This window comes from Maylandia zebra, linkage group LG2 (assembly GCF_041146795.1).
Source record: "Maylandia zebra isolate NMK-2024a linkage group LG2, Mzebra_GT3a, whole genome shotgun sequence".
Classification (NCBI taxonomy): domain Eukaryota; kingdom Metazoa; phylum Chordata; class Actinopteri; order Cichliformes; family Cichlidae; genus Maylandia; species Maylandia zebra.
In genome coordinates this window covers 39,477,394-39,609,496 of record NC_135168.1, presented here as the reverse complement: position 1 = coordinate 39,609,496, position 132,103 = coordinate 39,477,394, and the positions used below count along the sequence as shown (strand labels likewise).

Sequence of the window (132,103 nt, the reverse complement as noted above, 5' to 3'; positions counted from 1 at the left end):
TGCCGACTGGGTGACAGACACGTAACAGAGAGGAGTCATGAAAGCTGTGGTGGGACTGCTGGTGCTGCTGGTCAGAGTTTCTTATGGTGAGCTTTTTAAGGTTTTTCCACTAAAATTTTATTTTAAATGATTAATCACTTGCTTTGAAGAAATAAGACGAAGTGCACATAAAAGTGTGCATAAAAGTTTTAAATTATCCTTTATTGATAATTAAAAAATTATCTCAAATACTTAAATACTGAAATGCATTTCCATATTCAGAAAAAAAATATGTGCGCATGCATCTCATACATCCATCTATTTCTCAACCAGGGCTTTTCGTAGAGGTAAACGTGGTGTACATCCTGGACAGGTTGTCAGTCCATGGCAGGTTGTGCACACATTTCCGAATCAATTGTATCTTTCTCTTTGTTTCTGCAACACAAAACCAACTTACTCTTTGCATACTTTTTTGTTTGTTTTCATGGCATCGTTGTCATGTCACTTTTAGATCCATTTTGATTTTTATATGTTAAAGTTTAGCTTTTCATCTTGGCTACTGAACTCTCCATATCAACTGTCTTAATAGAAAAAGTGGAAACAATCTTGCTAATGTTTTCTTCTTTTGCCATGATTTCAGTGTTGAGGTTTAACACAATCTGCGAAAAATATTATTTTCAAAAACAAAATTGGAAGGATATAAAATTTTCACCTGAATGTAGAGCAGGAATGAATCAGATGATTTTAAGTTGGACAAAGAGTTCAATATTTGGTTGGAATTCTTAGTACCAATGAGATGATATTGAGTACTGACAACTGCTTTAAGTAGTTTATACTAAGATACTGAAAGCAGATGTCAAATGTAATAGTAATTACTTCCTGTCTGGTCTAAATTTACGTGTTCTTGTCTGAAACTGATCACTAACAGGAAACATGCTCAGTGTAGGTTGTACAAGTTTACACCTGTGTTAAGTAGAGGAGTTTGTGTTAAAGCTGCCTTGTGATTACATAGAAAAATCACCCCCCCCCCCCCCCCCCCCCCAATAAACAGTCTGTTATAGTATTCTGTTTATTGGGGGGGTTGATTTTTGTTTGTTTGTTTGGTTTTTTTTGCACATGTACCAGCTGTGTTATCAAGTCCAGTATTGGAGCACATTTTCACATCATCCAATAAAACTATAATAAAACAAAAATGTAAGACTGTAACTTATCCTGTCCTGAATGGCACTGGGTGAAAGCCACCAAACATTCACCCAAAACATTACACAAAACTTAAAAAACTTACAGGAGTATAAAATGAACCCCATCAGTGATGTCTGCTTTTAGAAAATTGAATTCTTTAAATCAGATATAGCTTATTTTGCTATTACAACAGAGTATACAATGAAACACTTGCCATTGTACTGCCCACCCAGGTCATTGTAAAATAAAACAAATGGTCTTCTTTAAGTTTTTTTTCGCCTCTCATCCAAAATGTTCCTTCAGTTTTAGAACAGCTGGTGGAGACTCCAATATAATAAACCCCTGATGGTGGCTATCCCAGTGGTCGTGAGGGTTGTTAGCCCACTACGGATCATGTCAGTCAAACAGAGTAATATACCTGAATGCAGTTTAATATGTTAATAGTGGGTTTCTCTAATATTGCGAGGCCTTCATCTTTGTGGAGGTGGCATATTTTGTGATTTTATGCTATAAAAATAAAAATGCACAGAACTGAATTATGACAGTACAGGAAGGTAAGTGTAAGAAATGCAACAAAGGTGTGAAAGTTTGTCAATGAAGTCTGAAGTAGCATTGTTATTATTCACCACCAGGGTGCCATCATTTGTAGAAAAGATTTTTTGAAAGTAGTGTTATTTCTAAAATGCTTAAGTTTTAAAATGAAACAATAAAAGGTCAAAATTAGCGTAGCTGCATTGTGTATTGTGTTAATGTTTTAGTGGAATATAAGAAAAAAGAAATAAAAACCTGATATTTAATTTTTGTAAACATTGACTGTTAAATATCCAAATTGAACTCTTGTCAAGCCGTTAAAGACTAATCTGACAGAGTTAATATTTCCAACAGTACAATTTCAAATTTTTTACATATTCTTCTGTAATCTGGAATCTTATGTAGAGGTTGAAAATGTATTATAATTATTATTAGTAGTAGTAGTTTTAGTATTAGTATTAGTGTTATTTGACTGTGAAGGGCAATGAAAAATCATTTATTTTATTAAATTTTGTCACCTAAACTTATTTCTGAAGTTGATCATTTCTTTTGATGAGTTTGAGGTTTAATAGCTGCTGACTGGATCAGCAGAGGCTGAATGGTGAGCATGCATAGATGCTGTAGATGGACTATTTATGTTTTTGTAGTCTCCCATGGTAGGCTGTTCAGCCCTCCTCACGGTGTTTCAACAATATGCTTTGAAGCTAGGTAGAAGCTGTACACTATACAGCCAAAAAACGAGTTTCATTATTCTTACTAAGAAGAAGCTCCAACTACTCTTCTTCTTTCAGCTTGGTCACCACAGCATCCATCTCACCCTATCCACAGCATCCTCTTCTGTCACACCTACCCTCTGCATGAATGTTCTCTGAGGTCTTCCTCTTTTCCTCCTGCATAAGGCTCTATATTTAAGACCCTTTGTCCATTAAAGCCACCATCTCTCCTCTGGCACTGAAACAGACAGAAGATAAGCAAAAAAGTACTATTTGAACACCTAAAATAATAATTTATGTTTTTTTACATTTGTTTTATTTGCAGGTGTGGAAACTCACTGTGATGGCAGACAGGATGGAGTTCAGTGTTATGGAGCTTTGGGAGGAACTGTGGACATCCAGCTGATGAACAGCACCTCAGAAATGTCGAGATACCAGTTGTTAAAGAATTCATTAAAAATACTAGATGTGAGAAATAATGAGGTGATTCCTAATATCACAGAAAGGAGCTCTGCCTTTAATTCCAGTTATAGAACATTTAGGATCAATAACCTGAGAAGAAATGACAGTGGTAATTATACCCTTCAAACCTTTGATTCAGATGGAAGAATATCAGACGTGTGGACTTTACAGTTGTTTATTCAAGGTAATGTTTTCCCTGTTGGAAAATGCTAACATTATAAGTTATAATTTCATCTATAAATTAAATTATAATTTTAATCTATAAAGCATATCTTATAAACTTTTGGATGCCTATATGTTATTCTTTATACTTTAGAATGATCAAGATTCTGATTTAACATATAAACTCATCTGTGTGTTTCTCTCAGCTCCTGTGTCCTCTGTCCTGCTGCTCTCTGAGTGTTTGTCCCAGGGAGAGATGAGGGTGTCCTGCTCATCTGAGGGAGGGGACAGTCCTCAGTACAGCTGGACTCTGGATGGACGCACACTGACAGATGCTGAGCTCCTTTCTGTAAATAATGAGACTAACATCATCACTCTGAAACAGCACGTCTCAGGACATCTGGTCTGCTCAGTCAGGAACAACGTCAGTGATGTCACCAAAGAAAAGAGGATATCTACCTGCGGTGAGTGAGAACACTGTGACAATGACAACTTTAATGATTCTGGTCATTCTGTTTTTCATCAAGTATATGTTTCTACCGATAGGCTTCATTTTCATTAACTGCACCTTAGTCAATGGGACACAGAAATCAGGGTGGGTGCGTGAAGACAATTACATTCTGTGTATTGAACCAACAACACAACCTACACGAGAACAAACAATAGAGTCTACACAAACCAGCATAGTGTCAAAGAAACACTCTACTAACAGCAGTGATGACCCATGGAACATTAGTAAGTGGAAAATAAAAACTCTGTAGATCTATGTGTGTAATTTTCTTCTTCCTTCTTGTCCTTTTTTATAAGAACATGTTGTGTGTTTGCTGACTCAAACATCTGTTTGTTTTGAACAGGATATTTCCCACTGGTCGGTGTTGTTCTCTCAGCAGCTGTAATTTACTTAGTTGTGGGTGTAGCGCTCATCTGTGCTCAGAGGAAAAAGCAAAACTACAGACCAACTAAACCAAAAAGTACAAAACTTATTTTTTCCTCAGTCACTTGCTCGGGTTAGTGTATCTTTTGGATTTTGTTTTGTTGTTGTTAAATATACACCATAATTTTACATTGTTTAATAAATGTTTTTGCTGTTTTAGGTTGAGTTTATTGATGCATTTGTTATATGTAAATGTAATTTTTGGCTGTTGCTGATCAGCTAACTTTAATACAATAACTACAAAGACGGAGAAACAGCTCTCTCCAAAGATAAAACTACATTTCACTACTGGAACATTTTTGTGTGAACTTTGATCAGAGTCAGACAAATCATTTCACATCATCTCCAGTCTTTGTGCTAAAACGAAACAGCTGTTTCCACAGCAGACACGACAGTGAACATTTTTATTTCACTCCTATCAAAAAAGCAAAGGAGTCTCACAATTTCTCACATTTCTTGCTAATTTGCAGATGAAGAAGGTGAGCATGAAGTAACATATGCTAATCTAGAGGTCATGAAACAGCAGGAGAAGCGAGTGGAGCAAACAGCAGAGGTGGAGGCAGAGGTGGAGTATGGCCAAGTCCGGTTTTCAAAGCTGCCTCAGCACACTGAACCTACAGAAGACGATTGCTTGTATGCCAGAGTTCATAAAGTCAGGTGAATTAAGAGCTTCTATGCAAACTAACCACTGAAGAGCCACAGAGGGAGGACTTGTTGTCAAGATGTGTGAATGTCTCTCATTTATTGTGATTTTCAGTGTACAAGCTTTTCAACCACAGCTTTTATGAGTGGGGGTTTTTGTGTTCTTTTTTGTATCCTGTTAAAGATCTGAGATTTCCTCCTGTTATCATTTAAGTGAGACTAGTTTTTAACTTGTCTTGTTAGAAAAATAAGGCAACATTGAAAAACTGAATTTTTGGACAAATTTCACTGCAGCAACACAGAAAAAGAGAACATGGTGTTAAAAAAAATCTTGAGAAACATTAGACAGTTAAAATTTATAGATTAAGTAATATCAAATGACTTCTTATAGACATAATACTATCAATACTGATCATTTTCTGGGAAGCTGTATTTTTAACATCTTGGCATCTTTTTTGTATTTGTGACAAATTAACATATTGGATAAAAATAATAAATTAATAACTCATTATTATTAATAGTAAATTAGTCTTTGAAGGTTCTCACTCATCCAGGTCATCGTAGTCTAAGGAGCTTGGAAAGAAAAGCGTCTGGACTTCTTTAAGTTGCTTGAAGACGTTTCTCCTCTCATCCGAGAAGCTTCTTCAGTTCTAAGGTCAAATGGTGGAGAGTCCCAGATTTAAACCCAGTGGGAGTTTCCCCCCAAAGAGGGACAAAGGACCCCCTGATGATCCTCTACCTAATCACATGAGCCAAGGTGTGAAACTGGGTGTGGGTCACAATGAGCCAGGGTTTCGGGTGAGCTCATTGTGAAACCTAGCCCCACCCTATCATGTGATTTCCTAAGGTCAGATGGCCCAGGGTGTGAGTGCATTAAGGTGTCTGGGAAGGGATCTCAAAACTGGATTATAGATGGCAGACAGTTGGTGTCGTAAACCACCGCCTCTGTTCAAAGATTCTTTCCAAGCTCCCTAGACAAAGATAAATGTATATTTTACCCTTCCCTACCCTGTAGCAATGTATATTTTAACATATTTTTCATAGTGTCCATATATTCACAAACATTAATCATTGTTTATATCTGTCCCAGATATCCCAACCTGTTCCAATATAGATGACTCAGTTTGTTCTTTATTGTATTTTTAATTAGTTAAGCTAACAGTGTTGATGTAATGAAAGATTTGTTAGATGGTAGCTCTTATTTATGGCTTTTCTTAATGGCAGCAGGGAACTTCAGCAGCTTCTAACTTTTTCCTTAACCTCCTAGGACCTGGCGTCCACATATGTGGACATCACATTTTGGGTTATTTAGACATAAATACTCAATTGTACGAGGACATTATACTGCTACTGTTCTATCGAAATTTTAAACGAATATCCTTATATGTGGCTCTCATTTTTCTTAGAAACAAAATTTAGGTGAAAAAAAATCTGGTAATTCTTTGTTTTTACATTCATCAGGTCCCAATCAGCCCAAATATCAAAGAGAAATTAAAAATGCATGCAGAGGAAGAGTTCGAATCTTGGGAGGTTAAATATAAGTTATGGTTTAAAATTTGTACCCCCAAACGCTCAAAGCAGATGGCTGCCCCTGCCCGAGCCTGGTTCTGCTTGAGGTTTCTTCCTGTTAAATAGAAGTTTTTCCTTCCAAATGTCACCAAAGTGCTTGTTCATAGAGGGCTGTCTGATTGTTGAGGTTTTCTCTGTACATTATTGTATCCTCCAATAGGATGTAAAGCTCTTTTAGTTGTCTGTTTTTGGCACTTCATAAATAAAATTGAATTGAACGCTGAAAGGTCATATTTACATGTACAGAAAACTGAAGGGGAAGAAATTAAATAAAGATTCTTCATTTGTTTCAGTAAATATTAACTTTACTTATTTATTAATTGATTATTTGACTGAAGCTGTAACAATATTACTTATAGCAAAAATTTGTAATAAGCCCTTTGACAGATTAAATAGAGTTAGTCATTGATTCTTGTTAAGGCCTGTGATCTGCTCTCATACAAAATAAATGTATACATGTCCATTCCTTCATTGATTGTTGTTCTTCAGTCTGTGGAAAACATCATACATACATCATAGTTTGACTAGAATAAACTAGTTTTCTTGATATAACATTGTGACAACGGTAAAATGATGCCGGGGTTTCAGTTCAACTCATACAGAACAATTCATACAACACTAGAAACTTTACACTAATCAAAATTTCTAAATTGTATTTACTTAGTATTCAATTGATAAGAAAATGTTACATACTGAACAGCAGTACTGTTGATGTTGGATCAGTGCAAGCTATCCACTATCTCCTTCCCTGACTAGGGGCATTTCAAGAGGAACAGTGCCATCTGGTGGCTTAAATAAAAACATTTCTCAAATATGGTATCCCAACATTTGTTTGCACATTTTAACAAATTGCTGCATGTATTTCCGATTTCTATTTCCAACACACAAATACACATTTCTGGATACATCTGTAAATACCATCATTTTTTCTATTGTAAAATTTAATAATGATGTAGTAATAATAATAATAATAATGTATACTTTATTGATCCCCGTGGGGAAATTCGTCTCTGCATTTAACCCATTCACTCAGTGAAGCAGCAATTTCTTTGTCCTGTGTCAAAGTACGACACTGCTATAGGAGCCTGTTACTCAGAAAAACAAGATTAATATAATGATGCTCTTATTAGTCAAGTTTTTATGAATTCTCCTCTGACACTGATCTCTGACAGGACGGACTGCAGGCAGCTGTTGACTGGGTCACAAACACTGAAGAGAGAGGAGACATGAAAGCTGTGGTTGGACTGCTGGTGATGTTGGTAAGTTTCTTATGGTGAGCTGTTGACTTTTTTCATCTTTATTCACACGTTTTGCAGAAATCCGATCAAGTGCAGTCAATAAAAGTTTTACATTATTAGAGCAATATGTAAAGCATCCCGAATACAATAGTACTCAAAAAAAAGAAAAAGTATTTTTCACTATTCTTTTCCATATATTAAAAAATCAAATCAAATATTCTGGAATCATTTAGACTATTTCTGTTTCTGCTTCACAAAACCAAAATCCTGGCTGCACACTTTTTTGTTGTTTGTTTTTACTTGTGTCATGTAACTTTTTTAATTTATTAATTCTAAGATACTTTGGAGCAGTTGTCACATGTGATAATGATCACTTCCTGTCTAGTCTAAATTTACACGTTCTTTTCTGAAGCTCAACACTAACAAGAAACATGCTTAAAGTAGGTTGTACGAGTCTGAATCTGGCTGCTGAGCTGACACAGACATAGGATGCTATGTTTGGGCTGTCTGTTTCTTTTTCTTTTTTCTTTTTTTTTCTTTTTTTTTTCTGCCTGTCCCATTTGGTTCTTTAGCCATCAGAATTGTTGTCTGAAGACCAACAAGGATACCCAATGGATTTACTTTGCCAAATGGATCATCGTGGCATTGCCGTATTGGTCCATTTGGTCGATCTTTGTTTTTATTATTTATTATATTTTATTTTCAGATGTTACAGACGGGACAGACATGAGTGAGGGATAGGAAAGGGAGAAAGAAAGAGGAAGGAAAAGAAAAACAGAAGGGGAGAGGGACAGTGAGAAAGGGGGGGAGAAAAAAAATCTCCTGGATCACCTGTTGAGAGAAGAATAGAAAACAAGCAAAAAAAAAAACAAAAAACAAAAAAACAAAGCAACATACTAAACACAACACCATCGCATTAATCTAGCTAAGTGTAAACAGCAGTAAATACTAAATATTCAATGTTGTTGTGCAGCACGCAGGACAGATGTGCTTCGAAGTAGCAGCCAAGAAAGGTGTAATTTGGGTCTACGAGCAGTGAACACCCGTGTGCATACCTGTGTGGATCAGCGCGCTTGTATTCCAAACGTTTCTCCATGTAACGATCTGCTAGGGAGTGTGGGGGGGCCACAGCCCCGTCCTCCAGGGTGTGAAGCAGGTATGGAGGAGATCAAAACTCCAGACATCCAGAGGCCCCCAGAACACAAGAGACCATGGAAGACCAACAGAGGGGCAGCCGCGCCACTGTTCCAGTAAGAGCTGAGGAGAGTCCCAGATGAGGGTTCACCCAGCAGCCGCGGAGCAGAAGCCAGGGGGAGTTGCAGTGACGCGCCCATGAGCTCCGCCGGCCGCCAGCTGTGCCTGAGTGACCGAGCCCCAGGCCGAGAGGCCGGGGGCACCCCACCTCCGAAGGGGCCCGAGCGAGCCCCAGCCTCCAGGCCCCGACAAGCGGCCGCCAAGGAGTGAGCCGGTGTGTACCTGGACACCCACCCCCAGACACAAAGAACCACCAACCCACCGACACCTGAGGGAGTCCGCCACCGGCAGGGGAAGTGGTGGTGGGTGGAGATAGGCCTCCAAACCTTGGAGGGCCTGAGGTGTCCCCAGAGAGGTGGCGTCTGATACCCAACCTGACATATAGACACAGACATACAGGCACACACAGACACAAACATCCATTCCCCCCCTCATGCTCTCATATGCACTCACTACACACTCAACCAACGTGGAGACAGACATAAAGAGACGCTGTACACACGATCACACTCCCCAAGCGTACTCTACAAACCGGGTCTAGGTACCCTTGCCCCTGGAGGGGGGAACTGCACCCAGACCCAGGTGGTGTTACCCTTTTCTCTGCGGTGGGGAGAGGCAGACCGCCCCGACTCCGTAGCAGCAGGGAGGCCCCACACTCCAGACCGCAGTCGGACGGCCAACTCCACCTAGCCCTCCCGCTCCAGCAGGCCGCAGAGAATGGGGGTGGGAGAAGACTCCAAACCTCCCTCCACCCGCTCATTGTAGTGTTGATGCATGTGTGTTCTAAGGTGCAATTAAAACCCAGGAGGGCATGGAGCTACCTGCCAAGGAGCAGCAGGTAAGCGCATAGTCCCTCCTGATAGCCCTCAATGTCTAAATGTATTTAAAATTGAGAGGTGGGCAACGACGCCAGGGGTGAGGTGTACACCCTGATGGTAATTTGGACTCCGTGATTGTGCCCACCCCCAAGATCCTATATGTATGTGTAATGAGAGTGTGAATAATGTGAATGTCTAAGTTGTGGGATAAAATTGAGGCAGAGGCAGCCAGAAGGGGACAGAGGGGGGGGGGGGGGTACCCTCCTCTGCACCCTGGTGACATACCCCTACTCCAAGGCCCTGCATGTGTGGGTGGTTGTGGTGGAGTGGGAAGAGGGAGGCAGCTGGAGATGGGGAGGGAAGGAAGGGAGGGGCAGGTAACCCCTCCCTGGGGCCAGCTCCCCCGCTGACCCCAGTAGGCACTCCCACACTCCGCGACCCGCCAGGGGAAGGGGGCCCAGGCCCATCCAGACCGGGCCCCAGCGCAGCAGCGCCTCCCGGCCCCACAGAGCCCGGGACAGTCCACCCAACCCCACCACAGAGAAAACTGCACCCACCCCACCATCCACTCATCTTCCAGACTACATAAGACAGTAAACGCCCAGGCTGAGATCTTCCTCCACCTCTCCTGTATCTCCCCCTCCTGCAGAGAGAGTTCCTGAAGAGAGGAAAGCTCCTGCAAGATGTGACCATCTCCCCCACCAGTTGAAGAGCCCCCCAGGCGGCTCGACGCACCGGCGGCACCCTGCTCCAGGGCTGGGCCCCCATGCACCCACCCGCCCACAACCCCGGCAACACACCAACCAGGACCCAAGCCCCCGAGGCCCGGCCCGGGCCCCAGCCCAGAGACGGAGCGCCCCCAGAACCTCACGCCCATCCCGGACCCACCCAGGGCCAGCCAGGCTACCAGGTCAGTAACCCACGTCCGTCAGCACAGACCCTCCCCTAGCCCCGCTGCACGCAGCTGCGAGGAAACAGTCTCCTGAGAGCCAACAGAGCCCCCAACCGGACATGACCGCTACCCCGGGTTGAGCCCCCCAAGGAAGATGCCTCCGGGGAACCCCCCGACGCCCTAAGCCTGTCCCTACCCCCACACCAATCACAACAGTGAAGGCGGGACCAAACTATGACCCCCCACCCCCACTAGGTGATGGAGCTGATAAAAGGAGCCCAGAGCAATTGATCTGATGTGGTGGCAGAGGCTGTATCAAGACTAATGTAATCTAATAGATAATTTCTATACTGGTTAGAATTAAGATTCTTTTTATTTTTCCAGTTCATGAGGACTGTTTTCTTGGCTATGCATAGGGCAGTGAAAATCATATGGGCTATATTCTTTTCTGAAGTGACATTATCTAAGCTGCCCAGTAAACACACTAAGGGGGAAGTTGGAATGTTACATTTCAGACACTTTGATAAGTCTTCACATATCTCGCGCCAAAACTTCTGAACTGGTGGACAGAACCAAAGAGCGTGGATGTAATTGTCTGGTGTATTGCCTTGACAGTGTGAGCAGTTGTTGGAAGATGTAAAGCCCATCTTGAACATCCGATGACCTGTATAGTGCACTCTATGTAGTATTTTGTATTGTATTAATTGCAGACTGGGATTTTTAATTAATTTAAAGGTTTTTAAGCAAATCTGAGACCAGAAGTTTTGGTCTAAGCTGACTGATAAATCTGCTTCCCACTTTGCAATAGGAAGGGATATTGATTCATCTAATTTAGAAAGTGTTCTGTATATTTTAGATAATAATTTGGGGGATTTAAGAGTAAGAAAATGTGTCGCACTTAGTGGTGTTTGTAATTCAACTTGACTGAGGTTAAATTTCTTTTTTACTATGGATTTAATTTGTTGATATTCTAAAAATCTTGTCTTGTTGATCCCATATTGTGCAACTAGTCTGTCAAATGGAATAAATTCTGTTCCCTCTAATATATGTTCTAAGTATTTAATTCCTTTACAACTCCATTCTGGGAAATTAATCATATTATTGTTTTGTAATATGTCAGGGTTATTCCAGATAGGTGTACGTTTGCATGGGATTAATGAAGACTCCGTTATTTTTAGAAACTCCCACCATGCTGTCAGAGAAAAGCTGATGTTGATACTTTTAAAGCATTCATGTCTTTTGATGTTTGAGCTAATAAATGGTAGGTCTGAAATCTCTAGATCCTTGCATAGTGCCTGTTCAACATCTAGCCAGGGCTCAACTAAGAAGGTATGTTTTAACCATTCTGAGATGAACTGAAGCCTGTTGGCTAAGAAGTATTGGTGAAAATTAGGCAGATCTAATCCTCCTCTATCCTTGGTTCTTTGTAGCGTTTTTAAGCTGATACGCGGGGGTTTATCTTTCCAAAGGAATTTGGGAATATATGAATCCAGAGATCTGAACCAATATTGTGATGGTTTGTTAGGGATCATCAAAAATAAGTAATTTATTTTTGGCAAGATCATCATTTTTATAGTGGCGACCCTTCCCATGAGTGATATGGGTAAAGATTTCCATCTAGTCAGATCGCCTTCTACTTTCTTTAGAAGTGGGATGTGGTTTAATTTAGTTAAGTCTGAAAGCTTAGGAGAGACATTAATACCTAAATATTTAATATTTCTGGATTGCAGTGGGGCAGAGGAAGAATTATGGAAGGAGCAGTTAATGGGGAGAACTGTAGATTTTGGCCAGTTAATTGAATAATCTGAAACTCTTGAAAACCAGTTTATTAGAGTAATTACCTCAGAGAGGTTGGTTTGTGTGTTTTGCAGAAAAAGCAACACATCATCTGCATAGAGACTGATTTTATGTCCTATGTTCTTACATTTTATGCCCTTAATTGTTGTAGCCTGTCTAAATGCTGCTGCTAGAGGTTCGATAAAAATTGCAAAAAGTGAAGGGGAGAGTGGGCATCCCTGTCTGGTGCCCCTCAGGAGACAGAAGCTGGAGGATGTCTGGTCATTTGTTCTGATACGAGCTGTTGGGGAATTGTATAATATTCTTATCCAGTTTATGAAAGAGTTTCCAAAACCAAATTTGTGTAAAGTTGCGAATAAAAATTTCCAGTTAACTCTGTCAAATGCTTTTTCTGCATCTAGAGATAATATTATGGTTTCAATGTTTTTATCGTATGAGTAGTCTATGAAATTAAGTAATCTACGAGTGTTTGTTGAGGAGTGCCGACCCTTTATGAAACCAGTTTGGTCAGGATGAATTAAGAGGGGGGTCATTTTCTCTAATCTCTTTGAGAGAGCTTTGCAGATTATTTTAAGGTCTACATTTAAAAGAGAAATTGGACGATAGCTTGAGGGAAATAAAGGGTCTTTGCCTGGTTTTAGCAGGAGACTAATGTTGGCAGAATTCATATTTGGTGGTAGTCTGCCATTTTCCTCGATTTCCTGCAACATGCCGTGGAATACTGGTGCCAAAATTGTCCAGAATTCTTTGTAGAATTCTGCAGGGAAGCCGTCTGGACCTGGAGCCTTATTATTGGGCATACTTATTAGGGCTTACTGGAGTTCACTTGGCGTCAGTGGCGAATCCAGTTCCATTGCTTGACTGTCTAGTAATTTTGGAAGAGTTACGTTGTCAAGAAACAGATCAATTTCATTTTTAGATGGGTTTATTTGTGGTGAGTATAAAGTTTCATAGAAATCCCTAAAAATGTTGTTTATTCTTCCAGGATCATATATTGTGTTCCCCGATAAATCTTTAGCAGCACATATAGTTGTTTTTTCTTTATTTATTTTTAGCTGGTTAGCTAGAAATCGACCTGATTTGTTACTGTGTTCAAAATTCTGCAAGTGTAGTCTTTGTATAAGGAATTGTGTTTTTTTATTAATAATTTCATTTAATTCTAGTTTTGTTTTGCATATTTTGTTCAATGTTTCCTGATCTTGGTTGCACGCGTAGGCTTCTTCTAGTGATTTGATGTTTTTTTCTAATTCCTGAGTATTTTTGTTTTCTTCTTTCTTTTTGTGTGATGAGAAAGAAATTATTTTACCTCTCATCACAGCTTTCCCTGCTTCCCACAGAACAGAAGCAGATATTCCGGGAGTGTCATTAAAGTCTAAATATGAAGTCCATTCCTTTTTAAAATATTTAATAAAGTCTTCATCTTTAAGTAGTGATATATTAAACCTCCAGTTTTTTCTTGGCGTAGTGTTATTCTTGTGCATTAGTGTTAAAGATACAGGAGCATGATCGCTGACAGCTATAGGATGAATCTCAGTGTCTGAAATGTCACTCAGCAGTGAGCTGCTGACCAAAAAATAATCCAGACGAGAGTAAGTGTGATGAACATGCGAGAAAAAAGTATATTCCTTACTGGTGGGGTGAAGAGAGCGCCATGCATCGCAAAGACCAAAGTCGCTCATATACTGTTTGATTATATTTGTGGACTGCCAATTACGCTGAGTTCCTGTTGTGTTGAGCCTATCCATGTCTTCATTTAGTCCAAGGTTGAGGTCACCGCCAAGAATGAGTGTGCAATCGAGGTGTTCAGAGAGTGCACTAAAAAATCCGTGGAAGAATGAGGGTTCATCAACATTTGGACCGTATATACTTACAATACATAGTTTTTTGTTCAATATTGATAGTTTAATAATTAGAAATCTACCCTCTGGATCTATAACTGTATCGAGTACTGTAAAATTAACATTTTTATGTATTAAAATTGCTACTCCCCGTTGTCTAGAATTATAACAGGCTGCAAACACGTTAGGAAACTCAGGTGTTTTAAGTTCGTTTAAACCTGTGACAGGTTTATGAGTTTCTTGTAATAAAACAACATCTGCCTGTAGTTTTTTAAGCTGGTTAAATATCTTTAACCTCTTTCCTCTGGTGCCAGCTCCATTTACATTCCATGTGACAAACCTCAGCATGCCCATAATTGTGTGTGTATGTCTAATGATGTACGCTGGGTGTTTCGTTTAGACAGGTGGAGAGAATGTGGAAACATCCCTTGTTTGTAAATAGAAAGAGAAAAAAAAGGTGTGGTGAGAGGCTCCATAAGTCTGACTATGTGTGTGAATATTCACTAATATGAACAAGCGTGGCTTGCTTATGTGTCCTGCAAGTCTGTGCGTGCTGTGAGGCTGTTGTGAATGTGCTGCCGTTGAGCTGATGTGTTTGCGTGATCGTGGTGTGAAATTATGGAGAAATAGAGGGTGTTGTTTGTAGGTGAGTGGGGAAGTAGGTGATCACAGCAGTGAAAGACAAGAGAAAGAAAGAAACCACATGAACTGTGAGCAACAACAACAAAAAAGAAACGAAACGGAAACATTCCAATTAAAGCAATGACGGAGGGTGACGGTGTTATATCTGCTATGACATCATATTGATATTACTAGGTTAAACCCATGTTAAAAGAGAAAGTGTGAATGAATAAGAAAAGAGTGTAGCGGGTTCTTATCTGGAGTGCAGTTAATATAACCACGGTGTGGTGCCGGGGTCGCGGTAGAGCTGTCCGTCCACGTAGAGCCGGTCCACGGCGATGACAGCACGGGAGCCTTTCTGGATGAAGCTACGTCGAACTGGGAACAGGACCATGCGTCGTTCCAGGATCTCTTTGGGGAACTGGTCGTTCACGCTGAAGTCCGTTCCTTTCAGCTCTCTGCCGCGACTCTTCACCTGTTCCTTCTGTTTGAATTGACCGAATTTGGCCACAATAGGCCGTGGTCTCCCGGTCCGCGACCTCACGCCCCCCAAGCGATGTACTCTATCGAAGTTGATGTTCTTTACGGTGTCCTCCGGCAGCTTCAGGTGGATTTTAATGAAGCTTTTCACCGTTGCCTCTGCGTCCTCTCCGGCAGTTTCTGGAATACCAGAAAACACAAGATTATCTCTCATGCTACGGGCTTGTAGATCGATAACGGACTCTTTTATTTTTTTATTTTCAATGTTTAGCTGGGTCACGTTATCGGTGAGAGATTTGACCGACTCCCGTAGTGTGGCATTTACAGCGGCAAGCGTTTCCACCTGCTGCTGGCTGAATTCCAGGGATTCTCTCAGAGATTTAAATTCCCGGTGTAAAATCTCCACCAGGGACAGCCTCGCATCGAAACTGGACAATCGCTTGTCGATTGACTCCAGGATGTCTGCGATGTCTTTGCCGGCAGGCGATGTTGTACCGGGGGAGTCTGCCGGGCGACATCTCTTCGATGACGGCGTCTCAATTTTGGCCGGGGAAGATGCACTCTGGGCCTTCTTCATTACTAAATCTTGAAAACAGCGGTCGATGTAATCTTGGAGAGCGTCTAAACTCTCCCCGTTGTCCTCCAGGGTGTTAGAGATGATAAAACAGATGTTGTTAGTTATATGACAATTGATTAGTATATTTGGTAATACTGAAGCTTGAAAAACCTTTGTTAAACTCTATGCTACCATTTGCTTTTTCTCCGCCAAAATCTCCGGCGTCTGACGTCACCTACAACATGGGTCGCTTACCTTGTTCGTCTACTTACCTCACAGATCAATATTTTCAACAAGGCTGTCTGTTTCTGACTCATGCACATGCTGTGGTATCAAGTTTCTGAATACATTTTGAAATGATCCTTTACACAATAAAGCTAATAAACAGAACTTTACGACTGTAACTTGTCACAGTACTGGGTGTGGAGACCCAGTATTTGTGTTTTTGATTTAAGTTATATTCTTTGAATGATTGTTTTCTGTCTGTATTATATTTATAGTTCCTGGTTTCTAGGTTTTCTGTTCTGTTCCTGTGCCTCCCCTGCGTTCTTGGTATCATGTTTCTAGTAAAAGTTTAGTTCTGTATTTTTGTTTTTCCTATTTGTCTCCGTGTGTTGTATGCTTGAAAAATACGAGTGCTCTTTGTGAGCTTGTTCCCAGTTTGTAAGCAGCACTCTCTGTCATTAAGGGAGAGGATTGCTTAAAGGTCATAATGTGACTGATGCAAGACAGATCCTTTATTTAGCAAAATTGGTGTTAATAGTCAATTGTTATTACTACAAACACACACACACACACACATTAAAAAGACAAACAAAAAAATGTATGAAGAAAAGGGCACTTGGGGCACTGACGAGCAAAGGGGCAGGTGCCACTGACAAAACTGTTGTCCAAAACTGTATCATGGATATTTCTGACTTTATAAAAATCTAAATTACGGCGACTACACACTTCAAACGTATGCGTCCATTCTTGTCCACAGTCTTGTTACCTCCTGTACTGACTATTGTAATTCTCTCTTGCATGGTCTCCCCCAAAAATCCCTCCATAAGCTTCAACTGGTTCAAATCTCTGCTGCCCGCATTATTACCAGAACCCCCTCCTACCAGCACATCACCCCTGTTCTCCAGGAACTTCACTGGCTCCCTGTGAAATTCCAGATTAAATACAAACTTCTACTGCTCACCTTCAGAGCTTTCAGTTGCTCTGATCCCAGGCTGTGGAACTCTCTACCCCCAGATATAAGAAACATTGGTTCTCTCCCCCAGTTTAAAACTCAACTCAAAATCCATCTATTCAAATCTGCATATTCACTGTGAACCTATTGTTTGTTTATCTTACGTTGCGCTTTAGTTTTCTTATTGTTCCTTGTTGTCATTGTTCTATTATGTGTTTTATTCTATTGTCAAGTGTCCTTGGGTGTCTTGAAATGTGCTTTCAAATAAAATCTATCAATATTATTATTATCATCATATGCAGAAGAAATGTGGCCGTGGTTATAAATTTTTACCGTGCAACGATTAGCTCTGTGTTTGACTACTTATAAGGATTGTTTCCTTTTTTCAGCTCAGAAATGTCCAGTCGTGGGATGTTGAAAGCAGAAGAAAAATAAGACCTCCTTAGTTACACCTCAGAGGAAAAAAAAAAAAAAAGATGACTATAACAATGTTCTTATAGGTCAAAGCTTTCAACAGGATACATTGCATGCTGTTTCTATCTGGGTCACACACACTGAACAGAGACGAGACATGAAAGCTGCGGTGGGACTGCTGGTGCTGCTGGTCGGAGTTTCTTATAGTGAGCTTTTTTCATGTATTTCTACTAGCACTTTATTTTAAAAGACACTTAATAAAAGCTTTACATTATGCATTATTATGAGAGATAATTAAAAAGGATTTGAGCACTAAAGTACTAAAAAGCGTTTCCATATTCAGTAACAAATATATAAAGTCTGCACATCTCATACATCCATCTATTGGTGGGGTACATCCTGGACAGGTTGTGCATACGTTTTAGAATCTAATACTCTGGAATTATTTAGACTATTTCTATTTATTTCTGCTATACAAAACCAACTTCCTGTTTGCACACTTTTTTTTGTTTGTTTTCATGGTATGTGTCTCATATCACATTTCGATCCATTTTCATTTTTACTCGTTAAAATGTTATTCATTTCAACTGTCTTAACATAGAATGAGTGTAAACAACTTGCAAATGGTTATTTCTTGTGCCATGATTTCAGAGTTGAGATGTAAAGCAATCTGTTATTTACTTAAAAATTCATGTTAATTATCCAATGTGAATATAACGCATATTGAATGTGAACAATTTTACTTTTTAAATAATTTGAAGAAGATAAAACAGTGACTTGAATGTAGAACAGGAATCAGTCAGATGATATTAAGTTGGACGAGGAGATTTTAGTATGAATAACTTGATATTGTCTCCTGGCAAGTGCTTTAAGTAGTTAATACTAAGATACTGAAAGCAAATGTAAGATGTGATACTAATCTCTTCCTGCCTGGTCTATATTTACATGTTCTTATCTGGAAATGATCACTAACAGGAAATAGCTGTATGTAGGTTGTACAAGTTTGCATCTGTGTTAAGTAGAGAAGTTTGTCTGAAAGCTGCCTGCTGAGTCAATACATGACCTCTCTGTTCCTCTCGGAATAGAGAGGAACGGGGAACATTTTCACATCATTCTAACTACATCCTAAATGCACAGAACTGAATTACGACAGTACAAAACTTCAAGTTTAAGAAAGGCAACAATAAAGTCTGAAGCAGTATTGTTATAATACTTAGTCTTGTATAACGCCAAGCACAACAAAATCCATGTGTAAGGCACTGAGTTTTAAGTGTTCCTAGAGTTAATCCACCCAGTGCTCAGGTTGGTCTGCCTAGTCTTTGAGTCCTGGTGGTGTTTTGACCCTCTTTTGTTTCCACTTCTGATCTTTAGCTTTCCGTAAAGAGAAAGAGAAAGGAGGGCACACAGCAAAGCCCTCTATGCTAGAATTCAGGCCACTGCATTAGGCAATCTGGGGATAAACTAACACCTATGACAGCTTTATTTTTTTTTTTTTGCAGGTGTGAAAACTTACTGTGATGGCAGACAGGATGGAGCTCAGTGTTATGGAGCTTTGAGAGGAAGTGTGGATATCCAACTGATGAAAAGCACCTCAGAATTACCTAGATACCAATTATTAAAGAATTCTTTAAAAATATTAGATGTGAAAAATAATCAGGTTAATATGATAGGAAACAGGTCTACCATTATTCCCAGTAATGGAACATTTAGGCTCAATAACCTGAGCAGCAATGACAGTGGTAATTATAGCCTTAAGACCTTTGATTCAGATGGAAAATCATCAGGCCAGCGGACTTTACAGTTGTTTATTCAAGGTATTTTTTCTCTGTTCATAACAGATGAATAGATATCAATGTAACATTGTTTGATAACCTTTGTAATATGCAAAAAAAAAAAAACTCAAGACACATGTATTTTGTGCTTTTCATTTGAGACTTAAAAGAAGGTCGAAGATTCTGATTTAACATCTAAACTCATCTATGTGTTTCTCTCAGCTCCTGTGTCCTCTGTCCTGCTGGACTCTGAGTGTCTGTCCCAGGGAGAGATGAAGGTATCCTGCTCCTCTGAGGGAGGGGACAGTCCTCAGTACAGCTGGACTCTGGATGGACGCACACTGACAGATGCTGAGCTTCTTTCTGTAAATAATGAGAGTAACATCATCACCCTGAAACAGCACGTCTCAGGACGTCTTGCCTGCTCAGTCAGAAACAACGTCTCCAAAGAGGAGAGAATATCTACCTGTTGTGAGTGAGAACATTCTGATAATAACACGTATCATCATTTTGGTTGCTTTGTCTTACATAAATAATCTGTTTTTGCTCATAGGCTGCATTTTCATTAACTGCACTTCAGTCAATGGGTCACAGATATCATGGTGGGTGTATAAAGCCAATAACACCCTGTGTATTAAAACAACAACAGATCATACACAAACTGGCATCGTGTCAAAAGAAAACTCCACTAACAGCAGTGATGATCCATGGTACATTAGTAAGTGGAAAATAAAAACCTGTAGTTCAATGTGTGTAATTTTCCTCTTCCTTCTTGTCCTTTTCTATAAAAACATGTTGTGTGTTTGCTGACTCAAACATCTGTGTTTGTGGCTTTCTTTGTTTTGAACAGGATATTTCCCACTGGTCGGTGTTGTTCTCTCAGCAGCTGTAATTTACTTAGTTGTGGGTGTAGCACTCATCTGTGCTCAGAGGAAAAAGCAAAACAACAGACCAACAAAACAAAAAGGTACAAAAACTTGATTATCCCTGATCAGCTCACTTTAATACAATAACTGGAAAGAAGGAGAAACAGCTCCCCCCAACAATAAAACTACATTTCACTATTGAAACATTTTTTAAATCTTTTTGTTTGTGTGAACTTTGATCAGAGTCAGACAAATCATTTCACATCGTCTCCAGTCTTTGTGCTAAAACGAAACAGCTGTTTCCACAGCAGACATGACAGTGAATATTTTTATTTCACTCCTATCAAAAAAAAAAAGCAAAGAAGTCTCACAATTTCTCACATTTCTTGCTAATTTGCAGATGAAGAAGGTGAGCACGAAGTAACATATGCTAATCTAGGGGTCATGAAACAGCAGGAGAAGCGAGTGGAGCAAACAGGACAGGTGGAAGCAGAGGTGGAGTATGGCCAAGTCCACTTTTCAAAGCCGCTTCAGCACACTGAACCTACAGAAGATGATTGCTTGTATGCCAGAGTTCATAAAGTCAGGTGAATTAAGAGCTTCTATGCAGAATAACCACTGAAGAGCCACAGAGGGAGGTCTTGTTGTCAAGATGTGTGAATGTCTCTCATTTATTGTGATTTTCAGTGTATGAGCTTTTCACATCAAAGCTCATGCATATTGATTTTCTTCACTTTCACTGCACTTGTTGTTCATAAGGTGGCTCTCAATTACAAGCACCATGAGTTTATTATTTTATTTTTCATTTGTATTCTGTTAAAGATCTGAGATTTCCTCCTGTCATCATGTCAGCGTGACAAGTTTTTCACTTATCTCGTTAAAAGAATAAGGTAAAATTGAAAAACTGAATTGTTTGACAAATTTCACTGCAGCAACACTTTACAGTGATACAAATTTACATATTGAATAAAAACAATAATTTAATAACTCATTATTGTTAATAAATTATAATAATAATACATGTACTAAGTCAGACCTTCCCAAAGTGTGGGGCCCGCCCCCTAGGGGGGGCGCAGAGCCATCGCAGGGGGTGCTCGGTATGAAAAGGGAAAAAAAAAAAAAAACAATGCTTGGACACTGCTAGCACGGGGCTCCTACACAAACGCAAAGCAGGAGATGAAGCATCGCTGAATATGTTTCCAAACCAACCTTATTCTAAGACAAACACTAGAAAATATGGTGAAGCAAATCTTCCCTTTGGTTTCACCTGCACAAGTGCCAAGGTAGGTCTCCCCTGCTTAATTGGTCTTTCCTTTGTCGGGAGCACCGTTGGGCTCTTCAAATTATGGACAAACAGTATCCCACATTCTTGATTTTTAGTTCACAAACACTTGTTGTAATGACTAACTACTCCTGACATTTTGGAGATGTTAGCTCTTTATACAGTAAAGTTACAGTGGGATACAAATAACATCAGGCTGATATTGCCACGATTTGTTCCCCCTGTCTAAATCACGGACAAACAGGATCCCACAGCTGTTTATGTTTTTAAACCCATTTTGCACAGAGAGGCATTTTTTTTTTAAATGTATTGATAGCAATTTTGAATATTATTACACAGGAAAAAAACAACTACACGTAAAATAATTACACCGTGACGCCTCTGCCTTTCTAAATAGTGGGACAGTAACTGCGTGTTTATATGTAAGCGTGTAAAAACTGAAGATAGAGACAAAATACTGTTAATCTGACTATCTGCCATTCTGCAATTCATCTCATGTAAACAATAACGTGGTGCATAGCGTGACGTGAAAAAAGCACATACCTTTGACGTTGTCTGACGAACTGTGTATTCCTTGTCCACACATAAACGCAAAAAAGGAGTTTTAAAAAATCTCAGTTTTCGGTGATTCCAAACGCCGTTTGTGTGTGGACGAAACAGCTGCGTTTTCCAAAAATACCCGTATAGGTGTGGACGTAGCGTAAAAAAGTTAGCAGTTTATTTTCTTACTACCTGTAATTGATTGCAAATTACTTGTATTTGCTTAATTGCTTACTAAATGGTTGAGGTGTGAAATAAACACTGTACTAAGTATGTTTGGCTTCTGTATTACTACCCTTTAGCTTTGTATTTAGAATGTAATTTTTTTAGTGTCCATAGATATTTACAAATTCACAAAATCTGTCCCAAATATCACAACCTGTTCCAGTATAGATGACTCAGTTTGTTCTTTATTGTATTTTTATTTAGTTAAGCTAACAGTGTCAATTTAATTGTGTCTTTTCTTAGTGTCTGCTTCTCACTTTTCCTTTAAATACAAGTTGTGGTTTAAAATTGGTATTCCGGTGTTTATACACCACTTTGTATTTAATGGCCATTTTCATAAATCTCTTGCTCTTAGCATCTATTTGGACCTGTCTTCCTCCTCTCACCCCCAACACTCACAGCAGATTGCTGCTCCACCCCTTAACTTATTTTCTAATTCAGTCTTTTAATCAAAATGTTTCTGCAGGTTTAACAGTATTGCTTATAGCATATAGTTAGTCACTGATTCTTATGAAGACCTGTATGCGAATTGCTCTCTCATAAAAAATAAATGTACATATGTTCATTCCTGTATTGATTGTTTTTCTTAAAGTTCATGATGATATGCAAATTTTGGAAAAAAAATTCTGAATATTCTAAACTTAGCTTTAAAATATAAATATTCTAACTCTCAAAAGCACATGACAAACCAACTGACACACCTGAGTCACTCACTTTCTTTATTCTACTCACGAGCGACTCAATCACACTGACTGTTTTTTACTAATCACTGTGCAACTGCTGTAAATTCACAGTAATTGCCATCTCCTTACAAATGTTTATTAAATTCACCACACCACACGACTGACGGACTGTGTTCAGGTAACCTGTCAGCAACATGTCACAGATGACGTATTTATTGTTTATTTGCTGGTTTGTCGGTAGCAGCTCCTGAAAAGCAAGTCACATATCTGTTCGACCAACGCCAGTTGATCTGCGACGCCAGTTAATCTGGAACACCGGGCCGGACTAAAGCTGCTGCTCTTGGTGGACGCACGGTGGAGACGAGGAAGCCCTGAATAAGCAGGTGTAGCACGCCAAATAGCCAAGGGAGTCCGGAGATCATCCTCTGTAACCGGAGGGCTAACTCCTCCTGGTATTCCTTACTAGATACACAGAGGGAGACACAGGAGCAAAGACACGGGGAAATCTAACAACCAAAAGCTAAACATAAGAACCAAGGGACTATTGACTAACCTTTAAACTAACAAGGTGGACTCAAACCATAATACAAAATGGAAAAAAAACACAAGAAAGTGAAACTGCTGGGTCATAAGACCCATCATCGTAACACAGACTGCACCTCATCCAAGCATACTAGGACTAACACTGCTAACAAATGCCTGATGTTTAAGGGGGAAAATACCTAATAACTTATCATGTCTGTTTGTCTCCCAATTCCCATTAGTCTTTGAGCCAGGAATCATATTTCCGTACATCACAAATGAACAGTGGAGGGTAACATAATAAACAAACAGGAGGATTTTTCTTACAAAAACACACTTGTTTGAAATTGAATGATATGACACTGTGATGAGGTCTAGTGCTGAAGATAATACATTTCTTACCAGTGTGACATTCTCAGACCCAAAGTCAGAGCTGAAAACAGGCATCAAAGCTAATAATGGCCAACAATGGAGCAGTGTTATTATTATTTACCACTAGAGGGTGCCATTATATTTGGAAAAGAAATTGTGGTAGTTGTGATATGCCTTCAATGTTCAGCTTTGCAAAATGAAATGATAAAGCTGAAAATCAGCTTATTATTAATTTGATGATTGTAGTGTATTATTGAGCATAATGGTGGGCTGTAGCTCAGGAGGTAGAGCAGGTCATCTACTGATTGGAAGGTTGGGGGTTCGAGTTTTGGCTCCCCCAGTCTGCACGCTTACCCCAAGTTGCAATGCATCTATTGGAGTATGACTGTGTGTGAATGTTAGTTAGAAAGAACTTAAAAGTGCTGGTGTGATCTAGAAAACCTGTTTATAAGAATCAGTCCATTTAACATGTTATAAGACATTATCGTGAATAAAACGATTTTTCCCGCCAGCAACAACACTAGACATTCACCCTCATCTGTGAATTTTTTTTAACAATTTACAGATGAGGGTGTCCTGCTCCTCTGAGGGAGGGGACAGTCCTCAGTACAGCTGGACTCCGGATGGACGAACACTGACAGATGGTGAGCTCCTTTCTGGAAATAATGAGAGTAACGTAATCACTCTGAAACAGCACGTCTCAGGACATCTTGCCTGCTCAGTAAACAGCAACATCAATATGTGTGTCTCCAAAGAGGAGAGGATATCTATCTCCCTGTGACGAGTGAGAACAACAAAAAAAGCTGATAATCAGAGCTTTGATAATTATTGCGACTTAAAAAAAAACTTCAATTATTATTGAAGCGTATGACTTGCAGATACTGTTAAATGACTAGCTGATACAACAATGAATTTTGTTTCTTATCTAACTTGAATCTAACTTCCTTGCTAATAACCATTTAAAAGTCATCTTTAGTTTAGTTTAATTTAGTTGCCTTAATGTGTCATTTTCTTAAGTTAATAAGCCACCGTCACAATCAACCATGGGGTTCAATGAAGTTTGACATTACAGGCTTGTAACTATCAATCAAAGTGAAACCCTGCCTGTGACAGACCTAACATGACCTTTCATTTCTGCGTCACTGAATCGTTCACTCCTGACTCAAATGTGCTGAAGCTCAGGAGTAATATAATTGAAAAGGAACAGCAACACCACCTGGTGGTTTACACCCCAGAAAATATTAGCCAATAACAACCCTTAATTATACTGGAAAATGACTGTGAGGCACAAAAACTCATTGCTGACAAAGTCAAGATCTGAAATCAAGTTAATTCCAATATTAGATCAAATAGTGGAATAGATCAAATAACAGGGCTGGACCCACAAGGGAAAGAAAAACAGGTTCAGAAGCAAAATTAAATTACAGTAAATGACAATAATTACAGTTAGTTTTACAAAAGCCTTAATAAGAAACCTAAACCAAAAACACTAAAAGCAGCAGCTTAACTTGATATAAAAATCAAACTAAAGGAATTAGCTGGAGGCCACTTGTGAACACTGTTTTCACTGAAGAAAGGCCAGAGGTGCTACAAACACGATACTTCACTGAATGTGGAAAAAAACAGATAAATATAGAAATAAATACTTCTTCTTTAAAAATAATATGGTGCAAGTATTGAACTATATTTCTAGCTCTGTTAAAGTGTAACCAGATATGAGAAATATAATAATATAATAAAATAATACTCCCTAACGTTTTATAGTCTTACTTTGGAAGGGAAAGAAAAATCTCTGGTTAAATATTAGCTACATTATGCTATATTACCTTTGTTTAAACACCCAACTTAAAGCTTTATTAACATTTCTCTCTTTATTTTTGAAGCAATATGTCTCAGTTTATCTAAGTTGGCTTTTGCTGACACTTTGCTCACAGACACATTGGCAACTTCTGCTGGGAAGTAAGCAACATGTCTTCAGATGGGGAAGCGTGAAGTTTCCATCTAATGGTTTACAGAGGTGTTACTGTTGCATATGCATGCTTCTGTATTTAGTGAAACTGTTAAAAACATACAAATATTTAATGAATGCTTGCAGAAGCAAAACAACGCAAAAGTTACATTCACAGCATTATGTTTCTTTAAATGATAAGTTTCCAGTGTTGGGTGACATAATGTCATCTAAAATCACAAACAACAGGACAGAAGAGGATCATTAGATGAAACCTACGAGGTTCAGAAGTGTGAATGTACACATTTTATCACCATGTGTACTTCTGCCATGCTGTTAATGCTTAAATGACAAAATGTTAAAAGCACCATTTTCACAAACAAAACATTAAAAAAATTCCCCAGAGTGATCACACAATCCATGATTACTTGTATGACAACCACTGCAAAGCCCAAATACAATTTAATATGACCAGCTGCTACTGGTAGGTTTACCTTATAGTGTGAGGCCTTTGGTGCTGAAGTCCTTTGAGATGGCATATTTTGTGATTGGGTGCTCTCATTCTTTCCATCTCTCTGTCTGTTTTCCTGATGAACTCCTTCTTTTCATGCCTTCACCAACATCTACCACGGCCCTGCATGTATGAATATTGGTTGTGAGCTGCTGCTAAAGCTAACCTCTGTCTCAGCTATTTTAAAGTTAACTACAGTGTTTTCATGCTGAACTGGCTGAACATACAGTGACAATGTGCATAAAAGCTGGGATTTGATTTTAATGTTTTCCCCTGTCCCACCTGTTCAGTTCATTTGAGGGGAAGGGCACACTAGTGTACGGACCAGTGTTAAGCCGACTGTGTTATAGTTACAGTTATGAGATTTATCACAGTTATGTTATGTTGGTCTTGTTATTGTTAGTTCATGATGTGGACTCCAGTGTGTTCTTGTCTCCTTGTCTGAGGGTTCCTGCTGAGTGTGGCTAGCAATGAGCCTCCATGACTCCATGTCGGTATTAATGCTAATAATACTGAACACAGACGTTACAAAAAAGTGTGGAAGCTCTATCTTATGTTTTTTTTTTAATCCCACATGATAACTGACTTTGGAAGAAACTATCCTCAGACGTGTGGGTAGAAAGGGGGCAGGTAAAATACACACTACTGTATGCTGCCAATGATATCATTTTATTATGATAAATAAATTTTTAATAGATGTATTGATAGTATATGGTTTCAAGATCTATCATTTAAGAGAATGCCAGCTCAGCATGGGTGTCTGAGGAATTTATGCTATGAGTCTCAAACGCTCTTTTACTAGAAATAAGGAATGTTTCTCTCTTTTCCTCTCAGTCAGTCACACATGAATTCTCCCTTTCTTGAAGACTAAAAGAGGCTCAATAAGCAGAGATCACTTGAAAGAATTTAACATGATTTATTGAGAGAGAGAGATAATTAATCTACTTGGTGGTGAGTCTAGATGTTAGTAGTGATGAAGAGAACAGAAAAGCAGCCAGGAACCAGGCAGATTACTGATTACAGATCTTCCTTACTGAACTTATGGATAAGCTTCATAATAAAAGCTGTGTCTATTCCTTTCATGCACTCAGCAAATACAGTTCAGGACGACTTCAATAAAACCCGACAGCAACATTTTCACCTGTTGTCTGAGGCTGATCTATAACAGGACACACTGCAATATGTTCAGAGCAGCACACACATATATATTCAAATTTAAATTTTCTGTCTTTTACGTAATTTTATATTTTCTTTAGGATTTTGCTGCAAATAACAAAAGTGTGAAAACATTTTTTTACAGTACCTGGGAGAATGAAGAGACACGTTTTTCTTTTTTTTAAAAACAATTTACAGGCTACATGTAGCATTTAAAATTACTGTTTTAAGTATCATAGTTGCCCATTACGAAGTAAGAAGAACAAGTACCATGCACAACAGTGAACTCAGAAGAATTTTTCGCTTCAGAAATGTTATTATGTTCTTCTTGAAAACACATCTCTGTGGAAAAAAAAGCCTTAAATGTATTTTTGTCACAGATCTGTATAATCTGTGACTGCACAACAATGTATGGGTTTTTTTTTTTTTTTTTCATAGTTTGGATTCAAAGAGGCAAAGTAGCAACAAAACCATTGTTTTTGTTTTTGTAAATGTTGCCACAGTCATTCTTGTGGGACAAAACACTCAAAATTCTAAAAGTTTTGCTTATTTATTTTTGTTTATTTGCAGGTGTGGAAACTCACTGTGATGGCAGACAGGATGGAGCTCGGAGTTATGGAGCTTTGGGAGGAACTGTGGACATCCAGCTGATGGACAGCACTGCAGAAATATCTAGATACCAACTTTTGAAGAATTCATCACCAATACTATTTGTCAGAAATAATGTTATTTCTAAAAACATAAAACACATATTTATGCTTTTTTCCTGTAATAGAACACTTAGGATCAAACAGGACAGACAGTGGTAATTATACCCTTCAAACCTTTGATTCAGATAGAAAGTCATCAGACGAGCAGATTTTACAGTTGTTTATTCAAGGTATTTTTTCCTTTTTGAAATAGAAACATTGTTTTGATAACCTTATTAATATAGCACAAAATACACAAGATAAACATATTTTTTGCTTTTCCTGTTCTTCATTAGAGACTCTAAACAATGAAAAAGATTTAAATTTCAGATCTAAACTCATCTGTGTGTGTTTCTCTCAGCTCCTGTGTCCTCTGTCCTGCTGGACTCTGAGTGTCTGTCCCAGGGAGAGAGGAGGGTGTTCTCTCAGCACTGGTATTTTTCATTGTTGTGGGTGCATCAGTCATCTTTGCTCAGTGGAAAAAGCCAAACAACAAACCAACTAAAGAAAAAGGTACAAAACTAAATTTTTGCTAACTCAGTTTGCATATTTTTCTTTTTTGCAGGTTTTTTTTGTTTGTTTGGTTTTTTTGCTGTTGAGCAAAGTTTATTGATCACTGTGTCTCATGTGAGTGATATTTGCAAGTATCACTATTCCTCATAGCTTAAACTAGAAATGTGAGGAAACACGTCTGCCCAAAAGTAACAATATTACACTTCACCAACGGAAACTTTTAAAAGTGAACATTTTTTTTAAATTCTTATCAAGAAATCGAATAAGTACAATCATTCTACGTTTTTGCCACACCTGATTGTTATGCCTTATTGCAAATGAAGAAGATGACCAGAAAGTAACCTACGCTGATGTCAGGGTCATGAAACAACAGGGGAACTGGATGGAACAAACAGCAAAGGCGGAGGCAGAGGTGGAGTACGGCCAAGTCAAGTTTTCAAAGCGACCTCGGCACACTGAACTAAGAGGAGATGACTGTATGTATGCCAAGATACAGAAAGTCAGGTGATATAAGTGGTCAGTGCTTTTACACGGACTGCACCAATAAAGGTTCACAGAGGGAGGAGGTGATATTGTGATCCTAAAGGTCATTTAATTTCTGTCTTTGTGTACAGTTGAATCTCTAACAGAACAAAGGTTATCCAAGTCACCACAGCTTCATCTTCATGTCTTCATGTTCAGCTCAAGAAACAGCTTACAGTAATAGATTTAAGCAACATCAAAGTGCTTGTTATAGACATATTACTCACAATACTGATAATATTCTGGATTTGTTTTCAACATCTTGGCATGTTATTTGTACTTAGTCATGTTATGTTTCCTGATTTTTGAGGGTTTTTTGGGATGTTTAGTTTTTCTCTAGTTTGGGATTCTTGATCATCTTTGTGTTTGTTTTGTGCTTCTGTTCCAAAGGTCTTGATGTTAATTCTGGGTTTTGAGATGAAATTTTTTCTTTGAGCTCCATAGCTTTCTGTCTATCGGGTGATGGTTATGTTCCTGTTATCTGTGTTATCGTTTGTATTTCCATTCTGTGTCTTCAGTCTTGTCTTCGTGTTTATCTCTTGTGTTTCTGTCAAGGTTGCATGTTTTGAGTCTGCCATCAACTTCCTGTTTTACTATAGTGGATTTAGTCTCTTGTTCTTTGAGTGTAGTTCCACTTCCTGTGTCTTACAATCTGTAATGTATGTATATATTGTCTCAGTCCTTGCTTGACCTCATGTCTGGAGTACAAACTTCTCAATGCATTGATTCAGCTCAGTCTTACCACACACATCCAAGGATATGTCTTCATGTTTAGTGAGCTACCCTTATAATCACAGATTGCATCTTTATTGTATGCTGAGCATCGGATGATCCAACACATAATTTGGCAATTTTAGATTTTTACATTGTTTCGAGGTTCAACAAATAAAACTTTCTGTAGGGTTTATTATACACTCATAGCTTCATGTTTGCATTTAGTAGATCTTCCTAAATGTTGATTTTACCAAATGTCTTTTAAATTCTGTCTTTAATTATTAAAAAACTTTCTGTATTTGTCTCATATGGGTCTAATTACAGATGTTGGTCCGTTGCTGTCATGATTAAAACAGCATTTATGTGAAAGTCTTGTGAGAGCTGAGAAATGAACAAAATCTGAAAGTCATAGCTGTGAAGTTTCACTTCCTGCTTCACAGTGGTGTTACATACATATATTTACATATTCAGCTAAACACCTTCTTAAACATTTAGAAGTATTTTTAAGGAAAACTATTATCTAAACTTGTGCATGCAGGGGCAAAGCAGTGCAAAACATACATGCAAAGCATTATATCACAATAAATCACAAGTGTTGGACAAAACCATAAGAGAGAGAACATAAGAAGGTATAATAAATACAGTTTGACTTCAGAACAGGAAATAATCATAAGCTAAAGGCCAGTGTGAAAATATGTGCATTGGCACAGTGTTAATGCACATGTTTTCACACCTTGTCAGTGCTTCCTTTAATGAGGAACTGAGGACTTCCTCTGACACTCAGCTAGCTGTTGGCAGCGGTGAACTCCCAAACTGTGTGTTTTACCCAAGCAGTCAGCAGTACCACCCAGGGCAGTGAACTAATGATGCTGTGAGTAATACATCAATGACTATTTCTCTGTGGTCTTCTATTCCCTGGCAGCTTATTCTTAAAAATCCTTTGTCCAATATATCAACTATCCCTCCTCTGCATATGCCTAAACCATCTTAACCCTGCAAAATGCAAAAAATAGATCAATAAAAAAATGTAGTAGAACTTTTTAGACAACATTGGAATTTACTTAAGAAACCAATTATTTAGTAAGTTGCCATAAATAAATAATAATACTGAATAAATGTTTATTTTTCTTTAAACAGCTATGTCACTGTCAGACAGTATTATAGTCTGGTCACCAGAGCTATCGCCTAGTAGCTATCATAAGATATCACTATGGCAAAGTAGTAAATATCAAATTATTTTTATTTTATTTTTACATTTTATTTATGTATTTCATAATAGGGGTGGGTTTTGATGATCGATTTATTGATTAAAATCGATTCTAGCTTGGATAAATCACTGTCCTGCACAGTGTGAATTGCTCTCTCTCTCTCTCTCTCTCTCTCTCTCTCTCTGTATACTTCAAGAACAGTTTCGCGTCTAAAATCTGTTTTCTGCATTATTTGCTTGCTTGTTGCGCACAAGTCTGCCGTTGTTTACAGCGCTGTCGGCCGCTGTTGTTTTCCTTTTACTTACTTCCGAAAAGAAAACCTAATTTCTGCCTATTTTCAATTGGCTACTGAACAAATTTTAACTTTTTTACAATTATGCAAAATTGCAAAACGCTTCGCTGTGTCTCTAGTAAAACCTCAGTAACTTTGCTCTGTTTCACTTCAGCAGCATCAGGTAATGTTCATATGTTGGTCAATGGGTTTCTTTCCTTTTTGATCTACTGCAGAATATTTTTATAAAATCCCAGGCCAGGAAAATCACCTTCATGTTTTTCTGTGTTTTATCCTCAGCTACTTTGACACAAAGGCATCTGCTGTGATGCTTACACCTTTGATAAAGTCTTGCAAGTGTCAGTTTTCTTTTTATAGATATAAAAATATGGAAATGTACTGATCTGAATTGTAATATATCTGACTTTCAAAATTTCCCAGATTCAAATCGAATTGAATCGAATCGTGGATCGAATCGATTCGGGACCTTGTGAATCGGAATCGAATCGATTCTAGAAATCAGTGACGATACCCAGCCCTAACCCTAACCTCTTCCGTCACATTAACCCTCTGCATGTACTCCATCACTAAATCCAGGGGTCTTCCCTCTTCTGCAAAATGCAAAAAAGCAGATGAATCATTACATGGGTTAAAACTCTTTAGACAATGTTGTTATTTATCTAAGACCTCACAGCCCATTGTTCCTTCAGTGGTGCGAGTTTCAGTCATTATGCAAATACACTGTTTATAAAATTGGGGAAACCTGCAGTCAGCTGAGACTAAAGAAGTCACTTGGATGAGTGACAAAATGTTTCTCCCACTGAAAACGTTATGTCCAAATGAACAGAATCAACTTTTGGAGATTTGCTTACCTGGATGATTGAACATGCATCAAGAAGTTTTAACCCACTTTGGCAAGGACTGCCTAAAGCTTGTACGTCAGTATGAGTAAACAGCACATAAGATGGCAGATTACAGGAACCACCTGAAATTCAGCCTCAGATGCAGGGTGAGGCATTTTACCATCGACATCCTAAAATCTCAAGAGGAGCGGACTCGACAGAGACTTACCATGCTTCTAGATGAGAATACTCTTAAAAGGGTGTTTGACTTCACTGAGAAGGCTCATCTAGCACAGCATAAGACGTCTAAGACCAGGCAACAAAGGAAGTTTGACTTACTTGTTGTACATCGGAAACCACAGCAAAATATGGAGAGTGTCTTCAGCGACCAGAAGAGAGAAGGATGCGACACCGAGGATGTGGACAAGTGGGTGAAGAATTTGTCTGACAGACAGCTCACCCAAACAGAGAAATACATCCTTGCTAAAGGGTTGAATTTTGCTGTCACGCTTAGTGACGAAAATACTTATGAGCCCCTGAAACGAGACCCAGGAAGTTGTTACAGGAAGAGAGTGATAGACTGTCTGAAGCAGTTAGAAGAAGAAAATGCTATTGACCAGACCTCATACCACAGGCTATACCCAGGCGAATCTACACCAAGTCTGTATGGTTTACCGAAGATACGTACACAAACAGGTTGCACCTTTAAGACCGATTGTCTGCATGATCAACTTGGTCACCTATAACATCTCCAAGTTTCTGGCTTCGATCCTCAACCCAGTGGTAGGCAGCTCTGAACACCACATCCAGAACACTTTGGATTTTGGTAAATGGCCTGTATTTGTATAGCGCTTTTCTAGTCCCTAAGGACCTCAAAGCGCTTTACACAACCTGTCATCCACCCATTCACACACACATTCACACACTGGTGATGGCAAGCTACAATGTAGCCACAGCCACCCTGGGGCGCACTGACAGAGGCGAGGCTGCCGGACACTGGCGCCACCGGGCCCTCTGACCACCACCAGTAGGGGGCAACGGGTGAAGTGTCTTGCCCAAGGACACAACGACCGAGACTGTCCAAGCCGGGGCTCGAACCGGCAACCTTCTGATTACAAGGCGAACTCCCAATTCTTGAGCCACGATCGCCCCGATTTGTGATTTGTGCAGCTTCTCGCCGCTCAGTAAACACTGACTGTCACACTTTGTGAACTTGTTTTGATCTCATGATCTTCTTTGTTTTAAGGTATATATTTTTATATTTTGTTTTAAGGATTTTGTTGAGAAGGTGAGAGATGTCATTATGGAGACAGATGAAACTATGGTCTTGTACGATGTTACATCTCTCTTCACTTGCATCCCAGTCACAGAAGCGTTGAAAGTAGTTCGTAAGAGATTACAGGATGACCCCAACCTCAGCAACAGGACCACTCTCAGCATCGACCAAGTGTGTTTGCTTTTGGAGCCGTGTCTTCATTCCACCTACTTCACATACAAGGGTCAGTTCTACAGGCAGAAACATGGGTGTGCCATGGGTTCCCCAGTTTGACCCATCGTGGCCAATTTTTACATGGAAGAAGTGGAAAAGAGGGCTTTGTTATCCTACCCTGGAACACCACCAAGTATGTTCAGGTATGTGGATGACACCTGGGTGAAAATCAAATCTCAGGACGTACCACAAATCATGGATCACATTAACTCGATGGACCAACACATCAAATTCATCAGGGATGATATGAAAAGTTGCAGGTTAGCCCTCTTAGACTGTGAGATTTCCATCAGTAATGGGGGACATGTAAAAGCAGATGTGTACCGTAAACCTACGCATACGGATCAGTATTTAAGGTTTGACTCTCATCGTCCACTGGAGCATAAACTGGGTGTCATCAGGACACTAAGACATAGAGTGAACACCATCCACACTGACACAGTGGCCAGGAAAGCAGAAGAACATCACATCAAGGAGGCCCTGAGTAAATGTGGTTAAGGCACCAAAAGAAAGCTCCAGCTGATCCAGGAGAGAAAGACAACCGCTAAGTGATCCCTTATGTGTCAGGAGTATCGGAACAGCTGAGAAGCACTTTTTTCTAAACACTGGATCTCTGTGGCTTTTAAACCCCAAAGCACGCTGCGCCAAAACTTGGTCAACCCCAAGGATTAGAACCCCGACACAAACAGAGCTACTTGAGGCCGCATTTGTAGGCCGATTACGTCACAGCAACGCGATGAAGGCTGTCCAAATTTGTAGACTTCTCCAAATGCAGCCGACAAATGTGTCCTCCTTTTCCCCAAATTTGAAGGATGGTTCGGGTGTATCCTTCGTGGCCCACCATATCCCAGAATTCATACCGTGGCCTAGCCAATTCCAGTTTTAAACAATGGCGGCCGCTACTAAGTTTTTAATATTACTCTTTCTGGATCGCAAAATAAACTTTTAACATATTTTCAGGCGAGAATGTAGCTGTGTAAACTTCAAATATCTGCTCAGTTTATCAAGATATCACATATTTGCAAAAGTGCTCTGACGTTTTCGGAGACGTCTGTTACCCACCAGCTCAATAGCTAGCCGGGAGCTTGAGGGTCACTAGAGCCGCCGAGAACGGCAAACTCCCGGCACATCATTTTCAGATCACCGTGGTCTTTTACTACTCAGGTTAAACATAATATATAAGTCACTTAGACAACCTAAAATGTTATTGTTTGGCTTTTTTCAGTATTTTATTTGTTTGTGAGTAAATCGGTTTGGCTGAGATTAAAGTTATTAGATTAGATTAGATTAGATTAGATTAGATTAGATTAGATTAGATTAGATTAGATTAGATAAAACTTTATTAATCCCCCAGGTGGGTTCCTTCTTTGTTTTCATACAACTGAATAAACGTCAAACCGAAAACTGATTAAACAGAAGTGTGAGATGGTCCAGAATTTACACCAGTGTCCTGTTATATTTAGATAGCAAGGAGCAGACAGCTGAGTTTATTACACTCCACCGAGACAGCAGTGACACAAATCTGAAGGCTAGACTGTCCAATTTCACAGCTGTTTACTTCCGGCCTACCCGACCTTCTGAGGGCCCGGCCCACGTAGACTGCGAAGGCTGGGTCCTCAGGAGGATGCAGCCCATGAATTTGGACACAACCGTAGTGTATGCTGTTACGTGTCAGGAGGATTGCCAGGATTTATACATTGGGGAAACCAAACAACCTCTGGCGAAGCGGATGGCACAGCACAGAACAGCTACCTCGTCAGGCCAGGACTCTGCAGTCTATTTACACCTACAATGACGAGGATGTGCACATCTTTCGCCATCTTACAATGCTGTGATTGCAGCCATTCCTCAACTCTCTGTGAATGGTACTCATGGCCATTGATCAGTGGTCATGAGAATTTGCATAATTATGATGAAGGTGACCTCCCAGCCCATTGTTCCTTCAGTGGTGCTAGTTTCAGTCATTATGCAAATGTACTGTTTATAAGATTGGGGAAACCTGCAGTTGTTGTTGTTGTTATTGTTGTTGTTGTTGTTGTTGTTGGTGGTGGTGGTGTTCTTGTTTAATAACTACCAGCTTATAAAAAGAGCACAACAGCAGATTTGCAGATTAAGGATTTTCATTCTCCTGTTATTAGAGACATCAAGGCCTCATCCAAGTGATCATTCTCCAACATGCAAGTAAAAACCTGGTTACATCTACCATGACACATAAGAGACACACAGAGCTACTGTTAATGTATATATTTTCAGACACTGAACTCTTTGGATATCAGTGGTAATGTGATAATGAGCTGCCACCAATCGGTTTAACATTGTCCGTAATTTACAATTACATAGATACATTTGGTGCAAAAAGGATTTTGATGAAGTTTTATGCTTTGCTAACTGGACCCAGTAAAATAATTTAAATATTTGGTTATGTTCTAGTGAGCTGTGCTCATAGGATTCCCCCTCCCCTCCCCCCCCTCTCTCTTTATGTCACACGCACACAAACACACATTCGGACATTTGGCTAAGCTACCAGTTTTAATGATAGATTTCTTAAATGTTTAACTTGTATTTGCATACTTTCTGAGTGGCAACAGGACACTGAAAGAGAGCCTTCTACTGCTAACCCTTCCTTAAATGTAAGTTATGGTTTTTGTTGGTATTTTCATGTTAAAATTATGAAACAATGAAAGGTTATATTTATAAGTAAACCAGAAGGTGAACCATGACGTCACATTTGTTTCAGTGAATATTAACTTTGTTCAATTGTTATTTTCATCAAGCTTTTATTACAACTTTAACCATGTTAATTGTTATCAGTAATTGTAATAAGCAAAAAGCCTGATCATTGCTGTGAGGGTTTAGAAAGATTTGTGTAACTGTGCTCCTCTTACAGAAGGTAAATGTAAAGATGCTGATTTTCTGTACTGACTGCTGATCTTCATCCAATGAAAAACACCTGTAGACTGGAAAAAACTAGTTTTCTTAAAATCACTTTAGTCGGGATGTTAATTATTCTTATATGGAAAGGAACACAAACCAGGAGCCTGCATGTTACTACTGACCTGCTCTAACCTCGAGTATCTGACTCAGTCAGGTTGTCATCCTGTTATTTCTGACTGCCCACCCGGACACAGCAAGCTCTTCCCTCAAAACACTTTTTTAAAAAGTTTTTTTTTTTTTTTTGGGGGGGGGGGGGGGGGGGGGGGGGGGGTGATAATGTGATGAGATTTACAACTGACAATATTAAATCTAAAAAGTATCTGTGAAGCTGCCAGAAACAAAGAAGTCAAATAAGCAACATGTGCATCCAGTAAATTCCGAGGCTGTATAATTCATTACCACTAGAGGGAGACATTGTGTAAAAAACAAACAAAAAACAACCCCGTGATCATTATTGTTCAGGTTTTAAAATCAAATAATAAAACCTCTACCTCTGTTTAGTATAACTGTAATCTGTTTTATTATATAAAACTGTCTTTCTTTATTAAAAGATATGCATACATTCTTAAGATTTGCACTTACATTTGTGCTGTCCACCCCACACACCCTTTTTTCAATTATCTAAGTTTAATCTAATGAGTTTTAAAATACTGAAGTCTTCTAGTATGCAGTGTGTGTAAAGAATCATTACTCATAATGTTGTTGTAACTTCTACCAGTTTGGTAAGGAAAGCTTAAGTGGTTTAGAACGCTGGATTATTATTATCATTGTTATAAGCCATGATGTATTATTATTCTGCCACCTAAACATGTTTCTGTGATTGATTGTTTCCATGTTAATCTATAATATGTCTTAGTCAAAACGTCTTTTAGTATAAATGATAAACGTTTCCTTCTCTTCCTCTCAGTCTATCACACATGAATTTTCTTTTTCGTCAGGGCTAAAAGGGGAAGAAAAACTGATACCACTTCCTTTCATCCTCTCAGTGCATGAAAAGGTAACTTCAATACGACCTCACGTAAAGATTTTCACACATTCTCCTCTGAGGCTGATCACTAACAGGACACACTGCAGTCTGTTCAGAGCGGCACACACATATTTGTTTTTGAGAAAAAGGGTTTGGAAGCTGCTGACGATCAACAGAAGCTCAGCAGCTGACATGGAAGCTGTAGTTGGACTGCTACTGATGTGGCTCGGATTCTCTCATGGTGAGCTTTTCATGTTGTAATTCATCATACTTCGTTTCTGTGCATAAATAGCATGTTTTGCAATTACAGGATCCAAGACTGTCAATGACAGACGTTTTAAAAAAGAAATTATTAAATAAATTCAGTTCATGACATGTCGAACATAATAACAGTGCTATTTTCTGAAGTCTTTAACTTTACAATAATGCTACATTCTAATATCATTTCAACATTTTAACATGAATGTGCACTCTAAAAAAATTTTAGGGTTATTTTACTACAGTAAAATGTATTATACAGACAGTATGCTAACAAAAACTAAAAAATGAAAACATTCTAGCTTTAACATCAATCATTTTCATAAACAACACAATATCATAATTATAGGGTGAGTTAAATATATTTTTAAAACGCTAAAATTGAAAAATTCACTAAAGGATTTTTTTTAGAAAAACACTGGGTGACTTGCAAAATTCAAAACTCAGACATACAGTTAATTATCTGTACTTCTACTGATATAACTGATTTAAGATGATTTGTTAAATGTTCTTCTAAAACATTTAAACTTAAATGTCAGGTGGAGCTGTAAGCTGAATCATTACTGTTTTTTTTAGTTTTTGCTTTTGTTTTCTTTTACATTTTCCATGCAGGTGTGGAAACTCACTGTGATGGCAGACAGGATGGAGCTCAGTGTTATGGAGCTTTGGGAGGAACTGTGGACATCCAGCTGATTGACAACACCTCAGAAATATTTAAATACGAACTGTTAAAGAATTCATTAAAAATACTAATTGTCAGAAATAATACGGTTATTTCTAATACCATAGCACAGAGGTCTCTCGTTTTTCTCAGTAATCAAACATTTAGGATCAATAACCTGAGTAGGAATGACAGTGGTAAATATACCCTTAAAATCTTTGGTTCAGATGGAGAATCATCAGGCGAGTGGACTTTACAGTTGTTCATTCAAGGTATTTTTTTTCTCTGTTCGGAACAAATTATAGATATACATTTAACATTGTTTTGATAACCTTAGTGATATAGCACAAAATACACAAGCTACATGTATTTTATGCTTTCCCTGTTCTTCATTAGACAGTATCAACAATGACAAAGATTTAAATTTGAAATCTAAGTTATCTGTGTGTGTTTCTCTCAGCTCCTGTGTCCTCTGTCCTGCTGGTCTCTGAGTGTCTGTCCCAGAGAGAGATGAGGGTGTCCTGCTCCTCTGAGGGAGGGGACAGTCCTCAGTACAGCTGGGCTCTGGATGGACGCACACTGACAGATGCTGAGCTCCTTTCTGGAAATAATGAGACTAACAACATCACTCTGAAACAGCACGTCTCAGGACATCTGGTCTGCTCAGTCAGGAACAACATCAGTAATGTCTCCAAAGAACAGAAGACCTGTCGTGAGTAACAACATTATGAATGAAAGTCAATAATAACAACTATTTCACTTCGAACATCTTTCTCGAATTATTTGTTTTTTTTTCTGCCAGGCTTCATTAACTGCACCTCAATCAATGGGACAGAGATATTAGGGTGGGTGCATGTGGACAGTAACAGCCTGTGTATTGAACCAACAACAGAACCTACCCCAGTCACACCAACTTCTGTGGGTAAGGAGACTGGCACAGTGTCAATTACACAATTCAACAATGAAACTGTGACTTCCAACAGTGATGACCAATGGTACATTAGTAAGTGAAAACTAACTAGATCCACTGATGTCACTTTCTCTTTCTTTATGTTCCTTTACAAAAAAACATACATTTGATAACTGAAACATCTGTTTTTATGTATTTTACTTTTGAAACAGCCAATTTGCCACTGATCGGTGGTGTTCTCTCAGCACTGGTATTTTTCTTACTTGTGGGTGTGGCAGTCATCTGTGCTCAGAGGAAAAAACAAAACAACAAACCTACAAAACCAAAAGGTACACAAATTCTTCTGTCACATATAAAATCTGTGGGTATTGTTAACTAATAAGCTTCAACACAAAAGCCGAGTAGACCGCTGTGTACAAAGGTAACAAAATCTGTCGACTATAAACTTAAAGCATTGCCAAAGAACTCATTTTAAAACCCATTTTTGTATCTGACTCATTTTCTCTAGTCTATGAGCTGAAGCTAACCAGGTCTTTCTGCAGCAGATATCACTGTGAAAATATTTTTGAAACTCTTATAACGAAAGCAAAAAAACTTCACAAAAATTAAAAACCTTTAGCTGTTAACCATCTGTAATACTCTGCTTGTAACAATCTTCTTGCTACTCTGCAGAGGATGAATGTGACCAAGATGTAACCTATGCTGATGTCAGGATCATGAAGCAACAGGGGAAGCCAGCGGTGCAAACAACAGAGGCGGAGGTGGAGGTGGAGTACGGCCAAGTCAAGTTTTCGAGGCGATCTCGGCACACTGAACCAACAGGAGATGATTGTATGTATGCAAAGGTCCAAAGATTCCGGTGATTTAGGTTATTGGTGTGTTCACACAGACTGAAGGTCCATGGAGAGAGGAGATGATGTCAAGATGCCAAAAGGTCTTTTATTTAATTCAATTTCCCATCAGAAAAATAAAAACCTTCAGATTTCATACGTATTGATTTTCTTTGCTTTCACTGTGATTCTGTTATATAAAAGAGCATCAGCACACTCAGACTTAGGTGACATCTGGGTTATCATTTCATATGACGCTACACAAGCTGCGGTAGTTTTGTAGCTATTTAACATTTCTAAACATAATTATTCATATTTTTCTATTAGCTTTTATATTTATAGGATGTTGTAATAGTTTTAATCGTAGTTATAATTTATGGATATGTTTTATCTTATTTATTGTCTAAACACTGATAAACTGCATTACTACTATAGTTTTAACAATACATGATGCACTCATTTATCCTAAAACGACCAATTTCAATCTAATGCCACAAAAAAAAATTCCATTTAAAGTGTGATTATTAAACACATGTGGTTAATGACTTGTGATTTACACAAACCTAATTACTAACAGTGTAGTTTGTAGGTGGAGGTTGTCTTCCTTTGGCTCTTCAGTCCAAAGATAAATTTACAGCGAAGTGTTTCAGGAAGTTCACAGTAAGCAGACGAGAGAGGGGATTTGTTTCCATGATGCAAATACTTCTGCTTTTTTCTCAGAAGTTGGTTTTCATTCTTTCTTCTTTTGTTTTCTGCTCAAACCGTTTGGATAAGATCAAAGTTCAATAACCACTTAGAGCAATAATACAGTGGAGTGGGCTGTGTAGGTTTAATCGTGACACTGGTTGTTAAAAAAAAAAGAATACGTTTTGTTTCAGTGTATCAAGACCAGCAATCTTATAAATACTGTCTCCTAATTGCCTTCAAATGTAAAATTGATTCAGAAATTCAATTTTAAAATGTAAAGACACCTCTACTTTTCATTTTTAAACTGTACTTTAAATGTTTGTGTTGATGATTTGTGACTACACTAAAAGGAGTTCAGTGAACTAGCTGTAGTTTGAGGAAGAAAGTTGTTTTACTGCATGTGAGATTCTGAGCTGAAGCCACCTGTTTATCATTTAACAGCATCAACTTATGTTTTCTATATTTAGTTCAATTACACTTCCTACGTGTTTGCGGTTCGAGTTTAAGTTGTACCTGTCAAAAAAAAACAGAGATGACATCATCAGTCTCTTCAAACAGTGCATGGTTTTTAATCAAATATAAGGTTCTAACTTGCAGGTTTGAAGAACTGCCGTTATCCATTCAAATGATTTTAAATTAATAAAAGGTCAGCTGAACAAAAATCAGCTGAAGCAGATGTTTTAGCGTTAATCAGGAGGTGGAGTGAGAGTCATGGATGGAAAATTATTTTGGCCTGTGTTAAAACTAAAACTAAGTAATTATGTTTAAGATGAATAGCTGTTAAAAGGAGAATCACCGTTGAAAACAGGATAATGCACATGTTTAGACCAAGTCATTAATCAGAGATTACAGAGATTCAAGATTCAAACGTTTCATTGCTGTTTGAGTCTCAGACAGATGCACGTGCAGAGCACTGCACGGTGAACCTTTTCTTACAGATGCAGAGTAATTCTAAATAGGGTCATTCACAGTCCCGGCATCCTTGGTGTGGGTGTGAACACGGTCAGGCCGACTATCGCGTCTATTTGAAGCACAGGAAGGCCGATAACACATTTGTATAAACCATATTTTAAATGAAATGGCGCCGAATGAGTTTGGTCCCATTCGGTTTACTGTAATGTTTGCCCATTTCAGTTCCTCTTTTCTGCATTTAGACTGTTATATAAAAAGAAGAAAATACCTTTCATGGTTGAGTGTTTGCTCCAAAATACTGGTAATATTTTTGTCACCTGACAAATGCAGAAGTTGCAACTGTTGGCACAAAACAGATGAAATACATTTGGTTAGATATGGGGTTAAAGATTGATAACCATGCACTGACTTTATGCTGATTCATACTGCCATAAAATTGGTGTTTATGGTCCATTACAGTTGTAGTTTCCTCAGAGTTTATTTTTTGATCATGTGATCAGTCAGCAAATGCTGCTTTGTACATCAGAGCGCGCCAGTATGAGCAACGTTGTTTTTACCTTTTAATGCGTGTGTGGCATAGGAAATGCAAACGAGTGAACTGTTGCACATTCACTATTGAGAAGCTGAAGCACATACACACCAGGGGATTTTATAATTGTCGTGACATGATCATGTGATGCTGCCTCGCAATGCCAAAGCTGTTAAACTATAAAACCAGACTGGCGCCAGTTCTCTGGTCTTTAGCACTTCAGTTTTTAAATTGATAAAAGCCTTGAACTATAAATACTTTTCAAACAGAATATCATTTATATTTTTAATGCAAGAGAATGAAAACATTTTTACATGTTTTTTTCTTTAGTATTGTACAGTACAGATTTTGTAGTTTAATTGGTACTTTTTTTCTGTAAGACAAAGTGTGCATGTAAGACTTTGTTTTTCCACAGACAGTTATAGACACATGCACACAGACACTCAGCCATACATACAAACCGCATTCACGCATGCATGCACAAACAGCACAAAACAAACACACACACTTATGCCTTAAAGTGGCAACTGCCTAATAAATAATGCAAATTACAAAACCGAAAACCAAAATAGTCCTGTGTCTTTCCTCTCTTTCTGTAACCTTTAATACACCTTGTACAAATTGAAAATTGTTTTCCTTTTTTCACACAATAAAAAAAGAAGAAAAAAGATTGTTAAGGAATGTAAATGTGTTTATTTATTGTTATTTTTTTTGTAATTTAAGGATATACAATTGAGGTCATCTTAGGCTTTATTGTGATGAATTTCATGTCAAGGTCAAGGTCATGTTTATTTATATAGCACCTTTAAAACAACCGGAGTTGACCAAAGTGCTTCACAGGCAGCCAATAATAAAACATAACAAAAAGGAAATGTCAAGGTTTAGATCGAATTAAAGGCCAGAGAGTAGAAATGAGGCTGGAGCAAAGACTCAAATGTAGAAACAGATTCTGCAGTTCTAGTGTGAAATCGTAAGTCACCTTTATTTTTAAGTCTAGTTTATGGAAGTCACATCTGATTGGAAGACCTCTGACAGGAGTGTGAGCATAAAAAAAGATCTAACAAATAAAGCGTTGTAGGCTCATTTAGAGTCTTAAAAGTGATGACAGGAAGCCAATGTATTCGTTTTGCGCATTTATAGATAGAACTTCATACTAATGTTATATTTCTTCATCAAGAAGCCTTTTCCTGTAGAAACTGTGTTGTATGAAAAGCAAATTGATCCACATGAATGTGGCTAGAGCAAATTAACAGAAAATACAACTCTAAATCAATAAAACCTCAGTGCTGAGGAGAGGGTTTAAGCTGCAAAGCCAACATAAACTCCACTTGAAACACACAAAAGCATGCACAAACACACTGAAATTCGGAAGAGCTAAATTAGAAAACAGTGACTTTCTTACACTCTAAACATTTGTGATTACACAACTGCACACACTGCACTGTTGATAAGTCAGTCATTTATTTAGAAATGGAAAAACCTTTAATCGTTAGGTGACTCATACCTACTAAATTTCCACATCTTTTGTTTCTCCTTCCTTTTCTTTAACATTACAGTGAAGAAGTATCAAAATGTGTCAGCATTTCTTGCTTGTACAGCACATCCTTTAACATTTCATATATACAGACATTGGGTTCTAAAAAAAATAGAGAAGTGTAGACATTTTTTAAAATAAAACGAATATATCCAGCTCCATGCCAGAGCTGAATGTCTGTGCCACAGCGACTGTAAATCACGAGTCATGCAGTTGAGCAATCTTCAGCAGTTTTTCAGGATGTGGCTAAACTCTCCTGTCTGAATGTCTAAAACCAGTGACACTTTTAATAATGCTGCCCTTGCTTTGCTGCAGCTAAAATGTAGAGTAAATGCATGTTTTCAGAAAAACAAAAAGAACAATTTAACCGCCTTTCGAATTAGATATCTGCTTTCCCCATCTGATTTCCTGTAACTTCAAGTTGTCATAAAAAAGGCGTGTTAGTGTCACGGTACTGCCTTGGAAACAAGAAGAAGGGCTGTCAGTTTTTTTTCTTTTTTATATCTGCATTTGCATTATATTCCTGTTAATGGATACATATACAAGGAAAAGACAACAAGAAAGACACTAATCCTCTTTCTTGGGCATGCACTGTTAAAACGCTATCTTGACGTTGATAATGATTAACACAAGCAAGTGGAATAAATGCCCACTCGACTCGATCCATGTGACAAACGTGTGGTGGTGACATTGTAAAATAGAGGTGATCTTCATGTGAATCTTTTTCATTCGTTCTGTGGTGAACTTGTACAACTATTAAAAACATTATTTACACACACAGATACAGTGCCAGTCTTTCACATAGACTTCACCTAGTACTCCTCCGATACTGCGTCTGACAAAATGTTCCTGCTGGGGCTCACGGGGTTGTGGGTGTCACTGTGTGCACACAGTACAGGTGGGGTGGGTGTGGTTGTTGAGGCCTGCTGGGAATGCTGCAACTTCTTCCTGTTGATCTTCCTCTCCTTGGCACGTCTGTTCTGAAACCAGATCTTCACCTGAGACATACATGCATGAGATATCAGCATCAAGAACGTTTCTCAGTTAGGGAGCATTATGGCTTGTTCCCTAAACAACATCAAAAGAAACAGCACATCATTATCGTTTTCATTTCTTCTATAAATCGCTTATTTGCTGCATTAAAAGGAAGTTGAAAACTGCAGCGACTTTGCTTTCTGTGGTAACGTTCCCTTGCCTTGCTTCATCTACTTGAAATTTAGTAATCTCTGACTTTCCCAGAATTACTCTGGGAGCTACAACAATTGCACTCAGCTGTGGTTTTAAGAAGCTGCAAGGGCAGGCAGAAGAAACAACAAGAACAGCATAATGACAGTAAGATTGAGGGTTTCACCATTAACACTACTTATGCGTTTGGCCACATATGTTAACATTACGGTTTGCAGAATTTGTTTTTTTCTCTGGAGCTCGTTTCTCCAGAGGGGATTGTTTGAGAACATTGTGCTCACATGTGCTGCATTAGTAGAAACCCTACACTTAACCATGGGAATAAGTAAAATACAGCACAGTGGTAATAGATGGCCTGCAGATGCAGGGTTTTTTTTCTAATGCACAATAACATCAACAAAATAAATCCAAGCTCCACCTTCCCTGTTATCTCACATAAGAAAAAAAAAGAAACCCACAAATGAGATAATAACCCTGTAACACAAAGTTAATGCCATATTTGAGATCTGTGCATCATCAGTGGTATACTGTTTACAATCAGATATCTGCAGTATATGCAGATTTATGCGGTGAGCATGAAATTCCACAAAAATGCCAAGATCATTTTTGTTATACCCCATGTGTGTTTATACACATGGGGTATAATAAGTATTGAACACATCACCAGTTTTCAAAGCAAAATATATTTCACATGGTATGAAATTCTGACCAGATGTCAGTAACAACCCAACCAGTCTGCACATGCAAAGACAAATTAAACTGCGGATGTCCATAAACTATGTGTAATAATAAGAAGTGACACAGGGAAAAAGTATTGAACACATTTACTGACATTTATTTAATACTTCGCACAAAAGCTTTTGTTGGTGATGACAGCTTCAAGATGCCTCCTGTGTGGAGAAACTAGTCGCACACAAACAGAAATTCAAATCCTGAAGGCTCTGTTGGCCTCTTCTATGAACTCTGGGGTTTAGTTCTTTCTATAGATTTTCAACTGGATTCGGGTCATGTGATTGGCTGGGCTATTTTTAGCAGCTTTATTTTCTGTTTCTGAAACCAGTCAAGAGTTTCCTTGGCTTTGTGTTTGGGATCATTGTCTTTCTGAAACGTCCACCCCTCGTTTCATCATCATCATCCTGCTAGATGGCAGAAGATTTTCATCAAAAAAGTCTTGGTACATTTTTCTATTCATCCTTCCCACCTCTTAACTTCCCTGTTGGTGTTTTGGGGTGATATGCATTGCCCTATTGACCTCCTAACATGGCGTGTATTTTGCCATCCAAAGAGTTTATTTCAGTCTTATCTGACCAGACTATATTCCCCCCAGTATTTCACAGGCATGTCTAAATATTGTTCAGCAAACTTTAAACATACTTCAGCATTTTTGGCAGTTAAGTGGATTTCTTTGAGATAATGATAGAGATAAAGGTTAAACTCCGGTAACTAAAAAAAAATGTCATTATTTTGTGGTTCTGGCTTTACAAGGTTAAAAAAAATTAGGGCATATTTTTTATACCCCTAACATAAACATGTTAAATTTGCAGTGACCTTCCTTATTATTGTCACTCACAAAAGGGGGTGACAAATATATACTTCTTGGCCTTGGCCTATAGATTTGTTCGGGCAAACCATGGGGGGTTTGCCCGAACAAATCCCACATTCTGTTTCCTAACTGAGTTTCAACAGTAACGAAACACACTCTGTCTCATTGCTTCATGGGGTTTTTCTGCTGTGAGTTTAGTTTATCTCATTCGTTCCTCTTAAGGAGGAACCTAAAAAAAGAAAAACAGAACATGTGGTTGGCTACTTTAAAAGTGTTAGGCGTTTGTAATTCTTTGAATGTGAAGAGAGAACGCAAAAGTTACACAGTCTCACTGTCCTAGACAGTTTCTATATATTTTCTACATTGACCGTTTATTTACTCTAATCTTCTCACCTGCCTCTCGGAAAGGCTGAGTGCCATTGACAGCTCTGACTTCCTTCTCATTGTGATATAGCGGTTGAACTGAAACTCTTTCTCAAGCTCCATCCTTTGGTGGTCAGTGTACACCACCCTGTACTTGTCCTTAGTGCGAGTCTTCCCACCTAAATCAGACAAAAAAATTGCTTTTTAGTAAAAAATCAATAAATATTAAGAATAGTAAACATAAGCACAAAAATAAAGACAGTGAATGTAAGTAAATAGAGTCATTTTTTATTCATGTGTATGGCCCACATCTTTTTCAGGAATTAATAATTTTGTGTCAGTGAGTCACGAAATGTGTGTGTCGTGACCAAACAGTCTGGTGCCACGTTCAAGTTCAGGCGCCACTTAAAACCTCATCAATTCTACTAATCGTGCTCACACTATAACGAAGGCAAAGACTCCCCACTGCATTGCATCAGTGCTTCTCCTTATCACCGTGAGTGCTGTCTACACAGCTCTTTACATAGGCAGCTATTCATTGACACGCATGTTCACATACACACTCAAGAAACTAGGAGTCACAGTTATTGATCAGAAAACTAGCTCATGTGACAGCATTGATCCAGCCACACCCACACACACAGATACACACAAGAGGGTTAAGAGAGGGTTAGCCTCTAGAGGAGACTTCGTTTAACTTCTGCAGACTTCCTGCACTTCCAGTGTTATCTATCCAGTTTGTCACCATCTCACACCCACCCAGTGGACAGAGAGGGTGGGGTGTGAGACTTGTGTAGACTTCATGGCCTCCACTGTTAGCTTTGCATTGACATCTCACAGCATGATTGTCCAAAGAGAGGCGAACACCTTGATGAATGTGCGCCTGCTGAAGTTGGGTTTGTTTTTCACTTAAAACAGGTTTGCATGTGTTTCTCATGTGTTACCCATACTTGTACGTTTTTTTTTTTAGGTTTAGTTAGTCATGCAACCACAGTGACAGCTACAAAGGTAACCCAGGAGGTTGTGTAATCTCCTTCCCCTATAGGATGTGTCTTATCAAGATGCTGCATTTCCTGTTTGTGTCACTCGTTAACACTTGTTAACACAGTGACAGCTAATATGTGATCAGTCACGAGAATGAAGAAGAAGAAGAAAAAAAAACAGAGACAAGTGCGTTTGAAGTACTCCAGATAACAGATATTTGTATGCACGAAGCAACTTTAGATGAAGATGTTACAAATGTTCTTTATATCTGTATAATTCACTGAATACATTATGCAGACCAAAATAAGCCTATGATTAAGAATAAGTATGACAAAGTAAAGTCCCACCTGAAGTTGTTTGTTTAACGGGCTCCTGTGGTCTTTTCCTGGGAATGAGGGGATCCTGTCCAGAGATGAAATTGTAAGGGGTGAGCGATCCCCCTCCAGCGGCGGAAGGAACGTTGCTCAGATCCGGGTAGGTGAAGTTGACCTGCGCGGTGTTGGGGCTTGACCCCGGGAAGCTGTAGGGATACTCCTCCCGGGGCGCGTAAAGGGGGTTCCAGGTACTTGCCGACAAATCACCGACTCCCGTGACGTGATGGTGGTAGCTGGGGAAGTCATACGGAGGCGGAATGTACTGACTGTTCAGTGACAGAGCCTGAGCCGTTTGTCTGATAGAAGCAGAGCTCGGGTACATCCCGGTATCCTCGCTCGACAGGTAGGGTGAATCTCTGGAAGACCTGGAAAAATCAAACCTCCAAGAGCATGTTAGGCCCCCGAGTTTATCTTCAGCAAGCTCTGTTTTCATTTCAGTCTAAGGTTCAGGCTACCTGTGCAGTAAGACTACACACCTTTATAGATTTACTGGCAAGGAGTTCGAAAGTATCATCCTGACGTCACGCTTTACCTGAGACTCACCTGCCTGCTGGTCTTTGCGACGTCAGGGCAATGACCCCGATTTACCAGGTTTGCCCTGATGAATCATTTTGATAAGGCGGTACAATGTGTGGAATGCGTGGGAAGTCCATGTGCCTCCGCGTGCATGTATATAGGGGGCTTAGATTCAGCGCAGAGACTACAGGCCAACACCAATAATAATAATAATAATAATAATAATAATACGGACAGAGGTGGAAGGAAACAAATACACAAACAAACAAGCAGGAAAACATACCACTATATGTTTGTTTGTTTTTTTCAAAGCAAGGAAATTTTTAAAATATAAAATTACATATGTTGAAAAATGATCAGGTCAGGATTTCCGGTTACCCATAAAGACCTCGTCTAGCCATGCCGAAGATTTAAAAAAATGCACATTCATTTATTAATTTATATTTTTATTTTGATATAGTTTAGCTTCTTATTTTAAAGCTTAAATGTTGTTTTTCTTCACTGTCAACTTAATCTTCATACACTAAAAAGAACTTAATTATTCAACCCCAATAAACATGCAAGTAAAACATTTGAGTAAGATACAACTTAAATATATAAAATTAAAGGTTTATTTACTCAAATAAGAAATCGTGAGGAAAAACGTGCATTGTATGAACTAAATGTAAACCAATCAAGCATATTACATTTGCATACTGTATTGAAAAAAACATGGAAAATGTACATGTAATTAAATTAGTTAAAGTCCATATTTTAATTCTATACATCACAGGAACATTAGAACATGTAGAAAACATAGCTGTAGAAATGGGCTGCTTCCCTTCAGTGGCAGCTATGGCTCTGACCAGATAATACACTTCAGTATCATCATTATGGCAAATATAAAGAATTTTTTATTCTCTTAAGCTGTTTAATATACATTTGTAGTCCTTCAGACTACATAGGTTTTTCTCCTATTTTGTCTTTTTCTTTTTTAGTTTCTCACAAAACAAAATCGAACATGGTTCTCCTTTGTAACTCTTTGTGTTGTGAGCTTGATTAACCAGAAAAACAAATGATAAAAATCCTGAAAAACCACTCCAGTGCTCTTTATCATTTATAGTCTGCTCTGATGTAAGACCAATAGTGACATAGGTCAAGCAAAAGCAAAGTTGCTTTGCTCCCCGCTATGTCATGGCTCAAAACGTCCATATGAGGGCAGCAAAAAGCTGAATAATAGCAGATAACTTTCCTGGTTTGGAGTCTTTCAAGTTCAGTCATACAACTGACCTGTCGTTAACAAGATGCACACAGTTTATTTGTCATCATCATTCTCACTGTTAGCTTTTTATTCTTTCCATCTTCTGTTGACACTGTGCCTTATGCTATATATTGCACTTATCAAGTCCGTGCATGAGGTCCTCTATATAAAACGATCATAAAAGATTCATGTCACTATCAAGATAATCATTCTAAGCTACAGTGCCTATCAGCTGTTAGCAGGAAGCTGGCTGAAGTTAATGGAAATGGCCTGATCATTAAGGAAATTGCAACATAAACATGAAAACATATCATCCAACGCTTGAAATACATTGATGGCGACCACAATGCAAGCCAGCTTGCCTGAAAATAAATAAATGTGGTAAAAGCACTTATGAGGGTATGTCTTAATGTACAAAGTAAAGTTTGACCTCGATAAACCCTAAACATTTCTATTACTGTATAGTTATAATTCCATATATAGAGATTTAGTTTAAATCTGTTTAACCTTAAGATGCCTGTTTCCTTTTTTAATCTATTCAAAAATCACCGCTCCAAAAAGAGAGCTGGTATAAGGAATGTTTTACCCTTTACAATCAGCATCGTGGTAAGTTATATATTTAGTTTAAATTTAAGCCAACCACACTCCCTAAATGCAAAATAGATAGCAATGCATTGTTGTTTTGTTGTCTGTCCCACTTTGTCTTCTCTTTTTTGACAATGTGTTAGACACCATGCAACTAAATTGCACTAAGATGTGAGTGTAGAGAGAGGGCGCGGATGCAGTTTCTGTCATTTCTCCTCCAGTAATCTCATTCATTCCCATAACTAGTTCTTGGAGTAACAGATCAAACAAATCGTTCCATTTGAACACTAGCCCTAAACTAAATATCTGTAAATTGATCACAACATTTGGCTAAGACAAGCAGAAACTCTTTTGCACTGGAGAAGCCTGAACCATAGAAGGTTTTCTGTTTTTGGTTTAGTTTATAAACTAGTTGATTAACCATTAACCATTGTTAACAATATTGCTTCACGGAAGGAAACTCTGGGTTTGAATCCAGCACCCAGCTGGGGCCTTTCTTTGTGGTGTTTGTAGGTTTTCCTGTCGTTGCATCATGGGTTCTCTGTGGGTACACAGTTCCACAATCTAAAGTCATGCATCTTATGTTAACTGGTGATTCTAAACCGGCTTTAGGTGTGAATGTGAGCTGTCTGTTTCTGTGTCTTAGCGAGTGATAGCAGCTTCACCAAGTTGTATGTCGTCTTTTGGTGTATATTAGCTGGGATAGGCTCCAGGGCCCCTAAGACGCCAAACTGGATAAGGAGAAGAAAGTGGATGGATGTGTGTTTGCGGCGGGGTGTAGTTTGCAGATCAGCTGCAGTGGGGGTGGGGGGTGGAGTAAAGGGTTCAGGAAATGGCGTTAGGGGAGGTTGACCAACACAGCTAGCCTTCCCTATTTTAGTAGGTTGCTGAGACTTGACAGGAGTTGTTGTGTGTGGTGTGGAGCAACAAAGACAACTGGAAGGCTGCGCTAATAAAAGCCCTGCAAATAAATATCAGCTGACTTGTAAGGCTTTGTTCTTCGGGTCCTTTTGTTATCGTGTTTTATTATCTCATATGTGATGATGCTGTTATGATGATGTTATATGTTGTATTGCTTCTTCTTGATTTTTGCTATCTCGTCTATCTCGAATGTCTATCTCGAATGTCTTATAACTGTGGTTCATTCTCAGATTTAGTCCCATCACATTGCCGAAATCAAGCTTTAAGGTGCCCCAAAGTCATATATCCTTTATCGGGACAACTTGAAATGGAGGCAGCCGTAGTTCAGACATTTCTGTCAGTCTTCATCTATCAGAGGTCCAGCAGGTTCAGCTCCAGGTCTAGAGTATATATGCTCCCTGCCTCTCCAGGTCTTTGTCTCAACTCTTGTACCTCTATAATGGCCTGTGCTTGACAAACACAGCGGTGTAACTTTTACCTTTTCCTGAAACCCAGCAGGAAAACAAGCGTATAGTGTGTTTGCACTGCTTTGCACTCAAGCTATAACACTAATTCAGATCAGCAGTGAGAGAAACTACTTGTTAGCTGCTGACAGGCTGAAGAGACTCAGTATTGTTGAGGCAGAATATTTTGGAATCCCACTTGTTAAGAGCTGCTCCACTCTGTGGGGGTAAACAAGGACTGCTGCCATATATAGAGCAGTAGACATCCCGTTGTGGACTCTCTCCAGCACTGCTTTGTAAAAAGATGCTAAAATTATACATCTCATGCTGATAAAGAATCGTGTGTTCATGAGTGTTTACATACGTGACTGACGAGCACGTTATTGCTGTATTACTGCCTTTTTATCTTTTGGGTCTACAGTTTTATTGACATTACAAGCAATGAAACGCCTACAAATAGATTCAAGAGTTCAAATAAGTGGATTTAGAGCAGGTTTATTGCAAGTAGGTGCTAATTACATAGGTAGAATTAGAAAGATGTAAAAGGAGGAACTGTCCCTGTGTGGTGTTGCTCCCCTCCTATCTAATAACTGGAGGGGGCTTGCTGGCACTCTAATTAGTGCGAGCAGGTCTTTTAGATTTGCCCTCTCAATTAAAGGAGAACATGTTAGTTTCCAATTTAGCTCCTGTTCCCCTCCCCTCCCCCCATCTGCCCCAACCTGCTTGTTAGATAGAACAGGTCTTTATTCAGCTGCAGTGTTGCGTAGCGAATCTCAGATCATCCTCTCATATCCTGGGAAAGGATTGAATTAGGAAGAAAGCTAGTATTGAGAGCAGACATATTTACATGGTTTTGCTTGTGTTTATAAAAGAGAGGATAAAAGGCCAAGGAAAAAAAAGGGAGAAAGAGGGAGTGGGGATGGTGGGAGGTGTTGAGTTATTTCATGCAGGGGAAAAAGAAAACACGTGAAAAAAATATGATATAAAAAGCGATGTAAAAAAAAAGTTGGTTCACTAAAGCTAAAGTCCCCACTTTTAACCACTTTTATACCTGTTTTTAAGAGTGTGATTATGTAAGGGAAGTTATTTTTCCTGAGAAACTGAGACTTCCATGTTTGTTTCCAAAGCAGGGTGCAATCAGCGCTGCCAAAACCTTTTTTTTTTCTCCTGGCTGGACCACTCACTCACTCTCTCACTCTTTCTCCTCCTTTTTATTGTGTTTGTTGTTTTATGGAGGGGGTTAGATGCGGTCCAGATTGCCGTTGCCAATAGAGACAGTCTCAGTTCACCTCCACTCCATTCATAAACAAATCGCTCCGGCTCAGACCTCTGAGCCTCTACCTTAGAACAACAAGCAGAACTGGATTTGTATTTTGAAGTTTCGTCGCCCTGCTAGAAACTTCTTGCTTTCTGCTTCAGCTCTGTTTCACTGCTCCCTCCCTCCTCTCCCTCGTCCTGCTCTCTCTCAGCTTCAGCAGGGGTGGACACTGGCGCTCTGCTTAGTGTGGATCTGTCAGGGGTGGAGTGTGCACAGTTTGTGTGTGCGTGTGTGTGCATGTTTCTGTTGGGAACTTTTTTTTTCTTAGAACACTCTTTCTGAGTGTGAGAGTGGAGAGAGAGAGAGAGAGAGAGACACCCGCGGTGATGTGATTTGACTAAACAAACAGCCGGGCTCACTGCAGTACCTCCTCCAACGGACTCCTGGGACAGGAGAGATTAACCTCAGAGTGAACATCAGAGGGATCTATACATTTGAAGCAGCAGCCCCTGTAGAGACATCTCACTGGAAGTCTCTCCAATTTCCTTCTGCTGGCCGGCAACCTTCTTGGTCAAAGAGGAAAGATTCTTCTGTGTTTCTGGGGTTCGTCTGAAGGTAAGAAGCATACTTCTCTGTCACCGTCAAGTATTTTAGTATAAGTTCCAGCTGCTCGACAGCTGCTGGCAGAAGTAAAAAAGGGCTGTTCAAAGTGTTGAAAATTCACTTATCCTGTACGGGAAGCCCACTGTGACAGATTGACTTTCACAGCCATCTGACATAGATGCACTTCATCCTGAACACTGGACCCAAGTTTCTTATAGCTTTTTTTAAACAAAAAATCTGATTCGATTTGACAAGAGAACAACTGTATGTCTTTGTGATGTTGTTGCTGTCTCTTGGTGGTGTTCGTTACCCACATACTTGTGTGTGTGTGTGTGTGTGTGTGTGTGTGTGTGTGTGTGTGTGTGTGTGTGTGTGTGTGTGTGTGTGTCTGTGTATACACAACAGCCATTGCAACGCTGCGTGAAAGAGCGTAAGCAACCTGTTCAAACATCAGCAAAGTGATGGCTTGCATCTCTGTACACAGCAACTGTTTGACACTTTGACATTGGACAACTTTAACATTGTTTATTTTCCCACTAACAGAATGCATTTGACAAGGTGTCCCGGGGTCTAGCGTACACACAAACACAGTAGGGTTTATAGTACAAGCTGTTTGTACGCTCTCCACTTTGTGCTTCGCTGCTAAAGGGCTTGTTTGTACAGCCCTCTTCAGTCACCCAGAGTGAACCGGGAGTCCTCTACACCAAACCATTGGTCACTTTCCTCCCTTTTCAATCTTCTCTGCATTGATTCATGGAGAAGCTCATTGAAGAGCCATGGCTGTGAACCGATATCAGCATCTATCACTGTCAACAGCATCCTCTTTGGAGGAATTCCCTTTAAGTGTTAACACATACCACCCTAAATTTATAGTTGTGTTACTCAGTCTCCCTTTTGTAATGTAGATATGTCGTAAAACCAGCAACCTGGTCTCATCTCAAGAATGCCGAGTCCAGCCGGCATAATTAGTTGAATCATCGCTTCCTGTTCATCAGAAGATTTTAGTAGCTGGAACGAGTTATATTGTAGCACTGTGAGCCATTTTAATGGCTGTGACACATGTGGCATACATGTCTTTTCAGTATATTCCAACTAGAGATGGACCGATCCGATATTACGTATCGGTATCGGTCCGATACTGACCTAAATTACTGGATCGGATATCAGAGAAAAATAAAAAATGTAATCCGATCCATTAAATATCACGAAAGCACCTCACAAAACTTGCAACACACCGTAACTCACCTCAGAACGTTAGCACGTCGGAGCAGTATGCATCACGTGATAGAGCGGCTGTGGCATGCGAGACCTGTCAGTGGTCTGGGTAGCATGTGGAGCTTCGCTAGCAACCCGGCATTTCATCTCCGACAAAGTTATCCCGAGAGAAGTAAAGCAAGTGTGTAAGTCCATCTCTGAATGTTTGTAAAGCATTCCTGCGTTAAGCTTAACAAGCGACTGCCTCTTCTTGCTGCTACTTCAATCATGAAACTGCTTAACGATCAGCTGGCTTTTCTGTCGCGAGTCCTGTCTCTAGTTTGCTTTTGGCCCACGTTGCACCAGAAAGAGGAAACCAGCGGCTGAACAACAGCAGCACGTTTAAGCTTGATCAGCTGTTGTTAGAATTTATTTATTATTACTTTCTACTCGAGGATCTTTTTCTACGTAGCTGACGCTGGTAACTGTGCAGGGGCGGATCTAGCAAAGTTTAGCCAGGGGGGCCGATAGGGCATTAACAGGGAAAAGGGGGCACAAAGACATACTTTTCTTTCTTATTCTCATTTAAAATGTCTAGCTTTTAATAAATAATTATCTGACAGCCAAAGTTTTAATTTGATGCAAAATGTATAGAAGTCCATTACTGTATATAGTAACTATTAAGTCTAATATATATACCCTAGTAAGCTATAGTACTTTTTCCTTTGGGAAGATACCATCTGTGCAGTCTGCAATTTTGTTGAAGAAAGATGTTGAATCTATTTAATATTTCTTGAAAAATAATTGATTTCTGTGCATTTTTTTTTCACACTGCATCAAATTAAGGTTGATTACGTCGATTAAGCATCATGAGGTGGAGTGTGAGGGGTGGTTCCCTATTTTTTATTTATTTATTTTTTGTTGTTGCTGGGAGTTGGAACCCTATTAGTTAGGTTGCTTAATATTTATGCTAAGTACTCTTTAAAATACCAGAATAGGGAGGATGGTGTAGGTTTAAGTTTATTAGATTGATCAGTATTGCTGAACTATGAAATATTTTTTTTTGCATACAGGTATAACAGAATAGCTTTAGTGTAGTTGTTGTTTTAAACTTGAGTATGAACTTATACAAAATGCAGCAAGATATTTAAAAAACAGTTTTGTTGATTAAAAAACACTATATCGGATTCATATCGGTATCGGCAGATATCCAAATTTATGATATCGGTATCAGTATCGGACATAAAAAAGTGGTATCGTGCCATCTCTAATTCCAACACATGTTTTGCACCTGAAAGCCTTCCCGCCTGACTGTTGTGTATGGTGACTTTGGTATTTGTTGTTGGGTTCGTTAGCTGCACATTCATCTTCTGCATACAGGGGACCTTTTTGACATCTGCTGTAATCAAAATGTTGTTGGCATGTGTTTTGTGGATGCTCTTCTCCTCCTCTACAGACAGGAGTGTCCTTTTGAAGTTTTTGATCTTCTCTGGCGCTGTGGATGTTTCACTCCAGGCACTGTCTGGCATTGTTTTTGTAGATGAACCGCTGGAAGACTGCATGCATGTCATACTTTTACCATTAATGGTGCTAGACTGCATTGCATTCGTTTCATAGCTTTAAAGTCGGCTTCTACTTTCACGGCACCAACTTATAAAACACTTGATCAGCTGTGACAAATCTTTATTGTAAGATTTGCAAAACTTAGTTTAGTTTTGACTCTGACAAGTGGGGATTTTCCTGTCTTGCGTCAGGCTGCTGGTATGTACTCCAGCGGAGTGCTCCTCTCCGGCCCCGATGAAGTGCAGCCCAGCCGGCTCCATTCCCCCTGGCCCGGACCTAATCCGTCGACATCAGCTGTTTCCTGGCTCTCTAGGCCTTCTGCATGCCAGCAGCTTTGAGAAAATGTGCTTCACATTATGACCATGCAGAAAGCATGCCAGGAGTCTGATTTAACTCACATGTGCAGATATGTAACATTTTGAGCTCAACAACAACTTTTGAAAAATACTGATCCCATTCTGTCCTGTTTTCATTTATCCTCTGTGACTTCAACTCAAAGTTGAGCAACCCTCATCTAAAAAAACTTGTTTACAGAGGAAACACTGAGTTAAAATACTTACACACTCTCACATCATGTTGTCGTGACACGGATTGGTTCGTTTTTCAGATTCACAGAACAAACTCTGACTCATCCCCTGGTGGACACTCATTGGCTTACTCATTATCCACCACCAATATTTTTTGAATGAGCTGTTGCTTTTCTTAACACTATCAGTCTAGAGCCTCTTTTTACGTCGCTGGTTCTTTCATGCTGTACTTAGATTTTATACTTGAGTCACACAGCTTTAATGAAAAGCACCAAGTGGTGCTGCAGTAAAGCATCCTGTATGGCTGTCCATCTGGCCTCCCCCTCATTGTTTCCCTCCCACTCACACAGAGCTGTCAGGCAGCTGCATCTCATCTTAAGACAGGAAGTGAGTTTGTTCATTGAGGAAACATTCATTTGATTTATTATATATATACTCTTGTCGCACAATAACAAACTTTTGAAAGGGGATCAGCCTAAAATCGCAAAGAAGGGTGTCATAATCATGCAAAAAAAAACCATTGCACTGTGAATACAGTACAGAAAAATACTAGAAGACTATTAAGAGACTACTTCCTCCATAATGACTTATCTTGTTGTAAACACCCAGTCACGTTCCAGGTTTCCTCAGATCAAGATTTAGTAACATTTTAACTAAGATCTAATAACAGCTGCTGAGTTGTCGCTAAAGGGAAATAACAGCCTGACACAAATGAGCTTGTTGTATCTTTTGATGCATTTCTGAAATAAATATTTTTTATTTATTTATGTAACTAAATGCAGTTTGACATAAGGCCAGTATAGAGCATGGGACTGATGTGCTGCACACAGTTTATACCTATTGCTTATTTCCAACCCTTGTCTTTTGTTGGGCTTTTTGTGCAAAAAGACAATTTATATCATTCATTTACATAAAACCACAATACACTTTGAATGCAAAACTACACTAAATCCACATATTACAAAAATATAGTGTAAAAAAAGATAAATAAAGCTTAAATAAGTGTAAAACCAAGAAACTGATGAGAAAGGTCCACTACATCTTTCCCTTGTTTTCAGTCTATGTGCTAAGCTAAGCTAATCAGTACCCCCAGAGTTGCATTAATGTTTTCACTGAACTCTTTGCAAAAGATGAAAAATATTTATTTCACAAAATATTGAGCTTTTATTTAAAGTGTAGGACTTTGACTTATAATGTGGTCTTTTTTTATTGATTTTCCTGCCTTTACTCAAGTAAATGACTTGACAGCTGTGTCCAACCTTGTATGAGTGTAACATTAGTAAGGTGTTATTATGAGTTCCTCTCTGGATTTATTGCATAAGGATTAATACAGGCTTACTTTCAACAGGAAGTTTTGGTCTCCATCAGATTCGTTTAAAGCACCAGGCTTTCTCCCTGGAGTTTGTTCTGTCCTCTTTCCAACAAAAACATGTTGGAAATGGTGATGCAGTGCAATGAGAAAGGAGGATAAAGGAAAACAGTCTTTTGTGAGATAAGAATATTTTGCACAGTTAAAAATGAAGGAGCATTTTGTTAAGTTAATCTGCACAGTTTAGCTTCACTGAAAGCAAGACACAAAAATGTGGGAAACTGCACAGCAGTTAAAATTACAGAATTTATGCACAAATAGCACAAGTTATCCACTAAAAAGAAATTCCCTGTGACTGTTATTCTTCCTTCTCCGTCTCCTTGGGTTTTTTTTTTTTTTAGGTAAACAGATGGAATTTAAAGTCAGTCAGTCCTAATTGTATTCAGCTGTTTCAATTTCTTTCTTTTTGGGAGGGAGTGCAGGGACTGGAAGTGTGTGTAGGCGTATTTCATTTCTCATGAGGCAGGGGGTCTCATATCGTGCAGCAAAAAAGGAGGGTACCACAATGAACATGGGTGGAGACGTTTTTGGAGGAAAATCTTTGAAGGATGTTGTGTCGCTTATGCTAGCAAATGTATCTGCATGAGCTGCATTATCTGTATACCCTATAAGCAATTTTATTGAGTTGACTGGCAGTGACAAAATCACATCCAGCTGATTTGAAAGAGGAAAACTGACTTCAATGACAGAGGCTGCTTAAGTTTGTAAATCGTAATCCCTTTTTCCTTCATTTTGGTTCCTGAAAAGTCATTAAATTGATCTCAAACGCTAGCCACATCTAAGGCTGTCATTCTACATCCATGGGTTTCACACAGAAGCTCTTTACATCTCCCCCGACTGCCACTACACACAGCATTTACAACTCTGTTTAAAAGGCACTGAACCAAAATCCGCAGTCTCCCAAACATGTGTTGCCTCAGCATGAGTATAGAGTTACTTTGGTTTCTGTGATAAGACCTCACAAGCACTGTGTCCAAATACCGAACAGAAGGAAACCTGTTACAGAAGTACTAGGCAGATTTTTCAGTGCTGATAATGCAAACTTGAGATGGTTTCAGTGCAGCTGTAGCTTTTTAAGTTTCAGCGTACAAGCACTTTTTGTCCAGCAGAGACTTTTCTAATAGTCTAACAGTTTTCTAATAGTGTCCTGCTGCATAATAGTGAAACCTACTTTGAGGTCAGAACAAGTGAGTCACACATCTGAAGAAACCTTTTTAGTCATGACCACAAAAACACAAAAAAATGCCCTTTATACAAGTTGGCTGGCATGAAAATACATCATGACACCTAAGGCTCTGGAGTGGAAAGACATGTGGGGTATGACATGTGCATTATTGGCAAATGGCAACTGTTAGATCATCAGTGAGTGAGAGGTTAGAGATTAAATTTGTTTAGTTTGTTAAAGATGCTAAAATTAGATAGATGAGATCAACTGGAAGGACACTCAAAAAGTGCAGTTATATCTTTAAAGAAAGTGACCCTGATTCAGACCAACGTTTAAGAGCTGCTCCCTGTGTGCTCTAAGCTTTCTGCCGAGGCTGAGGAGGGTGTGCAAATTTTCCGGGCAGTAAAACTGCTTTATTCACACGTGGACTCAGTAGGAGATTATATGGACTTTAACCTGGGGAATGATAAGGTAAAGTCTTCTCGTGTCATTTTTATGCAGATGATCTGCATTTACATTTCAGTAAAAAGAAATGATATCAGGACATAAAAGCATCGATATGCTTAATTTTTTTTAATATTTCAGTGAAAGTAAAACTAAGGCTATTGTGTTCAGACCCAGTGGTGATTGTGCTGATCCTCTCTTGGACTTGGGCCATATGTAAAACCCACAATAACCAACCTTAAATGTCAAACCTGAGTCTGATCTTAAACTAGATAAGGAGATGAATTCTCTCACAGAGGCTTTTATCCAAGGTGAAATCTTATCAGTTTTACAACTCATTTGAAGAGTTACACTTCCTTAACAACATTTTATTTGCACAGTTGTCAAAATGCTGCTAATCTTTAATCAAATACTTATAAAGAGGAGCGACTTTTCCACTCAGCCTCCTTCCCCTGACTCCCCAGTCGTTTTAGGATTCTTTTAACATTTTTATTTATTTTAAATCAGCACCAAGATATATGGCTGAGCTATTGACTACACATTTCACATCAAGGTCATTGAGATTTGTGGAGTCTCTAAGATTAAACTGAATACCAGTTGCAACTGTGCTTTTTTTCTCTGGAGTCATCTCTGCCCATATTAGGTTGAGAATTAGCTGTTTGATGTTTTGGTGTAATGTACAAAGTGCTGTATGAATAAAACTGGATTGGATTCAGACATCATTATTCTTAGTGGTCTTCCAATGTCTTGAGGAGTTCAGGGGTGCAGTGCATGAATGAAACACTTCTGGAATAACTGAGTAAACATCATGAGTCGCAGCCAGTATGTTTGATCAACGTGCACTGCAAAGTGCAGATCAGACAACTTGAAGCCTTTCAGTGAAGAGTCTTGGCAAAGAGAGTCTTGATAGAGAGACGGGTCCCCACATTTGAAGGGAATCACTGATTACAGGCCAAAGTATTAACTCTGTGTCATTCTAGTATGCCACTTTTAAGCATGTTATGGTATTTTTTCAAGTGCTTTCTGAGACATGAGGACTCTCCTCCCAGTTAAGAGCAGGTCATCTCACCAGATACCCTGGTGGTCAGTGTCCTCTGTGATCCCTGAAAGAAGAGTCTCATTTCCTTTTTCGGTAATTTGACCCTGGATCTAATGCCTGTAGCATTACAATATCTTTCTTTTTCTTTTTTTCTTTTTCTTTTTTGCTAGAAGATGATCTCAGAGTTTAAAAATAACATTTTTCCTGCTACTTTGAACTTAAACATTTATTTTTGATAGCATAATGCAACCTCTGTAGACTTTGGTAATCTTTTATTTACAAATGTAGATATAAGATGCACATTTCACTAGAAATTAAGAAAAAAAAATTGTTGTATTTTTGTAGCATTTTAATTTGTGTCTTAAGATTAATTGCACTGCACTGATTTTCTTTTACGTAATCATCAAAGGACATCCTAGCTGCTTGTGTCTAGCTGCTTTTTTCTGCTGGTCCCTGGTTGCCAATAACATTAATTAATGTTACTTTAAATGCAATATATTGTTCCAAGATTATACTACAAATCAAAGAAAAGAACAATTTCCATTGCAGTTGTATTTGTAAATCAAAAAGTATTCAGTTTCACACAATCTCCAAAAGCAGTTCCTGCTAAAAATCAGTTGTATGAGATTGTAGCCGAACCTTTCATAGGGCTTCACTGTGCTATCATTTTTACAGCTCCTGTAATGTACAAAGTGTGCATTAGTAGAGTTATTGGAGTTGATGGACAATGAGGCCGCCTGGGGTGGGAATAGTGCATCATGGGTCTGCTACAGAGAGACCAGAAGGTTTTCCTCAGGGGGGATGATCAGTTCAAGATGAGTGATAAAAATGGAGGTTTATTTTAACAAAGAATCACTGGGTCAGTTTTTTCCCACAGAGCTTGCCAAGTCCTGCTGTTCAGAGATACGTCAGGAAAACGTCGCATCCTTCAAAAAACAAAAACTAAAAAAGACAAATGTGGCATGTGCATTTATTCTGCACTGTAGATAGTCTAATGATACACTGCATGCCCTATAAAAATCTTGATTGTCAGCAATAGTTCACATTCTGAGCTATAATTGTTTTCATTGGAAAGATTGTTTTTTTTGTATGGTGGCTTCCTGGGCACTTCAGCAGAGTAAACATCACAGTCTGTGATGCAAGTCTGCGTGTGTGCGCCTTCTGCTGGCTCACTCCGTTCTTTGATGTGGTTTTACCCATAAGGTATATTCCGTATGTTTGCGTGCTCCCTTTGCTGTTTATCCCACCGTCTGGTCTGGTGATGTGTGCAGTTTTTTTTGTGGTGTGTTAATGGTTTGTCATGCTTTGTCATTGGTTTAATTGGTCTATTCTTGCCTGCCGTTGTTTTGTTTCTGTTTCTCTGTTGTTTTTCATATCTGGTGGTGAGTTTACATCTTTCGTCTGTGAAGCTGGTGAATCAAAGAATGTTTTTTTCCTCCTTGTAGAAGTCTTATTGCTGTTAGATTTCTACTGATTGTTGTTTCTGAGCCTATTTGGATTGGTGGTTGTGATGGTCTGCTGTGTCCATGACACACATTTGGTTAACACCCACACAGGACCGCAAAATTTCCCAGAAACAGGAAGTCGGAGCCTTCCAGCTGCACTTTGGGAGGCTTTTCGAAAATCCTTCTCTTTTGTTAGAGATTACACTTTCCCCCCCTCCCTTTTTTCCAAGTGCAAGCTTACCCCCGCTCGGGAGACGCTCAAGCAAACAGTTTGCTACAAATGTGGTTCTGACAGTCGTTCCCACCTCATCGAGGACTGCTTTATCATTGCCAGATGTTTAACTGAAACATGGAGCTACAGTATATATAGATAATCCCTGGAGTGGGATTACGGGGTGCTGGGGACTGGCGTTTACACACTTAGCTGAATCCTGAGGCTGAGCGTGGGCTGCGTGCATCCCAAGGAGGTTGACTTTAGCATTCTTCCTCATTAGCTGGTGACACTTTGAGTGTAGTAGGATTGTTTATGAAAACTGGGAAGGATCAATCAGCCACCAAATTCCCAAGCATCTGTGGGAAACCTCATGCAGAGTGATAAGAATTTATCCCCCATTGTGATTACTATGCCATCACTAACACAAATATCACTTGTGGTTTTTTGTTTGTTTGTTTTTTTTGTTGTTGTTTTTTCCAGACCTCCAAGATTACTACAGGAATGCAGTATACCATTTCAAAGATTCAAAAGACACCAATAAACATCTGGGTTAGAAAAATGCTTTTGAGATCCTTTAAGATCCTCTACACGTTCTAATTCTCAGATTGAGAAGCCCTTCACTTAGTTTATGGACCTTTCTTACTGTAAATGACTCTTTTGCCTCTGTGGTGCAGACAAAGAGCTGTCCTGTGGTTCAGGGATCAAACTGTTACCAAGTGCTTTATTAACATCTCTGAAAGGTTGCCAAGCATTCTTGGCAGATTCACTAGTGGCCTGACCCTTTTAAGGCTTCATAACACTGTTTGTTCCCATCTCGCACAAAGATCTGACCAAGGCAAAGATGAGCATTAATCTCAGTGTTAAAAGTATCCCTCCTGTGGTAATGTTCACTCTCCTAACTCCTGTGTAAGTGGTCTTCTGACTCCTTTGGGCCATGATCCTTGAGAGCACATCCCACTTTGAGGTCAGTGGCTCCACAGTGTAGTGCTTTACACGTTTGCTTAACAAGCAAAAGATAATTGGTTTGAACCTGGAAGAAAGCACAAAAGGGTTCAGGAAGAGGATCCAGCATAAGAACTTTAACCAATCAAACACCCACTGTAGTGACTCCTGTGAGTATGGGGGCAGCTGAAAGTAGCTTTTCCCCCTCAGTGTTCTCTGGTCATGTTGTCCCAATGCCCATCAACCAGTGTTGGAACAACCAAACATTGTTTTTCTGTCCCTTCTCAAGCCTAATGAAAACACCTCGACTCTTGTTAATCTCAGCATGATCTCTGTTGTTTGATTTTTAGATGTGAATTTACATCCTGTAGTAGCCCTTAATGTACCAGTTTGGCTTCTTTTAGCAAACATATCATCAGCAGCCAGTCACAGAGCTATTTGTTTTGTTTTCATACTGCCAAAAGACACATGCCTTTGGCATCTCTGCGTTTGGCTGTTGTCGCTATCGTTGACACTGAGGTTACTAGTACTTGTAGAGTGCTGATGTATGGCTTCCTCGGCGGACCGGACCTTGTCGCATGTTGGCGGGGTCCCCCGGGAATGAGGTGACCCCTCCTCTTCTGCCGTCATCACCAGCAGGGTCCCCAGTGTATCAGCAGCCCTGGGAAAGTTTCAGTTTTTCTGTGGGAACGTGAACTGTACACCCAAATCAGTGACAAAAAGGGGAAAAGGCAGGAGAGGTCTGGCGAGTGTTTCTGTGTGTGTGTAAGTTGTATGTATGACAGGACTCTTGAACAGCATGTGTCTGTGTGTACATTATATGCATCCAGTATCCATTATGTGCCACTAAGAATGTTTACGTGCACATGTGAATGAACTACGACACAATAAAAACATAACATCTCTTTCACTCGCTCTTGCTCTCTCTGTCTGTTTCTCCTTCACCCTTTTTTATTGGAAGCAGGAGGCAGGGGAGGAAATGGACCAGTCATGTTTTTGGAGCAACTCAAGAGCTGTGAGCTTTTCGTTTTGGGAGCGGAAGTGCCAGAGGCAGTTAATTTAGAGAGACAACATGTATCTGGTTTGAGTAAATGTCCTTGGGTTAGTCACAGAACTTTTTGTGCTTCACCACCACTATCAAACTAATCAGCTGTGTCGTCTTGTTTAAACCTCAAAACACCACCTTTAGTAACGTTGTGCAGCTCGATGGATACAGCAAAGGAGGTCTTGCCAAAGATATTTAGTTGATGAATGAAGCGTGAAGCCTTTTTGTTCGTGATTAGATGGAGAGATGTAATCTTCAAAACATGTGTTCTATTATGTAATGCAGGAAAATGGCCCAGTTTCTTAAAATAGAGGTGGTGCAATTGGTGTACATTATCTTATAAAAATGTTAAATTGGGGAGCGATTTCTAGAGATACATTTCACAATTTTTCCATTGGCTCACTCCCTCTCTTCCTTCTCCACCCTCGCTCTTCCCAAGAATCAGTCTTCCGCCCTCTCTTTTTCCCACCCTCGTATAGGCCTGTGATCCATCCTTAACTGTTTCCAGACGCCTCTGTGCTGCAGGCCTTAACCCCTATCCTAAACATAACAGCAAACCACCTCTCCCCACTTTCCTTTGGCCTCTCACTGTGCTGTACAATTAGAACTTCAAGGTCTTTGATAACAGTTTCGATGATGGTAAGCATGGGTCAACTTTGACCCCCCCAAGTGCTGAATCCATTGATGCTGACATTGCTTTGCTGTACAACTCGATACCCTATTAGTAATGCCAAACCATAGCAACCTTTCAAAGGTTGCTTTGTCAGCAGCTTTTGTGACTGCCCTCATTTTTACTTTTGTTTTTAGCAAAACCAATTAATGGCTCAGCATGGCTGTGGAATAGCTCGGACGCAGCATTGTTGCCAGCGAGCGCGTTGCAAAGCCGAACACAGTGACCCGTTTGTTAGCGGGCAGAATGCTGGTGAACCGGGAACAAAAAGAGCCAGACATTGTTGCTCTGTCCTGGTGCAGCGAGGCATCAAATACCTGATGAGTTGCATCGGTACCTCAGTTTCTCTGTGAGGGCCAGTCGCTATTAAAGAAAGCAGCCTGATAACAAACTCAATACTTTTTGTTTCTATTTAGTGGGAGAAATGCATAGTTTGGTATCATTCTCTTTCATTTGACGCCGTTTGTTCTGACACACACGATTTATTTTCTCACTTAACCTGACTTTGTGGAGCCTGCGAGAGCAGAAACCAATCCATCATGATATGAAGCTCATCCTCACATGGACAGATATTAAGTCTGTTCAAGATTTGTCTTCATTGATTTGAATAGAAAACAGAATTTTGCTGTTGTGTTCATTTTCACTTAACTGTTGAGGCAAAATACTTCTGAAAAGGATCACTCTTGTTGTTTGTTTGTTTTTCTTTTTGCAGAACAAAGTGACTTGAAGGCCTCCGTGATGAGGAAGGTGACAGCATCCCCGCTCCACCTAACAGTCACATTTACAGGTGAGGCCTAAATTTTACTTCAGCAACAAAAAGTGAAACTGTGTAAGAAGAAGCAAAAGTCATTTGCAGGGAAGCAAGAAGCTTGAAGCTAAGTTTGGATGGAGTATTTTACAATTAGGGGAAATAGATACTGCAAGACTGGGACTCTTTTATAACAAATCACACTTAATATGATTTGGATATCTAATATAACAATTTAATATAAAAAATGGATATAATTCAATGGGTTATAACTTATATCTTATTAAATTTGCAAAACATGTGGTCAGGATTATGGGGACAGCATGTTTCAGGTTTTATTAAGTAAGTATGAAGTCATTCTGTTCAGAATGTTTAAAGAATACAGCGACTTCTTCTGTGATTCATTAGCTGTGGGATTTCACAACACAACTGATGCATTCACTCACCTCTTTCAATTTAAATGTATTTATCAGTGACAAGGCGTCGTCGCCCTCCCACTAAATTGCTGCAGACAACTCACATCCTTCATCATTTAAAGATAGCGCAGGACTAACACTGTTGATTTAACCTTTCACCTCCTGCTGCAGTCTCTGTGACCTCCATCCTGACCTTTTTTTGTCTTGCTGTGCAAACTGCAGCTCTGCTGTGTTTCTGCACTGAGCTGCGCTGCCTGGAGATCACGCCCGGTGACAAAGAGTTTGTTCTGGCCGAGGGCTCCTCTCTTACCCTTACCTGCAGCGGCTCAGGGGAGACCACGTGGAAGTTTAAGATGGACGACGTGCCGTACTTTCAGCTGGAACCATCTAAACCGGGTCACCAGAGTTACGAGATCGTGCAAAGCGGAGCCACATCCAGCGTTCTGACGTTGTTCAATGTGAGCTGGAAGCACACAGGCGTGTATCAGTGCATTGATCAGCGCACGCGAGACACAGAGGAGGTGGCTGTGTTTGTCCCAGGTGGGGCCTGGTTTGCTTACCTTTGGTTTACCTTCCTGATTCAGAGTTTGCAAAGCTAACTGTACAGTACAATTGAACAAAAACTGTCTAAGTTCCATGCTGCATGTAAATAAAGAGCTTCTGAAAACACTGTGATTTTGAAAGCGCTCTGAAGAAGAGTAAGGTGAAAAACCTCCAGGAAGTTCTTTGAGGAAGACGCAGTAAATCAATAGAAAAATATTTTTTGTCATAAAAAATGTGTCTGTCTGCAGATCCTGACGTGTGGTTCATAGAGAGCTCTCACGGCATGGTAACAAAGACCAGTGAAGAAAGCACCATCCCCTGTGTGGTCACCAATCCAAAAATCACTGTCACCTTGCACGAGAGGGACACTGACATACCCGTAAGTGGGGTGTATGTTCCTAGTGAGGGCTACAAGGCGCCGGTGGAGGACAGGAATTATGTGTGTCGGGGAAAGCTGAACGAGGAAGTGCGAGAGTCTCAGGCTTTCTATGTCTTCAGCATTGTGGGTAGGTGTTCAGGTTGAAGAGCTTGTTTTAGAAGTAGTTCTTTCCAACTTAATAACTTGATCAGCCTTAGTGCAGACATTATTGTTTAGTTACATTACATTACCACACCCTTTTCACTTCTCCCTTGTGTTTTCTCTTCTCGTCCCAGTCCCAGAGGCCATTGACGCCTACATCAATGCCTCGAAGACGGTCCTGAAGCAGGGTGAACCACTGACAGTAAACTGCACAGTGCACGGAGTGGAGCTGGTGAATTTTTCTTGGGATATTCCCAATAGAGGGGTGAGTAGGAGTGGAGCAGAACAAGCGCTATTGTTCCGTTTTCCCTTTGTGATCACTCTAAGGCCTCTGGACCAAGCCCAAATTATATCAAGATGTGGAGACACACCTCATAGTTTTTATTCTGCTGTGAAACTTTACTCACAGCTCACATTAGGCTGGTATTGTAATAACTGGGTCTCTGTAGGTCCTTGTTTGGATAACAGCGAAGCTGAAATGTTTCCGTTTTATCTTTGATGATGAAGTTTTATTTTTATGGCTTTATTAGAACATGTTTTAAAACAAACTCACAGCTTTTCCTAATAAGTCTGACTGCAAAAATAAGAGCTCACTGAAAGTCCGATTTCAATAAATTCATATTAAAACATCACATCTTATTCTTGTACTTGTCTCTAAGCTTGACTTCTATGAGCCACTGACTGATGTCCTGTCCCCCACGAGCATGCGCTCCTGCCTGGTCTTCTCCCAGGCCACGATGGACCACAGTGGAAAATATGTCTGCCACGTCCATGAGGGCATACAAGACCAGAGAGCCTCTGCCAGCGTCAACATCACTGTGCTTGGTAAGATAAAACCCCCCTTGCACACCCCCAACCTTTCTCCCACCTTCCTCCCACACACACACATAGACACAAAAGTAAAACAAACTGATGCTGTGCAGATTATTATTACCTTTTGCTGACATAGGAAAGACTGCTTATTATGTCAACCTCTGGATGTTACGGTGGGAGAGGAGTTACTTTTAAAGGAAATGAAGATCACTTCTATTTGTTTTTCTTCAAAGTGTGAAATAAACTTTTGACACGGTGTGGATCCCTCGAGTGATACATTGAGAAACAGAGCTGTAAATCAGTGGGTACAGCAACTTTATATTTAGACTCACAGTGTTTATGTAACTGGGGTTTGACTTCAAATGTTAACATACAGAAAGTCAGCATCTTAGCTGCTAAGGTAAGCGGGATTCATCATATGTACTCTTAATGCTCTGTCTCCTGACCGTCACTGCATGCCGTATAGGTCAGTTAATGCTTATTCCACCTGCACTGAGGTGTGTTATATTTATACAAGCTTGAAGCTCCATGTTTAGTAGAGACAGGAGGCCAGGACAGTTTAATGGTGGACACTGGACATCTCAGTGGAAAAGATGCATAGTGTCTGACCACAGAGGTTCAAGAATGTAGAGCAGCAGTACAGAAGCAGCTTAATAAATGGTTTTGTACAGAGAAATGGTCACATCAAAAAGCCTTAGACCAAGAAAAGCAGTCTGAATAGAAACAGGGGAAAGTAGTGCCCAGCTATGTGAAACTAGAAAGTATCTTTTAGGATTTTTCTTTTTATTCTCTGGCCTGCAGAGTTTTGGTTTTGGTTCAGTCTCACTGCTCTCCTGGACAAAATCTTTGGTTGCAAAAATATCAGTGGAGTGGAGAGTAGGTATTCTGCAAAAGTCTTGTGCCACCTCTTATTTCTTTATATTTTGCTTCCTAGGAGACAGACTTGCTTTGAATTTCTTTTAAAGTGGTCTTGAGTAATAGTTTTCCAGGCTTCCTTAAGATGAAAATTAAGATAATTAAGATTTTGATACTGGCTGCTTTTCCAACTCATTTTCTGTCCAATTTTAAATTGTATTTTGAAGCATCATCCTGTTGTTGTTGTTGTTGTTATTGTTGTTGTTGTTGTTTTCTGGTTAAAGCTATGAAAAATTCCAAAGATAAGACAGTTTGACAGACATAAAATAGTATTTTTGCACTGACAAGGTGATTCCCAAAGAGGCTTTAGCCAAAAACTGGGAATACCTAAGCAGGATGTGCAGCATGTCCTTAAAAAAATTGAGGAAATCTGAATAAGAGAAGAATAAAAGAGAAGTCACAGGCCTAAAAAATAACCTAGAGCAGATGAACATGTAACACAGTAAGGGGAATTGTTGAAAAGAATATATCAATGGGCCAATAGGCTCGACTATAGGAGCACAGGGGTGTGTTCAAATGAGACACAGAGACAAGAATGTAACTCAAAAGAACCGTCCAACTTTAGTGACATAAACCATAAGGTTGACAAGCACAGGTTAAAGACACTTTACAATGGTAGAAAGGAAACTTACAAAAATGAAAAGAAAAGTAAAACACAAACTACTAAAGCAATGACTTGGCCAAGTGTTATTTTTGGTTTTCAATGTTCGGGTTTCAATGCTCGGGTGCACCCTAGTAACCTGACTCCTTAACTCTTATAGAAACAGATTACACAATTCCAATGTACATTCAAATGAAAATTTCACATTCTTTTCACATGTGGAGAATGCGCTACACAACAGCTCATTATTTAAAGTCCCAAATAAAAAATGTCCAAGGGGTAAAGTCCAAAAAATTCCCAGGGTGTGAAAGAAAATAGGGATGAGAGAATGTCAGTCAGTGGTCTTATGTATAACCAGCTGTGCGTGAAAGTGTGAGTGATACAGTCCTACCACACCGCAAGGTGCAGCAGATCATCAAGTGGAAAAGAAGCGAATCTCAGTCTCTCTAAGTCCAGGTGGGAAGGCTCGCCATCTATTTCACTGGAGGAATCCACCTCAGGAACAATTCAGCATACAAAAAAACCTGACCTGTCAACAGACAGGATCAGAAGAGCAATTCAAATATTAATTATGCTGTTCTAGCTATAATTCACAACTTAGGATTTTGTTTAAATCACATTCAACATAAATTTGCAATAAAAATACTCAATTTTGCAAAAATAAAACATCTCTCTTACACAAACTATGCATTAAACCAAGTAAAGTCAGTGCATATGCATATATGTCGCATATGCGACAATTATTAATCAAACAATTGAGATTAATTCAGTTTCTCAACGATAAAATGTGAAACAGACATGAACTAACTGAGACATACAACATGTGCTCACCGATCTCAGCGCATCACGGCCGAAGACAATGGCATAGTGTCTCTCGGTCGGAAAATGCAGGGCTCTAAATAACGTAACAGGACATGTTTTCTCTTTAATAACCGTAATACGACATGAAGGAAAAATAAACATAAGTTGCGCTTCAAGTGTTACCTTACTTCTGGAAGCAGATTGAGATGAACTTCCAGGCAGTTGATAGCAACCAGAGCTAACAAAGACTAACAGTTTAGCTCCACGCGGTACTTTTTAAAGTCACCAGAAAAATGCAGCATTTGCCTGCTTACTCACTGTGGCTACTTTTAACATGAAAGGTAGCTGATAACCAGTGAACTTATGTGCAACACAGTTGGTTGCAACTTATATCTAATACTTTTTTTCCAGCTCAAAAGCTTCAGTCTCTCTTTTCTCCTGCCAGCACGCGACTACCTCCACACATAGCAGCAAACACAGAGCACGTAGGTGGGACATACAGCGGCAGACTGCTCTCCCATTGGTCAAAACATACTGGGACCTGTGCATTTCGATTGGTTGGGCAGGCTGTCCATCTCTCCTCATATCAGTCCTTAAAGTGGTACCCCCATTTTATGTGGGTTACAAACAGGACCTGAAAGTTATGTCTTTAAGAAATAGGAAAACAATCCAACAAAGACCTGAAGCAGGATCTGAGAGATGCATCTTTGCCTTTATTTGATCCATCTATTGTTCTCTGATGCCTCATCATAATGGTCTCAGTGGTAGAAGCCATTCTTTAGGAAAGGAAATAAGGAAAAGACTCAAGTATGCCAAATTACACACAAACTGGACTGAAAATCAGTGGCAACGGGACTTAAGCAGTGAGAGTCTACAGCCATCTGTAGAATACAGCTGATACTCTGTCATGAAACAAAAAGCGCCAACATCTAAAGAAGAACCTTGAATGTTCATTAAGTAGTCTGAGAGAACTATTCCTGAAGAATACTTGCTGTACCTCTTGGAATGTTTGCACGTGCATCAATAAGTCACTACATGTGTTTTCTATTTTCCTAGGAAAATGTAAAAAAATGAGCTTTGGCAACAGACTTTTTCACAGTACTGTAGTTAAGCTAAAGAGAAAAATAATTTACTACATTTAGTGCATTGCATATATACTTTGCTCTTTTTCTTGTTAGAAAACGGCTTTGTGGACATCAAACCGCCTCAGCAACGAAACATTTCCGTCAAGCTACAAGAGAACGTGGAGCTGAGAGTGGCGATGGAGGCGTACCCTCCCCCACAGGTTTACTGGACCAAGGATGGCGCCACCATCAAGGGAGACAAAATCATCAACACGAGACAAGAGCATGAAATAAGGTAGAACATCCAACCAGTATTTAGTTTCACGCACACCACAAAGCACCCAAACACGTCTACGGCCTTGATACATTTAAACAATTAGCACAGGACCTATGATAGGGCGACAGCCTCCACAGGTCAGTCTGCTCCTGTCAGTCATCGCCAGATAAGGGTCTCCACAGAGAGAAACACGATACCCTCTGGAGGGCTGGACGCCATCGTTCATCACACAGGAACCATAAACACCAAATGCTTGTCACAACTTACTGAGTTGTGTCTTTCAAACGGATGTCAAATAAAGCTTAAATTTGAAGGCTATGTTTTCACATTCCTGCCAACACACATTAAATATCTAAGTGAGATATCAACCACAGGGATGATGATAGGTAGCTAGAAAGAAACAACCCATGTTAACGAGTTCCATGAAGTCTCCGGCCGTAATAAATAAGAAAGAGAAACATCAAGATGTTTTTTTTCTAGTAGTTCACAAATAGAGAGAAAAAGTCACCACCTCCATGCTGACAGCTATGTACAACACATGAGACAAAACTGTCATGTCCCCTGATAATGAGGTACATCATAAACTTTATATCTTCTTTTGTGTTGTTTAAAATTTTAACCCGGGGTGCTTCTTAATATTTTCATATCTTACAAAGTCTCTTGAAGACTTTAGAAATGAGTTTGCTCTCATATCTAAAGAACAGTTCATTTAGTGTTCAGCCCCATTTCCACAAAAGCTGGAACACTGTATGAAATGTAAATGCAAACAGAATTCACTGATTTAGAAATTTTATATAACCACATTTTTTCACAACAGAACATGAAAAACATAATTAATATTTAAATTTACAATATTTTTACATAACAGTAAAATTAAAAAAATGATTTTACACATGGATCATTGCATTTTGTTTTTATTTACATTTTAAACAGTGTTGCTGCTTTTTGGTTTAAGAGTGTTGTGTCTCTTATTAAAGTAGGTCTGATTAAATTTGTAACTTTTTGCCAGTCAGCTTTGATTTCTCCAGACAAATAGTCAACATTTTCAGTACTGGAAGAAAAAGTGTATATTTTATTTTTTAAAAATGAATTTTTTGTACCTCAGGTATGTCAGTGTCCTCACCTTGGTGAGGGTGAGGACAGACCAGAAGGGCCTCTACACTGTCCTTGTTACCAATGGAGACGACTCAAAGGAAATGACCTTTGACCTGGAGGTCCAAGGTGAGCCTTTTTTTTAAGCTGAAATGTTCCCACGTGTTTTGTGTGCTGTGGGGTTTTGTGTGGTGTTTTATATTTTTTGACCGACTGTCTGAAAGTGGTGTTTGTGAATGGAAAAAAGCTGAGGACAGATTGTGTTTTTCTCCGAGTCAGCAATGATTAATGGCTGCTGCCACCCTGTGTTTAGTTCCCGCTCAGATTAAAGACCTGACCGACCACAGTCTCCCAGGGAAAAAACACTTGGTGACCTGTGTTGCAGAAGGGGTGCCAGCCCCAACCATACAATGGTACAGCTGTGGCAGCATGCTCAAGTGAGTCCCTACCACCCATTTCTCCATTGAACTGTCACAGAAGGAACACTAGGTGGCTGACCAAAACACGCTTTGCTTTCAGTGCGTCTGTATTTGACTGGAAATATTTCACCCTCCGATCTAATGTTCTTCTGCAGGTGTAGCAACCAGACAGAGGTGTGGAAGCCGCTGACACCAGAGCCAGAGGTGCTGAGCATCCATACGAACGTGAGCTACAATGAGACAAGAAAGGTCAGTCAGGTTCGCAGCCAGCTGACCTTCCAGACACCTCAGCAGGCCGCAGTTCGGTGTGAGACCAGCAATCAAGAGGGGCTCATCAGCAGGCGGGACATCAAACTGGTATTCAGCTGTAGGTGTCATGGGATTATTTATCTATATATATATATATATATATATATATTAGGATAGATGAAGGATATTATAGAACATTATACTTTAAGTTTGTCATTTTTTTATTATACAAATATAGACTATGCCACTTTACTATTAAATGGGTAAATGATAATCTAGGATTAAATTAAATTGTATTTGGCTTAAACTGCACAAACACTATAGGAAAGTCTGATAAGTTTATAGAGACACAAAGCAAACTTTGTATCCTTTAGTAGACTGTATGTCTTAGACAAAACATAGCTTCATTTATACTTATAAATTAATTTCCAGCATGTGGAGATTCATGTTATTTATATTGTGTTTAATGTTCTGTGTACTCTTGCCTATTGCAGCCCTTTTCTCCCAGGTGGCAGTGTTGGCTGCTGTTTTAGCCTTAGTGGTCATTGTTATCATGTCTTTCATCATCCTCATTGCAATCTGGAGGAAGGTAAGAGAAACTCAAACATTTTTTAGTTTCCATTTTTCAATTTTCCTTTCTTCAAAAGCAATACTGTTTGTTCTCAGAAACCTCGCTATGAGATCAGATGGAAGGTGATAGAATCTGTGAGCCAGGATGGGCATGAGTATATCTACGTGGACCCCATCCACCTGCCCTATGACCTGGCCTGGGAAATGCGCCGTGACCATCTAGTGCTGGGTGAGTCCTCAGTTAAGAGAGATGATGAGCTAAGCTCAGCTAAAAAAAACTAGTCCTGATGGAAATCCTAATATCTTGCATGTGTGCAGTTTAACTTAAATCTGCTCCCGTTCATGCAAATTAGGGAAACCCAACTTAATGAAGATCAGAAATTGCAGTGTTACAAATGATGCTGAAAACAAAGGCAACAACAACATAAAAATATGAATCATATTTTTATGTTGTGAAGCATAATAACAAATTTAAATGGCATAACCAAATTAAATTAGATTAAACTATTAAAAAATAATTTAAAAAAAAAAAGAGAAAAAAAGAAACAGAACAGAAAATGTCTTTGTAATTTTCTCCCACTACATTAAATCTTTTTAATAGAGGTTTTCCATAAATGGTAAAATATTATGTGTGGTTAAAAAAATATGAAAAAAATTATGTGGTTCAAAAAACAGAGTTTTAAATCTATTAAAGCATCAACACACTGAGGATTGAACAAATATTTATTATCTTAGGCATTAAAATTAGCCTAGTCAACTGAGGACACTAATTCGTTGTTAGCTGCAGCTAAATTTTCAGCTTGTCACTTTTTATTTGTCTTAATAGATGCATTTGCTTCCAGACATTTTAAACTGGAGCTTTTGCCCGGTAGCTCTAGTGCTGTGGGTGGTTTGTGTTGTCTGGGCACAGTCGACACTGGAATACTAAACAAACCTTGTTAAACGTCTCTTATCAGCTCCAGTGGCACTTCATTTTTAAAGCCCTATTCACAGAGAGCTTTTAAACCTTCATGTCTAATGACTGACATGTTCATAGTCAGCTGCTCACCTACAAACAGGACACATCTCAACATCGAGAAAAACATCATATGCTCTTAATAAATACTATTTATCTGCAATAATCTTCCCTTCTTCAGAAAATAACATACATTTGCTGACACCAATATTTTAGTTAAAAATGGTCTCCGTTACTTTTGCAGGTCCAATGTGGGCCCCATTCAGACTCTGTCCTTCTGAGCTCCTCTTTGTGTTTCAGGTCGCACTCTTGGATCAGGAGCGTTTGGCAGGGTGGTCGAGGCAACTGCGTATGGTCTCACGCATTCGCAGTCCAGCACAAAGGTGGCAGTGAAAATGCTGAAATGTAAGCCCTACAATATAAAAACAAAGCAGAAAGCCATGTGCGTAATTTGTGTGAACAGTATATTGTCGAATTTCCCAGAGGAACCCACCCGAGGGATTAATAAAGTTCTATCTTATCTTATATGAACCCCCGCATAGCTGTCAGATGTTGTGACACCAGTGCCATATTCCTTTGGGCTCATAGAGAGCAGCAGCCTGCTGAGCTTTAGTTTGCTTGCCAGCCTGATTCAAGTCATAGCTCACAGGTCATTGAGCAGTTTGGCAAAGGCACAGTGTGTCCTGCTCTCAGGGTATCTATTTCCAACTACCCTAAGTTTATGCATCTAATTTTTCCAGCTTTTTCTTCCCTTCTTTTTCCATCTTCTGACATCCAGCTACAGCCAGAAGGAGTGAAACTCAGGCCCTAATGTCAGAATTAAAGATCATGAGTCATCTGGGTCCTCACCTCAACATCGTAAACTTGCTAGGGGCTTGTACCAAACATGGTGAGCATGCATCACAATGACAAACTGTGGAAAACTGCTTTGATACACATGTCTGTCTGCTCATTTTAGCTTTGTTTAATGCAAAAGGTACCGGATAATAGTGGTGAAGATTTGTTTAAGTCAAAGGCGGGAAGTTCAGTGGCATTTGGTGCTGGATTGGCCTATATTTTTTTAACATTAAAGTCACAATACATTTACCATCAAAATAATCAGTACAAAAGGTTACAAGTAAGAAAATGTGACTAATAGAAAATGATTTTTTAAATATAGAAAAGTACAATTTATCATTTTGGAAGTTTGCTTTTCTTGCACAGAAACAAGTTTATTTCACTGGTCAAAGGAATAGAAAAGCATTCTTGGCTTTCTTACACATGATTAAAAACAAAACTACTGGAAACTGAAAGCATAATAAAATGGACAAAATTAGTCAACCAAGTAAAAATAAGGTTTTGAACCAGCCTGTTTGCTAGAAATTTGATGTAACCCATTTACCATAGCATGCTTTTTAAATGGACCTTTCTAAATGGCTCTTTATACTACCTCACCAGACTTCCTAAACCCTTGTCTAACTTCTTAAAACAGTGCTTTGATTTACCCTAAAATGGCATGCAATGCTTCTGAGTGTGACTCTACCATTCATAGCAAAAGGGTTCTCAGAATAATACCCTTGGAAATGTAAAAGTTTGCTACATCTAATAGTGAATATACTCACATCACTACTGACTACTGACTCTACTGACTCTACAACAGAAAAAAGTATCCATTATTCTACTCCCACCCCACTTTTTTTGGGTAACGATGTGAGAACTCCTGCTCTAGATTATATAATTCACATTACATTGCACTTTGGATAATGAGTTAATGAGTGTTGGCATGTCTTGCACTTTAAATAGCTGTGGAATTTCTTTAAAGAATGCTGAATGAAAGAAAACAGCCAAGTGCATTAACTGTAACACATCAGAGCTTACAAGTGGGGTTTTTTTTACATCTAGAACAGCTGCTTTTGCAAAGAGAAGCAGCAAAAGAGAGTCCCTCAGTTAAATATGCTCAAAGCATAGAGTCAGCCACACAGTGAAAAAAGTACTGTATAAAAGCTCTATATTTTTGAAAGTTATAGTTGATTTTATGAGGCATACATAATACATACAAGTATAAAGAACATATTGTATTAATATTGTTATTGTTTTACTTCTTGTTCCCTGATCACAGGCCCTTTGTACCTGGTGACTGAGTACTGTCGCTATGGCGACCTGGTGGACTACCTGCACAGGAACAAGCACACGTTCCTGCAGTACTATGCTGAGAAAAACCAGGACTACAGTTGTCTCATCTCCAGAGGAAGCACCCCTCTCAGCCAGAGGAAAGGGTGAGCGAAGCAGACTGGAGCTTTCAGAGCTGCACAAAGGGCGTTTTTGTATGATGTGAGAGGTTCTTTTTATTAAAACCTCCTCTACTTTATTGATTCCTAAGGGGATATTTTTCTGTTGTAAAGTTTCAGATGATGAAGGAGCATAAATAAACAAATATGCCTTTAAGGTCAGTTTAGTGCACTTTTCAGACACAATAAATATATATATATCTCCATCCCTCCAGCTATGTGTCTTTCGGAAGTGAGAGTGATGGAGGATACATGGACATGAGCAAAGATGAGCCCTCAGTCTACGTTCCCATGCAAGAGCAGATAGATTCCATCAAATATGCAGATATCCAGCCTTCTCCGTACGAGGCTCTCTACCAACACGGCTTCTACCAGGAACAAGGTTTGATTTGAGCCAGTTTACCACTGTTTTAAAATCACTTTAACCATGATGGATGATGAACTCTGCCACTATAAGCTGTACTTCTGGTTGAAAAGCACAGTGCTTTACATATAATAGACTAATGAATACGTGTTTTCTTAACTGATCAAATGCTGGAGATAATGTACAGACAAATGTGGCAACATATAAAGAGCCTGATCTCTTTTTACCCAGGCAGTCACAGGACAGCCAGAGTTCCCCCATCACAAAAGACAATGTCTTCATTCATGTTCATCACCTTCCTTTTTTTTTTCTCCTGCTGATCCTTTCACCTTGTCACTGTGTTCAGGAGTCAACAGATTAGACCTGGTGATCAGCGACTCTCCCAGTCTCACCTACGAAGATCTTTTAGGATTCAGCTACCAAGTGGCGAAGGGGATGGAGTTCCTTGCCTCTAAGAACGTATGATATTTTATAAAATACTCATCTCAACCTTCTAGATAACTGCCATTTTGTGCCCATTTAAACAAAGATGAAATTAGAAAATTAGTCTTAATTTTCCGATTATGTAGAGAAGAATTGGAAGCTTAGTTTAGCATAAAAAAATTTTGAAACAGAGAAAAGAAACTGGAGAAAGCAGGTAGCCTGACTGTGTCAAAAGAAGACAGAAGAAATAGAGATCAGCTAATCAGCATCCAAATTTGCAGCAATATGTAAAAGGAAAAATTGTGCTTATGTGGCAACCTCATGATGATTACAACAGGTATATTCGTTTTCCTCCTCCGCAGTGTGTCCATCGTGACCTGGCTGCCAGGAACGTCCTGATCTGTGAGGGCAAGCTGGTGAAGATTTGTGACTTCGGCCTGGCCAGAGACATCATGCATGACTCCAACTACATCTCTAAAGGCAACGTAAGTATAAAAAAAAACCAGTGGTTTATGGAAAAACTTATGGAAAGTTATTCTATTCTGTTCTGACAAGTTTTCACCTGTTTTGGCTTTTTATCCGCGTATAACAGAAATTTAATAGCAGCAAATAAATTCTAGCTGGACTCTTTTAGCCCTCCTGACTGTTGCATGTTTCAAATTAGGAACAGTGGTTCTTTAATAAGATGTGTTTCTTCTTTCATTCAGACGTTCCTTCCCTTGAAGTGGATGGCACCTGAAAGCATTTTCCATAATTTGTATACCACCCTAAGCGATGTGTGGTCATATGGCATTCTTCTTTGGGAGATTTTCACACTGGGTCAGTTCAGGCACACTCACATCAACACACAAAAAGCTTTTAGTCCTACTACTGAAGTGCTGTATTCATATTGTAGAAGAGAATCACCTTATTTGTAAGTGATAATATAGGACACTTTGTTCCAATGTTCCCACTAAATTTTCATGTGTCTGAGCGAACACACAAACTCCCTGAGCGATCCCTTGGACAACTGTGATTATTATATTTATTATTTATTATTAAAATAATCAAATTACAGCATTTACATTTTTGTTAGACTACTTTTAATTAACTGCTTTAACCCACTTACAATGAAAATTAAAAAAAATCTTGTTCATGTCCTGTGTAGTATGTTAACACTATTGGAAGTAAAAATAACTTGAACTCCAATTTTGAAAACAAAACTTTTTTTTTCTTTTTGTACAGTGTATAATGACCAATGTTGGGCAATTAATTATATAGTTACTTCTTCAAAAAAGTAACTGAGTTATGCAAACAGAAAAGTTTTTTGCAGCTATTTACTTAAAAATGCAGCCAAGGTGTTTTTTTTAAATATACATTTCAAACTATTTACAGAACAATCAGCTCTTCTGCATGAAATTTGATGCCACACAAATTATTTGTGCCACTCCAAAAAATAATTTCTGTCCACTATGAGATAAAGGAGAACAACAGCCTGATACCTGCAGGCCTGACAACAGGAGCTGTATCACTCCTGTAACACCTGTAGCATTCAGTATTCACCTCATTGTTCTGACACACAACAAAACTATTGACTACACTACACACTAACTACACAAGATTTGCGCTAAACATTGCAAATCTCTCACATCTCAAAACACCTCCGTCACTCCTAAAACTTCCCTCTTCCTAAACATCTAAATACCATGTTGCCATATCATTTTTTGATTTGTCGACATGGTACATTTTTCCACCAATAGGAAAGGGTGGGGTTTTTTGGTGTTGTTTTTGCTCACAGGCGGAGAGTGCTTTCGAGCGTTTTCCTAATAAAACGCTGTTTTTACCGTTTCTTCCTGCAGTAAATATAAACAATGATAATATTCAGGAAGAAAACCAAACATTGCAGATATTTTTATCATAACTCTGGTTTTACGTGGCCTATCGACACAATTTAAAAACTAGTATAAAGTCCACACTCTAGTATAAAGTCCAAAACTAGTATAAAGTCCACACAACGTGGCTTCACTCCACATCAGCCACGCCGCTTTGCTAGCTAAAACACAGGTGTCGGCACATAAGGACGCTGTCATAGCCTGTCAACGACGTTGATTAGCTGCGTATATACAAGTGTGAATTGCATTATAGGCTGGACTATGGGATAAGGGGGCATCGTTCTAATCCCATACGGGAGCAGCCAGTCACTTACTGACTAACACTGCAAAACAGAATTGTTAGTGTATTAATCTTAATTTCAATTCAGGTTAGAACTCTCCTGGACTCTTTACAAACTTCTCTATCCTAAAGTGTAACCAATAAAGAGACATACAATTTCCATGTGACAGTAAAGGAGAGTATAGGAGGCCATGGCAAATCTTCTGTTCTATGTCTGATTGCAAGTACGTACCAGTTTCTTTGAAGCTTCATATGAGGTCAGTCTTCCAATTAGGCACAGTCAAGCTTTGAAATCAGCATTTCCTTACTCAGAGTATTGTGAGTTTTTTGTTGTTTGTTTTTAAGCATCCTTTCACCATTTTTTTGAAAGTACCATAAAAACAAAGTTGACAGTTTGTAGGATATGCACTTGTAAGCAAGAGTGGTGAAAACATACAATCCACTTTTGTAAGCGAGACACTTACGAAATTCTCTGTATTTCCTTGTCTAAATGTGAAATTAACTGGACTTTATGGGTTAATTTTTCTCACAGATCTGGGTCAGAATAAATACTTTACTTTACTGAAGTTGAAATAATAAGTCAGTGTTCTGCTTCTTGGAAAACCCATTAAATTCACTCAATGTCTCAGTGTCTCATAGGCTGAAACAATGTAATTCTGTGTGCAAGGTTGCATTATGTTGGATACAGATCTCAATTAGATTCCTAGCCTTTGCTTCTGATTTCTAAGTCAGCTTTTGAATGATCTCAAATGTTCTCTGCAGGAGGGACCCCCTACCCTGATTTGCCCATGAATGAATTATTCTACAGTGCTTTGAAGAGAGGCTACCGAATGGCCAAACCCACCCATGCCTCCGATGACGTGTGAGTCTCACTTTCACCGTGACATTTTCTTGCCTTTTCAACAACTTTTGAAAAGAAACACACTTATTTCCTTATTTCATGTTGCTCATGTTGCAGTTATGAGATTATGAAGAAATGCTGGGATGAAAAGTATGAGAAAAGGCCCGAGTTCTCATTTCTGGTCCACAGCGTGGGGAATATGCTGACAGACAGCTATAAAAAGGTACATAATAACACTTCCTAGTAGCTGGATGAGATATTGGCAAGCATTCAAGTACTTTACATTGGTGCAATTTCACAGTAATTTCACTTTAACCTTAAAATTGAACTGTAAAAAATTTGTAAAAAAACAAAAACAAATTGTACTTCAGTTTTATGGTTATATTTTTATGCTTCTGCTTCAGCCAAACTCAGATGGAAATCTGGTGTTTTTTAAGTTCTTTTTCAGTCACCTTATGACATTAGCAATAATAGTTACTTGTTTTTTATTCTTTAAAATAAAGCAGTTCCACACTAAACCCTAACCCCTTCTTTTATTCAGTATTTGTATTACCTCCCACCAATACAGTGATTTAAATATATTTTTAAACTCTTTTACAGTCATTTACCATTAATACATATTTTATAAGTAACACATATTACATATGTTGCAAGTGTTTTCAGAAAGTGTTGGCAATATAACCTCAAAATGAAATCACAATATTTAAAAATCTTTCTAACAATTTTGATATTTTTGACAAACAGAAAACAGAATAGAAATACTGAATGATTTATTTAGTAATATTTTATTTATTCCAGTAAGTAATAATAAGTAAATGAATGACATTTTCCATGTTTTTATTGCATTCATTATTATAATGAGCTAATGTCACCAATGCCACACTACCTACCTTGAAGTGTGAAGCAAGGTGCCAAAAGCAGGAGCATCATAGCGCAGTAGTTGCACTCCATATGACAGCTCTTCCTGTCAAATGGAGTGCAACTAGTGACTTGGAGACTATTGATGTAGCTCTCTTTTGAATATATTAAATCATCATCAGAGGTTAAAGAAATTACCCCTTCCTGAGTTTAGGTTTGTCACAGTCAATAAAAAACACAAGTAATTTCACTAAAATGCTCATCATCATTCTTCTTACAAGCTCATCAGACTGCTCCTACGCTGTTAAGGTAATCAAACTCTCTCTCCTGACAACAGAGATACAACCAAGCCAACGAAAACTTCACGAAGAGTGACCACCCGGCAGTCGCCCGCACCAAACCTCGGCTGACCTCACCCTTTCCAATCACCAACCCAGCATTTGGCACCCCATCTCCTGTCACACTCCAATCTCCACTGGATGCCTACAACCAAAACTCAAGGCCTAGACAAGACTTCAGACAAGAGGCACAGGAAGTCATACCGTCATACAACGAGTACATCATTCCCATTCCGGACCCGAAGCCAGAAGACGCTTTCACTGACGTGCCATCGGAAAGTCCTGGAAGGTACAGAGTCACTGAAAGGATGCTGCAAATGTGTGCCAAGAGCAGGGATTGAAACAAAGATGAATTCGTGTTTGCTTAACCCAAGCAGTTTTTTCATCCAAACACCCACTCATCCAGATGTTGAGCTGAAACAATAGCCGTATTATGGAGAAGTGTTTTTACTGCTTAGATAAACACACACTCAGCATTAATGAGAAAATGAATGTTTGAACCACCAAAGTTTTAGTTTTAGTCACATTTAACTTGAACATAGATTTTTTTTCCCAGTTTGGGAGTGATCCAAACCAGTGATGGAAATGTTTTTGTTTTACATTTGAAGTCTTACCTTGTAACCTTTGTCCAAGATCACTGACACAGATCACTGATTTTTTTTAGATCATATTTGGTAATAAAAACCAAATAAACATCCACCATTTAGCTGGCATATGAAAATAATATATACGGATATAATAAGACAGCTAGCACCTTGGGCTTTTATACCACCAATATATGTTTTGGTGGTTTTTATGAACCTTTTTATGAACAAGTTCATGTTGAAATACTTCATCTAGAACAACACCTCAAAAAGAGCCGTCTGTGTACGACTTTGTGATTAAATGCACTGTGTGAACTTGTGAATGGTTTTTTTCACCTTCAGCTCTGTAGTTGTGGGGGAGGAGACCGACTCCATGTCTCAGGACACTGCTGACACCCTTCCAGAGGAGGACCGGCTGGAAGAGACCAGCGAGAGAGACGCTCTGTTGGGCTCCTCCGGGACACCCGAGGTAGAAGACAGCTTCCTGTAGCCAGATGTAGGAGCCCAGAGGAAACAGATTTCCTTTCTGGGGCTGAAAAGGGAACGTGAATAAACTAAAATGTAGCATAGAGACTGAGATGGAAATCTCTGTATTTTCACTAAGCACACAGAAAGTTTCTTCTTTTGTTTTTTAACTACAAGTAGTTAACTACAAAATTGTCTTCTGTCATTCGGTTGTATTAGGAAATTTGCTACAAATTAATGCGGTACCCTCCTCACAATTTACACTTAGTTTACAACGTGTAGTGAGGCTTATGAGGCCTTATTAAATAAGTGCTTTATCTTTTAGATAACTAATCAACAACTGTTCCCCATATTCACTGTTCAAAAGTAGGCTGCATTTCCTTTTTTTAAAAAGTACGAAATCATTGACACAATATTGTGAGAAAACCTCGAATCCATTTTTCTGTGTAGAATTCGTCCACGTTGCAACAGGCTTAAGTGGCCGATTGAAGCCAACTAGACTTCTATTTAGGTTTCTGAAGACATTTCACCTCTCATCTGAAAGGCTCCTTGGAGGTAGTCCTAAGAGTTGCTCACCCACCCTGTTATCATGTGAGTTCTTAGGATCACCAGACCCAAGGCATGGGTCAAAGTGTGAGTTTCACCCATGTTTCCCTAATGACTCACATGATGAGGACCACCTACAGATGACAATCAGGCGTGAGGTTAAAGACCTGCTAGCCCACATCAGGGTTTTTAGAGCTAAAGAGGCTTTTCAGGTAAGAGGTTAAACATCCTCAAGAACCTGAAAAGAAGTTAATTTGCCTTTAAATGACAAGTTCGACAACATGACAACATTTTGTCCTAAAGCATGATCAGATGTGAAATGGCGATATATAAATGAAAACCTTACCTTGGGTACAGTCAAGAGGACTAATCGTAGTAAATACAAACAGGTTCCACATGCACTGTTTTAATGTGAGATATACTTTATTTTTTAGTTTAATATGCCACAGCGTCTGTGTTTTTATTTGTGTATTTTGAATATTATCTTGTATGTGATGTGTGTGTATGAAAACTTTTGGGAGTTTTTTTTGTCCTGTATGCTTAACTCATAGTTCTGTGCCAGATTTGCACTTTATGTAGAAAATGTGGATATTCATAACAAAAAAATAATTTCAATTATGTGAAAGTTACATCGCAGCAACTGGGGATCTAATGTTAGAGTGATTATGATATGCAGTTTCTGTGACTCTCAAGTGAAAACAATAAATACAGCATATCACTGCCTTAGCACAAGATGGCACAGATGAGTGCCTTTGTATAGACTGATTGTTGTCTCGGGCTGTTGTTGCTTGCATATGAAGGGCTGCTGCTCAAGAAATAGATAGCCATGAATATGTACACATGAAAAAAATCTAAAAAAAAAAAATACCTGTAGTCTTCTGTTGCTTTGGATAACACTAACTGTGTTTCAACGTAATTCACCACTTAAAGGAAGAACACGTCTTTTTATGTCCTGTAGCCTTTCTTACTCTATGTAAAATGCACAAGCTCACTGTTATCACAAGCTATGGTACCAAAGCTCTTCTTAACGTTTACAAATGTATTTTTTATATGTGTCATTTTCTATGTTGTAAATGTGACAATAAAGTGTATAATCGTAGTATTGCTTGGATAACTGGTGTTTTCTTTGGTGTCTCTCACTGTCATTTCTGCTGTTAATGAAACTCAAGCACATTAAAAAAAGGAAAACTTTCTGTAATATTTCTGTGATTTAATTTTCTCAATCTCCATTTTCACAGTTTATTACCGAGCTGCATTTCTAAGCCTGACGCATGTCCAAAGTTCAGCGGAAATGAAGATGATTGGTCTCACCTCTGCGGATGTTTCGATATTATTGTGCCTTTCAGAGGCCAATTGACACTGCCTCATTAATTTGTTGAGTATGATATGCTGACTGCCCCCCCACCCCCAACACGTCGCCTCTCTCTCTCACACACACACACACACATTGTTCCTCCACCCCTCTACCACTTGCTCTCAAGACAACTTTCTGTTTGCTGTGTGACTTGTGGCAAAAAGCCTGTAAACAAGAAAGAAGAAGGAGCACGGAGACGCACAGAAAGGGAACGAGGAACTCAGCTGTGTCAGCTCTGGATGCTGGAAACTTCTGACTCAGGGAAGTTATTAGATCCAAGCTGAAGACATCTGCAGGTGAAAACACTGGAAAGAAATATGGGCTGCTTCTATAATTCATAATTCTGTGTTTCAAGTTAGAGTGACTCTTTACTTTTAATACATGCACCAATGAAATTCTTTCTCGGGGTATGTCATTCTTTAATTGTTTTTATGATCTCAAGTTTTAATATTTCAATTCTGGTTTTATTACACTGGTAATAATAATGGAAACAGTTTGTTCAGTGTTTTTCTTGATCATTCAGAAAGAAGTAAAAGATGAAATTCAGTGATAGCAACAGTTGCTTCTTTGGGGGGTTTTGTTTTTAAGCTCGCACCCATCACTACAAATCAGGTTTTTTCTTCCTGCGCTAATAAGTAACAATGTTTAAACTCCAGGTCTGAGTTGATCAAGGATGTTGTCCTACCTTATGCTGTGGCTTGTGGCCTCCACTGCTTCAGGTAAGCTCTGAAAAGCAACAATTTCAATTGCTGTGATTTTGCCCCCTTATATCAGATGTTTGCTTTTCATTTTTGTCTTGTTTTTGAAAACTAATGTGGACTTACATGTTAAAACCACAATTTGTTAGATGTGAAAGATGACTGGGTAAAGCACGTAACTGTCACATTCCCCGATAGACTTAAAGAATGAAAAGTACTGTGAGTAAAGTTTGTGTAACACTAAAAGATTAAGTTAGTGAAATCAAATTAAATGTGCTTACAGAAAATAGCATTCATCTGTTTATGTTTTTAAATGTGAGATGTAAACATGTCAACAACATACTCATCATATTTGGACTGATGCACTTGTACTCACAGCAGAGAAGAGCTGACAGCCTTCTCAGCTGTTGATTGTCTTCAGTTTTGGGGGTTTAGGGTTGTTCTTGTGATAATATTTAACATCACAAATATAAGTATCACCCGACAGCCATCCAATTGCAATTTCATTTATTTGCATTTTAATAGATAAAAGCATCTCTTGTTTCGCTGAGTTAGGTCTGAATGAATTAGCTTTGCTTTCTGGTTGATTATTGTATAACGTTTATAATGGGTCATATTGAGGTTGCATGAATAGCTCTTTTAAACAGCTGAAGGACTTTGGGGCAAAGGTAGCTGTTTACACTGCTGAGCAGGACATCAGAAATAAAATGCTGGCTTCACATGACATTTAATTTTCAGTGTCTTACATTGTGCTATGTGGCGAATACAAAATGCTGAACGTGGAATCTCAGTTCTGCTTCAAGATTCAACACGCACTGTAAGAAAGGCCGAATGGAAAATTTTATGACCTCTAACTGGAAAGACGTCTCAGCTTCTCCAGTGTCGGTAATTTGGCGTAATGCACTATCCAGTTTTTAAAAACGTCCAGATTCTCACCAAAGTAATCAAAGAAATCAGTGTTCTTTGTTGCAAAAAAATATGCTTTATTAACCCCTCAGGGTTTGGCCCATTACACGAAATCCCTTCCTCAGAAATGGCTAATAAATATTTCTCCGCTCTCATGTGTTTAAAACTCTTAAATGTGTCTCTAGTTTTATTTTTGATGTCAAAGGCAAAGGGTCTAAGCAAAAATTACAGCAGTAATATTTGAAGTTTCCCATAGTAACTGTTTTTTTACCCCCACTGTTGAGATATAACAACAATGTGAAAAGCAGAAGTATCAAGTATAGATGGAGCCAAGAGTCTTCAATCTGTTTCCTGAATCATACTCTTAAAATAATTCTGAGTCACAGAGCAGATGAGATAATGAAATGGCGAGAACAAAAATAATATGCAACACAAAAAAAAATAAATAAATAAAAACCCTCAGAGACCATCAGGAACAAATTCAGTTCATTAAATCGTTTTACCCTATTTTTCTATGTCATTTTAATTTGTGCCATTTTCTTATTTTTAGCTGAGTGGAGGCGTCCAGTGATCAAGTTAAACTCCAAGGTGGTTAAGAGCGCTGAGGTGGTGGTCAGAGCTGGAAGACCTCTGGATCTGAGGTGTGAGGGTGAAGCACCTGTAATCTGGCAAACCAGACTACCCAAACACAGACGCTACATATCCAGGGGCAATGGGACTGTCCGTACTTTTAAAGTCGAACGTCCCACCGCAGAATTCACTGGAACGTACAAGTGTTATTACACCAGCGGGTCCCATCGTGACTCCTCGGTGTATGTGTATGTAAAAGGTGAGCTTCTGTTGTTCTGCTGCAAGTTTCCTGAAGTTTGTGCTTAGCTGGATGTTTATTAGTGTTCAGGCTAAGTTTCGCATTAGTTAATTGTTTGAAAATCCTTCTTCCAGATCCAAGTCATGTTTTCTGGACCAGCAGCACATCCCTGCAGGTGGTAGCGAAGGAGGGTGAGAGCTACCTGCTGCCCTGCCTACTGACCAACCCAGAAGCTACAGACATAAGCCTGCGCATGAACAATGGCACTTCTGTGCCACCAGGAATGAACTTTACCATCTTCAGAGACCGTGGCATTCTCATCCACAGCCTTCACCCCAGCTTTAATGCTGACTACATCTGCACGGCCAGGGTCAACGGAGTGGAGATGACTTCTAAGGCCTTTTCCATCAATGTCATTCAGAGTGAGAAAAATAATTTCCCAAAGCTTTTTTTTTTTTTTTTTTTAGAATTCCTCTAAACTGAAACTTGTCTGGGGTGGCTGTAACTCAGGAGGTAGAGCAGGTGGTTCAGTCACTGGCTGCTTCTGTCTCTGGTCTGCATGCCTAAGTATCCTTGGGCAAGATGCTCAACCCAAGTTGCTCTCTGATGCGTTTATAGGATTTGAATATGTGTGAATATTAGATAGAAAGCACTTAGGTGTAGAAAAATGTGCTTTGAGTGCTCAAGTAGGCACTCAAAACACAAATATAAGAATCAGCCCATTACCACTTGTGTCTATTTTGACATTTGGGTATGATTTTTCTCTTTTTCTAGAGCTCCGTTTCCCTCCATACGTCTTCTTGGAGACAGAGGAATATGTACGCATAGTTGGGGAAGAACTCAAGATCCCATGCACAACACACAATCCCAACTTCTACTACAACGTCACCTGGAAATACACAACCAAATCAGTCAGTACAAGATATTTCTACGTTTTACAGTGATACTAATCAAAATTTTAATTTTTTCTTTTTCTTCTTTAAACATCTTTATGTATTTGTCTTCAGGTCCCAAAAATCACTGAGATAGTTCGCTCCAATGGTGAAAATCGCCTGGACATAGAGAGCACACTGACTATCGCTGCTGTGAACCTGGCAGACACAGGAAACATCTCCTGCATCGGTTCTAACGAAGCAGGGGTGAACACTTCGACCACATACCTGCTGGTTGTGGGTAAGCCACAAAAAAACACCCAACGGCTAAAACCTCTTGGAATTTATAAAGAAGAGCCTAACGTATTCACTTTATAAACTGTTTAATGATTTCAATAGACTAAAATGTTTGTCTCTTCATTGTTTGAGCAGACAAGCCTTACATCAGACTATCACCCCAGCTGTCGCCTAAGCTGGCCCACAAGGGCCTCTCGGTCGAGGTGAACGAGGGAGACGATCTGGAGCTCAGCGTGCTCATCGAAGCATACCCCCACATCACAAAGCACAGATGGGACACGCCGACATCTCTCAACACAGCCACACAGGAGAACAAGCTCATCCGATACAACAACAGGTGGACTAAAATAGCTTCATGGGAAAGAAACGTGCAATACCCCTACTCATCATTCTGGTATCTCAGCAGTACAGTTAGAAAAGTGCGAAAATCAAGTGTACTACAGGAAGAGGAAGTTTTACTAAATTTGAGATTTGCTGTCCTTGCATTCTGTGTAAATCTGACCAGGTCATTATATTTCCTCAGGTCATGAAACTCAAAGAGGGAAGAGTGCTGTTCTCTTTTTATTTCACCAATGATGCATAGGAGCTGTCTGAATTCAAGACACCAAATTAGTCACTTCTGGTTCTGTAGATATTCCTCTTTTTCACCATTTATTTATTTTTGTTTTAGATACCATGCTATTCTGCAGCTGAAAAGAATGAATATACAGGAGCAGGGCCAGTACACCTTCTATGCTCAGAGTGAAATGACCAACGCATCCATCACATTTCAAGTCCAGATGTATCGTACGTGACAGAAACACAAACTAACATCGTTTAATTTTTTTCTTTGTCAACTGGTCGTATATCTCGATCATTCACTGTTGACTAATTATTGTTTTTCCCCCTCATTTCTTCCCACTGGCAGAGAGACCAATTGCTGTCGTGAAATGGGAAAATGTAACCACACTTACTTGCACTTCGCATGGCTATCCTCCTCCCAGAATCCTCTGGTATCAGTGTTTTGGAATCCGACCCACGTAAGTATAACTGCGCATAAAAGACCTCACCCAGTCTCTGACCCTGTGAATGAACACAAACTGTAGTGATTTTAGTGATTTCTCTCTGAGATAAGGTTAAGCACTGACGTTTCTGTCAGTTTATTGCCTTTCTCTATCTGTGCAGGTGCAATGAAAACAATACTGGACTGCAGCTGGCAATCCCTCTCCGAGCTCCTACAGTGGAGGTCCAGAGGGAGGAGTACGGGGCTGTGGAAGTGGAAAGCGTCCTCACTGTGGCGTTTTCCAACAGGAGGATGACGGTTGAGTGTGTGGCTTTCAACCTCGCTGGCGTCAGCAGTGACACTCTTGCTGTGAACGTTAACGGTGAGCACTCGATCATATGTCCATTTTAAGGCTGCTCTCTAAATTTCTAATTTCTCTAGAGTACCATTACTGGATGTGGTTCAGATCTAATCTAATGTTTCTTTCATGGAAAGAAAAAAAATGTTATTTCTCTTCTTTTCTGAGCATGTTTATTAATTATCCTCAATAAATATGCAAGTGCTAGATAAATTCTGTTTAAGGACATCAGCTTGTATGTCACACAGCCAGTCTTAATGAGGTTAACTCACATTGAAATCTCTCTCTATGAACAGACTGGCCCTTTACTTCCCTTCTGATTGGAGCGGCAGCGATTTTGACCATCCTTCTTGTGCTCCTCATTTTCCTGTTTTACAAATACAAGCAGGTAGGTTGAGTCAATTCTTAAAAAATAACATCGCAAAATAAACTGTAAGAAGCATCTCCAACATCCAAATATGACGCCCAAAAACATTTATGAAAGCAGTTACTCCATTCTTTACTGACTTTATTTTTAAGAAACCGAGGTATGAGATCCGCTGGAAGATCATTGAGGCGAGAGATGGGAACAATTACACCTTCATTGACCCCACGCAGCTGCCCTACAATGAAAAGTGGGAGTTCCCTAGAGACAAGCTCAAATTAGGTGTGCAACGTGTTTGTCAAATTGACTAAATTCTCATTATATTACATCAAAATAATAATAATTGAATATTTGATTGTAAATTGCAGACTAGGTTGAAGTCAAAATGCTCCTCTGTGTATTTTCTCTACAAACAGGGAAGATCCTGGGTGCAGGCGCATTTGGAAAAGTTGTTGAGGCCACTGCTTATGGAATGGGAAAGGAAGACAATGTGATGCGCGTAGCTGTGAAAATGTTAAAAGGTTTGGATCCACTGTTGCACTGTGAGTTTTTTTGAGTTGAGCGTGACAGATCTTTCATGGAAAATAGGACCTAACTGAGAGGTTATTGTCCACATGAGCAAGTCAGACTGACTCTGTGTAAAAGACATTATATTTAGACCTCTGAAAAAAAACCTGTTTCTGCAGCCCGTGCCCATTCAGATGAGAGGGAGGCTCTAATGTCTGAACTGAAGATCTTGAGTCACCTGGGTCACCACCAGAACATCGTCAACCTACTTGGAGCCTGCACCTATGGAGGTCAGAGAACGCAGATGAAACGGAAATACTGCAAAAACTTGTGTTAAAATTAGAAGTCATCCATATCATGGAAAATCCTGTTTAACTAAGCATGCAAGCTCATTTCAACGGTCATAAGATAGCGGGTTTCCTCATCAGGTCCAGTGCTTGTGATCACTGAGTACTGCAGCCTCGGCGACCTCCTGAACTTCCTTCGCCAGAAGGCAGAGACATTTGTGAACTTTGTCATGAATATTCCCGACATCATGGAAAATTCTACCGACTACAAGAACATCTGCAATCAGAAGCAGTTCATTCGAAGGTACATCAGCAAACACACTTAATGAAAGAGGACATGTGAAATGTATCCAAGCACTGATATCTCTGTTTACTTTTAACAGCGATAGCGGGATCTCCAGTGAAACCTCGAGCACCTACTTGGAGATGAGACCCAGCCGCTTAGCAGAGTTGCCAACTGTGGAATCATCTGAAGGTAAGCTCGTCATCAGCCTGAGGTTTAAATTGTTGAAAATGATCAGATCAGTGTGCTGATCGCAGGATTTTATTCCTATCTGATTCTTTTCTAGACCTTGTCTGTGAGGAGAGTGGTGACTGGCCGCTGGATATTGATGACCTGCTCAGATTTTCCTTCCAAGTAGCTCAGGGCCTCGACTTTTTGGCCAGGAAAAATGTGAGTTTAACACTCCATTAACAAATTAGAAATTTGACGCTTTCTGGTTTGTGAATAAGAACAGAATGTGATTCACAAATTGTTACAGCACCGCATTTAATTTGAAATAGTACAACACAACAATGCTGAAACTTTGTTGTTTTTTTATATGACAAATTATTTCATGATTTCAATTTCATACCAGAGACAAAAAAAATCATGCATTGGAAAGCAGGATGGATGTGAGGTTAACTGGTCAGAGGGCCCGGTGGCGCCAGTGTCAGGCAGCCTCGCCTCTGTCAGTGCGCCCCAGGGTCGTGCTGGCTACAATGTAGCTTGCCATCACCAGTGTGTGAATGTGTGTGTGAATGGGTGGATGACTGGATATGTAAAGCGCTTTGGGGTCCTTAGGGACTAATAAAGCACTATATAAATACAGGCCATTTAACTGACCACAGGTGTAACATGATTTCATTAAGAAGCTTCCAGGAAAGGCTCAGACTTTTAGAAGTAACAATGTGGAGAGCGTCACCAAACAGTTTAGGATAATGTTTCTCTGTTTAATATTGCAGATGATGTAGATAGTAGATTATCTAAGATACATAATGTCATTATAAAAATCATACAAGGAGCAATGGCTGATCTTTAATCCGTAAGTGACATTCCAATAAAAATAGACAACGAAGAGGAACTGTGGTTTGGCTAATTTAAAAATCTTTATGGGAACAGGGGGAGCTTTAAATGGACATAAAAATGCAAACCCACATTATGCATGTATTGCTGGAGTGTGGCTCCATAGCAAGAATTATGAATATGAGGCATTATCTGATTTAAAAAAAAATGTGACAAAGAATGCATTTGAAATCTTTTATCTCATAAGGTGAGACAACCTGCTGTGACCAGTCCCCTTTCCATGTTTTTAAAGCTGATATCAAAATCATATATTTCTTTCAGTTTTAAAATCTTTTTTATTTCCTTTTTGCTGTTTAAAAAAAAAGGGGTCTTAATGTCTTACAAAAACATTGCTTTCAGCTTTCATTTGTTTTTACACAGCGTCCCTGTGTGTTAAACCACTCCTCTGGGCTTATGATGGGTATTTCCCATCACATATTTAGTCATAGTTTGACGTTGTACATTTCTTAATGGAGATCTTTTGTTCTAAATTAAGCCTTCCACTGATCTTATTGTCTTTCACTGGGCAAAGCTCTACAAGCAGAAACAAACTGTGTGAAATGCGTGTGTGCAGTGTATTCACAGAGATGTGGCTGCGAGGAATGTGCTCCTGACCAGTCGCAGAGAGGCAAAGATCTGTGACTTCGGTCTGGCACGGGACATCATGAATGACTCCAACTATGTGGTGAAAGGCAATGTAAGCATTTGATCTGATAAGAGCTAAATATTGCTTACATGGTATCCACTGCAAATCACTTAATTTGTTTGTGTGTTGTTTTGTGCAAAGGCACGTCTGCCAGTGAAGTGGATGGCTCCCGAGAGCATCTTTGACTGCGTGTACACCGTTCAGAGTGACGTCTGGTCCTATGGCATCCTCTTGTGGGAGATCTTCTCTTTAGGTAAGAATGCGTAAACATGTGATCTGTGCTTGTATTTATTTCATGGGTTGGTGCTGAAAATCACATGTTATTCACTACTAGGCAAAAGCCCCTACCCCAGCATGGCTGTGGACACTAGGTTCTACAAGATGGTGAAGCGTGGCTACCAGATGTCCCAACCAGACTTTGCTCCACCTGAAATGTAAGTTTGACACTTCAGCAGCATGGCTCATTCAGGGATGAGTCACTGCTTCCCCTTTTTCTCAAACACTTTATTTTGTCTGAGGCTCTTATCCTGCTAACCATCACCTGATTATCAGTTGAGTTTTACGGGCGTATCAAGTGACTATCAGCAGAGTTTTTACGCCTGATACAATGACAAATAATCCAATTAAAGGCCTTCGTATCAGCTCCTGACACGTAGTTAAGCAATAGTAGGAGTAATACTATGGTTATGCTTACTAACCAGTGAGATCAGCTGATAACATGCGGTGACTTTTGACTAGTAATAGGTTAATTTAATATAACAGACTTATTAATGTAGCTGATTGTGAATAGGCGCTAGCCTCCCAAAGTTCAAACAGTCTGCTTTCTAAATGGTCTTTATGAATGAACAAAGATCCTATTTTTTCCCCTTCCTGCAGTCTCGCGGGCTATCTGACATCTGAAATAACCAACAGATGAGATAACCTCATAATGCACTTCCATTATTCATGAATTTCATTTGCTTTTGGGTTCTCCCTTGACCTCAAACCTAAAACTAAATAAGTCCAAACTCCAAACTTTGCAAGCCATCGAAATTAAAAAAAAAAAAAACGATTTTATTTTTTTGCGATACAGCCCTAACATCTGTGTGTGCTGATTTGCCATGGCATGTCACACTAGCCAGGAATAAATGTGCTGTGGAAATAGACTGAATCTGAGTCAGGGCCAATTCATTTCTTGTTCTGCTGTGAGTCAGGCCTCAGTTCTGCCTGTTAGCCACATGATCTCAAAGCTAGAGAGCCATGTAACTGCTATTTCATGGCAACTAAATGGAACTGGAGGGGCAGGGGTCCTTATAAACAAGTCTGTCTTTTTTTTTTAACTGCGTCACCGCCTCCATAAGCCTCTCCTTATTCATCTAACTCGGCTTTACACCACACAGTCTGAGGAGTGAAAATAAGAGTGCAAAACCCCTTTAATGTACACCATGAATTGTTTCTCTGAAAGAACTCTTTTTGATTTCAGCTACGGTATCATGAAGATGTGCTGGAATCTGGAGCCGACAGAGCGTCCCACCTTCAGCAAAATCTGTCACATGATTCAAAGGCTACTTGGGGACCAACCTGAGCAGGGAAAGGTGAGTTAGTCTGCATGTGCAGTGTGGGAGAAAGCACCCAGGGAGAAAAACATGTGGCGGCCCGGCCAAGATGACCTCGGGAAACCCTGTTTCTTTTAATGCTCCTTAAGAGACAGCAAATTTAGTTGTGAAGTCCAAGACCAATTACACGATTTAGATTCTTTGCGATAATGTCTGTTTGGGTGTTGTTCCAACTGAAGATACTCACAATGCCACTATTTATGTCAGTCTAAAATATAAACTCTGTAATCATGTTTTGTGTAACTCTCACCATCTTGATGATACCTCTTCCGCAGTTAATGTACCAGAATGTGCAGGAGCAGGTCACGGAGGGTGAAGGGTGTGACGAGTGCTTCGACAGCCCCTGTGACCAGTCTTGTGACCACCAAGAAGAAGAGCAGCCTCTGATGAAGACCAACAACTACCAGTTTTGTTGAAAGGCCTTACGCTCAAATCAATCAGCAAACCAATCACTCTTCAACAAGGATCAGAAAACTGGCATGATCTCTAGTTTGCAGCTTGTTTCAATTGCCGGAGAGTCGTCTTATCAGCTATTTTTTGCCTGTCGTGCCTGCTCTCCAGACAGACGAGCAGCTGCGGCAAGCATGTGACCTGCCTCTTTTGCATGCGATCCATGACTAGAAATTGCCACGTCTAAAATGAAAGGAGGAAACAATGTCAACAAGTCACACAAGGTATCAAAGGGTAGTTTATTCTAAAGATTGCTCCATGGCAGACTGTTTATTAGCCCTTCTTCTGTTCTCTATTTGAGGTCAAATCTGTCAGTTTTTCCAAGCAAGAATCCGCCTGATTCTTTTGTTTTATACTTGTGAGTGTGCTCTTAATTATCTATTGCACACCATGTTTATTATACTTTTTATTACCGCCAAAGGAGACTCAGAATTATGTGTTCTTCCATCAGGATCACTGTCTTTCATTATTTTGGGGGTACAACAGTCGGAAACACTGAATTAAAACAATGAGAGCCTTTCTTCTCTCCAGACAACTTGTGTTATATTAATTACAATCAAAAAATATAAAGCGCTCAAGTTTTTCCCTTGATTAAAACATGCTAAAGGAGCCAAAGAGGAGGCAGATAATGAGTGCATTATCTGCCATGTTTATTATGGCAGGGGTCCTTATAAACAAGTCTGTCTTTTTTTTTTAACTGCGTCACCGCCTCCATAAGCCTCTCCTTATTCATCTAACTCGGCTTTACACCACACAGTCTGAGGAGTGAAAATAAGAGTGCAAAACCCCTTTAATGTACACCATGAATTGTTTCTCTGTGCAGTGTTTTCCTCGCTGGGCTTTGGTCACGGCTGTATTTCTTGTGACACACTTGCAGTAGCTGTTAGTGGGTTGCAGCATGTGATTGTTCGACTTCAATCTAATTAGTCAGCGTGATTTTAGAACAAGGAGTACGACTGAGCTGAGCAGGGAAATCGGTAGATGTCTTATGGAGCAAAAGAACAATGTTTGGTGTTTGGGGTTGATGGGGTTAGCAGGGTGCAGCTGAATCTTGTACTTTCCTGTAGCGTTACATGATAAGTTTCATGCACATGTGTATGTAGCAGTCAGCCTACACTGCCAAATGTATGAAGATTATATGATCATATAAATATATATATATATAAGCTATACGAGAGACAGAGACTGCCAATTTCTGTGACTTTGGCTACTTTAAATGTGCTTGTATCTGAATGAAACAGAAGTGAGATGTCGAATAATGTACATATAACACATGAATCAAGAATGATCTTTATTTTCACTTAGAAGAGAAACATGAATATTTCATAGATGTGTTATGTCTCGTTTTTTTCTTTTGTGCAAATGAGACAATCAACAAAAAAGCTGCAAATTAAGTTGTTGCATAACTGCAGAGGCGTTCATTAAAAGATTTATCACCGAAACTCTGTGTTTCAATGTAAAGTTTTATATTATCCAACTGAAATGTTGTATTTCACACCATTTTTTTCCTTTGTTGTTCCTAACTGTGCCGACAGAAACTGTTTCCTTCGTGTTCTTCTCTCCTCGCTTCCTGTTTTTATTGGATAACATCCAGTCCACATTTCCCACAGTGTCTGTCAACAATTGCGCAACTCTAAAATCTTTATAGGGAAGTAATAATCCGGCTTCAGTTTCTATGTCAGTCTGGACTCTTTTCCTTCTCCGTGTGGGTTCAGTTAGAAACCTATTTCATTCTCTATCAGTTTCAGACACTTTTCAGGAACTATCTTGCTCTACTTTATCAGGTGCTGAAATTTGCTCTATCAAGAAGCTGAGATATTACTGATTTTGAGCAAAGCATGATCATCATCACTATCGTCACTGGGTTGTACTCTTTTTGTCAGCTGCTGTGTGTAAAACTTTAAAAGAATCTACTCTCATATATGTGACGTGCGTTCTTACTGTGGCTTGAAACATATGACAAACTGTAAAGTATCTGTTTTGTCCACTCAAATTGTTCCTACTTTATTTTAAATGAATATAAATGTTTTATCAAGAAGCTGGTTCAGATTTGAATCTTATTTCTCATGAAAAACGTGAAAGTCGTGGAGTAAATAACAGTACTTCTGTTTACATTTTAGCTTTTAAGCATTTGCTGGGACTTCATAGATGCTTCTCTTCATGCCTTGATTACAAGAGGAAGTTCATGTGCGTAATGAGGTTCATAATTTGCTGGAAGAAATTGCGGCAATTTTTCTACACAGTCACCCATTTTCTCAGAATTAACTGGACAATTTATTGACAGGGTGTTATTTTAAAAAAAAAACGAAGCAGACTTAATATCTGTTGATTCCAAGTGTCAAATTTGAATTTTATAGTTTTTCATTGTAATTTTAAATGTGATACTCAAAGAGATCTCAGTGTGAAGAACGACATCATTATACTGGAAAAAAAAATGAAGAGAAAGAGTAAAAGGTTTAGGAGTGTCCAAAGCAACAGGAATGAATGCAATGACCAGCTCAGCAACACCAACAGGCCTGAAAGACCTCAGAGGACAACTCAAGTGCATGAAGATCTTCACAACATCTAACTAAAGGAAGTCCTGAGTCAGAAGAAGTCACATTGTTTTCAAGCTCTGCAATTATGAGTGGAAATAGAGGTTTTACACCAACATACAGTATACTTAAAAAAGTTTAAGGTCGAGATATATTTGTTCGTTCATTTTTTAATTGCACTTTCATGAACTTTAACGTCTAATGTGTTAACTGTGCCTGTAGAGTTTGACATGTCACGCTTTTTATTCTTGCAGTTTCTCTGACCTTGGGGTGAATTGACTCTTGGGAATACTGCCAACTGTTTTAAAGCTTCTTCTTTTTTCATAATCTTTCTCACTGTAGAATGATGAACTTCAAATTGGTCCCAGATTACAATTATAATCATTCTCTGATGAATAGCAACAGCTGTTCCTTTAACATCATTGCTGAAGTCTAAAGCCTGATGTCCTTAATGGCATTGCGTTAACACTTGAATGTGTCAACCAAGCCAATACTTTTATAGAAGTGCTCACATTAATGCTAATGAGGTGAATCAGGTGCATCTGATCATCAGCACCTTGCTGCTAAAAAATAAATAAATAAATAAATAAATAAATAAATGAATAAAAAATAAATTAAATGAATGTAAATTTTTTCAAACACAAGTTCCTGGGGCCCGGCAAAGGCTCCGATCTAGTCCCCTGGATAACTTTGGAAAATGTGAGGGAAGGCTTTAATTTTGGACTTCTAACTACATTTATGTATATGTAATATCTTATACAGCATTGGATATTTATTAAAAAACAAACAAACTTCCTCATGGCTTCCTCAAACTTCCTCATATTACATTAAAGTAATTTTGTAATAGATAAAAAAGGAAATCACAAAAAAGTTCATTTTCCCCCCAAAAATCTACCAAAATGTGTGTTTTTTAATGAATCCATAATAATAATACTAAAAAATTAATTCACATTATCTGTGAATTAACAAAATCTTTCAATTTTATAGTTTCTGGGCATTCTTGAAAATAAGCTAGCACAACTTTTTTCTGTAATTTTATACATTTATTTCTTGCAATTTAACTCCAAAGAGTCATGCAGATGGAGTTCATTTACTTCAGCAGCATTTCTTTATCATGCAGAAAAAAAATATATATGGTTGAACTTGCACTTCTTTTTCTAATGTTAAAGAGGACATGAAACACTACACATATCAAGGCTAACACACATTGTGGAGCGCTGCTCTCAAAAACTGAAATAGTTGTAAGTAAGTAAGTAAACTTTATTTATTAAGCGCTTTTCACGGACAGACAATCACAAAGCGCTGTACACAAATATTAAAATAAACAATAAAATCAATAGACATTATATACAATGTAAAAGATCAAATGTAAATAATGTAAAAAATATAAAATATGTAGATAAACAAAAGGCTTGTTTGAACAGAGGAGTTTTTAACTGTTTTTTAAAAGAATCCACAGAGTCAAGCAAACGTAATTGTAGTGGTAAACTGTTCCACAGCCTTGGTGCAACAGACTGAAAGGCTCTGTCCCCTTTTGTCATTAGTCGTGTACGGGGAACAACTAAGAGACTCTGAGTCTGTGAGCGGAGATGACGAGCAGCAGTGTATTTTATAAGAAGCTTGTATAAGTAATCTGGCCATTTAGTGCTCTGTATGTTAAAACAAGAATTTTAAAGCGAATTCTAAACTCTATTGGGAGCCAATGTAAAGAATATAAGATGGGAGTGATGTGAACACGCTTAGTAGAGCGAGTTAGTAATCTGGCTGCTGCGTTTTGTATTGTCTGGAGGCGGGAGAGAGATGATTTATCCAAGCTAGTAAACAGGGAATTACAGTAATCTAAGCGTGATGACACAAATGCATGAATGAGCTTTTCCAGTTCAGCTGAAGAAACCATATGTCGCAGTTTAGATACGTTTCTTAAATGATAGAAACAGGAACGAGACAAAGATTTTACATGAGAGTCAAGGCTCAGAGAAGAGTCAAATATTACTCCAAGATTTCGAATATTTGACTTGACAGATGGACAGAAAGAGGCAAGAACCTGACTGATTTTAGAATGTAGCTCAGGAGGAGCTATGATCATGGTCTCGGTCTTGTTAGTATTTAGAACGAGGTAGTTGCTTGAAAGCCAATCAGAAACCTGGGTTAAGCACTGGACTAGGGTGGACAGCCTATCCAGATGAGGCTTAAAGGACATATGGAGCTGAATGTCATCAGCATAAAAATGATAAGACAGGTCGCTAAAAGATTGAATGATACCAGCTAAAGGAAGCATATAAAAAGTTGTAACGCTGTCTGTGACACTGGATTGAAGAAATGCTTAAGTGTTAAAGTGTAAGATTTGAGACTGAGCATGTGTAGCACCTTCTTATGCCTGTATAAAACATTATGTCACTGGGATGGTCTGTTGGTTGTTGCCGCTAATACATTTAAATTAGTTTATTTTAGCTAATTAGTGACAGAATTGTTGTAACGTTTGGGTTAGTACGGAGCATCTATTCAGTTACTGAAGGCAAATCATCTCAAGGCAGAAGACAGAATTTGTTGATGTCCATGGATTCTAGACTTAAGGTAGTTATTCACTACAAAGGATTTTCAAGTAAATTCACAACTTTTATAAACCCCTTCAATTAAAGCTGAATGTCAAGTGTTCCTTTGACTGTGAGGTGTCCACACTTGAAAAAGACCAGACTTTGAATTTCACTCAACTTTATTTAGACCAACTAGTTTGATAGCTGGTAGGTAGCAGGAGGTAAAAAAAAAAAAAAACCTTTCAACACAAAAATAAACATTTCATTAACCATTCAGATAAATTACATGCATTACACAAAAGACAGATGAAATAACAAAATACACTTCAGTAAAGCCATTTACCATGTGGTTAACTGTGTTAATTTAACTGTGGTTCTTAAATAAATATACACAATGTGTCTTCTTTGCATTTAACACTTTTTATAAACAATTGTATTTTAAAGTATACATTTTAGAGTTCAAACATTTTAATAGAGACTTTAAGGATTTTCCTTACAAAGAATTATTTTCTTTAAATCAAAACCAAACATTTATTCACTAGTTTTACGATCCACCCAAGGATTTGGGGGTAACTATTTTTAATATTAAGTAACATAAATATGTGGGAACACTAACTGCACAAACAATTTATTCAAACTTAAACATTCTTTTTTGTCAATATAATTTTTTAAACTTAAATGCAGCAACTATTTCCCTAAGCGTAAAACATTTGCACAACTGAGCTTCCATAGTTCCAAATATATGTGCAGCAAATGTGAGCTCAAGAGCTTACCGATAGCCCGTTGTTGAATTCTCCCAATTCTTTGAATCTTTGGGCTGAAGGAGGGACAATACTCGGTGTATAAATGCTCAATCAACAATCATTTATTTCCATACACTTCAACAGTAAGAGCATTACAACGTCCGGACGGGAGAGATGCTACCAGAGGGTCAGGCACATGTCTCAAAATGGTGACGGGTTGCTCAGCTTTTTATAGTCTCTAGTGGCCCCCAGCTAGTCGTAAAAGCCAAAACATCACATTTTTCTCTGTTACAGCGCCTAAGTTATGACCTCGGCAGTTGTTTCTCTGCTTTCTGTAAGGTGGGGGTGTGGAATGTGGTCTGTCTATCTCCCCTGTCTTTAGACACAGAGTCTCCTGCTTACAACCTTCTCTTCATGATTCAACAATTAAGCATGTCAAGAAAACAGTGTAACACATTCCCAGCAGATCAAGGATACAGAGTGATGCACATTTATCTAATGAACTAATATGTGAATATGTTCTGTTAACTCAAAAGTATAATGAGAACTAAACTACATACAGCTCACACACTCTATATTAAAGGGTATAATGTGATCTACAGCAGTATTCTAATTCAACTACTTTGATTACATATATAAGGTAACATATAATAACAGAATAATCTAATACCGTCTTGTTCAAAGTCTTCCTCACAGTGGAAAAGTGGATCGTACTTTGTTTGCTGTCCTCTCAGTATGTCGCACACGGGTCAAATGACTGCTGCATGCATTTTAAGGTCTACTAGGCACGCCCACCCTTGATTGCTCTAATGTGGCTCACCTGGCAGGGCGGCGCACACCAGGCCGTGCTTGGTTGTTGATTGCACCCAAGGTCTAATCAGCGGCCATGCACAAACAGCAGCACCGAACAGGTAGTGGGCAGGAGGAGGAAGAGAGGAATAACAGCCACACCTACTAGGTCAGCGCGACACTGAATGCTTGCCGTCTAATTAAGTGTGCCTATGCGAAGGCACACTTATTACTATTGCTCGGATTTATTATTAAGTGTGCCTATGCGAAGGCACACTTATTACTATTGCTCGGATTTATTATTATTATTATTATTATTATTATTATTCTTTTTCCGCCTGAAATTTTGGACCTTAACTCGCCCCACAGTTTTGAGACAAGGTTCACATATGATATATCATTGTGTGCGGCTGGAGCTGGAATGAGTTGCTATGACTTTTGGTGTTTATTACTTCTATAGTTTTTTAAATATGAATATTTTAATGCAAGTTTTTTCCCATTGAAATGAATGGAGAACAAGAAAACTTCATTTGTGGTGTGCTGGCTCACTCTAGTGGTATGTCGGGAGTAATGCGAGGCGGCCGCTGTGTCCCTGTGGACGCTTTTATTTTGTATAACTACTGGAAGTAGTTCCTGTGTACTGACGCTAGCTGGGTAGCTAGCGCCGCGTCGCTTAAAAAGCAGCCGGGCTTGTCTTAAACTTAAGAGGCTGACACTCGCTAAACCACCCGATCGCTCGCCAAGCGACTGTTTCACACTGGACTTATTTTTCGTTTATATGGGCCGATGATGCTGGTCGATGAGGAAAAACTAACTGAGTTGTTTGGTGGTGGCTAACGCGGAGCTAGCTAGCCACCGGTATGTCTCTTGCCCCTCATATGTGGGGAAAGAAACATGTGAGGCGGCCGCCGATCGACCGGTTTTCAGGTGAGAATGTAGGTGTGTAAACGTCAAATATCTGCTCGTTTTGTCAAAACATCCCATATTAGCAACAGATTTCTCACGATGTTGCTGCTAGCCGGCTAGCTAGTTCGGCCGGCTAGCTAGCTCGGCTAGCTAGCGCCGCTTCGCTCAAAAGCACCCAGGCTTGGCTTTCAGTGAGGCGTCTCTAACTCCTTTCACCCCCGATCGCTCCGCAAACAGTCTTTGTCTTAGCTGGACTTATTTTTCGTTTATATGGGCCGATGATGCTGGTCGATGTGGAAAAAATAACTGAGTTGTTCATATACCGGTGGCTAGCTAGCTCCGCGTTAGCCACCGGTATATGTCTCTTCCCCTCGTATGCGGGGAAAGAAACACCGATCGACCGGTGGTGGCTAACGCGGAGCTCAATCGTGGATAAGGGAAACCCAATGCAGGAGAAGCAGGCGGCTGGTGAACTGAATTTCAGGTAAGACGTTATTAACTGCACTCTATTTGGGTCAGATATAAACCGAGTTTAGGTGTAGTTTATTTTCGTTGTGCTGACAGTTACAATAACTGCGTGCTAGCTAGCACGACGGAGTTTCTATACAGCTGTGCGCGCTAAGTTACTGATTTTGAACTTTATGACAGCCTCCCCTATTTTCAGGCGAGAATGTAGGGGTGTAAACTTCAAATATCTGCTCGTTTTATCAAGAAGTCCCATATTTTATCAAGAAGTCCCATATCTCTCACGATGTTACTGCTAGCGCCGCATGGCAGCTAGCTGGCTAGGGCGGGTTGGCTGACACCTAGGCCGGGCTGACTGATACCCAGGCCGGCTCACGCTCTCGTTTCACCGCCGCATGGCAGCTAGCCGGCTAGTGCGGCTTGGCTGCCACCCAGGTCGGGCTGGCTGACACCCAGGCTGGGCTGGCTGACACCCAGGCCCGCTCACGCTGTCGTGTCACCCCTAGTCTTTGTGATGACTCTTGGTTGGCTGCTGGACTTATTTTTCATTTATATGGGCTGGTGATTCAGTATGAGTGTCCGGTGAACTGAATGTCAGGTAAGACGTTATGTATATGTAAGGTAGTGACTGGAATAAGTCACAAGGTGTCGCTGTTGAGCTGCATATATGTTGTAAATTTTAGCAATTTTGACCATTTGTCCTCTGCAGGACACCGTAGTTCAGATTTCTCGTTCGCGTGGGCGCCATCTTGGTTCAGTGTTTACTGTGATGTGCAAAGGTAAGCACTGTCAGTGGCGAACTGCATTGGTTTTGTTTAAAAATAAGTGTTCCACTGTGTAAAATAGCGGTTTGTCATTTAAGCCGAGCATATATTTTGTTTATTGATAGGTTCATGTATTGTCTGATGAGAGTATGAGACAAAGATATACTTTTCTTTCTTACTCTCATATAAAATATTTAGCTTTTATTAAATAGTTATCTGAATCTTACAACCAAAGTTTGTATAATAATACACAAGATTGACTGTAGACCATTGTTAATCATTCAGAACACTGTGTAAAAATAACAAAAAACAAAAAGTGAATGAAAAGTGCATAAATATTTATTTTACGTGTTTGATGTGTGTGGCAGGGCGTGGTCTGCAGTGCCGCTGCAGGGGAGGTGGACCCACCTCAGCGGCATCTGCAATCACGCCTCTCAGGTGTAAAGTCTGTGCTCTCTCTGCTTTTTTTTTTTTTTTTTTTTTTTGTGCATGTGTCGGGCTATGAGATGAAAAGCTACAGCCGGCTGTGTGGGTACAGCAACTATGTGTGAAAAGTGGTCCATAACGTAATGCTTCAAAGTGTGTTCATGCAAACATTGTCGGGTCTGCTTATGAGCCTCTGCGCACAGCGTCTACAAATTGGGGCTGTACAAGTCACCTCATCTTTACACAAAACCGTAAGATGTCATCTGTGAGGCGCGAGCGGTGTTTGGTTTTACCATAGTTCATGGTGGAGAATGGCTGCTCTGCTGAGTTTTGCTCTCTGTAGCCGTTTGAATGGCAAACTATACTGATTAGCGGCGGCATAGGCACACTTAAAATTTCTTCAGAAATTTTCGCTTTCTAGTTATTATTATTATTCTTTTTCCGCCTGAAATTGGACCGTAACTCATCCCACAGTTTTGACACAAGCTTCATATATGTTATATCATTTTGTGCGGCTGGATCAGGAATGAGTTGCTATGCCTTTTGGTGTTTATTCCTTCTATAGTTTTTTAAATATGAATATTTTAATGCAAGTTTTTGCCCATTGGAATGAATGGGAACGAACGAAAGTGAAACTTAACTTACTTTGTGGTGTGTTTGCTCACTCACTTAATTTGTGGTGTGTTGGCTCACTCTAGTGGTATGTCCCCGTATTTGGATTACCATAATGACGACAATATCAACGGCGCGCACAGCGTCGGTGCTTTCAGGAACCATTGGAATTCTTAAGGTTGCACGAAGCATTGAATAGTTACGGTAACGGCAAGGGTGTATGCTTGGTGGAAAACTGCATATCCCACAATTCAAAGCACGCCTCTACCAGTCAAACAATGGCGGCTGCCACTTGGTTTAATATATTCCTCTTATTTGTGTTTCTAGGTCACAAAGTAAACTTTTAAGATATTTTCAGGTGAGAATGTGGGTGTGTAAACGTCAAATATCTGCTCGTTTTGTCAAAACATCCCATATTAGCAACAGATTTCTCACGATGTTGCTGCTAGCCGGCTAGCTAGTTCGGCCGGCCGGCTAGCCGGCTAGCTAGCGCCGCTTCGCTCAAAAGCACCCAGGCTTGGCTTTCAGTGAGGCGTCTCTAACTCCTTTCACCCCCGATCGCTCCGCAAACAGTCTTTGTATTAGCTGGACTTATTTTTCGTTTATATGGGCCGATGATGCTGGTCGATGTGGAAAAAATAACTGAGTTGTTCATATACCGGTGGCTAGCTAGCTCCGCGTTAGCCACCGGTATATGTCTCTTCCCCTCGTATGCGGGGAAAGAAACATGCGAGGCGGCCACCGATCGACCGGTGGTGGCTAACGCGGAGCTCAATCGTGGATAAGGGGAACCCAATGCAGGAGAAGCAGGCGGCTGGTGAACTGAATTTCAGGTAAGACGTTATTAACTGCACTCTATTTGGGTCAGATATAAACCGAGTTTAGGTGTAGTTTATTTTCGTTGTGCTGACAGTTACAATAACTGTACTGCGTGCTAGCTAGCACCACGGAGTTTCTATACAGCTGTGCGCGCTAAGTTACTGATGTTGAACTTTATGACAGCCTCCCCTATTTTCAGGCGATAATGTAGGGGTGTAAACTTCAAATATCTGCTCGTTTTATCAAGAAGTCCCATATCTCTCACGATGTTACTGCTAGCGCCGCATGGCAGCTAGTCGGCTAGCTGGCTAGGGCGGCTTGGCTGACACCCAGGCCGGGCTGACTGATACCCAGGCCGGCTCACGCTCTCGTTTCACCGCCGCATGGCAGCTAGCTGGCTAGCGCGGCTTGGCTGCCACCCAGGTCGGGCTGGCTGACACCCAGGCTGGGCTGGCTGACACCCAGGCCCGCTCACGCTGTCGTGTCACCCCTAGTCTTTCGTGATGACTCTTGGTTGACTGCTGGACTTATTTTTCATTTATATGGGCTGGTGATTCGGTATGAGTGTCCGGTGAACTGAATGTCAGGTAAGACGTTATGTATATGTAAGGTAGTGACTGGAATAAGTCACAAGGTGTCGCTGTTGAGCTGCATATATGTTGTAAATTTTAGCAATTTTGACCATTTGTCCTCTGCAGGACACCGTAGTTCAGATTTCGCGTTCGCGTGGGCGCCATCTTGGTTCAGTGTTTACTGTGATGTGCAAAGGTAAGCACTGTCAGTGGCGAACTGCATTGGTTTTGTTTAAAAATAAGTGTTCCACTGTGTAAAATAGCGGTTTGTCATTTAAGCCGAGCATATATTTTGTTTATTGAGAGGTTCATGTATTGTCTGATGAGAGTATGAGACAAAGATATACTTTTCTTTCTTACTCTCATATAAAATATTTAGCTTTTATTAAATAGTTATCTGAATCTTACAACCAAAGTTTGTATAATAATACACAAGATTGGCTGTAGACCATTGTTAATCATTCAGAACACTGTGTAAAAATAACAAAAAACAAAAAGTGAATGAAAAGTGCATAAATATTTATTTTACGTGTTTGTGTGTGGCAGGGCGTGGTCTGCAGTGCCGCTGCAGGGGAGGTGGACCCACCTCAGCGATATCTGCAATCACGCCTCTCAGGTGTAAAGTCTGTGCTCTCTCTGCTTTTTTTTTTTTTTGTATGTGTCGGGCTGTGAGATGAAAAGCTACAGCCGGCTGTGTGGGTACAGCAACTATGTGTGAAAAGTGGTCCATAACGTAATGCTTCAAAGTGTGTTCATGCAAACATTGTCGGGTCTGCTTATGAACCTCTGCGCACAGCGTCTACAAATTGGGGCTGTACGAAGTCACCTCATCTTTACACAAAACTGTAAGCTGTCATCTGTGAGGCGCGAGCGGTGTTTGGTTTTACCATAGTTAATGGTGGAGAATGGCTGCTCTGCTGAGTTTTGCTCTCTGTAGCCGTTTGAATGGCAAACTATACTGATTAGCGGCGGCATAGGCACACTTAAAATTTCTTCAGAAATTTTCGCTTTCTAGTTGTTTACTTAATATTTGATTAAAAATCCAGTGTTGCAAAAAAACAACAGAAACTTGCTTTTTTTTCCCTTCACATCTATTCTATTCTAATCATCTAATTATATATTAATCAATCATAATTATATATTAATTCATTAATCCCCAAAGTACACCCAACATTGACTGAATTAATAACATAATTAGTAATTTGCTTACTTGTAAACCTCTCTTCATTTCCTCAAGCAATGAATGATGTCAGAAACTGTATCCTGGAGCTGTTTCACTTCTTTTACCTTTGTGGGACTTCAAAAACCATCCTGATGTTTGCAGCCTCTTTCATGTGATGACTTCTTGTAATTCTGAATGTCAGTGTTGCTTGTGGGTGGCTTTGATGTAGAACTGAGTAAGGAAACTTCACAGACAACAGATTTACAGTAGCAGACATTAAACCGTTACAAAGTTTCAGATTTCCTGTTGTCAAGTCTAAGTTTATCAGTTTATACACATGTTATTTATACATTTAAATAAAGCTGCAAAGCCATTAATTTCTTTATATTTATTTGTGACAGAAGCAGTTTAATTTACAGACTACTTTTGCATATTACCACTATACATGGCTGCTTCGGTGCCACTTGATCAACAGGTGTCCCTACTAACAACTCTGCAGCCCCAATACTTCCATAGAGATTCTGTTCATCCATTGTTCATTTTAACTGCCAGGCAAAGTCTACGTTATCTTTATCAACACCAGAAAAAATGAAAAAAAAAAAAAACACGAATACTTCACATAGACAGATATATTACACATCTTTTATGCAGCTGTTTCTTTAAAGGTTGGCTACTTCACTTGAGTCAACCCAACTCATTCAGTGTGGCACAAATTAAAGCAAAAACTACCAACAAGGGTCTATCACCACATTATCATATATTACAATTAACATTTTATAATCGCTTCCCAAAATAAACATCAGTCCAAAAGGCAGCGGGTGGCAGTTGAGAGGTAAGAGTGTAAAAATGTAAAGCAGGAACGCCAAAGGGTTATAAATATACCAAATAATTCAAAGCTAAATATTTACTTTCATGTTTGAAGTCGTAGCTGAGTGAATAAAACCCTGCTTACATTCTTTCAGTCAGAGGAAAGCACTCATTTACGAGCAGGACTCAAGGTTACTTACATACATTACATATATGTTCTGTTCTTTTTTTCAATCTTTATTTCCTGTTGCTAAAAAAACATATATATATACATAGGTTACATTCATTTAGTCAACTGAGAAGGACAGCTTTGACATTTCATTACCATCAATCTGATCTACTTGTTCTCACACTTAAACATCTCTAAAACCGTTTCAACAACTTGATACAAGATCACCATCTTAAAAATACTACTATTGTCAGGGTTAACCCTACAATCACTACAATCACTAGTAGAACTTGCATGTTTCTAAATTTTTGCAGCCATTATACATTCAGTCCACCTCCCTGCCTGCTTGCTCACATATCTCGCTTTCTAAGCCAAATTAGCTTATTCATCCAGAACAACCTCAAACGTCTCTATTACTTCCTCCTGTGCCTGTCCCTCCACCCCACTTCCTTCATCTTCCTCGCCATCCGTTTTTATCTGCGCCACTCCCAGTCGGTACAGAGAATCCCTGATCACGACCTCTCCAGGCTGGCAGGCCTTTACAACTTGACTGATCTGCTGGCTCACGATGTCTCTGCTGGTGAGAAAATCCACCAGACGGTTGTACAGGTAATAATAAGCAGTGTTGTTGAAAACAATAGGTTGTTTCAGCGCACGGCTCACAGAAGGAACGCTAGAAGAACTTTCTGTGGAGTCACTCTTCAGTGTATCTGACTGTTCTTTATCCGGAGCACTCTTGTCATCTTCCTCGCCCTTCTCCATCTCTATCTCAGCTACCAGGCTAACATAGGGCTCGAGGTCTTTGCAGACGACCATAGAATGATGTTCTGGAGCAGCAGGCTTCTGGGTTTCCTGTGGAGGATGAACCAGCCAGCAGGAAGAGGACTTGGTGATGGGGTGGACCTGCTGGTTCTCTGCTCCGGAGGACAGGTCAGCACTGTACAGCTGGTCCTGGAGCTCCGGACATGACACGAGCTAAAGAAGACAAAGGACAGTTTGTCTGAGGAAGGCACCACACAGAGTGTTTACCTCGTAACTTTTGAATGCAAACTACTATAATAACAGCTTATTTCGATCACACTAAACACTGGAATCACACACCACTGGTTTTTCAAAAGGGTCAGAGAAGCAGCCTTGATTTCTGCCCCACATTTGTTTCGCCAGCTGTGGGTACTGCAGGTCAGTGCAAAGGGCCACCTGACGAGCACTGTCACAAACATAGACTGGAGGCCAGTAGCGAGATGACAGCAGCAGATCAACATGGTCACGAGCCGTCTCTCCTTTCACCAAGTACTTAGACGCGCACATGACCTGGGCACAGGCATCACAGAGAAAACAATTATACTTTTTAAAGTGTGTAAAATCACTTTTGTTTGTTACTTCTTTAAAATACTTTGGTGTGTTTGCGCCAAATGACACTTGCAGATGGATGCATGTGATACAAGTTGATCCATTTAATTCATTTGTTTTGACACATCTGGATAACATCTGGCTGCTGTTTTTACCTTGTGGGGGCAGACTTTGGACAGCTTGCCAGCAGTGAGGTGTGCAGGGGGTTGTGTGGCAGTGGAGAGGCCGCTATGAACGACTGCGTATAAGGAGATCAGAGAGGCCAGCAGCTCATTCTAATTCATTCAAATGGAGACAGAAAGCAGGGTTTTATTATTACAAACTCTCACACAAATATGAGAAAATGAACGAATTAACAAAGCAAATTAATGATCAAGAAAACAGATTTTTGAAGATTTTGCTTCATAAGTAGTAAATTTAGTTCCAGTTCCAGTTATTTAGTAGGAAAAAAGTGACACACACACACACACACACGTACCTTAGTGGAACCTGGGGCGATGTTTGCCCCACAGCAGTCCAGGACTTTTCTCAACTCGTCCTCAGTGTGATCTTCAATCTTGTCGAGTCTCAGCTGACTGTCGTGAATGAGGCGTACCAAAACTGATGGATCTCCTGAAGCACATGATGAACAATGCTGTCTTAAAAAATGGCTACATCCCTACTCCATCATCTTAAAGCAAGTTAACATATATTTCAGATCCACACTACTCCAACTTTTGCAAATGCTGCCTTCAGTTTTCATTAGAAATCTGTAGGTCTGTATTCAAGTCTGGCGAGACAAAACTGAGACTTTCCGAAATGATGATGCAGACAACCTTGATTTCTTCTCAGTCATATACAGTCACTAGTAACATTATTAGATACATTTTCCTAGTACTGGGTTGCACTTTATTGTCCAAATGGTGACAGATACAACAAAGTGCTGGAAACATTCCTCAGGGATTTTAGTCCATACTGACATGAATGATGTGACTCTCCGGTTCAACCACATCCCAGAGGTGCTCTATCACAACGAGATTTTTTACTGCTAAGGCCATTTGAGTGCAGTGAACTCACTGTCATGTTCAATAAAGATGTTTAAGATGATTTGAGCTTTGTGACATGGTGTATTATACATTAGAAGATGGGTACACTGGATGGATCCATGCTTCCATGTTGTTTATGCCAGATTCTCACCCTAAAATCTAAACGTGGCAGCAAAAGTCCAGACTCCTCAGACCAGTCTTCTGTGGTCTTATTGTAGCCTTGGTTTCCTGTTGTTAACTAACAGGCGTGAAAACCATGTGCTCTCCTACTAAAGTGGCCCATCTGCTCACATTCACTCCTGCATTCACACCTATGGGCAATTTGGATTAACCAATTAACCTATCCCCACTAACTGCATGTCTTTGGACTGTGGGAGGAAGCCGGAGTACCCGGAGGGAACCCACGCAAACACGGGGAGAACCTGCAAACTTCACACAGAAAGACCCCAGCCTGATGGTGGAATTGAACAGCACCTTCTTGCTGTGCGGCAAGATGCTGATGATGATGATGGATTTTTCCTCTTCTTCAAATTATTCTCTGTAAACCATCTCTGTGAGATGCTGTTGTTTAGGAAAATTCCAGTACATTAGCAGTTTGCAAATTACCACCCCACGTGGCAACAATGCCCCAGTCAAAGTCATTTAAATCATAATTCTAATGATGTGTTTGATCTTCAGCAGGTTGTCTTGGCCACGTCTACATGCTTAAATGCATCGAGTTGCTGTCAGATGATTGGTTTACACATGTATTAATGACCTGTTGAACCAGTATATCTAATAAAGTGGCCAGTGAGGGTATATTAAGCTCAAATATTATGGCTAGGCTACCTGTGAGATTTCATAGTTTTGCTTTTTCATTGCAATGACTTCTTCTAGCAGTGGATACCGATCTAATACCCGTTACTAAATCACCATATTGGTGCAACAATCCCCTAATCTATGTTCTCCCGCCGCTCCTGTGGTTCTGTAACATTTCCATGTTATCGGCAGTCCGAGTAAAGAAATCCTTGATCTCACTTTTAGTATGTTTTTAATCCTCCGTTTCCTGTTTACAGCATCTTACGCACATACAGTGCACATGAATGGTCATGTGAGATGTGTTTACTAGGGGTGCAACGATACACAAAATTCACGGTTCGGTTCGGTTCGATACTTTGGTGTCACGGTTCGATATTTTTTCGATACAAAAAAATTTTCATGCCTTTTTAATTTGTCATTTATTAAAATTATAAATATATATTTTAACACAAAAGTACAGTTTTTAAATTTAACCCTAACCCTTGTGCGTGTTGTTTTTTAGCTCGTCATATTGCAGCCACAGAAATTCTTTTGTCCATGAAACCATAAAGCTGCACTTTCTTTTTGCCTTATAGTCTGATTTGTCATAACTTCTCCGTTTTGTGGTAAGCTTTTTTTTGGCTGTCACTTCTTCACCCTGACCTGTCTTATTTGGCTCAGCAGAACTAAAATATATATCTGTCTGTGAAGGTTCTCAATCATCCAGGTCATCGTAGTGAAATATATATCCTGCCGCACTCACATAAGCTCAGCGATTCTCTGCGCGATCAACCTCTCACATGTTTAAGCTGCGGGAGATTTCACTTGTCATGTTTGCATAGTAAGCTAACAATTAATAAGACTATGTCAGAGGAATTGGTGCACAAATTATCATCACTCACAGATCAGTGCTGTCGCTCTCTATACACAGTTCGCGCGATTGCAAAGTGAAAGCAAAAAAACAAGTGCAAATTCAAACACGATTTCAATATGTCACATATTGACAGTGGCTCACCCAATGACATAATTACCCAGCTACATTTCTGAAAGAATGCAAAAGCATTGACATATATTTTTCCTTCCTACAATAGCCCGACAGGCAGGGGAGAGATAGCCCCGGGACGTCGGGCTAGCGATATTGCGAGCCCTGTATCTGATTGAGGAATCACTCATCTTTGGAAAAGAGTTTATTACAGAGAAATGTCTCTTTCCAAAATAAAAGCTATACTATCCGTTTCTTCTGGGCTATATTCTCAGCAGCATATTAAACATATCAGGTCTCCATAAGGAGAATCCTGTGCTAACAGCTGTCTAAATGACTCGGCTAAAGTTTGTAGCATGCATGCTTGTTTTTGTCTTTGCACTAGGATGATGTCGGTGTAAATGTGCAGTCATATTCGTTGTGTTCCCACTAGTGCTTTCAGGTTAATCTCGTTGAAATAACCTTAACGCCACAACACGGCAAATCTCCGTTAACGAGCTACCCTATACAGAGGGGCTAGACGGCCAACACGTTAACGAGCTAACTGCGCTAACACACTAGCTCCCACCCATGTAATTGAGCATTGCATGGCACATCCAACATACTGTTTTACTTTAGTCCATGACTCGCTTACCTTCAGGGTCATACGTCACATGAAAACCAAAATAATTCCAAACGCCAGATCTGAATGAGGGTGGGGAGGTCCACTTCTGTCTCGCTAGCTTGCCCTGCGCTCTTCCTTCTGACCATCCTGTCTGTGTTGAGTGCTCAGTGAATCTGCGTTCGACTACTCCGCCTAGGCTGCACTCTCGAGCCTAGGCGGAGTAGTCAAATGCAGATTCACTGAGCGCTCAACACAGACAGCATCGTCAGAAGGAAAGTTGATAAAATAAATTACAAATTTTGTATTGTTCTTTTTTTTTCTCCCCTTTGGTTTTCTTTCTTTCTCTCCCCCTCTTTCTTTCATTCTTTCCCCCTGTCCTATCCCACAGTCATGTCTGTCCCGTTTGCAACTGAAAATAAAATAAATTCATAATTATAATAAAGGTCAATCAAATGGACCAATATGATGATCCACTTAAAATAAATCCTCTTGGCATCTTTCTTGGCCTCAAGACAACAATTCTGATGGCTATAGATCCAAACGGGACACAAAAAAAAAAAAAATTGAAAAAATTGAAAAAAAAAAATTTGAAAAAAATTGTATTGTTCGATACATATGCGTACCGAACCGAAAGCACTGTATCGAACGGTTCAATATCGATACGAATATCGTTGCACCCCTAGTGTTTACTACAAAACTGTTTTTTTTAAACACTATTACGTATTTATGTTCTTTTAGCCTTAAAAATCTCCATTATATTTGCTTGAATATAGTACTTATTGCACTAGAATTTAATCACTGGAACATCGGACACCCCTTAATAAAAATGATTTATGCATGTGGAGATTAAAATCAGCAGTAATTTACAGGAAGAACATACCCGAGGACTGCTCAGGGTGTGGCAAGACCTTGTCCTTCTCTGTGTTGATAACAGTGGGGCTCCTCATCAAAGGTGGAATGAAGGGAGCAATTATGGAAGCATCTACCCGTGTGATAGGGATGTCTGTGGGGAAAGCTGCTTGCTCAATAGCCTCACTCTCCATGGTCAGCCAGAAGTCATCCACATGTACCTCATCTGACACTGAAAACTCAGGCCAGGTAAACTGCAGAAAGGTCACAAGAGGACACAACAAAAGAGCACACAGTCAAACACATATCTAAACAAAGCAGCCATTGCCAAAACAAAAGTTATGTGGCATTAATTACAGTTGTTATCACCAAACTCTCACTTCTACATTCTTGAGCTCCAGGACATTGTTTGTGTGTCTCTGTGCAATTTCTATCTTTGGAGCAACGCCGCAAATGCCACAGATCATATCGTTGTAATCTCGGATGGTGAGGCACTCAAAGGCCCAGTAGCCACTCAGGAGAAGCTCTTGAATTTGAGATGATTCATCTGGATTAAGAGAATGGACTGGGGGCCAAAACCAAAGGAGAAAACAGACTGTCAAAGCCATTTTTAAAAATGTAGACCCTTACAAAGTAGAAGCAATAAATGCTGAGTGTAATAGAGGATTTTACCAGGATGACTGGGGACGTGGTCCACTATAGTCTTGGCTGCCTGATAGGGTGACTGGCCTAGTTTGATGCTGGCCCTGATCTTCAGAAAGAGGTCAATGCTCACCAGCAGTCTGTTCCCAATGTTGAACAGACCTGTTAGAATAAAGAAAGATTCATCCACTCGACGCCAGAGAATATGGCTACAGGCTAAACCACACCTTATAAAAAAGCTTCCTCAGTAAGAGCTGTTTATATCCACTCAATGCTTTTGGTATGAATACACAAGGAAAATATTGTTTCTCCATGGTCAGCCAAAAGTCATCAACATCATCAACAACCCCATCTGATACTTTGACCATATTGAGGCAGGTTGAAACGTTAACCTGTCCTTATATTATTAAAGGTTAGTATGGAGTTGAAAGACGATGACAACAGTTTTTGAAAATACTGATAGATTTGCATTCACTGGAGTCTTATATGCTAGGCTTTTAACCAATCAGTGAAATAATTACTGCAACTGGTAAATGCAACATTTTACTGCAGAAGCTGACCTTTAAGGGCACTTTTTGAAGAAGAGCTATCCCAGGGCAGGTACTGATGGAGTTAACATTTGAACAAGCACCAATTTCTTTTTTGAAAAAGGAGCGACTGATGAGTAGCAAGGCTAAAAGTAGTGGACTGCTGTCTTTTCTAACATTTTAAGCAAACAGAATTGCAGCACCCTTCTTAGTTTTACTGTTTTGGTCTCACAGAGCCACCGTTACTCATAATAGCATTGCTGTTTTGGTAACACTGGAATTTCCATCACGACTGAAGACTTTGCCAACTTCTTTTCTGTCCAGTGGATCACAGAAGCACAGTGTACTAAAAACTGGATAAGTCAAATTGGGAGCATGGGCCTATAAATGTACAGATGTTGTCAGAAGTTTACATACAGCATAAATGTCGTGGTATTTTGGGGTATTGTTGATTTTTTAGCTGTTTTTCAGGGTGTAATGATTGTGAAGCATACATCTTTAACAACTTTAGAAAACAAGAACTGGTGCATAGGATTGAATTTATTTTAAATTTTCTCTAATCCACATAGAGTCAAAGGTTTTATGCATTTTAAGCATAAGGTTAGTTCATTCATTTTTAAAAACGTTTAAGCTGGGGCTTTAGGAAGACCATTCCAGAAGTCTAATGTCAGCTTGTTTTATCCTTTCAAAACCAGTTTTGATGTTGTTTGGGATCACCAGCGAGAATTTAATAGGCTTTGGCCTCATCACGTTAAAAAACACAGTAGAACCTCAGCACCACTTATTGAAAGATTTAGATGAGTCTGTGTATGTTTTTGACCCTGTCTGGATTAGAGAAAATCCAGAATAAATTCAGAACCAATACTTCTTTGAAAAAGAACAGTTCAAATAAATAATTAAAATTACCATGGCATTCATGCCTATGATAACTGAATGTAAATTTCTGGTCATTACTACATATGTGCCAGCTTGTGCCTACTGAGAGCTTCTGCAGACAAAAGGTAGCCAGTCTCCTGAAGAATCTTTATTTAATTCAAACAAATCCCATAATTATATGTGCAATATACCTTCAATTGGCTCTGCTTACCTGGATGAAGGTCAGTGAAGCTGTGCAGGGCCAGACACTGAACATTGAGACAAACCTTGAGCTGCAGAGAGACTGTCTGCATTAGAGTTTCAGTGAGCAGCCAGCAGTTCTCCTGTCCTGCAACAGTGCTAAAATGTACAGATACAGATAATGTAAGATACCAGATATTACAATAATAACTTTTTTAGCATTTTTCAAAACACAGAGTTACAAAGTGCTTAACAGTTTGAATAAAAGCCACAGAGTGATGATAACCACACAGAAACAAAATCAACCATATACGGTCAGACACTCATTCCAACATACAAGCAAATAGTTGCAAATTACGGTCAAAGTCAAGAGGGGAAATATTAAGGGAAAGCTAACCTATAAAAATGACTTTTCAGCAGTTAAAACCAGTAACAGTGAAGTTGACCTGATGAGTGTGGAAGGCTAATCCACAGTTTAGGTGCAACAACCTCAAATGCACAATCACCTCTATTTTTAAAACCCTGGTTTAAGGATCGGAGAGGCCGGCTGCAGTGACGAGGTTTCAGAAGCTCTGCTATTTAAGCAGAGGTCAGAATTTTAAAGTGGATTCTCAAATTCACTGAAAGCCAGTGAAGGAATCAGAGAATAGGTGTAATATGTGACTGCTGACTAGTTTTTGTAAGCAGCCTTGCTGCTGTCCTGCTGTAACTGGGGGTTAGATATGGAGGACTGGGAGACACATGTGAAAAGTGAACTACAATAATCAAGGTGGGAGAATACTAAAGATATTAAAACTAATCTTGTCATGCATCTTCTTACCTCTGATCACCTTTGAAGAGAGGGTAGTTACACAGGCCACAGTGAGTAGCTGCTGACTCGTAGTACTGAGGCCACCTAGACTGAAGCATGGTCTCTGCCTCGGCGCTGTTTTCCTGCTCCTGATCAGCCACTTGAACAAAGACAACCTGGAAAGTGTTGAGCTCCTGGATGAGGGTTAATGTTTCCTGAAGCTCAGTCTCATTCTCAGGAATCTGCAAAGAGCTGCGCAGCAGCTGCACCGTATTTTGACGCTGGATGTCTTTTTGGGCAGGACTAAGGGGATTGTATGGACACAGCAGAGTCTCAGACTGAAAAGGGGAAATTAAGAAATCAATGGAGACAAATGGATCCGTATTGAAAAATACAAAAATGTTGGTTTTAAAGTAAAAGTAAAGCATTTAATACATTTGTGTTCAGAAGTTGCTAAAGGTTTCTGCAATAATTATAGTGAAGACAAGTAAACGAAAGTGTTACAGCTGTAACAGCACCTTACAGCACCTGCACTTTGGAGAAAAATTGGAGGAAGGAAGGTTTTGTGTACCTTTGTTGCCTTGGCATTCTTCTGGGTCAGCTCGCAGCCACATTTCGGGCACACTGCAGGTTTGTGCCTGTTCTTATAAATATAGTCGCAAGATGGGTTCTTACACCGACCCCTGCCTCGTGCTGTGGACAGTCCCAAATCCTTAAAGAATAAAGAAGTAAATTACCTAAATATCAACAAACAAGCAATATAGAGGGACAAAAGTACAGGTTTGTACACAATTACAGCAAAATAAACTGCAAAGAAGATACTCACAAAACTGGAAACTGTTTGCTGTTTGAAAGGCACAACTGACAGGATATTCACTCTCCTGTCAGTCAGAGAAGACGTGGGCTGGCCTCTGTCAGCTGCGCCCGGAAAATCCTATGCAAATGCATGCAGACAGTTAGAAAGAAGAATTAACTCTGCTGTTTTGCAGTTCTGTGTGAGGTTTTTCTCTGTGTGTGTAACCATATGTATGTGTTAACCTGGTTAGCTGTGGTCATTGGGACAGCGTGGCCGAGCTGCTTTAAAGTGCTGGGTTTGAGACCTGAGAAACTCTCTGGTGGCACTGTGGTTAAAAAAGAACCAGATCAACTGAGAGCTAAAACCTCAGAAAATACAGTCACATCGAGACACTTCATGATAAAATTGGTCTGCATGTGTCAAGAACAAGTACAGAGCAGACATGTAATAAAACCAGACAGAAGCCACAAATGTGGAAATTGCACAGAATGAAGAATAATTAGAAATACAGTCAAATGATCATTACCATTCGGTGAATTATTGTTGTGTGAATACTGACATTTCTCTTTGTCAGGTGGAACAGTTATGATCTGAAACACAGCACGACCTAAAACACAAACACATATGTTGACGCTGTAAGAGCCCAATTAAGCACATGCACCAAAACATTACTGCTGGCTCTGTTTCATTTCACCTGTGTTGTAGCAGGCAGGAAGGATGGGCCTCACAGGCCTCTTCTGCACAGTGGTACTGCTCTTTTCCTGGCCTTGGATTGAGGCACTTTTAGGATTGTCTTTCACTTGTCTAGAAATAAAAGAGTAAGTATGTCAAGTCAGATACAGTCTAGTGTCAAAACACAGAGGGCAGCAGGCAGCTGTTTTAACAGCACAAAGAGGAAATGAGTATAATTCAACTTCATCCACATTTTCAAAATGGCCCTTTTTTCCACACATTTTTGGCAGTTCTTGTTATTAAGGAAGGTACAGTAAGTTAAAAGAGAAAAAACAAGATAAGTGTGCATTTTTAAAAATAAACAAATCCACTAATGCACATACAGTGCTGTGAAAAAGCATTGAGCCACCTCAAATTTCTTGACATTTGGTAGGAAAATGACAAATACGGGCATACAGATACAAATCTACAAATACAGGTACATGCCATTGATTTTAGTGCCTTTTTATGCTTCAGTTATTCTGATATTATTGTTACATGGCTTAACAAATATTAAAAAAAATTCAAGTACGAGATTAAAATGAGTTAACGAAAAATGTTGATAGTCCTTCAGAAAGCCCTGAGAATTAATACTCAAAATGACTTTGAACATTAAAAGAAAGTATTGAAGAAAAATGTAAATATAAATGACAGACTACAAGAAGCAATCTTGAGACTTTTGCATTGTACTTTTCATACTGCATGCCTTCTGCAGCTAAAGCATAAAAGCCATAATCCAGCGGTCCCCAACCCCCGGGCCTCGGACCGGTACCGGCCCGTGAGTCGTTTGGTACCGGGCCGCGAGAGTTGAGGCTCAGTGTGAAATGTATGGTTTTCAGGGTTTTTATCGTTTTTCAGCGTTATTTTGTTATAGTTTTTATCGTTAACTCGGTTTTCCTGCGTCTTTTCACATGTGTTATGAATAAGTCTTCTTTTTTCGGTACCGGTACTAGTTTTATTTTGTTGTATTTTTCCACGACACCTTAAAGGCCGGCCCGTGAAAATATTGTCGGGCATAAACCGGTCCATGGCGCAAAAAAGGTTGGGGACCGCTGATGTAATCAACTTGCTTCTTTAAAAGAACGAACACACTTAATATCTGATTTAATGGCCTTGTGAACTCTCAGACAGTAATAATCTGCAGAAATGACACGCACCTTGTTTGAGCCGGTTGTTTGGTGCTGCTGCCCTCTTGTGGCAATCCAGCTGAACGAACAGGCTGCTTTCTGGCGCGCCTCACAACTTGTCCTTCTTTGTTGACTCCAGTAGTATTTATTTTGCTGACAGCAGCACCTGCCTTCTGAGTTGTTGGTTGTGTGGTTTGACAGCTTTTATTAGCTTTTTTTTTAGCTTTTTGCCTTGAAGCAGCTTGCTTCTCGTGTGACTTTTTTGCCTATTAAGAAAATGGCAGCCAAAACTAACTGATTAGAATCACAAGTAAATAGTGAATATTTTTTTCTTAGGTTTCATTAACACTTACAGCGGGTATCCATTTACCACCCAAGTGGCTCCCACACTCGGGGCATGTTGGTGGCTTGTGGCGGGTAACGTAGACAAATGAACAGCCAGGATTCAGACACCTCCCTCGACCTCTCCGAGTGTATGTCTTCACAGACTGATGAGAAGAAGAAAATATGTAACTTCAGGTCTTTCAAGTCCTAAAAATTAAATGTGTACTCTTCCAGATACAAGATTTTTCTTTATTTGACTAATATGCATGCTTACCATTTTATATGAAGGTTTGACACTTTGCTCTATGCTTGCTCTAACAGGGACCATCACCACCGGGCCCACAGAGCTCACAGTTGCCAAAGACTTGGGCTCCAGTAGGTTCTAGGGTAAGGCAAGAAGTAAGCAAAATACATGTGCTGTTATTAAAATTAGGTGATTATATAAGTTAATGAATATCAGTCTACAACCTGGCAGAAGATGGAGGACATTTAGGTTGTACCTGGGTGGGTATGATGGCCACCACCTGTGTGGTTTCCCCCTGTGTTTGCTGCACCATCGATGCACTGTAACTACTACTGCCAGCTTTTGCCTCATTTCCTTTCAGTATGACCCGATTTGCCATACAGTCACCAGAGCTCTGTGAGACACTGGAGTCTCCAGAAGCTGTTGCTTTCGGTGAGACAGAGGAGGAGGAAGAGGTGGGTGGAATTCCTTGGAGGGCAGGTGACACTACTGCTGTTTCCCCTGTTATTTCATCAACAACAATGGGGTGTTCAGAGAGTTCAACCTTACCAGCCAACCCTAAAGGTGTCAACCGGGGTTCCTGAATAAGGGAGACTGAGGGCAAGCCATTTTCAGGTGGATTCTCCGTAGACTCAATGCTGAGCTCTGATTGAGAGCTTCCCGGCTGGAGACTTGAAGAGCAGCCTTTGGACAATACAAAGTAACTGGTTCTTGGTAGGATTTTGCGGAAGCCTGGCAGATCTTTGGAGAGACTAACAGATGACTGAGGAAAAAGCACAATCGAGACATTTTTTTATGGCCAAAAGAATTCATGATAAAGGAAATAAATGAATCTCACTGGAGGAAGGGCTTTTTAATCAGCTGTCTACCAGTGGCAATGTTTTTAAAAAGACAGGTTGACTTTGTGGAATAATGATTAATTTACTACTAGAGTGTCTACTAGTACAGTATTTAAGATAAGATAAGATAAGATAAGATAGAACTTTATTAATCCCTCGGGTGGGTTCCTCTGGGAAATTCGACTTCCAAAAAAAGCACAGCAACGACCGAAGTTACAGTTACAGAACTGTTATATATATATATATACACACACACACACACACATATATAAATACAGAGACAAATATAAATAAAATATACAAAGGGGATAAATAGAATAAATAGGAATAACATCATTTATTTATTATAATAAAAATACTTTTTACTGTTAAGTTTTTACTGAACTTTTTAACTCAGATGAGGGAAAATCTGGATGTTTTGTTCAGAAAACAGGAGTAATTTAAAATCTGAATCAGTTACCATAGTAACAAATTCTGACTCTTCACGTCCAGCTAAACACGGTTACATGGTTTCTTTTGTTGATTCATAGCTGATATTTCAAAGAAGATATCCATCCATCCATCGGCTTCCGCTTATCCTTTTCAGGGTCGCAGGGGGCGCTGGAGCCTATCCCAGCTGTCATAGGGCGAGAGGCAGGGTACACCCTGGACAGGTCGCCAGTCTGTCGCAGGGCTAACACACAAGGACAGACAACCATTCACACTCACATTCACAAGCTGTTATCCTTGTAAGAGAAAGAGATCTAGCATATCTGTGGACATGCTAGATTTATTCTCAGATCTTCACTGAAAATGTTAACATCACTCACTGTTTAGAAGTTATAAAAAGTGATTGTTTTTCATGATGTGATTGGCTGCAGTGATGGGGCCCTCCTATTATATTTATAAAATCATATTCTACGATCATAGTAAGTCGTCCCTTGGAAATGACTTGTATACTTCAAAGGATGACTGCATGTTCACATATAGCAAAAGTAAGGTTATGTACCTGCGTTTATGAAGGCTGCAGACATTTTTCAACGTTCTGACACTATTGTTCACTATGTAGGAATATATACATATTTTGAAAGATAGTCAAATACTATTGAGGAAGGTCTTAAATGTAAATTAAATCTTTTTTCCCATATATTGAACTAAGTATTTTTCTAATTTATTTGTAACAGACTCATATTGCCAGGTGAAAGTGCGCCAGTTTTGAATTCTAGCATAAGTGTTTAAGAAGGTTTAATCTACAGATTAATGGATTTAAATAATATGGTCTTCTCAGCTAATCCGATACGCTGGTTTGTTTACATTTAAAAAAAAAAAAGTTGAGACTGCAGCTTACTGTATCTATGCCCTCCTTCTCCAACTTGGCTTTTTCCAGGTAGTAGCTTTTCTCAGCTACGCTGAGTCGTTTCCAGCTCTCACTGATACGCTTGTTGATCTCAGACTGTGGCATATTAGAGACTCCGAGTTGCATAATCTGGTGAACATCAAAGTAGTATAGCAGATAGGCAGACCTAAGGCAGATAACACATTCCAAGTCTACAATTAGAACATGACATTTTTAAGACATTTTTAATGCCTTTGAAGCTCAGCCAGTGATGAGAGAAGGGTTGAAAACCATTTTATTCATGTTACCTAGGCTTCTTAGGTTTCTCCACACTGTCATCTTGAGGTTTGCTCTTCCTCTTTTTAAAGGATGTCACCTCCATTTGGCTGTAGGCACTCTCCACCTCTTCTGTCACTTTAACAACCTCAAAAAGCTCCACTTTGTCCATGTTTCCAAAGATCTAGGACAAAAATGACACACAGCAGGGGATCCATGTTTGAACTGTCAAGAAGATGGAATTTATTGCAGGGGTGTTGTGTCAAAGCGTACCCATCTCCACTTCACTTCAAAAAGGGAAGCACCAAAAATAGAAGCATTTAGGCTTTATTTAACCAAGTAAAAGTCTCAGGGAGAATAAAGATCTCTTATTCGGCAGTTAACTTGCCAAGAGAGCAGTAAAATAGTTGTAAATAAAAACACAAACGATAAGAACTGACAAAAACACACATTAGACGAGTGAATACAATATCTCGTTCGCATGCAGTAAATTCTAAAGCTCAAATTGGAAACAACTTGCAAATTTGTTTTTATGAAATTCCATGTTTGCACATCTTAGCTATTTTATGCCTAATAACACAATAACATGCAACTAAGGCACAAATCATTAGCGGGCACAATGTTTGAACAGTATGACAAGGGTGATTTTACATAGTAACTGCAGTGCTGTTGACATAAAGTTTATTTCACCTCCTTTCCTCGGGTGATGAGAGGCAAGCAGAGGTGCTCATAAAGGCTATAACTAATGAAAAATAATACTAATAAAAGTACTGGAGTGTGACTAAAGGTTATTATTTGAATATATCGCTGCAAAAATGCCATGCACTTTTATCCACATTGCTCAGGGAGAGAGATACTAAACCAAACAAACATGTAAAAACCACCGCTCCTTCCTCGTTTTAAAGGTAGGTTTAATGGCGTGTGTTAATACTGCCCGCACGGTCAGTCAGTTATCCAATGAAATGCCTTCTTATTGAAGTCTTACCTACGACGGCCCAAGGTACTACAAACTACTCTGAACAACGTTTAGAAGTCGCCGAAAATGTCCATGCATTGTGTTATTATGCTAAGTAATGCTACGTGTTGCCCGTTCTTTACATTAGATAAAGAATTTCACGACGCTAGTAAAGGTGTAAAGTAGCCTCGTTGCTAGTCGTCTCATGAAAAAAGATGGCGGTTTGTTGCCATTGTCATTAACCAATCACATGCCAGAATGTATACATTAAACCAATCACGTAAGACGTTTTTGCCACGTGAAAGTGCAGTGTGCGTCCTACGGAGTAGTGCTTGTGGACACAAGCAAGCGCAATTGTTTTCCGGTTAAATGCCTCTAGAGGGGCTACAGTAGAATAACAGGGTAGAGAGTGGCTTTGAGTGGGATACATAAATCGGACGCATTTAAAAATTAAATATTCCCCATAAATCCCAAAGCCAAAGAAATGCATTTGAAAAGTTTAAATGACGTGCATCCTGACAATGATTTTCATAACTTTGCACGACAGCGATATGGAAGGAAAACTCCAAACTTTTTCTAACCGTACTTTCTCATACGCCTGCCAACAGCACCAAATTTCCATTTGTATAACTAACGTATTGCAAAGCATTGATTTCCAGGCTATACCAATCGAGCGGACAAACAGCTGCAGCACAGACTTATGAGCCGAATGCCGATTAACGCACCGAGCAAAAATGGCGGATGACAAGGTTAGTGAGAGAGTGTGGTCAGGCTTAAAATGTTTATGTTGTGCGCTTCATCGTATGTTAGCGACTGCTAGAACAATAAAATATATTTTTCTGTTAACAGCGTTTATTTTGGCGTTTATTTTAACAGGGTAGGGATCACTTTTACATGAAATTGTTCGGCTTTAGTATTACCGCTTGTAGCTGTGATAACTTCGACAGAAGTGTGGAGTTTGTTGGAAAAAAACAAATGTGCTCTTCGTAAAACCGCTGGAGACAAGTTTAGGCTGACACCTGTCCTCGGGTAGATTAATTTCGAACTATCATATCATTTCTAATGGGAATTTGATTAACTGCTTTTATTACAGGATCCTCTGAAACAGTTAAGAGATCTAACACAGCTCAAAAATCAGCTGGATGAGATCCAGAGGCGAGTAGAGCACGAAGTATCTGCAGGAATTCCCCAGGTAAGTTATTACAAGTGTCCCAGATAAGTGGTCAGTACCTTGAAGCACGTTCTCCTTGTCTAATCTTGCTGTAGGAATATACAGTCGGTGGCCACTTTATAAGGTATATGATGCTATTACCGAGTTGGATCTTTTCTGTCTCCATTCTTTATGGCACAGATTAAACAAGCTACTGGAAACATTACTGACAGCTTTTTTTCCCCCCCATCTTGACATGTAAGCATCAGATTTGTTGATCAAATGTCACACCACGTCCCAAAGGTGCTCTATTCCATTGAGATCAGCTGACATTTAAGTGGCATGAACTCATTGTGGCTTTCAAGAAACCAGTTTGACATGATTTGAGCTTTGTGACATCAGGTTTGAGATACTTTGTCTACCTGTAGGTAGATTTTGTCTGTAATAAGTCATCCATTCCCCACATTTTCATCAGAGACACAACAGATAAGTATAGTTCAAAATACCAAAAACAAAACTGACAATAATTTTGAGAACAAACAGCTTGTCGGACTGGGGAAACCTAAATAGGTGAGAACCGAAAGGAGCGTGTATAGAGGCGTGGTCCCGCTTCTGAAATTCCGATACTTAATCTCCAAGACAAGCTCACCTAGCACCAACAATCATGCCACATTCAAAGTCACTTAAAATCACCTTTCTTCCTTACCCTGATGCTTTGTTTGAACTTCAGCGTCTTGTCTTCACGACGTCTATATGGCTAAATGCACTGAGTTGCTGCCATGTGACTGGCTGACTGGATATTTGTGTTCATGAGCAGTTGAGTGGGTATACCTAATAAAGTGACCGGAGAGTGTATATCATTGTAAATGTAAAGCATTTCCGTTAGCAGTTGTATTACGACTGATGAATAAAAGTGAATACTGGTCACTCATTCAGACTAACGGAAGCTAAATTGTGATTGTGGTCTATGCAGAATATATATTTACCCTTAATGAAATATCTTCATTTGTGTATATTGTTTTGCCTTGTAGGGTGGTTCAGTGTTGGGATCGCCATTTTTGAAAGGCTTTTTGGCCGGTTATGTGGTGGCCAGACTACGTTCATCTGCCTTCCTGGGAGTACTGCTGGGAACAGTCACTGGCATGTATGCAGCGCAGAATTATCAAGTGCCCAACATTGAAAGGACCTTTAAGGAGTACATGAACAACTTGAAGAAAGGACCAAAGTAATCTGGGATGACTGTTTGTCTTTCCAGTGACTTTACAGAAGTACTACTCTTGGAGTTCCCGGCTCGTGATAGATCAGGACTTTTGCGTAGACTGAATTATGGATGTAAACATTTAACTCAAATTTTACTGGGGACTGAATTCTTGCTTCTTCTTTTTTTTCTTGCATTTTTGTTGTGAGGGAAGTTACATGCTACTGTTCCACTTGCATCTGTCCAATGTTAACCCTGACCTTGAGCCTTTATATTTCATGACCTGTCTTAGTTTTGGTCCAGCTGTTTACACCTGTCAGATTTTGAAGTAGTCATATAAAAACAATTGAAAATATTTCCTACATCTTTATTGTTCAGCTAAAACATGCTACATAGAGAAATATCTATCTATTGTGCAATTACCATTTAAATGGCTGTAATTTGCTGCTTGTCATTTCAAAGTAACCTTAAGTGGGGGGGGTTGATGCACTTTAGCAAAGCTTGAGGTTCAGATTGTTGGAAAATAAGTATTTATTGTGTGTCATCGATTATGATTGTGATTGATAATGTGGGGCCCAGTCCCCCAGCAAGGATTAAGAGGCAGTTGGTGAAAAGAATTAGGTGGGGGTTTCTCTTGGGGCTTATGGTTCTCATCTATGGTTCTCATGCACCACTCATCACTCTCACTAAGGTAGATGGTAAAGTCCCTTTTAACCCTTCCTCGTGTGTTGTAATGATTGAGTTAGCTAAACTGCTCATCTCTCTGATGACTCTTGTTCTCACTGGTGGTACATCAAACTTGTGTGCTTTTCCACGCCTTGCCTTCGTGGCACCCTATGCAGTCCCTGCTATACTTTACGCCCTCAACAACAACCTGGTTGTTCTGATGCAGGCCTACATGGACCCAAGTTCATTCCAGGTACTGTCAAATCTTAAAATTGCCTCCACTGCCCTGCTTTACTCCCTCTGTTTGGGCAAGAGCTTCCGGCCTGCTCAGTGGTTAGGCCTGGGGCTCCTCATGTTTGCAGGCGTGTTCCACAGTTACAGTAACCTGGATTTGGAGGAACCTGAAAAGGGTGAAGCTGAGGAAGTTGAAAGGCTTCATATCACAGCCTGGGGGCTTTTCCTTGTGCTGGTGTACTGCTGTGTTTCAGGGCTGGCAGCAGTTTACACAGAGGGGATACTGAAGAGCCAGCAGCTTCCCCTGAGCCTACAGAACCTCTACCTCTATATATTTGGTGTGGTAATCAATGGACTGTCATCTTTTTCCTCTGCGGCAAGTGACAAAGGCTTTCTGGAAGGCTACTCGTGGGTGGTTTGGGTTATCATTGCAGGACAAGCAGCAAATGGACTCCTGATGTCTGTGGTTCTCAAACATGGCAGTGGGATCACCAGACTGTTTGTCATTTCCTGCTCCATGCTGGTTAATGCTCTGTTGTCTTGGTCCATCTTAGGTTTGCAGCTGACTGCTTTATTCCCAGTACCTGTTGCTATGATTGGATTGGCAGCTTACCTTTACTACAGATAGTGCAGTCTTTAATAAAAGAACCACCAGCACAGTTTGACCCCACAAAAGCTCTCAGTGGAGGCTACCTAAACTTTTGTTTTTTAGGGTTTTTTAATGCCTTATCTTCCATCTGAAACTTGAAACTCTTCTTTTTTTTATTTGGATTCAACACGTGTTTGTGACCATATTGCTCATACCTGTTAAGTCATGTTGCCTAATTTGACTTTCCGATTGTGTTACACTGCAGTAAATTCAGATCAGACAGTAAACAAATGTTATATGGAGTGAATTATTTCCGATGACTGCTGCTATTTTTTTTTTTTTTTCATTTTTTATCACCTTCTCTGCCAAGAACAACATCAGAGATAAAGTGTTATGCAGTGTTTTAATAACCAATAAACTGTCAAAAAATAGTTTTTTTATTTGACATTTATTTCTCATGATTTACAGTCCGCACACTGCTGCGTAAAGACATTCAAGTCACACATTCAGTGTTGACGGGGGATCAGCCATGGGATCACCTTGTGCAGCTAGCATATCCTTCAGTTCTGCTGCTGCTGTTTAAATAAAAAAAACATTTTTTTAAGCATTTAGTTATACAACCACACATCTAGCAAAGGTTACATAATTTCAAACTGACATTTACGGAGTTGCTTATTCTCTGCCTGCAGCTGCTGGTTCTGTGCAGACAAGTAGATGGCATCCTGCACCGCTTCCAGCAGCACACTTCTGTATCTGCCCTCTGAAATCTTTCTCTGCTCTTCGCCTACCTGACGAAACACTCTGAACACCTAGGGAGATAACAGCAGGGGGGCAATGTAGAAAGGATATCATTTAGTAAAGCTTTATACAAGTATTTTTATGAAGCAGCTAACAAAGTCATTTTATATAGAGCATAGTCTTCTCTTTAAAGTCAAAACTGGTATTTGCTTACTATGATCAATATCAAACTGTGGTCTTGTAAGCTGCCTTACAAGCTGTTAACTTCAAAAACTCATCTTCTGAGTATGTGTGGCTTTCTTTCTGTGGATTTCTCTGTAGGAATAACCTACTCTTTTAAATGTCACGATGGTCTGTCTCGCTTGCATTCTTAATTGCCATGTTTATAGCAACACACAGCAACACTAGGCGAAATGCTTAATAATTTTAATGTAAGTCTGAAGTACTAAGAGCAGGAAAAGATGCAAAATATGAACTTTATATACGTGACTCCTCCCTCCTCATACAGCTGAATCAGCAAATATCATCACTCGGGGGGGATGTGTCAGCGCTGCATTATCCATCATCAGAGTATTACGGTCTATGGCAGTGCTTCCAAATATAAATATGTGATGTTTACTGTACATAAATCCTAACGGATACAGGAATATAGTAATCAACCATACAAAGATACATATTTTTAATAAAGTTATACAGTAAATTTAATTGCTGTTAATTTGATTAACTTTCCATAAAACATTTACAGGCAAGTTCATACGCATGTTTACAATAACTTGTCATCACTATGTGTTGTCATGCCCTGTGATGACCTGGCTGCCTGTCCTGAGTGTATCCCCCACCTTTCATCAAAAGTTAGCTAACAGGCGCTAGGATATAGATACTGTCTTTTGAGCTAAAGGGAAATCTTGTATTTGATAGCTCAGCTACTATAAAACTTGTTGCACATTTTTAAATCAAAGAGTTAAATGTCAGCTTGTGTTTTACGCAATTGTAGTTATCGAGAAGAACAATATTTACATGCATAGCTACGACCTCTCTTAAATAATCTGGAAATCCAGACGAATTGATGACAGCTAAAAATTTACACATGGTATTGATTTCCAAGACTGAGTCACAAATTCTGATCGTCCTTATGAAGATAGAAATGTAACTTTGGTGTTTTTAATTTCAGAGGCAGTTCAGGCAGACATGAGTTTGCTGAAAGTAACAAACTGATTAAATGTGAATAAGTCCTGTTATTTGAATCATGGTTATTTCTCCCACCTGCAGGCTCTCCTCCCTGAGACAGTGCAGCTCTGCTCGGTGTCTGTCATATTGATCCTGTAGGTCTTTTTCAGCTTGCTGGGCCTCGGCACGCAAGGCCTCTATCTGCAGTACTAGGACCTGTCTCTCTCTGGTCAGTACCAGCAAGTCCCTCTGAGGACCTTCTTTCTAATACAGGAATGCACAAACCATAAAATTATTCAAGAAAATAACATAATTATACAGTGAATTCCACTGCCTGCCATAAATCCAGCCTTGCATTAATTCAAACTGACTCAGCAACCTCAGTTAAGATGGATCACAAACAGAATAGTGTTAGTGTATCTCATTATCTCACCGGTAGGTTTTCCTGTGCCAAGTCTCTCTCCATCTTCTCCACCTCCTGCTGAATTAATCTCCCATGATCCTCCTTAAGTTGCCTCCTCCGTTCCTCTGCTTTGTTGTATTCCAACTGAGACTAATCATTAAATTGGCAAAACAAATGCCGTTGTGTGGGCTGCCCACTCTTGTGCACATAAATAATTTTTAGATGGTGAAAAGATTATTGATTCAGCCTTGTTACTGCATTATCCAACCACATGCATGGTTTTGGAAAATGCCCAAACCCCTTTTGTTCTTGCACATTTTAACATGTTGTCGGAAAACCAAATCTGGACGTCAGGTTAAAACCTAGAAGTCCAAGAAATTCGCTGTAGACTTGCGTCGATCAGGGCAGGAGTGTTGAACATCTTCCAACATTTCAACTGTTACCAGGAGCCAAATTGAAGTGGAAGCTTAAAACTTTGATGAGTTGGTGTTTCAACCGAAGTGAGCTGAAGGTCAGCATTACTCCAACATCATGCCTATAGAGAGGCTAGATGGAAGCTGGTCGTGCATAAAAGACAAACACCTACTTGCTTGGAGCTCACTGAAAGGACTAAGTTCAGATGTTTCAAAAAAAAGAGTAACACTGCTCATCTCATCCCCAAGGAAAAGCATTTCAGTGGCAGAATCGTGCTATGCATATGCTTCACTGCAGCATATGTGGGACTATATTCCCCATCTACATCATAGGGTATTCAAGTAGTGAAGGGGTCTGAGTATTTTCTAAATGATCTGTAATAAATTAGAGTTTGTAATGCCAGATGATGTGCTTTACTTGTTGACAGGCAGGGGAATTCCCAGTAGCAGCTCCACTCTTGAGTGTCTCCTCCCTGAGAGCCTCCTTCAGCTGCTGGATTCTCGCTACTCTCTCCTGGACCTTTTCTGCATTCTCTTTACCTTCTGGGAATATGAGAAACAAACAGAATACGCCAGCTGTGGTTAGCCATATGGAACCGTGACTTTTGAATCTGAGTATTTTACCTGTAATATGTTCTTCCATTTCCTGCCTCAGCTGGTCCTGTAGACATTTCATTGTATCTGTACCCTGCCTGCTGTTGGGGTGATGATCTCCAGAAAACAGCAGATTGCTATTTGAGGTCTTGCAAGTCTGCCAAGTAATATAAAACATGGAGCTCATTTTATTGTGTTGAAGACACTTTGTGTTCTAGTTTTTGCTACACTTGTGAATAAATGTAATAATTCGGATATAAACCTTTATTTTGACTTTTATCTTTTCTGATTCTTCCCGTCTCTTCTCCCATGATTGATTTTTCACCATCTGTTGTGGTGATCACAGCACAGACTCAAACTCATTCTTTGGGAAGCATTATTTTCCATGAGGCTGATTTTATGAATTACCTGCAGGTTTTGCGTGAGCTCGGCCAGCTCGTAGATGCTGTGAACTTCACTGTCCCCCTGTGACATTATCACGCTTCTTAGATCAGTGATGCTGTCACGAATCTTTTGCTCAGTTGCCCTTGGACTCCAGCAACCAGTGGTGGGCTTAGTTGCAAAACCTCTCACTTTCTGGGCCAGATTTAAAGCAGAAGGTGTCTCGTTATCTAGAAGACCTGAAAGAAGGAGGGTTATTTTTGTTTTGTAAATCACACATGCATATTTATTTCTTTGTATGTTGATGTGGTGTAGCTCAGTACCTTGAGGGTTAATGCAGTAAATGAGGACAGTCCTGCTATTTCCTTTTAAGGCATCATTAAGCAAATGAGGCAGGAGGCTCACACTGATATTAGCAGCAGGATTTGGGATTTGGTCCAGGACCTTCAGCAGTGGGTTCACTCTGAAAATATATATCAAATATCACAAAGTGGATATGCTATCCAACCATCCAGTTATTTATATATATATTTTTTTTTTTGCCGTTAATCTGGGTTCAGGTCCCAAAGATGCC

At 39.5% G+C, this 132,103-nt stretch overlaps 8 protein-coding genes and 2 long non-coding RNA genes across 19 annotated transcripts; 5 read left to right on the top strand and 5 right to left on the bottom strand.

Moving 5' to 3' along the window:
- The first annotated feature begins 37,302 nt into the window (after positions 1–37,302).
- Positions 37,303–42,743, top strand: LOC101484960 (uncharacterized). Of its 2 annotated transcripts, none has more exons than XM_004571726.3 (6): positions 37,303–37,525; positions 38,155–38,475; positions 38,664–38,915; positions 39,006–39,125; positions 39,326–39,442; positions 39,786–42,743. In XM_004571726.3, the coding sequence occupies exons 1-6, from the start codon at positions 37,477–37,479 to the stop codon at positions 39,974–39,976; spliced, it is 1,050 nt and encodes a 349-aa protein (XP_004571783.3). In that variant the 5' UTR covers positions 37,303–37,476; the 3' UTR covers positions 39,977–42,743. The 2 variants fall into 2 exon arrangements, with proteins under 2 accessions (XP_004571783.3, XP_004571782.3); XM_004571725.3 differs by having other exon boundaries at positions 39,006–39,206.
- Positions 42,744–43,513: 770 nt separating this feature from the next.
- On the bottom strand, positions 43,514–48,430 carry cdx1a (caudal type homeobox 1a). The gene is made up of 3 exons (XM_004571732.2): positions 48,028–48,430; positions 46,727–46,875; positions 43,514–44,603 (listed from the first exon to the last, which is right to left on the bottom strand). The coding sequence occupies exons 1-3, from the start codon at positions 48,374–48,376 to the stop codon at positions 44,418–44,420; spliced, it is 684 nt and encodes a 227-aa protein (XP_004571789.1). The 5' UTR covers positions 48,377–48,430; the 3' UTR covers positions 43,514–44,417.
- A 4,667-nt stretch (positions 48,431–53,097) lies between these two features.
- On the top strand, positions 53,098–85,156 carry pdgfrb (platelet-derived growth factor receptor, beta polypeptide). 2 transcript variants are annotated; one of them, XM_012924845.5, is made up of 23 exons: positions 53,098–53,632; positions 65,950–66,024; positions 66,624–66,941; positions 67,193–67,450; positions 67,599–67,729; positions 68,124–68,289; positions 71,773–71,953; positions 73,041–73,156; positions 73,341–73,464; positions 73,602–73,813; positions 74,190–74,284; positions 74,362–74,494; positions 75,521–75,625; positions 75,999–76,109; positions 77,319–77,475; positions 77,703–77,869; positions 78,198–78,310; positions 78,637–78,759; positions 78,982–79,093; positions 81,188–81,287; positions 81,384–81,489; positions 82,462–82,751; positions 83,389–85,156. In XM_012924845.5, exons 2-23 carry the CDS (start codon positions 65,976–65,978, stop codon positions 83,534–83,536), a joined length of 3,315 nt encoding a protein of 1,104 aa, XP_012780299.2. In that variant the 5' UTR covers positions 53,098–53,632; positions 65,950–65,975; the 3' UTR covers positions 83,537–85,156. The 2 variants fall into 2 exon arrangements, with proteins under 2 accessions (XP_012780299.2, XP_076729502.1); XM_076873387.1 differs by lacking the exon at positions 53,098–53,632 and adding an exon at positions 65,792–65,813.
- Positions 69,731–71,209, bottom strand: LOC106676199 (uncharacterized). Its single transcript, XR_002721479.3, has 2 exons — positions 70,625–71,209; positions 69,731–70,322 (listed from the first exon to the last, which is right to left on the bottom strand). It is a non-coding gene; the product is annotated as an uncharacterized LOC106676199 (long non-coding RNA).
- Positions 85,157–85,487: 331 nt separating the features above from the next.
- csf1ra (colony stimulating factor 1 receptor, a) lies at positions 85,488–97,543 on the top strand. 4 transcript variants are annotated; one of them, XM_004571721.6, is made up of 22 exons: positions 85,503–85,707; positions 86,068–86,130; positions 87,566–87,844; positions 87,958–88,245; positions 88,598–88,734; positions 88,831–88,996; positions 89,128–89,329; positions 89,663–89,778; positions 89,900–90,011; positions 90,157–90,356; positions 90,629–90,720; positions 90,852–90,978; positions 91,113–91,238; positions 91,383–91,493; positions 91,632–91,794; positions 91,874–91,965; positions 92,060–92,163; positions 93,389–93,511; positions 93,602–93,713; positions 93,795–93,894; positions 94,923–95,034; positions 95,331–97,543. In XM_004571721.6, the coding sequence occupies exons 2-22, from the start codon at positions 86,085–86,087 to the stop codon at positions 95,469–95,471; spliced, it is 2,949 nt and encodes a 982-aa protein (XP_004571778.3). In that variant the 5' UTR covers positions 85,503–85,707; positions 86,068–86,084; the 3' UTR covers positions 95,472–97,543. The 4 variants fall into 4 exon arrangements, with proteins under 4 accessions (XP_076729488.1, XP_004571778.3, XP_004571779.3 ...); XM_004571722.6 differs by having other exon boundaries at positions 85,503–85,818; XM_004571723.5 differs by having other exon boundaries at positions 85,505–85,707; positions 91,113–91,217.
- Positions 97,544–108,204: 10,661 nt separating this feature from the next.
- hmgxb3 (HMG box domain containing 3) lies at positions 108,205–124,191 on the bottom strand. 5 transcript variants are annotated; one of them, XM_076873357.1, is made up of 22 exons: positions 124,027–124,190; positions 123,315–123,424; positions 123,074–123,225; positions 122,778–122,952; positions 120,868–121,374; positions 120,642–120,749; positions 120,397–120,531; positions 120,074–120,309; positions 118,900–119,009; positions 118,732–118,812; positions 118,448–118,530; positions 118,236–118,343; positions 117,981–118,121; positions 117,440–117,747; positions 116,651–116,778; positions 115,067–115,198; positions 114,775–114,959; positions 114,426–114,648; positions 110,636–110,769; positions 110,313–110,432; positions 109,909–110,118; positions 108,205–109,782 (listed from the first exon to the last, which is right to left on the bottom strand). In XM_076873357.1, exons 3-22 carry the CDS (start codon positions 123,211–123,213, stop codon positions 109,189–109,191), a joined length of 3,858 nt encoding a protein of 1,285 aa, XP_076729472.1. In that variant the 5' UTR covers positions 123,214–123,225; positions 123,315–123,424; positions 124,027–124,190; the 3' UTR covers positions 108,205–109,188. The 5 variants fall into 5 exon arrangements, with proteins under 5 accessions (XP_076729472.1, XP_076729461.1, XP_004571775.2 ...); XM_076873346.1 differs by lacking the exons at positions 123,315–123,424; positions 124,027–124,190 and adding an exon at positions 123,732–123,986 and having other exon boundaries at positions 120,868–121,037; positions 121,161–121,374; XM_004571718.4 differs by lacking the exon at positions 123,315–123,424 and having other exon boundaries at positions 124,027–124,191.
- Positions 124,192–124,204: 13 nt separating this feature from the next.
- Positions 124,205–126,699, top strand: LOC111500339 (SLC35A4 upstream open reading frame protein). Its single transcript, XM_023154676.2, has 3 exons — positions 124,205–124,745; positions 125,090–125,188; positions 126,178–126,699. Exons 1-3 carry the CDS (start codon positions 124,731–124,733, stop codon positions 126,373–126,375), a joined length of 312 nt encoding a protein of 103 aa, XP_023010444.2. The 5' UTR covers positions 124,205–124,730; the 3' UTR covers positions 126,376–126,699.
- A 191-nt stretch (positions 126,700–126,890) lies between these two features.
- On the top strand, positions 126,891–128,264 carry LOC101483758 (putative UDP-sugar transporter protein SLC35A4). Its single transcript, XM_004571720.6, has one exon. It carries the CDS (start codon positions 126,895–126,897, stop codon positions 127,870–127,872), a length of 978 nt encoding a protein of 325 aa, XP_004571777.1. The 5' UTR covers positions 126,891–126,894; the 3' UTR covers positions 127,873–128,264.
- A 10-nt stretch (positions 128,265–128,274) lies between these two features.
- Positions 128,275–130,274, bottom strand: LOC143412491 (uncharacterized). The gene is made up of 4 exons (XM_076873366.1): positions 130,172–130,274; positions 129,835–130,002; positions 128,492–128,642; positions 128,275–128,408 (listed from the first exon to the last, which is right to left on the bottom strand). Exons 1-4 carry the CDS (start codon positions 130,202–130,204, stop codon positions 128,332–128,334), a joined length of 429 nt encoding a protein of 142 aa, XP_076729481.1. The 5' UTR covers positions 130,205–130,274; the 3' UTR covers positions 128,275–128,331.
- Positions 130,275–130,823: 549 nt separating this feature from the next.
- LOC143413951 (uncharacterized) lies at positions 130,824–131,471 on the bottom strand. Its single transcript, XR_013094512.1, has 3 exons — positions 131,411–131,471; positions 131,179–131,305; positions 130,824–131,097 (listed from the first exon to the last, which is right to left on the bottom strand). It is a non-coding gene; the product is annotated as an uncharacterized LOC143413951 (long non-coding RNA).
- Between the last annotated feature and the right edge of the window lie 632 nt (positions 131,472–132,103).

Bases quoted from the DNA above. Each gene is read 5' to 3' on its own strand.
- pdgfrb (XM_012924845.5), top strand. From the start codon at position 65,976: ATGAGGAAGGTGACAGCATCCCCGCTCCACCTAACAGTCACATTTACA. The intron at 71,954-73,040 runs GTAGAACATCCA...TTTGTACCTCAG, and splicing joins AGACAAGAGCATGAAATAAG to GTATGTCAGTGTCCTCACCT. The intron at 82,752-83,388 runs GTACAGAGTCAC...TTTCACCTTCAG, and splicing joins CCATCGGAAAGTCCTGGAAG to CTCTGTAGTTGTGGGGGAGG.
- LOC111500339 (XM_023154676.2), top strand. The intron at 125,189-126,177 runs GTAAGTTATTAC...TTTGCCTTGTAG, and splicing joins TATCTGCAGGAATTCCCCAG to GGTGGTTCAGTGTTGGGATC.
- csf1ra (XM_004571721.6), top strand. From the start codon at position 86,085: ATGTTGTCCTACCTTATGCTGTGGCTTGTGGCCTCCACTGCTTCAG. The intron at 86,131-87,565 runs GTAAGCTCTGAA...TCTTATTTTTAG, and splicing joins TGTGGCCTCCACTGCTTCAG to CTGAGTGGAGGCGTCCAGTG. The intron at 90,721-90,851 runs GTAGGTTGAGTC...TTTATTTTTAAG, and splicing joins TGTTTTACAAATACAAGCAG to AAACCGAGGTATGAGATCCG.
- LOC101484960 (XM_004571725.3), top strand. From the start codon at position 37,477: ATGGAAGCTGTAGTTGGACTGCTACTGATGTGGCTCGGATTCTCTCAT. The intron at 38,916-39,005 runs GTGAGTAACAAC...TTTTTCTGCCAG, and splicing joins CAAAGAACAGAAGACCTGTC to GCTTCATTAACTGCACCTCA. The intron at 39,207-39,325 runs GTAAGTGAAAAC...CTTTTGAAACAG, and splicing joins TGATGACCAATGGTACATTA to CCAATTTGCCACTGATCGGT.
- LOC101483758 (XM_004571720.6), top strand. From the start codon at position 126,895: ATGATTGTGATTGATAATGTGGGGCCCAGTCCCCCAGCAAGGATTAAG.
- hmgxb3 (XM_076873341.1), bottom strand. From the start codon at position 123,863: ATGGCATTTTTGCAGCGATATATTCAAATAATAACCTTTAGTCACACT. The intron at 120,532-120,641 runs GTAAGCATGCAT...TCTTCTCATCAG, and splicing joins TCAAACCTTCATATAAAATG to TCTGTGAAGACATACACTCG. The intron at 119,010-120,073 runs GTGCGTGTCATT...TTTTATTTCTAG, and splicing joins AAACAACCGGCTCAAACAAG to ACAAGTGAAAGACAATCCTA.
- LOC143412491 (XM_076873366.1), bottom strand. From the start codon at position 130,204: ATGGAGAGAGACTTGGCACAGGAAAACCTACCG. The intron at 130,003-130,171 runs GTGAGATAATGA...TTCCTGTATTAG, and splicing joins TGGCACAGGAAAACCTACCG to AAAGAAGGTCCTCAGAGGGA. The intron at 128,643-129,834 runs GTGGGAGAAATA...TTATCTCCCTAG, and splicing joins TCAGGGAGGAGAGCCTGCAG to GTGTTCAGAGTGTTTCGTCA.
- cdx1a (XM_004571732.2), bottom strand. From the start codon at position 48,376: ATGTACCCGAGCTCTGCTTCTATCAGACAAACGGCTCAGGCTCTGTCA. The intron at 46,876-48,027 runs GTGGGACTTTAC...TGTCTGATTTAG, and splicing joins CGTTAAACAAACAACTTCAG to GTGGGAAGACTCGCACTAAG. The intron at 44,604-46,726 runs GTGAGAAGATTA...TGTATGTCTCAG, and splicing joins TCAGCCTTTCCGAGAGGCAG to GTGAAGATCTGGTTTCAGAA.